The sequence below is a fragment of the Pipistrellus kuhlii genome, unplaced genomic scaffold (genome assembly GCF_014108245.1).
Source record: "Pipistrellus kuhlii isolate mPipKuh1 unplaced genomic scaffold, mPipKuh1.p scaffold_m20_p_24, whole genome shotgun sequence".
Taxonomy (NCBI): domain Eukaryota; kingdom Metazoa; phylum Chordata; class Mammalia; order Chiroptera; family Vespertilionidae; genus Pipistrellus; species Pipistrellus kuhlii.
Window position 1 is genome coordinate 4,423,314 of NW_023425523.1, and position 138,925 is coordinate 4,562,238.

The 138,925-nt window shown below is 60.9% G+C and overlaps 2 protein-coding genes and 1 long non-coding RNA gene across 6 annotated transcripts; all 3 read right to left on the minus strand.

Moving 5' to 3' along the window:
* Window positions 1-15,606: 15,606 nt before the first annotated feature.
* Window positions 15,607-17,290, minus strand: LOC123652963. Its single transcript, XR_006742550.1, has 3 exons — window positions 17,190-17,290; window positions 16,278-16,386; window positions 15,607-15,838 (listed from the first exon to the last, which is right to left on the minus strand). It is a non-coding gene; the product is annotated as an uncharacterized LOC123652963 (long non-coding RNA).
* A 28,353-nt stretch (window positions 17,291-45,643) lies between these two features.
* KCNC4 (potassium voltage-gated channel subfamily C member 4) lies at window positions 45,644-64,954 on the minus strand. 3 transcript variants are annotated; one of them, XM_036452740.2, is made up of 4 exons: window positions 63,888-64,953; window positions 54,119-55,055; window positions 51,997-52,200; window positions 45,644-46,696 (listed from the first exon to the last, which is right to left on the minus strand). In XM_036452740.2, exons 1-4 carry the CDS (start codon window positions 64,602-64,604, stop codon window positions 46,635-46,637), a joined length of 1,920 nt encoding a protein of 639 aa, XP_036308633.1. In that variant the 5' UTR covers window positions 64,605-64,953; the 3' UTR covers window positions 45,644-46,634. The 3 variants fall into 3 exon arrangements, with proteins under 3 accessions (XP_036308633.1, XP_036308634.1, XP_036308632.1); XM_036452741.2 differs by having other exon boundaries at window positions 46,633-46,754; window positions 63,888-64,954; XM_036452739.2 differs by lacking the exon at window positions 45,644-46,696 and adding an exon at window positions 49,208-49,392 and having other exon boundaries at window positions 63,888-64,954.
* Window positions 64,955-75,024: 10,070 nt separating this feature from the next.
* On the minus strand, window positions 75,025-107,767 carry SLC6A17 (solute carrier family 6 member 17). 2 transcript variants are annotated; one of them, XM_045586907.1, is made up of 12 exons: window positions 107,414-107,767; window positions 94,718-95,091; window positions 92,477-92,634; window positions 90,784-90,910; window positions 89,715-89,896; window positions 88,293-88,403; window positions 80,924-81,165; window positions 80,509-80,701; window positions 79,610-79,802; window positions 78,155-78,314; window positions 76,914-77,076; window positions 75,025-76,463 (listed from the first exon to the last, which is right to left on the minus strand). In XM_045586907.1, the coding sequence occupies exons 2-12, from the start codon at window positions 95,004-95,006 to the stop codon at window positions 76,095-76,097; spliced, it is 2,187 nt and encodes a 728-aa protein (XP_045442863.1). In that variant the 5' UTR covers window positions 95,007-95,091; window positions 107,414-107,767; the 3' UTR covers window positions 75,025-76,094. The 2 variants fall into 2 exon arrangements, with proteins under 2 accessions (XP_045442863.1, XP_045442864.1); XM_045586908.1 differs by lacking the exon at window positions 107,414-107,767 and adding an exon at window positions 106,878-107,118.
* Between the last annotated feature and the right edge of the window lie 31,158 nt (window positions 107,768-138,925).

Genomic DNA, 138,925 nt, shown 5'->3' on the forward strand with positions numbered 1-138,925 from the left:
AGAGATACTCCCCATCCCTTTGCTCCCAACCCCCACAACAGCCAAGACTCCTTCTTGGACTCACAGGGAGCCGTGGACATGGAACTAACTAACGGCCATGCCCAAAGCCACGTGGAATTACCGTGAGGATCCTTTGTCTGGAGAGACAGCTCGCCAGCGGCTACCAGGAGGGAGAGGAGCTGTTTTCCTGACCTCGGAGGGTCTGGTCAGAGCGTGCCAACGCCCGAGCACGCCCAGGCGGGGAGCTCCATGGATCAGCTTGCTCTTTGGAGGTTCCTCGCTGCTTCGGGGGAAGGAAAGGCATTCCAGAAGCCACCACTGAGGCCGCTTTGCTGTGACTGCCGAGTGCAAGGAACTGACAGGCCATCTCTAGGTACACAGGTCACAGGACGGGGGCTCCCCGTGAAAGTGGTAAGGGGCAGATGTAATGTCAAAAGGAAGACCGTTCTTTTGATCTGAGCTCTCCGAAGGCGGAAAAGGCTACTCTGAGAGCTAGTGAGCGCCCTGTCACTAGCGGCATGCAAGCAGAGACTTGAGCGCACCCCGTGGAGATGCGGTGGAGGAGACTCTGATGAGGTAGGAGGGGAGGAACTAGCTGGCCGGGGCCTGGGAAATTCTAGAGCTTCGCGGTGAAGGCTGCAGGCCTTGGGGGAGTGGGCACCCAGGAAGGGAGGAGGGACTGCCCAGGGGGTGGATGGAGGGAGCCCAGGCTCAGTCATTGTGTCGAGGGCAGTCCCTGTTTCTTGGGAGGCTCGAGGCCCCAGAGCCTGTAACTGTACACAATCCACGCATTGGTGCAGTTAACTGAGCAAACATTTACCAGCCTGAGCGGCAGCTCCCCGCGGGAACCCCCCCTCCCCCGCTGTGGGGTGGCCTGCGCTCTGCTCTCCAGCCTCCCGCTCAGCGCTCAGCGGCCGGCCGGCAGGGGACAGCAGAGACACGCGGATGCCACACTGCGCAGCCTGCTGCTCAGCGTCCCTGCTGGGGAAACTGGGTCACTCGGTCCTGCCAAGCGGCAAACATGCCCAGGCAGGTGGGCACACCGGGCTTCCCGGCAAGGGCTTTGCGGGCCAGATGCCACTTGACGGGGCCATCGGCAGAAGCAGCTCCTCCCGGCAGAGGAAGGGGGAGGCTGAGGACATGGGGTGGCTCAGGCCTGAGGCAGAAGCCTGGGGGGGATCCTGTGCCAGCAAAGGGTTTGGTTTAGCTGGACACCCCCCGGGGCTGCATAGTAGAGAAGGTCAGAGGCAGGTCTGCCAAGGCTGGGGGGCACGGGTGGCTTGCTTCAGGGAGAACCGGGGACCTCAGTGCGGACTGTGAGGCCCTCTTTAGGGCTGGGTGAACCTCCATGCCAGTCAGTAAATGCCAGATCTTGCCACCTGTTCTCTATAGGACTCGGGTGACTCATTTTCAGACCCCCGTTCCCTTGTCCACAAAGCAGGTGGCTCTGTTGTCAAGAGGAAGTGGGAGACGGATGTGACTGTGCCCAGGTATTGTTCGTTCTCCTCCCCTCCCTCCCCCACCCAGGCGGACACCCTCTGCAGGGAGGCCCACGGGAGCCGAGCACAGCAGCGGGAGGGGTGCCCACGGAGCCGTCAGTCCGGGCCGGGCGACCTCATCCCGCAGGAATGCTGTCTCTGTCTGTGGGGCCGCCTCTCCCCCAGCCCTCCCCACCCCCGAGCACTCTCGGCAGAGACGGGAGGGCCTCCACTCTCAAACCTCGTCTTTTGAGCCAAGACGTCGGGGAGATGCAACAGGCCTGGAACGAGGGGGGCCTGGAGGACGGACCGGGAGAGAGCCGCCCGACACTCCGGCTCCTCCAGGGGACGCCGGTACATGTTCTTCCAGATTGTCCTCCTCCACTCCTCTGAGACCTTGACGCCCGGCAAGGCTGGCCCTTCCGCCCTGCACTGCTGAGGGCAGATGCTTCCCTATGAGGGCTCAGCTCAGGGCTGGACTGAGCGGGCTGTTAACAGAGGAGGAATTCTGGCTGAAACCGGTTTGGCTCAGTGGATAGAGCGTCAGCCTGCAGACTGAAAGGTCCCGGGTTCGATTCTGGACAAGGGCATGTACCTTGGTTATGGGCATGTTTCTAGCTTTCTATCCTTCTCTCTTCCTCTCTAAAAACTCAATAAAATATATATATTTTTAAAAACTGCTTCTACTGTTCTCAAAATTATTATTTTTTTTAAAGAGGAAGAATTCTGGAGAACTGATTTGAGCCTCCAGTTTCACTGATTTGAAAAAAAAAAAAAAAAAAAAAAGACCACCATTAAAAACACACTCACTGGGGCTCAAAGAACAGTGGGAGCACCGAAAGGAAAGTTCCTACCCTTTTTAATTGCTTCTAGAATCTTCCCCCACGACCTGTGACTATTGGGAGGAAGTGACCAGGTCCCTGCAGGGAGCGGCCCAAACCTGAGAGTATCCCCACCACCTTGGGGATTTCCCTTTGCTCATCTGCTCCCTGCGTCACCTCTGGCCACTGCCCAACCTCAGGCATGAGACAGACTGAGCCTCCCAGCAATGAGGCCAGTTGCTTCCATTGGAACCTCACCACTGCTATGTGCCAGCTGTGGGAGCTTGGGCAAGCTACTTCGTCTCCCTGAGCCTCAGTTTTCTCATCTGTGAAATGGGCACAATGATGGGGTTTTTTTTGTTGTTTTTTTTCCCCATCAGAGCTACGATTCTTCCCAGTCCCTCTTCATCTGAAACGAAAAGCAACAACAAACTAAAGAGCCAGCTTCTTCCCTAGGAAAGCCAAACAGCAGGGCCCAGAAAGGAAGAGGGTGGAAGTCAGACTTTGGAGTCTTCCAGTCCGGGCACAGGGAGCTCCGTGGGGGGCAGAAATCGCTCAGGAGCCAGCACATCTCTGCCCCCAGAGTACATTGTGACGGCATCCGGGTCGCTGGGCCCCTTCAGCCCTTACTATCCTCCACCCAACAACGGGGCCATTGGTCTCCGAGGCCCCTGCAGCCTCTGAGAGTCTCAGCCACGAGCGAGGCCCTTGTTCTCTGGGACGCGGCCCAGGCCTCCCGCAGCCACAGCCGCGGACGCGGCACTCGCTTGGGCTCTGGCCCGCGGCCCAGAGGAGGCAGTCGGCCCCAGGGAAGCCCCTGGTTTGCAGCAGGAACTCTGGCCTATTGGCATCCGGCTGCAGCCGAGGCTTTCCAGGGAGGACGGGAGGAACGGCGGGGCTGGCAGAGGCCTGGCCAAAGCCGCCTGCAGCTCGGCCCGGCGGCCTTGCCTCGCAATCCACAGCCTCGGCCGCCTGGGAGAGGAAGGCGTGCAGGGCGCTGTGGCTGGGGGCGGGCAGCTTCCTGTTTGGAAGGCCTGGGTCAGGGTGGGTTCCCTGGGATGAGACGTGTTGGAAGGAGGAGCTCAGCACAGGGGCCCAGCAGGCTCCCCAGCCCTGACTGAGTCCGTAAGCAGTGATTCAGCACGTCCTCTGTGTGTGAGCTACCCTGGTGGCCGCTGTGGGGCGTCAGCAGAGGGTCAGGCAGGGCTGGCCTCGGAGGGCTTGACAGTCCACCATGTAGACAGTTCGGTGGGGCCGGGCAGGGCGAGAGGAACTGAATCCTGGGGGCCTCCAGGAGGTGGCAGAGGCTGGCTGCCTTCCTCTGACGGGAGGTCGGTCCATTTTCCTCTCCTGGGCAGGGAGCCATCCAGAACGCCCACCTCCTCCTTCGACGGCCATTGCAGGCGTGCTGCTGGGTGGCACTGGGGCCCTCTCTCCCAGTCCCTGGGGCCAGCGCGATGAGGACCACCCTGTCCGCAGACAAGCAAACGGAAGACCAGCCGCAAGTGCCTCTCCCGGGCCACTCAGCTTCTGAGGCTGGGAGCTGGGTTCGAATCCATGTCCAGCTATCCTCCAGTCCTGGGTCCATTCCATTGAGATGCTGCCTGTAGCAAGGATGGACACCTCCTCCCCCTGACACCCATCCCATGCAGGCTGGGCAGATTTTGCCAGAAATGTAGACATTGCCAGGGGGAACTGGCTGCTCTGGTTGTCTGCCCTCACTGCGAGCAGGAGCACAGCTCAGGGTTTGCAGGTCACCGGGATTTACCTCAGTTGGGGATCGGTGTCCTCCGAGGTGCCCTGGATGTTGACGCCTTCACTTCCTCTTGGTGACTCCAGTCCAGGACTTTGGGGTGACTCCTGCAGAAGCAGAAGCATGGCCTTGCAGAGCCGGGCAGAAGCCACTGGAGAAGGCCCTTCGGTGACCAGATGACCTTGAGCACATTTCAGAGCCTGGCTCCCTCCTCTGCGAGGACAACGACAGCCAGCCGACAGCCGTGCCAGACAAGACTGACAGCCTGAGCCTGAGCCCGGCTGAGCTCATCTGTGGGAAGCCCCCTCGCTCTAGGACGATAGGTAGTAAATGCTGTTTTTCAGGATCACTGAGCCTTAAAAACACAGTCCGGGGACCATGCTCAGCCCTTCAGCATCTCAATGGAGCCTCCCAGCACTCCTATGAATGGAGCCTCAAATGAGCAGCTAGGCTGGGATGAGGTAGCCCCAGGAGAGAAGCAGAAGAAATGAGAAAGCTGCGAAAGACCAAACGTGCTCACTTCTTAGGGCAGGCTGGAATATCTTAAGGAAAGCTCGATTAAATGGAGAGAAGCCAACAGAATGAGTGCAAGGCTGCTGGGACCAGGGCGGGGGAGATTGGGTAGAAGCCAGAGGGGTCTGGAGCAGCCTCAGAGGCTCTGCTGAGGAGGAGGGAAGGGGCTGGACAAAACAGAGACGCGCCCCCCAAGCACAGCCAGGAGGAGGCGGACCTGGGGTGGGGTGGCCGGAGGTGGACACTCCGCACTATGGTGGCTGTGGAAGGAGCAGTTCCTGGGTCCCCGCGGAGGCCCTGAGAGCCAGGAGGATGAATAAAGCAGGCGCGGGCTCAAGGCGGGAGGCTGTTCACTCGAGGCTCCACGAACACTTGACTGAGCTCCTCCGCGGGCTCAAGTGGCGCCCCCCAGTGCGGAGGGCCTTAGCTGCAGCGCGCCGCAAGGAAGACCCGGCCCGGAGAGAGCAGAGGCCAGAGGGACAGAAGGAGCCCAGACCTAAGGACACACCGTCCGCGGACACAGTCCCCTGTTCTCAGCCCGGGGTGGGCCTCTTTGTCCCCCAAAGAGGGGTCTTTCTGAGCTTCAAATCTCACCTCTGCAGCTGATCAAAACTGGCTGGCACGAGGTCTCCTACCTATAGGAGGTGCAGGAAAGGGAGGTGAGGGGAAGAGAAGGGAGTGGAAAGGAGGGGAGTGGAAGGGAGGAGAGGGGAGGGGCAAAGGGAGGGGAGAGAAGAGGAGGAGGGGAGGGGAAGATAGGAGGGAACTTCCCATCATCTAGAAACAGGGGCTGCTCTCAACCAGCGCTCTCCTCTGACCCACGAGGCTCTGCTCTCCCCAGCGAGAGGGAAGAAGCTAGAAGCTTGCCCTGTGGGGGGTGGCAAGCCATTCACCAGCCTGCAGGGGCAGAAGTGTCTTTCTGGCCTTGGGACCAAGTGAGATCGTCAGAGCAGTTTGCAGAGCAGCCTGCACGGTGACATGGACAGGGACATGTGTGTGCGGAGGGACGTTCCTCCATGCACAGAGCTTTGAGACAGATATGCTCTGCCCGTCAGCCAGAAACAGGGCCAAACACCTAAAGCCTGGATGTCAGGACGCCCTGTGGACAGATGTGTGCGTGTGTGCATGCGTGGCCCTCTCACTCCAATGTGGGGGGTTCTGCTCTCCTGGGTTATTCCGGGACTCCGGTGGCCCTGGTTTGACCATCTCCCACACAAGGCCGACCTGCCTGGCACCGTCCAGCAGATGCAGAGAGGACAGGAGATTGTGCCTGGCACATGTTTGTGGCCAGGCCCAGCGCACACACCTGCCCTGCCATTGCCTGGAACTCAGTCCCACGGACGCGGCTCAGCTGCGGGGGAGGCTGGGACGCGGAGCCTCGTTGTGTGCCCGGGAGAAAGGCAGAATGGGCTTGCTGATCTGTCAGCAATCTCTGCCACGCATCCCAAAAGCACGTGGGGCGTTTGGGGACCAAAGCTTCGGAAGAGGAACCGGAGAAAGAAACAGAAGGAAGAGATGAGGGTTCGCAACAACATGGCACCTCGAGGTGGCCTTCATCGGCGGCCCCTCCTCAGGCTGGCGGGAAAGACTCGAGGGAGTCGGGTGAGCTTCGACTTGGAAAGTGAGAAGAAGTGGGGAGCTGTGGCCTGGGGGAAGGGGCGGTCTGGAGGCCTGGAGAATGTTCTGGAGCGAGGACTAGGGCCCAGCCGCTCAGGGCGAGATCTGGAGTCCGATGAGGCAGGTCCAGAAGGTCTAGCCCAGGCCACCAGGGAAGAAAAGAAAGCAGGGCTCCCCACTGCAACACCCACGTGCAAGCCTCTGTGCCCATCTCCATACATGGGGACTGGGGAGCCAGTGCCCACAGGAGGAGGCACCCTGGAGGCCAGCGGACAAGGGGAGTGTGGGTGCTCTGGAGGGTCAGCTGGGAGAGCGGGGAGCCCCAGGCGCCTGGGCAGGAGGCACAGAGAGGGGGATGGGGACCTGACGGGCAGGGGGTGGCGCTGTGGTACAGGGTGTGGAGTGAGCTCCTGATCGTTACGCTGATGTTACTCTGGGGCATGGCAGGGCTATGCAATGTGAAAATGCTCTCTCAGGCTGTCCAGCATGGTAACTAGGAGCCACATGTGGTATCGGGCGCTTGAAGGGTGGCTAGCGTGATTGAGGAGCTGAACTTGAAATGTATTCCGTTTTAATTAAGTTCAATGGAAGTAGCCACTCGTGGCTCGTGGCTGCACTACTGGCCAGCGCGGGCACAGCTCAGCCCAGCGGAAGTGCGGGGCAGGGGTCGTCAGGAACCACTGACTCTCCATTCTCCGCCTCCCACTCCCCGGCCACCCCGCCTCGCCCCATGGTGCACGGCTTTGGGCCGCTGAGACTCTCATTTGCCTTCACCCCTGCGGGTCTCTGAGACTGGCCGGCAGGGTGCAGGGAAGAGAGATTAGTGTGCCCGGAGCATTCTAGAATCTTCGTGGTCCTAGTTCTGAGCGGAAGAAGGGACTGGGGCCCTGTGTTCTCTGCCTTTGATTTCCTCCAGCTGCTCCGGGCGGCATCTCACCGGCTGGAGCCTCGCCGGGGTTGACTGACCTGTAACTGCGCGGATGGCCGCCATTCCCGCCCCTCATCCCTCACCATGCCCCGCCCCCAGCTTCGTTTGAATCACCAGCCCTGGGTTCCTTTCTGGCACATCCGTCTGCTGCTTCCCGGGCTGCTGTCGCTGTCTGTCATCCTCTCTCCTCACATCAAAATGCGAACGGGGAACATTATTAATAGACGGGACTGTCTGTCTCTGTCCCTGACGGGCCCCCAGACCCAGGGCTGCCCTGACCGGCTCGGAGCAACTCCGGAGGGCCTGAGGCTGCTCTGCCCTCAGCACTGCCCCTGCCAACCTCCGGGCCCAGGAACAGAGCTGGAGGGGGATTCCCACAGCGTTTCCTTCCCTCCTCTCCCAACACACTTCTTTCCCCTCCCCTAGAGCGTGGAGACCCGGTGAGGGCTGGTGCGGTCCCTTTCTGGGAGCAGACGCTCCATAAATATTTATGGGAGGTTAACTCCCAGCGCTCTGTTCTCAGGATGGCGCTGGGCTCAGATTCAGGTTTGTCCGTGCGGGTCCTTCTTTGTTGTCTTGTCCACGGGGAGGTGCAGAGGATGGTCTTGGGGCGATGGATGTAAGCCACCTCTGTCTGCCCACTGCCCTCCTAGGGACCCGGAGCCGGAGATTTCAAAGGGGGCCCGGCAAGCTCTCCTGCCTCTGGACTGCTCTCTTGGGACCAGCTTCCCACAGCCTCCCCCGTCCCCGGAGCAGCCGATGCTCCTTCCGTGCTGGGCTTGGCAGTGGCTGCTCCCCCGCCGCTGCCACTCCGCCACCCGCTCCAGCGCCAAGCTCCCTCCTCCACACCTGATGGCGCACCTGGCCGGCTGGCCTCACTCCCCAGCGCTCTCTTCCATTCCAAGTCAGGCTGTCTTTCCTCCTTTTCTCGGATGGAACGCCCATGGCTCTGGGCCATCACCGCCCAGCCCCTTTCTGTCCGTGGGCCTCCCCCCCAGGTGCTTCCATCTCCCCGGGCACAGCTGGGCCCCCTCACCCTGGTTTTGGCACCAAACCGCACTTGGCCTCTTGAATGTCCTCGCAGGCTTTCTCTCCCTGTGCGTCCCATGGGGGCAGGTCTGGGGTGACGTGCTGCTTTGTAGCCTCCGCATTCCCCGTCTTATCCCAGAGGACCTCGTACACGGGAGCACTAATGCCTCTTTATTGATTTCTCTGCTGAGAGGGCTCCTTGAGGGGCTTGTGGAACCTGGGATCTCTCCCAGTAAGACAATGGGACCTGGGGTCCTCCCATTAAGACAATGGGACCTGGGATCTCTCCCAGTAAGACAATGGGACCTGGGATCCTCCCAGTAAGACAATGGGACCTGGAACCACTCCCATTAAGACAATGGGACCTGGGATCTCTCCCAGTAAGACAATGGGACCTGGGGTCCTCCCAGTAAGACAATGGGACCTGGGATCTCTCCCAGTAAGACAATGGGACCTGGGATCTCTCCCATTAAGACAATGGGACCTGGGATCTCTCCCAGTAAGACAATGGGACCTGGGGTTGCTCCCATTAAGACAATGGAACCTGGGATCACTCCCATTAAACTATGGGACCTGGGATCATTCCAATTAAGACAATGGAATCTGGGATCTCTTCCATTAAGACAGGGACCACTCCCATTAAGACAATGGGACCTGGAACCACTCCCATTAAGACAATGGAACCTGGGATCACGCCCATTAAGACAATGGAACCTGGGGTCACTCCCATTAAGACAATGTTTCCCAAGGTGATTTCTGCAGGCCACAGGATATTAATAAGTTGTATAGGATAAGGAGATCCATGGCCAACTAAAACGCATTTCTTCGAGCCCTTAACTGTATCAGTGTACATGGTGATGTTTCCAAGGAAAAAGCTGTGGGAGCCTCCAGGCCCCATGGACGAGGGTCTGCAGACACGGGAGCTGGGACAAGGGGTGAGGCTGGCAGAGAACCTCTGCTCCTCTCAGGCAGAGGGCAGAAGGCAACCGGTGAGGGCACCGACCAGAGTGCAGTCCGTGTGGAAAGCCAAGCTCACAAAGACGCTCTCTGGACCCCGGCTCACACAGCTAACGCCAGAGGGGCCAGGCAGGTGAGGCGAGCGCGCATCTCCTCACTCTCAGGGGCTTATCTCCCCAACCCCGGGGGCGCCGGGCTGTCGCCAATAACTTAACCACCCCAACCACCACACACCGGACCCGACGGCCAGATTCCAGAGACAGAACGTCTAACTGAGCTTCAGGTGAAGAGGTTTCCTAAGCCAGGACTCAGAGCCAAGCAGGGCCCTCCCCAGGAAGCGGCAGCTGGCCAGATCTGGCAGAGAAACCCGCACCTCGGGCCGGATGTGCCTGAGAGCAGCCTTGGCAATGGTCTCAGAGGCCGCACTCTGCGGCCCTTTTGTTCATAAGGCACCTCCGGGCATCTGTCCCGGCAGGTGCGCGTGCATCCTTCCCCTGCGCCGCCAGGCCAACCTGGCCACTGTCCCCAGCGCACAGGCGACAGACGGCAGAGAGGGCACTGGGAGGGAGGAACTTGGGTCACTGTCCGGGGCCAGCTCCCTCTGAAACGGGAAGCTCTCTCTCTCCCAGGTGACTGCCAGGACGAGAGGAACATGTGTGTAACACCCAGGCCTCCAACATGCGCAAGAGGCCGGTGTTGTGTGGCTCGGCTGGCCACCAGGAGCCTGTGGGTGCCAGGCCCAGTTCCCAGCACGGTCCATATGCTATTTCACATAATCCTCACAATAGCCTGGGGTGGGGGGGGGGGGGTTGGCAGTCATAATCCCCATTGTGTAAGGGAGGAAACCGAGGGTCAGAGATCTGAGGGAGGAGGAGTGTGTGCCCAAGCTCACGGACCTAAAGTGACAGCCAGAAAACTGAGCTCAGAGCCAAGTCCAAAGTCCACGTTCTATGTGCTTGAATGTTAGAAGCTAAGATGCTAGTTAAAAAAAAAAAATAATAATAAAAAAGCCCTCCCTCACAGGCAAAAACAAACAAATAAAAACAAATGTAAAAATACTAGTTCTAGCCCGCCAGCGTGCTCAGTGGTTGAGCATTGACCTAGGAACCAGGAGGTCACGGTTCCGTCCCTGGTCAGGGCACAAGCCCAAATTGTGGGCTCGATCCCAGTGTGGAGCGTGCAGGAGGCAGCTGATCAATGAGTCTCTCTCATCACTGATGTTTCTAGCTCTCTCTTCCTCTCCCTTCTTCTCTGAAACCAATAAAAATATGTATTTAAAAAACCAAAACAATAAAGTTAGTTCTAAGCGAGGGTGTGTATGGTTCTATAGAATAAAGAAAAACAGTTTTCATGTGAATCTTTAAAATTAAAAGCTAAGTTAGTGTTAAAAGAAGTGTGTCCAAAGCCGAGTTCCAGGAGTCCCTGGCGTGGCCAGTCCCCCTCCCCTCGCCCTCCCTTTCCCCCCCGCCTGGAAAACCGGGAGACACTGCCGCTGTTTCCCCAGGCTGTCCCAGACTGTGCCGATGCAGCTCCAGCAGTGCTGGGCTCCTGGCAGACCCTTGATGAGTTTTAGCTGAATGAAATTCTTTGTAGCTTATAACCTAACCATGACGCACGGACATGCTGTAGACGCACTGGTTGTTAACGCCGCACATAACATCTGCGAGCCTGTCCGATGCTCGTTTTTACAAATGCGTGTGAACCATCGAGTGGAAAGAGAGGAGGGCAGGGCGGGAGCAGGCGGAGAGCCTCGGGGTGAAGGGCCCCTCACAAGCTGATCCCCCATCCACTTACCCGCGTTGGGCCCTCAGGAAGGTGACTCGGCCTCTCCAGGCCTGTGTCCTGGTCTGCAAAGGGCCAGGGGGTGGCGAGGATTGAAGAGTGACCCACGCAGAGTGCTCCGAGCCCCTCCAGCAGCCTCCACAGCCCTTGCTGGCCGCCTCTGCCTGGTTCTCTCATCCTCTTCCCTTCCTAATCCCAGCTGAGTGTTTCCTGCTGGGGCCTGACCCAGCCTCCTCACACCCATCTGCGGCTGCTCAGAAGGAAGACCAGTGGCTTCTTTGCTTTCCCGGGTAATCAGTGACGGGCGGTTCAGGGACGGGGCTTGGGGCTGGCTCCTGCTGGCTGTGCGCCTCTGTCCATCTGGAACTTCAGCCTGGGGCCCGCTCGGCCTCTCACTTCTCCTCGTTAGTCCGTGGGGCTCAGGCAGCGGTTCTCTCTGCTCCCTCCTGGTCCTGACGCCCAGAGAGGGTGAAGGCCTTGCCACTACGCTGCACAGCAAGGCAGCGCCCTGAGGCCTGAACTCCTGCCTCTGAGACCAGGAGCTGGTTCTCTGCTGGGCTCTGAATGTTTCCTTTGTGGCTCAACAGATATTCCACCCGTGGCGACTCAAAACGCTCGCCCTGCTCCGTGCCATCCCAGACAGCGTGTAACCCGGAGACTGTCAGATGTGCTGCCGTATCCCGCCGCTGGGCCTGCTGGCTCCCATCCTCTCACCTGCCTCCGGCTTTTCTCTAGTGAGAGAGCCGATGGAAAACCACACCCCCAGGAGCTGGGGCGAGAGGAAGAAGGCTGATCTTCAGGTGGAGACGGGCAGGCGAGCCACCCTCCCCACCTGTGGAGGTGCCTGCATTCTGGGAGCTCAGCTGACAGGACCACCTCCATTGCCTGAACACATAATCCCTTCCGGAAAACTGGGTCCTTCGCTGACCCTGCCGCTGGGCTAGGGGAGCTAAACCGCCTTTGTGCCCAGCCCAGCCCCTGGCGTGATGGGTTTGGAGAAAGAGCTGGGGGGGAGAGAAGAGAGAGGGAAGGGAGAGGGAGGGGAGAGAAGAGAGAGGGAAGGGAGAGGGAAGGGGGAGAGGGCAGCAGGGCCCAGCGTGTCTGGGAAGGGAGCATGGCTGGAGGTAGGGAGGGTCTGGAGGCCAGCCCCCTGATTGTTCAGGGCAGGGGGCCTATGGAAAGGCCCGTGGGGGGTGCACAGGGGCTGAAGAGGTGGGCACATGGGACAGCTACATTTTCCCATGCACGGTGCCCTCTGAGCCAGGCACCGTGCATGGGAAAATGTAGTCTCAGTGCTGCCTCCACGCCTCCCTCCATCCATGCTGTGCCTGTGTTCACATCAGGAGGCCGTGCCCTGTGCCCTGAGGCCGTGGAAAGGACCAGCAGCTCTGCGGGGAGGGGTGCTAGGAGACGGCCTGGACCAGGGCCAGGAGGAGCCGAGCCGGAGCCGGAGCCGGAGGGAGGAGACCAGTCCGTGTCCCTCACTGGAAGGAGGAGTGTGTGCAGACAGCTGGGATGCGCAGCAGACAGCCCAGCTCAGGGGAGGGCCTGGGGCCGGGAGCTGCTGGCTGAGGGAGGGCACATGGGGTGAGCCGATGGGGAGCCGAGCTCAGGTATAAGGGGGGAGGTGCTGTGCCCCCACTTCCCTTTGGGCTTCTGCTGTTTAATTGTTTAATTGAGTAATTTCTGGCCCCAGGGCAACTCGGAGAGGCTCTGCCTTGCACTAGAGATGCCGTTCAGTTGCCTTAGGATGCTGCTTGGGGTTGTTCCTCCCGAATTTCCTCCAGGGGCCCCGCTGTACGCTGCCCGCCGCGGGAGCCTGTGTTGTTTTCTCGGCCGCCTGAGTCCCTGAGGTTCCCAGCAGAGCACCCCTCCCTGCAGGCCCGGGCCAGGCCTGGGGAGACTCAAGGGCTCCAGGGCTGCCATTTGCCCCCCCCCCCCCCCAGTGCCCTCCTCCCCAGAACACAGACTCACTCTGGGGCAGCACCTGAGATGCCACGCAGTTCCTCCCAATGGCAGTTCCTCATGAGAACCGAGAGGCTCCCTTTAGACCTGGGGGTGAAAGCACAGGCTCGAGGCACTTGTTCAGCCCACGGCTTCCGCCCTCCAGGAGGCACTGATCGGATAGAGACCCGGCACTGCTCTGCTGTCTCTGAAGCTTTCGTTTCCAAATGGCCACTCGGGCTACAAATCTGCCCTCCCCCCTTTTCCCTGCACATCATTCTTCCTTGAGACCGTGAGCCCTAAGCCCCTGTGAGTAAACACCGAGTGGCTGGATGATGATGATCTCAGATCGCCTAATAATCTGGCCACTCAGAGTGTGTGTGTGTGTGTGTGTGTGTGTGTGTGTGTATGTATGTAGTAGTAGAGGCCCGGTGCATGAATTCATGTATGGGTGGGGTCCGACCAGGGTGAGGGGACATGGGTGGTTGGCTGGTCTGCCTTCTGGTCAAACTCCTGGTCGAGGGGGCAATTTGCATATTAGTCTTTTTATTATATAGGATATCCATCCATCCATCCACCCCTTCACTTATTTACCAGGTGCCTACTATGTGCCAGGCATGATACCAGCTCCTGCCTAGCACTCTGGCCTCATTGTTTACAACCAGTGACATCCCTGCCTGTCCAGAGCTTGCAGGAGAGAAAGAATTTTCCATGGCTGTGCTATATATAGACTGAAGTCCTCGTCCTTTAGGTTGTGGCTAACTGCCGTAACACACGATCCAATCTCCCTTTGACCTCCGTCCCCCACTGCCCACACTGCTGGCCAGGCCACGTCGGATTCTCACACTCCCGTGCCATAGCTGAAACGCGTCTGCCTCCCGTCTGCCTGGACGTCTCCTCGCCATCCTCAGAGATCCCGTCCTCATGCTCCCCCTCCTGCAAGACTTCCTGGACAATCTCACCATGGGATACCGCCCCCCGCCCCCCCCAGCCTTTTGGCCACATACATTTCTTGTTGCATGAATCATACTGCCTTGCCATGATTTGTATACACGTCTTTCTTTTCCCTTAAAGTCAAGGACAATGTTTTATTCATGTTTATGCCCTCTGCATCTGGCATATGTAGACACTGAATCAAAGTTTAAGTGCTTACTAGAAGGGGTGGCGAAGGATGCCATCCAGCTGGAAGCCAAAGCGGCTGGATTCTCTTCAAATTACTCCACCCAGCACGTGACCTCCCCGCACATCCTCCTGGGCTGCCCGCTGCCAAGGAGGGTCCAGTGGGTTAATGGAGGTGTTAGGGATTGAATTCTGCCCCTTCTCCCCCCATTCATACTTGGAAGTCTTAACCCTCAGCCCCTCAGGATATGGTTTTATTTGGAACGAGGGTGGTTGCAGATGTCATTCGTTAAGATGAACTCACACTGGAGTAGGGTGGGCCCCTGCCTCAGTAGGACAGCCATCTTTACAAACAGGAGAAACGTGGGCACAGACACACACACACGGAGAACATGCCTCGTGGGGACCAAGGATGAGATCAGGGTGACATTCTCCATGCCCTGGGATGCCAAGGACGGCCAGCAAGCTCCCCCCACCCCCAGAAGCCAGAGGGACAGACCCTTCCCTCACAGCCTCAGAGGGAACCAGCCCTGTTGATGCCCTGATCTTGAACTTGCAGTCTCCAGAACTGGGAGATAATACACTCCTGTTTTTAGGCCACTCCGTTTGTGGCATTGTATGACCACGCCCCCAGAAACTGCCACAGGAGAGAGAACCGTTTCCATGCCTTTGCCTGATCTAGCTTCCGACCCTGTAACTTGTAATTTTGAAGTGGTACTGAAATATATTCTATTTCAAGATATCAAAAAATGACTGGAACGTGTTATAAAAATACCTATCGGTGGCAAAGCTGAAGTATTGCTAAAATTTCAGTGACCTGCCGTGTACATCCACAGTCGAAGTCCATGCCAAATTTTGGCTAATGGTTAGTGCCAACGAAGATGTGCTATTCCCCCTGCCCCCCCCCCGCCCCCTGCTCAAGTTCATGGTCCCTGGTGAGAGCCTGTGCCTGGGAATCACCCGGGGGTCTTGTTAAAATGAAGATGCTGAGTGGGCCCGGGGCAGGCCCGCATCGCAGCTGAAGAGATCGCAGAGGACACGCCTGGCAGAGCTTCAGGGGACCTGCCGTCTCTTCAGGGCTCCGGCATGAAGGGCTGGGCCTCTGACCGGAACCCGGTGTCATCTCCAGGTACACGGTGCCAGAACCTAATGAGATGGACGCACACCCAACCAGAGTGGGAAAACCCCACACATGGGAACTGGTGTCAGAATCATGGGGTCCAGTCTTGTTCCGAAACACGACTGAGATGCAACACTTCACCATGTCACCTTGAACCTCATGCCCTGTGCCCTGAGCCCTGAGCCCCGTGCCCTGAGCCCTGTGCCCTGTGCCCTGTGCCCTGTGCCCTGTGCCCTGAGCCCTGAGCCCCATGCCCTGAACCCTGTGCCCTGTGCCCTGATCACCATTTTGCCCTGAGAAAACCACGGCTTGTGGAGCTTTGGTGACTTGCCCCAAGTAACACAGCTGACACGTGGCGGAGCTGAGCCTCAGACAGAGACCTCCGTGCACGAAGCCCGAGGCCAGGGGCCTGGCTTCGGGCTCCTTAAGAGGACTCTGTGTACCCAGGGAGCTGCCGAAAGACACGCTTAGGACCCAGAGTTTGAGCCATTGTCAAGAAAGTAAAACAGCTCGGAATGAACAAGAACTGGATGCATTTGGCCGTTTATAGAAAAGATCCACTCCCTCCGAGGCTGTGTGAATGCCTAATGAAGAGATTGGGACGTACCCAAACCCAGGAAGGTGACCAGGACTGAAAACGCCGCCAGAGGCTTTCGGCCCAATCGATAGTTCTTGAACGGCTGGAGAAAGGGGCCGGTCGCGGGCGGCCTGTGGTCGGCCTGGAGCCCGACAGGGGTGCTCAGAGGACAGAGCCACTCAGTGTGTCTCCAGCTCGGCCTGGAGAGAGAGAGACTGTGCTGCAGGCCAGGCACCGTCTCCTAATGCCATGACAGCACGTCCCCTCGCTCTGTCCCCGAAAAGAAGCCTTCAGCTGGTGAGCGTTCTGGGTTGGCTGGATACCAGGGAGGGGAGACCTGCAAGGAATCGTCACCCCTCTGACATTGGCCTTGGGTTTCTCCGTTTCTTAGATGTTGAATGACCGTGAGCCAGTCCTTCTGGAGCTTGGCCTCCAGTCCGGTTCTGGCCTTGGGTTCATGGGTGCCAGGTGAATTCTGTGACGGTTAAGCCGAAGCCTCTGGAGCTGGAGCATTTGCAGGCATGTTTACCAGTAGAAACCCAGCGTCTGCAACTGTGAGGCATCCCTAGTGCTCAGCGACCCTGCCTAGGTGCCCTGGGAGACCCCCAACATGCACACCGACTGCCTCCAGCCACATACCTGCAGGGTCCAGCGAGGGTCACAGGTCGCTTCAGGGATGCCCCACTGGGCACCCCCCTTCCCCCGGGAGCACAGGGGAGGGTGCTCTGGGTGCTCGGCACGCACAGGCCTGTTGGAAGGGAAGGATGCACAGGTACTCAGTGCCCCGAGGCAGGGGAAAGCAAGACAGGCTCTCGTCATGTTTCCTCCGCTCGCTCCTCTCCCAGGGGAGAGAAGGGAGCAGTGAGTGCCACAGAGGGAGCCAGGGCTTGGGGGCCGCGGGAGGCTCGGTAGACGCCAGAGGCTGCGTCTGGGCTCCTCCTGGGAGAAGTCACACGGTGGGGGCGGGTCCTCCAGCTCCACTCCAGGCATGACAGCTCCCTTTTGTCTCCCTCTTCCCTCTGGGGTTTGGGGAGCGATTGAGATAATTTACCAGTTAATGTGGGCAGATGGCTTAATTAAGCGAAATGGCAAGGCATTAGCAGCAGGCTGAGTGTGTCACTGACTCCGGGCCGCGGGACCCTGGGAGCTACCTGCCAGATGTGGCCCTGGCCTCCGCAGGGTGTCCTGCCGGGTCCCCAGGGGCCGGGGTGCAGGCGGCCTTTGGGGTGAGCCGCGTGGGAATTCAGGATCCTGACTCCGGAAGCGGGTTTCTCCCGCAGCCTCAGCCAGAGCAGCCTGAGCCGGCCCCCGCTCCCGCTAGGCCAAGGCCTCTGGCTTCCTGGGCAGTCAGTCCCCGGGTCTGGAGCTGGGCCCACCCCCGAGGCTGCTGGGTTCTGGGTGTGCAATCACCCGCCGGGGCTGGACGCCAAGCTCTGCCCTTGGGGAGTTCGTGGCGGGTGGGGATGCCAAACTCCCGGGCTTCCTGAGATCCTGGTCCTAAGCTGGACAATCGAGCTCACGGAGGCCTAGACAGGGAAGCCACTGACTCACCGTGAGCTGCAAAGAGGCGTGAACACCAGCTCCCCAGCTGCTGTGCATGTGTCACGTGCGTGCGTGTGTATGTGTGTGTGCGCCTATGGGGACGGCAATACGAAAAGCACAGCCTCTCTCATTCCTCCTCCCTCCTTCCAGCCCCCTTCCTCTCTTCCTCAGTGTATGGGGTCCCCGCCCCAAGGCTGTGCCCCCTCCCATCTCTGTGGCCGTGTCCAGGGGAGGGGTGGGGGCCCCCAGCAGGCAGCGGCGTCCAGGTTCCACCCGATCAGGCCCCGGAGGGTCTGCGCGTCATTTCCCGGGTGCATTCTGCTTGCACAGCTCATTAACCCAGCCTGCCAGCCGCTGGGGAGGAACCAACAGCAAACCGCCCTCCTCCCGTCCCCGCCCCCAAACACCTTAAAATGATTGCCTGGCCGGGAGCCAGGAGGCGGTGATGTTTTCCAAACCGCAAGGCGACGTTTCTTGGTTCATTAGCTTCATTATTTTGCTGGCCAGACGCCCTTTCGCCACGCCCACAGGGAGCCGAGCCTCGGACCAGGAGGCTGGGGCCCTGGCGCAGGGCTGCGGCTGTTCCGCTCACCGAGCCGCTAAGCGGGGAGGTGGGGTGAGGGGGGAGTCACCCGGCATCCTGGGCGGGGAACGTGGCACAGCCCCTCAGGGATCTGTGTGGACCATGGGGACAGGAGGGCAGCAGGGGGGGGAGGGCGGTAGGTAGAGGATGGATCTGTAAAGCAGGGTTGGCAGGGGTATCTGCACAGCCGTCCTGACCTCTAAGTCATTCCTCTCGCACCCTGGGGACAGTCCCAGAGTCAGGCGCTGATAAGCAAAGTCCTAAGCAGGCCAACACCCTGGTGCCCGGCCTCGGCTGTCCCCTGGCGCAGGCTGGGCAGAGAGGCAGACTGCCGTCTCCCCCGTCCGGTGGCCACCAAGCACAGCACCCAGACTCCTTCTCTTCCAACGGCTTGTGAACCCCAGCTTCGGAGGCACACTGGCCTGGGCGTGACACCGAGCTAAGTCACCCACTGGCTGAGCATCGGGGCCTGCAGTGAGCTTCTCTGGGCCTCCATGTCTGAGGAGTGGGGGGAACAGAGAGCCGGCCTATGGTGACCCACCGGCGGGTTCATGTTGATGAAGCTGTTAGGACCTGGCACTCCATAAACCATGGCTTCGGATGCCAAAAGCCCCCTCATCACCACAGGGGACCAGGAAACGGAGACTAAAACAGAACAGACGTGGGGAAGTCACCCGAGTACCAGATTCTTTCCCAGTTCCCATTCCCAGCCGTCGCTCCTCTTATTAAAATAATGGCAACCAGCCTTCCCCAGGCCCCTTTCGTCCCTGAGAGCGCAGCATACCAAATCACCTGTCCTCCCCCAGGGCGGCTTAGCCAGCTTAGACCAGAAGATAAGCCACGGGTCAGAGCCCATTCAGTCCGTGGGCAATGTGCACAGGAGGAAGATTACAAGCTGGGAGGCTCTTCATTCATTCGACAAACTTTTATTGAGCCCCCCCCCCCACCCCCCACACACCCCCCCCCCCCCCCCCCCCGTATCCTGGGAATAGACTAGTGAATGAATGGACCTTGTCCTTGCCCTCATGGAACTTGCAATCGAGGTGAGGGCCTCCTCCTCTTGCCTCTCCCAACTGCTGCCATGTTCACTTGAACAGTCAGAGACCGCGATGGCCAATTGGTTAACATTAGGATGCCTTCTCTGATCAATGAGGAAGGGGCAATGCTGTGGAGTAGCCATGCTCCAGTTCAATGGGGAAGAGGTCTGTGATTGATTAGTGATGTCTGCCAAGGGTGCAGAAGAGAAGCGGTCCCACGCTGAAAGTTTCCTTGCGTGACAAATCGTGGCCTAAAAGCTCATCCTGCATCCTGATAGCCCTTTTAGGACCGAATCCAAGTCTCCTTCTTGAGTCCTCAGCTCAGATGAAGGTGAGTCTTGCAGCTGGCAGACGTAAGTCCCAAAGGAGGAAAGAAATGGACAGTGAAGTAAGATCCCACTCCCGGGCACCTGACAGATGGGAACAGAGTTTGCCAGATAATGAGAGAAATCTGGCAGTGGGATGCGTCCAGAGACAAGTGACAACCTGGCCAACGGATGGACCAATGCCACCATGGCCTCTGTCCCCACTCCCATCAGGCTAAGTGGGAATGCCTCTCTCGATGACGAATGTTCTCCTCATGTTGGGGATGATACATAAGGTGACAACAGATGGCCCTGGGTCTTGGCTTGGAAGCTGAGCCCCAGAAGGGAGGGACAAAAGCAAGGCTCCATCCTAGTCCCCGAGACAGGTGCCTTGGGCCTTGCCATCAGAACTCAAGGGGTCCCCATTATGCATGCTCACATGGGTCTGTGCAAAAGGGCAGATACTCTTGTAGCTCCGAAGGGAACGTTGATCATGAACTCCAGGGTTTCTCAGCCTAGACACCCATGGACATTTTAAGGCAAATAAGTTTCCATTGCCAAAGGCAAAGTAGGGTGCACTGGAGGGTGTTCAGCAGCATCCCAGGACAGCAGTGGCAGTGCACACTGTGACAACAAGAACATCTCAGATGCTCTCACTGTCCCCTGGGGGGAAAGGCACCCTCCTGGTTGACAAGCAGACCCCAGTCATCTCAATGTATGGCCAAAGAAGCGGGGGTCCCGTGGGGTGACCTGGCCAGGGAACCTTGGCCTCGTGCTCTGGGGACCCTCCTCAGAGAGTCCTTCTGTCACGCCTCACACAGAGCCAGGGTCTTGCAAATATGCACCTAATGGGGTCGTGCAACTTCAAGGACTACAACCATCTAAAATACTCTTATTTATTTTAAAAAAAACCACACAACTTTTCTTGTTCTCCTTCAGTTGTAGTCAACATGTGTGCTTTATTGCTTTTAATCCTCACCAGAGGATAGTTTCACATTGATTTTTAGAGAGAGTAGAAGAGCAAGAGAAAGACAGAGAGGAACATCGATGTGAGAGAAACACATCGATGGGTTGCCTCCTGTAGGTACCCCAACCAGGGCCCTGGCTGAGGAGGAGCCTGCAACAGAGGTCTGTGCCCTTGACTGGAATCAAACCCGGGACCCTTCGGTCCTCAGGCTGGCTGGCGCTCAACCACTGAGCAAACCGGCTGGGGCTATCCAAAACCCTTGTAGGGTTAGTCTCCACTGACTCGCAGGGCCTGCTCCTCTACCTCTCCTGGGTGGGGCGGGCTGGGAGAACTGCCTGTTATCAACTCAGTTCCCTGCTTGTCAAGCTTCAGTTCGCCTTTGGCTTTGTGACATGAGGCATTGGGTCTGCGGGAGAAATGAAGCTGTTGGCGCTCTCAGGACACTTGTTTCACTCTCACATCTCTCTCTCTCTCTCTCTCTCTCTCTCTCTCTCTCTCTCGCTCTCTCTCGCTCTCTCTCTCTCCCTCCCTCCCTCCCTCCCTCTCTTCCTCCTTCCCTCTTCCTTTTTCTCTCTCTAAACATCAATAAAAATATTTTAAAAACAAAGGCTTAGACAAAACCGGTTTGGCTCAGTGGATAGAGCATGGACTGCAGACTGAAAGGTCCCAGGTTCGATTCCGGTCAAGGGTATGTACCTTGGTTGCAGGCACATCCCCAGTAGGGGGTGTGCAAGAAGCAGCTGATCGATGGTTCTCTCTCATCGATGTTTCTAGCTCTCTATCCCTCTCTCTTCCTCTCTGTAAAAAAATCAATAAAATATATTTTAAAAAACAAACAAACAAACAAACAAACAAAAACAAAGGCTTAGTCACAGTCCCAACCAACCAAGTGCTCATGTGTTTGTCTCCCTCACTGATCTCGTGGAAGAAGCTGTCTTCGTTCTCTGTTTCCTCAGCACTAAACCCAGGGTCAGGCTATGTTTGTACCAAATGCTCCTGGGATGAATGGAGGGGCCTGGGGAGGAAACACTGGCTCCTGGGACCCAGCCAAGCCCACAGAAGCCACGCCCTCGCCCGAACAGATGCCTGTCCTCCTGCAGCTCCCGGCTCGCTTCCCCAGGAAACTTACCCTGCGGTGACAGGAGCTTCCCCTTCCTCTCCTCCCTCTGCTCCATAATGATCTCTCACTCTGCCAAGCGATTGTCATGGGAACTGTAGAGACTTAGGCAGATATTGCCATAAGCTCCAGGGAGATCGGAGCGATCGTTGTTATAATACATGAAATCAGATTACGTGGAGATAAAGGCATTTCAGGACGGATTTACGGGATGCAGAGGACAGAAAAGCACTCATGTGAGCCGGAATGAAGGAGGCGGATGAAGTGCAGCCCGGTTTCTTAGAAATTGGATCTGGGGAGTCGGCCCTCTGAGGGCTCAAGGCGGGCACTCTCTCCCGTGCTCTTTCTCGGGGGCTCCACGGCGGCTCCTGTATTTGCAAGTGTGTGTGTCCTTCTCGCTTCTGCCTCCTGGGACTTGGGCCTGTCCACAGCTTTGGTTTGTGGGTGCGGTTCCCAACTCTCCACCACCTTTTGATCCTGATGGAGGTCTGGCCGCATAGAACTTACTAAAAATTCCTTAGCGGGTGAATCTGATTGGTCACTGAGACGCCAATAGATTCTTCAGCACTGAGAGGGCCTGATTCTGGTCCAGTTGGCTGTAGCCGGGGTCTCTTGGAATAAATATGGCTGTACTTTCAGTAGGCTTTATAGACTAAGACAGATGAGAGAGAGAGAAAGAATGATATATCTATATCTATATCTATATCTATATCTATATCTATATCTATATCTATATCTATATCTATCTATATCTATCGATATATCTCTCCAGGCATCCCAGAACAGAACAAAACTATGTTAGGTCCGTTTTGAAGTCATCCAAACCGTGGCAGGAAGAGGGAAACTATCCTTGTCACAGTGTTGATGAGCTCAAGGCATCATGGGTAATGATGGGTGGTTATGCCGTGTAAGCTCCGGGTCACTGTTAGCCTTTTATATGTAAGCGGATCCTCCTCCTCCTCCACCACAAGCTGCCTCTCTGAGTCACTCCCTGTATAGCTGTCGGCAAAGGGGAAGATTCCCGAATCATGTGATGGGACAGCCTTCTCCCCCACTCCGGAGCCTACCCCCTTCTGCCACAGCCGAAACCAGAAACAGCTCCCCACGCTGTTTGCTTCCCAGCAAAACGGGGCCTAATGTTCCCAGGAGCAGCTAGCCCGCTCCTGGGGGAATGGTCTTACCATGAAGGAGCAGGGTGGTCCCTGTGCACCCCACTTGAGGCTTAGAGCCTGCAGCCAGAGGCGACATAAATACAGCTATTTTGGGGTAGGAATGAACCAGCCCCAACAGTTCTGGGCTCAAATGAGTCTGGCTTCCCATTTTTAGCTTTTTACTCTTTAAGAGAAGTTTTCTAGGCTAGATTTCCATGATGTGCTGCCAGGATTCTGACTCAAAACTGCTCTCGGCACCGTCCGGAGACCCGGGCTCCACTGTTATCTCTGCTCCTGCAGCTGTGTGGCCGCCGGCATGTCCCTGCCCCGCCCTAAGCCTCGGACGTGTCCGCTGCGGGAATTGGGAGCGGGTCTGGTTTATTTTCCTCTTGACCATCCTTACCCGCCTTCGCCAGGATGAGGACTATCTGCATCTCTCACACACCACTGGCAGAAGTGCAAAAGAATACTCTGGAAAACGGTTTGGCAGTTTCTTAAAAGCGAAGTACATGCTCACCTCACAGCTCAGAAACCCCACCCGTAGGTATTTACCCGAGAGAAATGCAAACATAGGCCCACAGACAAGCCTCTGCGCCAACGGCAGCTCCAGTCACAACTCCGGTCCCAGGCAAGTGTGACGAAACAGCCCAGATACTCTTCAGCGGAGGGCAGGACGGACACCCTGGGCCGCATCCACCACTCAGAACGCCGCCTGGCACAACAGAGGAACGTGCTCCCGCCATGCGCCAGGACACGGGTGAACCCCCCAAGGATTAGGCTGAGCAATGCAGCCAGGCTCCCGATGCCAGCTATGCGGTGTTCTGGAAAAGACAAAACTAAAGGGGTAAAGACACTCCCTCCTCCCCCCCCCCCATTGGTGGTTGGGAAGAGGGGTGGTAGAAGAGAACTTTTGGGGAGATGGAATTGTCCTGTATCTTATTCGTGCTGGACATTTGACAAATGACTAGTAGGTGCTTGTCAAAAGCCACAGAGCTGCAGGCTAAAAAAAAAAGGCACATTCATTCCACCTCCGCAAAACGGACTGGAAATGAGACAATATGGTCATGTGGTTTGGTGATGGTGGTAGAGGAAGGCCTAGGGGCCTTGCTTCCTCTGAAGGTGCCCTGTCCTGAAGGTGAGGACCAGGGAAGGGCAGCGAGGAGGATTTGGACGGGGACGGAATGCAGAGGGCCTGGCCCTGCCGAGAGGAGGAGAGTAAGTAGAGAGAGGTCAAGGGCATGCCTGGTCCTGAGAGAGGATGGAAGGAAGTGCCCCTGCTCGGCGAAGGAACAGGAGCCAGATTACAAATGCATTCAGGCGTGTATTTCTGTGGGGAGCCTGGGGGTGGTGGAGGAATGTTCCAGAAGGAAGGGGAGGCCATGGGGAACAAGGACGGGGCCTTAGAATCGGCGGAACCGATGTGTGTGAGCACAGCCCTGAGCCAGAGATGCTCTTTGGTGCCTGGGAGCTCACCAGTTTGCTTCACTGAAGCAAACCCCTAGACAGCAACTACAATATAAATAGCAGACAGGCGAACGCAAGCCTATTCGGCAGCCGGAAAGGAGCCAAGATGCCGCAGGCCCAGAAACAGCCGGAAGGCCTGTGGGGAGGTCCAGCAGCCATCCTGCTGCCCCCCCCCACCCCTCCCAGTTGCCCCTCAGCTCCCAGAAGGCCCCTCTCTGCAACAACCCCCCATCTCCCTCCTCCCACCCCCCTCCAGGTGCCTGAGCCAAGCAGCCACAGGGAGGAAGGCAGCCCTCCCCCAGGACTCGCCGCAGAGGCTCATGGGCGCTTGCTGGTGGAAGCTGCCGAGACCTCTGGGTTGGGCGGCTGTTGTGCTGCAGGCCCCGGGGCAGATGCCGCTTGCTCAGCCTGGCTGAGGAGAGAAAGCGGGGTGCCCCGGGGGAGCTAACCAGGAGATGGTGCGGACCTCAAAAAGAGCCAACACCACATGCCAACGGTCCTGAAGGCCTGGGGTCCTCAGGGGCCGAGGACCTCCTGCTATTCAGGTACAGACGCCAAGGGTTTCAGGGGGAGAAATGGGGCTGTTCATCAAGAGGCCAACGAGGGCCAGGGAGTAGTGGCCTCAGCTGTGGCCAGCATAGCAAAGAGACTGGGCTCCACTGCGTGGGTTCAAACCACAGGCCTGCCCCTGCGGGACCCGTGTCTTGGGCCTGCTGTTGAACCTGTCTGTGCCTCGTTTGCAAAATGGGGAGCGTCCCCACCTCCCAGGGTAGATGGAGAGACCAAGGAGCTGCCAGGTGAGGAGGACAAGGTACTCAGTCCCTGGGAGGGTGAGGACTCAGTCCCAGCTCGCCCCGCCCAGCCCTGTGCCCTGAGCCTCAGTGCGGCCTCGCTGGCTCCTGCAGCCACAGCCTAATGAGCCACTTAACATTCTTCTTTCTTTCTTTCTTTCTTTTTAATATGTTTTTATTGATTTTTAGAGAGGAAGGGAGAGGGAAAGAGAGATAAAACATCAATGATGAGAGAGACTCATTGATCGGCTGCCTCCTGCATGCCCCACAGGGGGGATCGAGCCCACAATTTGGGCATGTGCCCTGGCTGGGAATGAAACCGTGACCTCCTGGTTTCTAGGTCAATGCTCAGCCACTGAGCCACGCTGGCGGGATCTTTCTTTTCTTTCTTTCTTTCTTTCTTTCTTTCTTTCTTTCTTTCTCTCTTTCTTTCTTTCTTTCTTTCTTTCTTTCTGTTTCTCTCTCTCTCTCTCCCTCCCTCCCTCCCTCCCTCCCTCTCTCTCTCTCTCTCTCTCTGCTGTCGCTAGAGACCCAGGAAGACTGAAAATTCTACTGTTCACTCCTCTGCCACTTGCAAACCCGCTTTCCAAGTCCTCCCGCCCAGCAGGAGCCTGAACATTTCCGTGAAGGAGACATTCTTCCGGGACTTTCAAAGCGCAGGGGAGGCATGGGGTGAAGAGGCCCCAGGAGAGCCTCCGTCCGCGACGTTTTGATGGGGCGATTGCTTTTGTCCTGTTCTCTCTTCTCTCCCTTCATGCCCAGTCCCTTTTGGAGTCCCAACTGCCTCCTGTGTCCCCAGAACAACACGGCCTAGGAACTTTCTCCCACGCATGCTCCCAGGGCCAGTGGGGGAAACAGACGCTGGGAAGCGGCCCCCACAAAGGAAGGCCCCCCAATTCCCATCCCTCTCAGAGCCTGGAGGAGTGTGGCTCTAGGGAGACTGTGTTTTTCCACCTGTCTGCGTAGTCTTCCCCCTGCACACGCTGGGATTTTATTTTTTTCAAATATATTTTATTGATTTTTTTTACAGAGGAAGGGAGAGGGATAGAGAGCTGGAAACATCGATGAGAGAGAAACATCCATCAGCTGCCTCCTGCACACTTCCCACTGGGAATGCGCCCCCAACCAAGGTACATGCCCTTGACCAGAATCGAACTGGAGACCCTTGAGTCTGCAGGCCGATGCTCCATCTGCTGAGCCACACCGGTGAGGGCTGGGATTTCTTTCTACATATGTAAAATCTGACCTGGAACTCTCAGGCTCCCACATGCAATGTCCCCCCGTGACCGGACTCCCTTACGTAAGGGCCACTTTGAGCCCCAGAAACAACTGTGGGTCAGATGATGGCCCCGTGTGGCGTGACCCACATATTTCTGGGTGTCTGGATGCCCGCATCTTCCAGACCTGCCTCGGTAATCCTGGCTGGGTGAGGGACGCCAGGATAAACATCAGCCACTCTGTCTCCGCAGCAATCTTAGACGGCCAGCGGGCGTCGGCCACGGGGAATAAATAGCCCTAACGTTAGCCCAGACGTGCAGACATGTCCCTCAGCGGGTGTGGGCAAAGACCCCTCAGGTATTTTTACAGCTTGCCTCATGCACCCAACCCTCCTAGGCTGTCGCTACATGTATTTTGGTCCCGAACGGCAGTTACCGTAACTCTGACCTCAGCGACGAGCCGGCGCTGGCCCTCAGGCCCCGGGCTCAGGGTGGCCGGCTGTCCCCAGAGCAGGCCGAGCAGCCCATGTCTCCTGACCCCGCGTGTCCCCGCTGCCCCCAGGCGGCCAGTGACTCTGTCCCTCCACCACGGGGAGTGTGCACGCACACGCCTGATGCCGACAAGTGACCACGCGGCCCCGGGTCACGCGGTCCCCAGTGAGCACTGACCGTGCGGGCAGTCACGCTGCCCGGGGAGGCCCGGCTGGCACGGCGGGCTCCGTGGTTCCCAGGGCTCCGTCCTCGGCAGCGGCTACATGGGGGCTCAGGGTGCAGGCTCACAGGGTTGAGAGACAGGACGTCCCATCAGCAGGGCTGACAGTCCCCGATGTGCAGATAGAAACGCTCCCCGAGGGCCCGGGGGCCCAGCCAGGGAGCCAAGGAGGACGTGGGACGCAAGCGAAACCCGGACCTCAGCGGAGGAGGGAGGAGGAAGCTCCGGGAGAAGAATCCGGAAGGCGGGTTGATGAGGTCGATGGAGACCAGGTATGGCAGGCGCACAGCTGTGCTGCTTAGAAGTTAGGCTTTCCCTTGGGCTCACGAGGGAGCCAGAGGTTGTTAAAGAAACAGGCCTCAAAATAGAGGCTGGCCCTGGCCAGTTTGCTCAATGGATAGAGCCCCTTCCCCCCCAACTACGAACCAAAGGGTCCCGGGTTCGATTCCGATCAGGGGCATGGACCCAGGATGCAGGCTCCTCCCCGGCCAGGCCCTGATTGAGGCTCATGCAGGAGGTAACCAATCGATGTGTTTCTCTCACATCAATATTTCTCTGTCTCTCCCTCTCTCTTTCACTTCTCTAAAAATCAAAGGAAAAATAACCTCAGGTGAGGATTAAAAGAAAAAGAAAAAAATAAGATGTTTAAAAAAAAAAAAAATAGAACTAGAGGCTGGGATCCCTCCTGGCCTGAGCTTGATTCCCAGAAACAAGCATGGTTCCCGCAGAACAACCCTAGGGTCGGGGCTGGGTGGGTGCGGAGGCAGACAACCGATTGCATAACCCAGTATGCAACAGGCGCCACATAATTGCTCTCCCACCCAAAGTCTGTTCCTTTAAGCAACATTTTCATAATTAATTACTATGTGGTATATCCTTTTTTTTTTTTTTTTTTAATAAAATGGTGTCAACACCGGTGGAGACCTCTCATTTAAAATATTTTAAAACAAGTTACAAAATTCTGTTTCCAGCTCATTCTTTTTAAAAAATATATATTTTTATTGATTTTTTTACAGAGAGGAAGAGAGAGGGATAGAGAGTTGGAAACATCGATGAGAGAGAAACATCGATCAGCTGCCTCTTGCACACCCCCTACTGGGGATGTGCCCGCAACCAAGGTACATGCCCTTGACCGGAATCGAACCTGGGACCTTTCAGTCTGCAGGCAGACACTCTATCCACTGAGCCAAACTGGTATCGGCTCCAGCTCATTCTTAAGGTACAGATGAGGGAGATTTAAAGGCCTGACAAGCAGGGCTTTGGGCAAAATTGGGTAAGAACAGAAACATCCCAACATCTGTTTTCAAGTGCTCTCTCCTTAGCGCGAGTCTATTTTTCTAAGAGACGACAAAGCATTTATCTGGAAGGGGCAGGTTAAAAGTGTCATTAAGAAAATCAGGTAGGCATTTGTCCTCGCAGCGGAGGGCAATAAAGACGGAGCATTTGTCTTCCTAGGGGAAACCCGGTGGCTCTGTGAGTCGGTAACTGTCTGAAGGACTTGCCACGAGACCGTCAGAAGGAGGACGTCTTACCCTCTGCCACAGCGGGAGGGGCCTGGAGAGTGTTATGCTAAGAGAAATGAGCCGCTGGGGAAGGACAAGCACCATACGATCTCACTTACGTGTGGAAGCTAACAAAATAGAATCAGACGCGTGTATACAGAGAACAGACTGACAGCTGTCAGAGAGGACGGGGTGGGGGGCTGGGTGAAAAAAGGTGAAGGAATTAAGAAAAAAAAACAACAATCCACAAAACACTCATAAGCACGGACAACAGTATGGTGATTGACAGAGGGGGAGGGGTTGGGGAGGCAGGAGAAGGGGCAGATGGGATACATGGTGACGGAAGGTGAACACACAATGTAATGCACAGGTGATGCCTCATAGGACTGAACGCCCGAAGGCTAGGAATGTTATTAACCGATGCCACCCCAATACATTCAATAAAAATAAAAATAAATTTTTTTAAAAAAAAATAATAAAGGTTTGGAGACTTTGCAAAACCCACCTCCCCAGGAAAGAACTTGCCTAGGAAAAGTGGCGGCAGGAGTCAGGGTGCAGGCGCAGCCTTGGTCTGCTGGGGCGCTCCTCTGTGCCCTCGGCCTCCCGGACACATCCTTGAGGAGGAGAGGGCCGGTGCATGGCTAACCCGCCACCCACAGTGAGCCGCTGTGCGGAGGCTGAGCCTCCTGGTGGGCCCGTGATGCCCACCCCTGCTGGGCAGCATGGCTCCGGGTGGGCATGCAGTCGGGCAGCCCAGTAGGGGGTGTGCAAGAGGTAGCTGATCAATGTTTCTCTCTCATCGATGTTTCTAACTCTCTATCCCTCTCTCTTCCTCTCTGTAAAAAATCAATAAAAATATATTTTAAAAAATAAAATAAAAGTAAATTTTAAGCTTAATAAAAAGGAGAAATTAAAGAAGAAGAAGAAGAAGAAGAAGAAGAAGAAGAAGAAGAAGAAGAAGAAGGAGGAGGAGAGGAGGAGGAGGAGAGAGGAGGAGGAGAGGAGAGGAGGAGGAGGAGGAGGAGGAGAAAAGAAGAGAAGAAGAACTAGAAGAAGAAGAAGAGAAGAAGAAGTAGAAGAAGCAGGAGAGGAGAAGGAGGAGAAGGAGGAGGAGAGGAGAAGGAGAAGGAGAAGGAGAAGGAGGAGAAGAGGAGAGTGGGCAAAGAGCCTGGCCCTCACCCACCAGCTCCCCGAGCGACCGAGATTCTAACCGCTCTCTTACAGCTCCTTGGGGCTTGTATCCCTCTCACTCTGGACGGACAGACCTGAGCATTCCTCTGGCTCCATCTCTTGTGAGCTTAGCAACGGTAGGTGGGTCACATGGCCTTTCGGAGCCTCCGCGTTGTCATCTCAGTTGCCTAGGCCAGTGGTCGGCAAACTCATTAGTCACCAGAGCCAAATATCAATAGGACAACGACTGACATTTCTTCTGAGAGCCGAAAACCGACTTCTGCACATGGGCCACGAAGTTTCGATCGCACTGTACGTGTGCGCCCGCAGGTGGCATTTTGTGGAAGAGCCACACTCAAGGGGCCAAAGAGCCGCATGTGGCTCGAGAGCCACAGTTTGCCGACCTCGGGCCTAGTGGCTCAGGCGCACAGGGAGTGTTTATGAATGCAAAGGAAGGTGGGGTCCACACCACCGTTCTCGGCTGCCTCCCGGATGATAGCAAGGACGAAACGAGACAGCCCTGCACGGAGCCACGGGAAGAGCATGTCACTGTCATTCCGTGGCTCCAGGACCAGGCTGACCTGGGCCCCCTGCCCCCTGACAGAGCTTGTGTTCTAGGTGTTTGTCAGGACTGGCTTCTACTACACAACGGCCCTGTCTCTTCCACCCCAGCCAGCTTCCCGGCAGCTTCTGGACGGCCAGAGCCCTCGGGCGAAGGAAACGGGAGAGAACAGGCCAGTCCTCGGGCGGGTGTGAGGAAGACAGTCCACCCCTCCCCGGACCAAGTCCCAGATGCAGCGGCGTCCACCACCCCCCGGCTGAGCCCTCTGAGGACACCAGGGACGCCAGCCATCCTCTGCCATGCCGGGAGCTCCCGGCTTCCCATTGGCCCAGAGATCTACCTGGGCCGCTGTTTCTCAACAGGAAGTTCCGTTGCCCTGGCACTCAATCTCCATGGCAACCCTTGCTTCGGAGACACCGAGGAGGAACTGCTGGTGTGGGGAGGCCAGTCGCAGAATACTGATTTGCCCGGTGTCTTGTAGCGACAACGGCACCTCAGCACCTTTCCAGATGCCCGGCGAGCCAAAAATACGCCGGCTCTGTCCAGAGCCCTCCGGCCGGCCGGGCTAAGCATCTTCAGGTGCATCGGGCTGACAACGGCCTGCGCGTGTCAGCGGTCTCCCTCACGTTGGGCTCGGGTCCGGCGCTGCATGTGAAACCGCGGAGCGCAGGGGTGGCGTGGGGGGGGGGGGGTGTTGGAGAGAAGGTGGGGAGGGGAGGAGGCTCCGGGGGCCAGTCAGCGGCGAGCACAGTGAACCCCAACTCCCTGCGGGACTCGAGCGAAGGTGCTGGCCCCGCTCCGATGACGGCACCGGCTCATTTGCTCGCTCCACACACGTAGCTGGAGTCCTGCTCTGTTCCCGGCTGTGCCAGGCGCCGGGTGACCCGTGTAAAAGAGAGAGCACGTATGTTCTCTGCTCTCACCAGCGTCTCCAGAATGTTTGAAACCAGGCAGTGAGTCTCCCAAGCCTGGCGGAGGCTCAGCGAACACGGCGGGGACTGGAGCGGGAGGGAGGTGAATGGCATGGCTGTTGCTGCCGCCACCTCGGCCGCCACCGGAGCCTGTGCTGCCCCGAGACAGCGGGCCTCTCTGTGGGCCTCCCGGGGGCGCCGGCCAGCCCGGCAGAGGCCACGCGTTCAGGACAGAAGAGTCCACGGCTCCGCAGACACCTGCTCGGGGAGCTCAGTGCGAAGTGACAGGCTGAATGAATTCTTAGTCCCCTTGGCAGGATGGACAGGCAGCCCTCCCCCGCCCGCCTCCTTCCCGGAATCCTGCACACGTCCCTCCGTTAATTCTGCCTTTCCCAGAGCAGGAGGCTGTGCGTGTGGAACACGCAGTCCCTGCCAGGCCGCTCGCAGAGCGGGTGTCGCACACTCCCCTGGACTGTGACCCGGCTCTTTGGGGCCGTTCGGGACGCATGCACACAGGCCCAGGGGGGTCCCACGAACGATGATGCACCAGGTGGAGGGGGCCGTCGTGACCAGGCCGCCCTCCTGAGCCTCAGGGGGTCAGATCCTGCAGCCGAGTGGCTGGTTTGGGACAGAGAGGAGGGCCTGGGCTCCTGGGCACATCCTGAGTCCTCCGGGCTGGCTGGCTGGGATGGGAATGGTTCCTTGAAACCCAATCCTTTTCCGTAAAGCGGATATGCCCGGTCAGGGCACCCACTGCCCGAGGGGGCACCCATCACTCCTCTTCTGGCTCCTTCCTGCAACTCTGTGGGCAAACATCGGCGCCTCCGTCATCCCTGTGCCCTCCGAGGGGGCAGGAGCGGCCTGTGAGGTCTTCCTTTCCCGCCGGCTGAGGCAGGATGTGGCTGGGGGATGACCCGCACGATGGCAGGGCCCTCCCCTGCTGGTCCATCAGGGTTGATAGGAGGACCATTGGGTACCTGTCACCCTCCTAGCCTCTTACACATAATCACTAATGAGCGAATCCATGAAGGGCCTCCTCTCTTGGGCAAATAAGCTCAGTCCTGCCCTCCAATCAAACTCAAGTCCCGCCTCCCTCTCTGTTGCACATTTTTAAGTCCGTAGCCTGTGGGGTTGAAGCCGCCTGAAGGGACAGGCACTCCCCTTGCCCTCGGAGGTCAGCAGTGGCCATACCAGATACCTGGCTCTGGCTCTGTTTGCCTCCTGCCCACCCACTCTGCCCCCACCCCCGCCTGCTGCATGGCCCTGTCCACCTGCCCCGTCAGCAAAGCTGGAGCATCCCCCCACCCCCCAGCCTACAGGTGAGGCCAGTGCACCCCGAAATCCAGGGGCTCGGCTGCAGAAACGCCACCTGCTCCCGGCCTGCGGGCTGGGTGGGGCGCCCTTGCCCAGCCTCCCTCTCCTCCCAGAGAAGCCTTCACACTGCTGCTGAGCACACAGCGGCTCCTCTCCTCCCTCAGGTGTGCTGGGTGCTGGGTGCTGGGTGCTGGGTGCTGGGTGCCGCTGGCATCTGGCTCAGAGCACGTGGGCGTGTGGTAACGGGGTGACTGTGAATGAAGGAATGAATGAGTCACTGCGCTGAGGCCTCGCAAGCCACTTGTCCCCTGGGGCTATGGCTGTCCTCCAGAGGCGGAGTCTCCCCAGAGCTGAAGGCCCCCTCTTCGCGGGCCAACCATGGGCCTCGCTCTCCAGGAGGGGCAGTTCCATCACCTTTCCTGGGCGTTTCCACCCCCACCGGCTCCGGCTTGTGCAGGGGCACCCAACGTGGCACAGATTATTCTGAGACGCTCACTGCCGGGCCTTCCGCAAATAGCGAGGCAGAGGAGGATCCTGGCTTTCTCTCTGCCTTCCTGCCTTCCCGCTGCCATTGATCTGGGCTCATTCACGGATTCCAGCAGCTGCTGAGCACTGGGCACTGGGACCCTCCCCCTGAGCGTGTGGCTGCGACGGACTTATGGGCGGAGGCCAGGCTGAGCGGACTGGAGTGGCCTTGGCCAGGGAATGAGGGAGCGGGGAGCGGGGAGGGCAGGGCAGGAGGCTGTGTCTGGGAACCATCTGGAAAACGGTGTTACCTTGGGAGAAAACAACGAGGGCCCATCCTTCGCAGCGACCGACTCCTGCTCAGGACTGGATGTTTCATTCCCCAGGCGGCCGGAAGAGCGTGGCTTTGGAACCAAGGAGTGACCCGAGTACCAAACCTGACTGCCGCTCGTCACCCGTCACCTTGAGCAGGTCATTTTCTGGAAACGCCACAGGGTTGTCGAGGGCCCAGCTCAGAGCCAGCAAAACACGTCCCTGCGCCGTTATTCACGAGAGCCAGAGCCTGGGCTGAAAGCAACCCAGGGCTCGTCAACAGAGGAACGCACAGGCACGATGATAGATGGACGGTGGTCCCTTTGCCAGTGTGCTTTCCCCCGCTTCAGTTCTGTGCGGTCAGCAGAGGTCTGACAATATTAAGTGGAAAATTCCAGGAATAAATCATTCATAAGTTTCCAGTGGCATACCTTCTGAGTGGCGTGATGGAATCGCGTGCCATCCCGCCGGGAGCGGAGCGCTCTCTCTGTCCAGAGCCTCCGCGCTGCCCACGCGCCCCGCCCCGCAGCCACTCAGCAGCCATTAGGGTTGTCAGGTGGACTGTCCAGGTCCTGCCATGCTTGCACTCAAGTGACCTCGTTTTACTTAAATGGCCCAATGCCATTCCCGTAACTTCTATTACAGTGTGTTGTTATAATTCTTGTGTTTTATTATTATTTTTAAATATGTTTTTTTATTGATTTCAGAGAGGAAGGGAAAGGGAGAGAGAGAAACATCCTATATAATAAAGAGTTAATATGCAAATTGACCATCACACCATCACAAAAGATGGCTGCCTACGACCAGGCCAGCTGGGTGGTTAGTGAGTGACCACCAAACGACTGAACAAACAGGCTGTGTGGGGTGACCAGGCTGGCGGAAGCGGGGGGAGGCACTTGGGGGCAATTAAGCTGGCGGGGGGGCTGGCAGTGAGGGGCAACTATGCTGGTGGCCAGGGGGAAAGTTGAGGATGACCAGACAAGAAGGGGTGGCAATTAGGGGTGACCAGGCCAGTGGGGGAAGTGGGAAAGTTAGGGGCGACCAGGCAAGCAGGCAGGTAAGCCACTAGGAGCCAGCGGTCCAGGATTGTCAGAGGGATGTCCCAGATTAGAGAGGGTACAGGCTGGGCTGAGCCCCCTTCCCTCCCCCACCCCCCTGTGCACTAATTTCATGCACCGGGCCTCAAGTCAATGATAAGGGAGAATCATTGACTGGCTGCCTACTGCACACCCCCTACTGGGCATCCAGCCTGCAACCCAAACATGAGCCCTCAACTGGAATTGAACCAGGGACCCTTCAGTCCGCAGGCTGACACTCTATCCACTGAGCCAAACCATCTAGGGCTGTTCTGTTTTAGTATTAGTTACCGATGTTAATCTTTTCCTGAGCCTAATTTATACACTAAGCCTAGAATAAATATGTGCATATAGGAAAAAACGCAGTACATACAGGCTTGGTATTTTCCTCCATTCCAGCGGTCTCTTGGGGTCTTGGAACATAACTCCCATGAATATGCATGCACGATGGAATATTTCTCAGCCTTACAAAGGAAGGAAATTCTGACACACGCTACAATATGGATGAGTTTTGAGGACATTAAGTGACACAAGCCAGTCACTAAAGCACAAATACGGCACGATCCCACTTACACAAGGCACCGCCGCCGCCTCCTTGGTAGAGACAGGAAGTAGAAGGTGGTCATTCGTAGAGACAGGAAGTAGAAGGTGGTCATGCATAGAGACAGGAAGTAGAAGGTGGTCATTCGTAGAGGCAGGAAGTAGAAGGTGGTCATGCATAGAGACAGGAAGTAGAAGGTGGTCATTCGTAGAGGCAGGAAGTAGAAGGTGGCTGCCAGGACCGGGCTGAGGTGCTGGGAGGGGAGGATAGGGGCCCCTGTTTCATTTTCACGAGATGAACGTTATGAGGATAGATGGTGGGGTGATCCCACACCCATGTGCATGTGCTTAGTGCCACGGAGCGGTGCGCTTATGAACAGGAAATCATTATATTTTACAATTAAAAAAATGTTGCTTTTATTCTCCTTCTCCTGCAACAGAATCTCTACCAAGGTGTCCCCTCTTTGTAAGGAGCATGGGCAAGAGGACAAGGGGACACTTCCAGGTCACCGCCCTGTGGCAGCTGCCTCGTTACCGGCACTGGCCTCCCAGAGGGGGCGCTGATGAGTCCTTGTTCTGGCCAGGCCTGGGAGGCCATCCCTCAGGCTCCCGGAGGGAAGCCGCTGTAGGCTGGGGTTGGGCAGAGGGAGGAGCGTGGATTAGCATTCACCGATGTCCACCGTGTATATGGCAAAGGGCTCGGCAGGTGCCAGGCATGCCAATGACACGCTCTGCCCTCCAGGAATTCACAATCCACGTCCTCCCCTACCTGCCAGCGGCCTTTCCCACCATGGAGCCAGCAAGTGGGGCCAGGAGGACAGATGTGGTTTTGCAGTTGTCCCCTGGACTCGGGACCTGGAGACCTTCCGGGACCCCCAAAGGACCGGGCTCCTGAGGCGAGGCCTGCTGCTGAGCGTCCACACGGCCGTGCTGTGTCCGGACCGGGAGGCGCAGTGCTGAGGTTGGCAGGCTGGGCTGGGGGGATAGAGAGGAGAGGACCTCCCCTGGAACTCACTGAAGGGACTTGCCTTGGCCAGCATCCTCTTGGGGTCACAGGCCCCCCAAATCGGGGAATCTTCATGGGGACCACCCACATAATTTGGGGTCCTAAAGAGAAGGTCTCATGGTTCCTACATGCCCCCCGCCAGGCACATGGCAGAAAGGGTCCCGCTACGAACTGTGGCTGGCAGTGAAACATAAGGTCCCGAGGCCAAGCCAGTGCTTTTTATTCATTCCACAAACGTTGGTTGAGTCCCTATTTAATGCAGGTCTGTCAGTCATTCAGGCTCTGCTATCAATCTGAGCAGGAGACAGAGATCTGTCTAAGCATAATTCCCAAAAAGTGAAAAGCATGAGTCTCATATAGACACAAAGATTTGATTGAACTCATTAACAAGAGAACCAACGAGATGATAAACCCAGCTCAGAGAGCATTTGAGGAACTAGAATATAAAAGAAAGACACTTCAAAATGCTTTTTTTTTTTTTTTTTTTTAAGTTAAGAGACAGCCCTAGCCGGTTTGGCTCAGTGGATAGAGTGTCAGCCTGCGGACTGAAGGGCCCGGGTTTGATTCCGGTCAAGGGCTCATGCCTGGGTTGCTGGGCTCAATCCTCAGTAGGGGGCGGGCAAGAGGCTGCCAATCAATGATTCTCTCTCATCGTTGATGTTTCTACCTCTCTCTCCGTCTCCCTTCCTCTCTGAGGTCAATAGAATTTATTTTACATAAATCAAAGTTATGAGACCAATCTGATACACGTCCTGTCACACCGGGGTGATCTCTCCTACGGGACAGAAGCCGCCTGAATTTCCACCGGACGGGAATCTACACGTTCACAGGTCACCTCACCGCCAGAGCCTTCCCTGAGAATAGCCACCGACAAAGTCACACCATGAACCCTGGCTGTCCAGTGGATACAGCATGGGAACCGCGTGGATAAGCCAGATTGCTCTAGAAGCCACACTGACAAGTAAAAGCGAACAGGCGACATTCATTTTAACGGGATATTTTATTGAAGCCAACCTGTCCGAACTACCGCCACACGGGCATGGGGCGTGTGCCCCCCACCAGCGCTCAGCAGCCGTCTGGTGACAGCACCGAGCCGGGAGTTCACGAGTCCTTGTGTGGGTCCTGACACAAAGCCTCCGTGTGACGCCGAGGGGACAGGCCGTCCTTCTCTAGGCCTTGTCTACGTTTCGGACCATCTCCCCTCACACAGCTGCCCGGGTCCCCGTGACCGAGTTGGCCGGGGTTCAGGACAGGTGAGCCCAAGTGGTACAGCTCCCGTCCAGAGGCAGTGAGGGCACGCGCTCGGTAGGAAGGATGACTGTGGCCCAAGGCAGTTCCGTGCAGGCCTTCCGGGGGCGCTCCTGCTTGGGGGCGTAGGGAGGGGGGCGGGGGCCTGAGGCCTGAGAGACCAGCTGGCACAGGATGGTCGAGGGTCTTGGGAAGCGATGGATGGAGGCCTCTCTGCCATCCAATAGGGAGCCCCGGGAGGGGGTTCAGGAAAGGAGGGGCGTGGCCAGGCTTGTCTCTGAGGAAGACCCTCCCAGGAGCTTGGGGCCCCGTGGCTGGCCGGCCCTGCCAGGCTCCTACCCTCTTGTCTCCCCGTTGTGAATGGCTAAAAATACTTTTATGGGCATCGAGTTACAGACGCGGTGCCCAGAGGCAGCGCGGAGAAAACACGGGGCAAGGCGGCCTCCGAGGTCACGCCGGAGCGAAGAGGACGTGGATGGGCGGGGGGTTTGGTAGCCGATACCCTGGCAGCCTCTGGGGAGGTCAGCACAGGGCAGAGGACTCTCGGCCCGGCAGGAACTCAGCCGCTGGCCGAGGGAGGCCAGAAAGAGCCCGTGAGCGCCGGCTTCGGTTTCTCTGTCCCTGCGCTTCTGAGAAGCCCAGGTGCTTCCGGCCATAGCCTCACATGCTGGTCTCTCATGCCTGCAGGAGGCGGGTCACACAAGGGCAGGCAGCGCCGGACAGGCACACCGCGGGAGAAGAATCATACATATGACTTCGGCTGAAATTTTAGGGGTTTCCTGGGCCCCGAGAGTCAGTGAATTCCCTTTGCACTCCAGGAGTCTCCCTGGAGGCCTCGTTGGGGAAAGAGAGGAAGAGGAGGAAGAGCGAGCTCTGTATGGAGCACAGAGGTGGTCAGGGGTCAGGGATGGAGGCAGCACGTGGCAGAGCCTCAGGTGGCGGGGGCCCCTGCCAGGCGGAGTCTGTGGCATCGCCTGTGGTCAGCAGAAGGCATGGGGACCTGGGGGGAGGGGGCCGGGAGAGGAGGCCCCTGGGCCGGTCCTGAGCCTTCCCGGATGGGGTTTGGTCTAATAAGGGAGGTGACAGTCCGTCAGCCGCTCAGGTTCCTGTCTCGGTTGGGAAAGGGGATTAAGATCCCGTCCCCTGGATCAGCAGCGGCCACAGTTAGGACAAAACCCGAGTGGTCTTGGTTTCAGAGTAACCGAAGCTCCCCCCCTCCACCCCGGCCGAGGATGGGGTGGCGGCAGGCTAATCCTGGCCGTTAAAAATAATGGTTGCTAATGGTTACGTAAAGAAAACACCCCCAGGAAAAGCACGGCTGGCCTCGCTGGGCTGGGAGGGCTCCCGCTCTGCCAGCCTCTGCGGGGAGTGACCGCTCCCACCTGGAGCTGCGCCACCGCCCCCCTCCCTGCCCCCCGCCCCCCAGTTCCGTTCACTCGCGGGCGCGCTCAGCACACACCCAAACGGGGTTTGCCCAGCTGTGCTATTTCCAGCCGTTCGGTTCATTTCAGGTCCTCTGTCCAGATTGATGCCTCCTCCCCGCCCAGCTCCCCCCTCTTCCCCTTCCTGCTCTTTCCCTCCTCCCGCCTGGTTTCCCCTCCCACATCTCCATCTTCCCCTCTTCTTTCTCCCTGCTCTCCTCTCCCTCCCTCCCTCCCCTCCCCCACTCCCTCCTGAGATCCGCTCTGTCTCTCCTTTGCTGCTTTCTCTTTCCTCACTTCCTTCCCCAATGCCATTCCCAGGGGCTCACGGGTGTGTGTGGGACAGACGTGGGGGCAGCTCCCGACCCCCAGGCCCGAGGGGAGACACAGGTGCCCCACGCACAGGTGGCAGCTTGGGGGCAGGCGGTTTCCAGGGCTCCCTCTGACCCCTCTCTGCTCCGGGAAGCAGGTGCACAGGTATCGCTGCTTCTGAGTCACCGGGGACCTGCGCTGCCAGTGAGTCCTCCCGTTCCTGCCCTGCAGCCCCGCACCGGGCGGACGGCGGACGCAGCCACCAGCCCGCCATCCGCGCAGGGAGCAGCCCCAGCGAGGGCTCCTGGAAAAGGCTTTCTAGTGCTTTCTGTGTGGAAGTCAGGTCTGCTGACCCACTCCCCTGGCCCTTCCTCTAAGGAGACATCGGAAGGACACGCACTGGGCACCATTCTCTTCCTGCGTCGGCATCCCCCCTCCGTGTCCTCCTCCTGGCAAACCTGCAGGAGATGTGCAATCCCCCACTTCACAGACGGAGGGCCGGGCTCAGAGAGGTTAAGCCATTTACCCAATGTCACACAGCTCATACGCCGCAAAACCAGTGGCAGCAAATCAGCGAGAGGAGTGCTGAGGGCCAGCTCCTCCCTGTGGCTGTGTGTGGCCTCAGAGCCAGGCTGCATGGGTTCGGGTCAAAATCAGGGTGTGAAATCCACTGAGATCTCCGTCAAGGTCATCTCTGTGCCTTGGTTTCCTCGTTCGTACAACGGGAGTGATTAGAAGGGTCCTTACCCCCGGGATCTGTGCAGAGGACTGTCTCCCAGAGGGCTCAGGGCAGGGCCGGGCCCGCGGAAGCACTCAGCGTCCGCTGTTTCTGTTTCCTGAGGGAGGCACTTGCTCTCCGGCTGTCGAGGTCCCAGAGGACCCATCTGCCCACTTTCTCATTGAACCTTGGTTTCTCCCTTGGATAAGGGCCAGGGAGACTGGATTCCCAGGGAGCCCTCATTCCTTTTTTTTTTTTTTTTTTTTTTTTTTTTAATATATTTTATTGATTTTTTACAGAAAAGGAAGAGAGAGGGATAGAGAGCTAGAAACATCGATGAGAGAGAAACATCAACCAGCTGCCTCCTGCACACCCCCCACTGGGGATGTGCCCACAACCAATGCACATGCCCTTGACCGGAATGGAACCTGGGACCTTCCAGTCCGCAGACCGACGCTCTATCCACTGAGCCAAACCGGTTTCAGCGGCCCTCATTCCTTAAATTGAGAGGGATTCTAGTAATTCCATGTCCTAGGAAATAAAATATGCATGGGCCCTAATTTATACTAGAGTGTGGTTGACCGATACGAGACACTTTCCTATGCATGGCTTAGAAAACGAAGAGAGGCTGAAGAGGCAGAAGGACGCTGGGAAGGTGTGCGTTTGAGGGTCAGTAAGGTGGTGGCAGTCAGTGAGAGGCCCTGGCTAGGGGAGAGAAACCCTGGGAAGCGAGAGGAAAAGTCCTGGTCCTGCCCAGGGAAGTCCAGCGTGTCGCAATGCAGCACACAGAGGCCTAGAGGGAGCGCCCCCCCCCCCCACCCGCCCAGTTCTCAACATTCGGTCTCCAGACCCCCTGGGAGCTGGTTGCCACCTCCAGAGGGGTCCTGAGAGAACCCAGGTGCCTGACGGATTTGCCAGCAGCACAAACAGAGTGGGTCCTCGGGGGAGTGCGGGGAGGGGTGCCCTGAGGCCAAGGATGGAGCAGCTGGGGTGCTGGGAAGGGGCTGGTTCTACCTCCGGGTCCTCCTCCTGTGGTCTCCTGGGGCTCTGAGAGGATGCCCAGCCTGCAGCGCTGACCCTCCAGAGGCCTGGAAAGCGTTCAGGACCCCGGGGCAGCTTCCCCGGGGCGGGGTAGTGACAACTCTGCTCTCCAAGCGAGCTGGGAGCCGCCGCCCCAGGGAGGGCACCATGGCTACAGCTGGGCCTGGCCCTCCTGGGCTCCAGGGCTCCCTGAGAGGCAGCTGGCCTGGCCTGGGCTGGGCCATGAGGATGGAGCTGCAGATTTGCGTGTTTCCCTTTGTTTGCTCTGGACATTAGGTGGCAGGCACTGGATTTGAAGCTGTTGTCCTTAGACCAGGGGAAGGAGGGGCACGGGGAGGGGGTGCTATGGGAGGGTCTCTAGGGACGTCAGGGTGCAGTTGTGCCTGGGTTAAGGAATCTCAGCTCTGGTCCCCCCAGAGGCCGCAGGGTCTGTGTTGAGAGCTCAGGGTGCTGCTGGAGAGGCCTGAGCAGGAGCAGGAGGCTCTGGGTTCAGGAAAGACTGCAGGGGATGGGCTGGGGGGTGGGACTGGCTTGAGGGCCATGCCAGGCCAGGCAAGTCCTGGCTCCAGGTTTTCCTCCCTTCTCTCCCACATCCCAGCCTCACTTTCCTCCATCCTTCCGTTCATCTCCTCACCCCCTTCCTCGCCCCTCCCCCTCTTCCTCCTCTCCTCCTTTTCCAGCACCGTCTTCATTCCTTTCCCTTGGACATTTCCCTGAGCACCTACTGTGCCAGGCTCTGACCAGGAGCCAGCGGGAGGGGATCCCATCCAGCCACCCAAACTGCCGGGTAGGGACGCCGAGTTCCAGAGGAAGAGAAAGGAAGAGCAGGGAGAACTCTCCTCTCCTCTCCCTCCTCTCTCCTCCCCTCCTCTCCCCCCTCTCCCAGCCCCCACCCGTTCCACCGTTTCTCAGGCAGGAAATGAATAATGTAAAGAGAAGAGCTTTCAGGCTGCTCCCCCAAGGGCTCCCAGGAAAGCCCTAGAAGTGAGGTGCAGAGCCAGCCTGGGGAGAGGGAGGCGCTACAGTTCAGCAGGGCCATTTCCACCCGTCACTCATTCATAAAAGATGGTGGGGCCCGGCTCTGGGCCAGGCCAGTGTGCTTACTGATCGATCCTCCCTTCCTCCCACTGATGGACGTATGCAAACTCCACCTGCAGCCGGACACTCCTGAGCACTGAACCACCCATCAGCACCTGCCAAACACCCTAAGCCCCCGATTCCTAAGTCCCTAGGCCCCTAATCGTAGGCCTTCCATGAAGCCACCCATCAGCGTGTGCTGAGAGCCCTAAGCCCCGTCCCCATCCTCCCCTTAAAGGTGCTTGTACCCCGGCCCTCGCCCTCTTCCGCTCTCTCGCTGGAAGCAGCCGGCAGGGGTGCTCTGCTCTTCAGGAAAGCCGTGTCCTGGCCTCCCGGGCTCCGGCCCTCTCTGTTTCATCTTTTACGTACAGGGAGGCAGGAGACGCAGTACGCCCTTACAGGGTCTAAGCACCACAGAGATGAGCCAAGTAAAGGAGTCGGGGAGCAGGGGCTTGGGGGTCCGCATGAGGGATCAGTGAGTGCAAACCCTAAAGGTGGAAGAGACGCTGAGGAAAAGGCTAAAAAGGCTCAGGGCTGAGGCAGGAGCCCAGCTGAGCCGCTGGCATTTTATTGGAGATGCAGCGGAACCGGCCACCAGGGTTCCGCAGGTTCTGCAGGGGCACAGGATCCACCTCCGTTTTAGGAAGCTCTCTGGCTGCTGGGCGGGGCCGGGTGACAGGAGGGCCAGTGGGACCGGGGCACCAGGGGAGAGCCAGGAGGGAGCCCCAGTGAGGACAGGAGAGGGCGGCTCTGGCTATTTCAGAGCGAGGCAGGCCGAGCTGGCCAGTGGGACGGCGTGTTGTTGCTGGATTGTACCTCCTGACCTTTTGGCCAATCTGCCCCGTTAGACGGTATGCTCCATGAGGGCCGGAGCCGGCTGGTCCTGTCCAGGGCGGTTCCCCAGGACACAGCACAGGCACTGGATACGCCCGAAGGCACGCTGACAAGTTAGGGAAGGAGAGCGCGGGCGGACTTGATGACGACACCCCGTTTCTGGCTCGGCCTCGGGAAGGGCGGGGGTCGCACGTGGAGAGAGGAGGACAGGGCAGACTGGGAGTCAAAGCCCAGGGTCCGGGAGTGGTGGAGGGGCCCGGCGGGGCCGGGCAGGCAGGGCGAGGGGCATGGAGAGAGGGAGGGGAGAGCAAAACATTGGCTATGTGGGTCAGCATTGTACCCCTAGCATGGAAAGCAGCTCTGGAACAGAGAAAAGGCTCACTGTGTGTTTGCTGAATGAATGAATGAGTGAATGAGTGAGTGAGTGAATGGAGTTGAGAGGAGAGGTCTGGGCTGGAACCGTCACCGTGGCCACCATGCCGGAAGGTGTTTAAGGCTGTGAGAGTAATGAGGTCACCCAGGAAGGAGAGCAGAGAGAAAGGAGGGGACCCCACAGGCACCCCACCTCCCCAGGCTGGGTACTGCTGATTTGGGCAGCAGAGCCCGCAATTCCAGGAGACTGTTAGGGAGCAGCCCAGAGGCAGGCAAAGTGGCCGAGGGCGGGGCTGGCCCACAGCCCAAGGGGGAAAGGAGAAGCTTCAGACGCCAACAGAGCAGGTCCTGACCTTGACCTGCAGCCACAGGTCTCCTCCTTCCTCCCTTTCAACTGAGGCTGCCCAGAGAGCAGGCCCCAGAGTCCCCGGCGGCCCCCGAGGCCCTCAGCAACACATACCGTCTGGGCACAGGTGTGGCCACCACAGTCCCAGGGGCGAGCAGCTCGGTGCCCCCTACTGGGCGGGGTCCAGAGTGCACACACAGAGCCTGGAGCGGGCATGAAGGCGGGTACTCACCATGACGAGGCTGCGGGGGAGGCACCCTGGGTACCGGTTAACCCAGGCCCAGGGAATCCGGGCACCTGACGCCGCCTCCATCCCGCACACACCAGGGGCTGGCCGGGGAGAGGCAGGCCGGGGAGAGGCTGGCCGAGTCTCGCAGGGAATTCCCGAGTGAAGGACTTGGAGGGAAATCATCCCCGGAAGACCTCATCGAATCCTGCTGGGCCCTGGGCCTGGGCCCGCCTCCACCACCAACCAGCTGGGTGGCCCACGTGCCTGTGAACACCTCCAATTGGAAGAGGGCTGCTAACTACCTTCCACTCGGGGCGGGAATTCTCCCCACACCCCCCGGGCTTAGGACCACCCAGCGTCTCCCCACACGTCCAGGGGGGGACCTGCCCGGTGCACAGCCCCGCAGTGCCGTTAGAGGCATCTCTGCCCGGCCTGAGGCATCTCTCCCGTCCTCTGTGCACCGAAGGGCTGCTGTCCGGTTCCCATCCGGCGCACACCTGGGTTACGGCTCGTCCCAGGTGCCTCTCCTTTTCGCTCCCTCTCTCCTCTCTCCCTGAGCATGCCCTCCGGTGAGGACTGGGAAAAATAAAGAAAGGTCCTTTCCAAAGGCCTGGGAGGACCCACACCGGACGGGAGCGGTGTCCCCTGGGCGGAGAGGGCACTGAGGGAAGTGGTGGGCTCCCGCGGTGTGTGCCATTCCTTCGATGGCGACGTTCGTTCACTGTGCCAGGGCCAGGCAAACAGAAGGCTCTTCACAGATGAGGAAACAGAGGCTCCCACAGCTCCAGCCACCTGCCCCAGGCCACCCAGGGAGAGACGGACCCAAGTCCCTCTGACCACCGGAGGCAGTCTCCATCACCAGTGCCCCGCTCTTTAACCGGCTCCCTCCCTCGGGCTCCCCACCAGCTTCCGGACCAGAGGAAGCCCAGCCTGCACACACACACACACACACACACACCCGGTTTCTGGAAGGTGGGAGGGGCTCCCTCTTTTCTCACTGACTCTCCGCCCTCATGCACCCAGAGCCTCTCCCCTCCAGGGGTCACCGGGACCCCGGCTGCATCTCCTTGGGGCCCCTGAGGACCACCTGGCAGCTGGTCCCGGGCTGCTGGCTGGCTCTCTGGCCCCGGCCATGAAACGGTCCCGCACGATCTATATATAAACCGGCCATCTTGGGCGTGGGCCCTGGTGCCTAACGTCAGGGAGGAGCCAGCAGTGCGTCCCACTCCATTACCACCGGCTGCAAATGGCTTCTCCTGTCTGGGGGGAGGGGGTCAGAGGGGAGGGGGAGGGTCAAAGCCCCGACTTGCCCTCCGCAGCAGCTGAGGAGAGATCTTATCTTTAATTGACAACTGGCCGCCTGCCATGCCTCCCTCTGGCCCAGGCTCCAGGCCCAATTCTCCCTTCCCTTCAGGAACAGGCAGGCTTCCCTCGCATCTCCCCCTCCCCTTCCCCCTCCCCCGTGTCCTCGTCCTCACCCCCGCTGCTCTGTCCTCCGTCCGTCCGTGTGGCTGGATGCAGCGATGGCAGAACTCTGGGGAGAGAGCCCGAGAGCTGCAGGAGAGGGTGGGGCGGGGACGGATGCTGTGGTGCATCTACCGTGTGCCACACGGAGGCGCCAGTTCTTTCCCCGCGCCGCTGCCTCCCATTCCGCAGACAGGGAGGCCGAGGGTCGGCGAGGCTGCCCCAGGCGACTCACCTAGTGAGCGGCAGGGGCAGACTCCGAACCGAGGCCCTGAGGCTCTGTGATGCCCGGAGTAGGCGTAAGAAGTCGGACAGGAGTCAGGAGACCTGCCAGGCTGGTGTGGCTCAGTGGCTGAGCGCCAGCCCACACAAACCAGGAGCTCACAGCTTGATTCCTGGTCGGGGAACATGCCCCGTTTCAGGCTCAGTCCCCAGGGGGAGGGTGTGTGCAAGAGGCAGCCGCCTGATGCTTCTCTCATCGTGAATGTTCCTCCCCCTCTCCCTTCCTCTCTCAGAAATCAATAAAAACGTATTTTTTTTTTTTTTTAAAGAAAAAGAGTAAGGAGAACCAACACACACCCAGACCTGGCTGTGGAACGCACAGGGCAAAATGCAAGCCAAGGGTCCCTCCAAAACCGTCAGCCGTTCCCGTCAGCGGCAGCTGAGGTGCCGTCAAGCGTGGGCCCTGCGTGTGCCCTCACGTGACAGGGGCCCTGTCACTCCCCACCACCCTGCCCTCTCCGGGCCCTGGCGGCGCTCCTGGCCCGGCCCTAAGCGGTCCCGGCTGTGCCACCAGCCCCTCGCCGGCCTCGGTTCACCAGCCATCCGGGCCTCGCAGGCTCTGGCACCCCCAGGGCCCTGGCCCACATAAGGTGGTGCGACTTGGGGGGGACGGGGGGAAAGGGCCTGCACAAACCAGCGGGCACTGGCTGCTGCCTAACCAGCATCACTCCTCCCCGTGGCGGCGGGAGGCGGCGGGCAGGGGCCTCCGAACCCGGCTGGAGGCAGGAGCGGCTCAGGCTGTGACCCTGGGCAGCTCAGGCTCCTCCCCGAGCACCGGTGTCTCCCCCCGAGTGGCTGGTTCCTGGTGGGGGTGGGGTCAGGAGGAGGGGGTTGCATGTCTCAGGTGTCGGGATGGGGGCCCAGGGGGGGGCCCCACAGACACGAGCGGGAGCGGAAGGAGAGGCAGAGGCTGAGGCTCACACGCAGGAGCAGGGCAGCTCCGGATGTCTTTATTGAGGGGCAAGCACAGCATGGCAGTCGAAGGCATGCAGACAGGGTGACAGGGCCCTGGCCTAGGCGTGCCTCAGACACACAGGGGCGGGGGAGTGGGCGTGGGGAGGGGGCGCCGAGGGAGGGGCAGAGGCCAAGGTGGGAGGGGTCCCCCGGCCTCCGCTATTGCACGCATCCTCTGGCCGCGGCCAGGAAGTACAGTATTGCTACTGGTCTCCGCTCGCCCGAGGCTTCCCTGCTCAGAGCCCTGAGCCCGGGGGCAGACAGGCCCCTTCCCCGCCTGTCTGCCCGGCAGCATCGTGGGAAACACACGGATGAGGGAGACGGAAAAACCAAAGATAAAAAAAAAAAAACCCCAAATGCCTCCTCAGTCAAGGACACAGGTAACGGGGGAAAGGGGTGAAGGAAGCTGTAGAGAAGCCCCTGGAAGTCCCCCCACGACGGGGGCGTGGGGCGGGAGGTAGAACCCCAATCTGGGGTGGGGTGGGGCTCATGGGGCAGTGACCCCGGAGGGAACCTGTCCTTGCACAGGCCCCGGGCCCACGGGGACGCCCCTACAGGGCGGGGCGGGCGCTTCCCAGGCTCACGCTCCCCGGGACATTCCACGCACAACACGAACACGGGGTCCGGGGAGGAAGGGAGGGGGGGCCTGGGGGAGGGGCAGGGCTCGGGGAGACAGCCTGACGAAGACAGACCACCAACAGCACGTGCACTACACACACGAGAACAGCATGTATGACTATGGAGACTATGTGTGCATAGACAGCCCTTCGGTCACAACAGGACGCCGGCCGGGCCCGGCGGCTCCGGGCCCCGAGGCTCACGCGGGCGAGAGGCGCTCCGTCAGTCCCGTGCCAGCACGTCTTGCCCGGCGAGAGGTGCTTGCCTGGGTTCCAGAGTCCCCCTAAGCCTCTGGCTGGCTGTCTGTCTGCCTGTCCCTCTCACGCTGCTGCCGCTTTAAGAGAGGGTGAGGACTTCGGCCTGGGCATAGTTGGACGAGAGGGCGTCCTGGCAGGTCTCTGCGTCAGAGAGCACAGGAGTGAGACGCTGGCACCGCGCACGTCGGCCCAACGTTGCCTCGGGGGGGGGGGGGGGCGCGGGCGGTGGAGGGCAAGGCGTTCAGCAAGGGAAAGGGAGTGGCAGGGAACGGGACTTTAGGAGGAAGGCAGCTGCCGGGAGGCTGAGGGCCGGAGAGCAGGCCGGGAGCAGAGCTGGGCGGCACGGGGACACGGGGCTCAGAGGGAGGCAGGGTGGGCCCCGGTCTGCATCCCTGCGCGGGGCAGAGGGACAGGAGCCCCGGAGAGAGGGACCCCGCTCTGCAGCCCGGCCCAGGCAGGGGGGGAGCGCCTGCTTGGCCTGCCACCCCTGAGCCAGCACCCGGCTGCTGCCTGCCCACTTGGTGTCCCCCCTCCCCCCAGCCCCAACCCCCGAGGCTCCATCTGCCGCCACCACCTGGGGCCGCTCATTGTTCCACAGGCTCAGCCTGGCATCCCCAGCCCCTTCCTCCTCAGCAGGCAGAGCCCCAGGGCTGGAGGCTGAACACGGACCAGGAGGGCTGAGGGGCGCGAATGTGCCATCCTTGTTGGAAAAACAGGCCCAGCTGGTCCCCCCCGCCCGCGCCCCCCCGGGCTGCGAAGTGGCCTCCGCCCCGATACAAACTGTACAAACCGAGCGTGGGGCGGACAGCTCCCAGGCTGCCCCCTGCTCTGCGGGAGGGGCTGGGCCCAGCTGTGGAGGAGAGGCTTCTAGAAGCCAGGGATCGGGGACAGGTTCAAGTCAGGCTCCAAGGTGAAGTGCCCTGGGCTGCCAGGCTGTGGGGGAAGGGCGAGGAGAGCCTTCCCCGGGGAGGGAGGGAGGTCCGAGCCTGGGCTCTGCAGGCAGCCTATCCCCCTCCCCCCCCTCCCTGCAGAGCCCAGGGTCTGTCAGCTCCACAGCCTGCCGTGCCTTCCCGGGGCCCCGGGGCCGAGGTGCTGAGAGCTCAGGGGGACAGACCCCTGCGATCTCCATCACCAGGCGCTGGGTCAGGGTCTCCCCTACAGAAGCCAGGGGGCGGGAGAGGCAGGAGGAGCCCGTCTCCCAAGCATGAGGGGCTCCAGCCTGGCACTCCTGCCTCCCGCCGCCCAGGGACATCTGTGCCCACCGCTGGGGTGCGGTGAGCACGCGGTGCCCGTGGGAGGGAAGGGGGCGGTGGGTGCCGTGGAAACTCGGGCTGCTGACAGCGCCAGGGGAGGGCTGCCACTGAAATAGCCGCCTCAGCTCCCCGAACCAGGGCGCCGGGCGGGGAGAAAATAGCCGGACGCCCAGCTCGGCACGTCCCCCCAGAGCCAGCCCGGGTGCCAGGGTGCCAGGGAGCCAGGAGCCCTGCGGGCAGGACCCAGCCTGTCCCCGCGAAGGACAGCTGGGCCCTCGCTCTCAGCCCTGAGGGAGAAGCTGCCTGCTCTCCACCCCGATCCCAGGGCTTCCCTGTCCCTGTCCCTTAAAGGGGCTGCTCCCTGGGTCTTCCCCACTCTTCGGGGGGCACCTCACTGGGAGAGACAGTGGGAGGCAGGCCCCCCGAGACCACAGCAGGGAAGAGAGCTTCTGGGAGGCGTGCCCCGAGCCTGCCCAGGGCCGGAGAGGACACTCAGTGGGGTGCAGGAGCGGAGTGAGCTGACCTTTGCCCCCAGTCCGCCTTCAGGGGTATCCCAGCGTCCTCCCGAGCCCGGTCCTGCCATGCCCATCCTGGCCCTCCCTGAAGGCGCAGACAAGGCCCCTCCTGAGTCATTCCCTCAACCAGCTGTGTAATCTGACTAAGAATTGCCGGGCGCATGGCCCGTCAGCTCTCATCCCGTCAGGAGGCCCTGGGCTGCGGCCCCTCGGCCTGGGCTGGTCCTGGCTGCCTAGGCCCCCGCTCTGTCCCCGCACTGCCCCTCCGCGGCCCCTGCCAAGGAGCAGCCCTGCTCACACGGTGCCTTACAGACCTGTGTGCTCCCGGCTCGTTAGGTAAATGAACACACTTAATTAGAGGAACGAGATGAGGCTGGGGCTGGGTGGGAGCGGGCGGGCAGGGCTGGGCTGGCAGGGAGGCCGCGGAGGGGGCGGGAGGCACCAGCTTGGAAGCGGAGGAAAGCAGCGCGGCGAGGGGGCGAGGCAGGGGCGCAGATGGGGTGTGGGTGTCCCCCGAGAGGAGGGCCTCCCCGCACCCCAGGCCAGAGCTGGGAACACCCCCTTCCCCGAGGGTGGCCGCCGGCCGAGGTGCTCCTGGGACAGCCTCAGCCCTTGCTGGTCTGGGTGTGGGATGGACAGACAGACAGACGGGGACACTGGTTCCTGGCTGAAGGCCACAAGGAATGGAAATGTTTGTGATGAAGATGGGGCCCTGTGGGGGAAGGTGGGGCTCAGAGACACAGGATGGGGGGCCCTGAGAGTAACCCCGTCTGCCCTCAGGTCCAAACCTGAGCGTTGTGGGGTGGGGGGTGAATGCTCCCGCATCGCCCGGCTCCCCGAGGCCCCACGCGTGCGCCTCCCTGTGTTTGGGGGGGCCCAGGGGCAGGAGGCCGGGGCAGCTACGGGGCTGTGTGTCCGGGCGGCGGGCTGGTGAGGGGGTGAGGAGGGAGGGAGAGCAGGAGCTTCCGTGGAGAGTAGGGCGAGCTGTATCGGGGCGCCAGCGGAGACAGCCCCAGACTGGCTCCTGCGGCTGCGGCTAGGTTGCTTAGACTCCGGGACTTTTCGCGGCCTCGGTAAAGAAAAGGCACAGCGGAGTCAGAGGGCATCGAACTCCAGGCGGCCCAGCTGCGGGGAGGGCTGGCCTACCCGGGGAAGGCTCCCTGGTCGCCTGGGTCCCTGCGGGTGGACTCCACGGCCACACCCCCCGCTGACCTCTGTCCTGCCCTGTCCCCCTCCAGCTGCACAAAGGTTCGGCTCCCCGCTTTCAGAAGCACTGCCGCCTCCTCCAGGCAGCCCTCCCTCTGACACCCGGGCAGCTGCGGGCTCACAGGGGCGCGAGGGGCAGGCGGAGGCTGTGCCACGCCCCCCTGGTCCCCCACGTGCCCCGCGCAGGGAGGTGAGAGCCGCGGGCCGGGCGCGGGGAGAAGTTGCCCAGAGCGCAGGCACCGCCTGTTTCCCGGCAACCCACCTGCTCCCGCTCCCGGGTCCCCCTCATTGGCTGAGCCGCACGCTCGTTGCCAGGAGGCAGCGTGGAGGCATCTTGAAAACAGCAGCAGCCAGGCCTCAGAGCACCCGGGGGTACGGTGGTGGGACGCACCTGCTCCCCATCCCTCACGGTGCCCCCTCCGCTCCGTCACCTCCACGGAGCCCCTCACAGCCCTGGGGTGACAGCAGGGCTGCTCAAGTCCTCCGTGAGGGTGGGTCCCCTCCCAGCCTGGGCTGGGCCCCGAGTGAGCTGCAGCCAGAGCAGCACCTGGTCTGACAGGACACAGTGGGAGCCACTGCACGCTGGGGGGCGGGGGGGAGGGGGTAGCAGGGGGAGGCTCTTCCAGAGCCAGAGGATTGGGGTGCAGGGGCCAGGGGTGCAGGGGCCGGGGTGACCGGAGGGACAGGGAGAGGGTGCAGCGGGCTGAGCACAGCCGCCCGGGCCATCTCCCTCCAGCTGCCGTCGCTCCTGCTTCCGACACCCCGCAGGACGGACGCGGACGCCCCCCGCAGGCCTGGTTAGGGTCAGGCACCCGGGTCCTGTGGGAGCAGTGGCGCTGGGAGGGCCGGGGACAGGGCCTGGGGAGGTGGCCCTGGAGGCCACGGGGGCTGGACAGGCCAGGGGCCATCCTTGGGGGCCTGTGGCACCGCAGGCTATTCCTGCAGCCGGCAAGGCCCTGCCTCACGGTCTGGGGTTGGGGACAGTGGGAAGCGGCGGGGGACTGGGCTGGAGGAGGGCTGGTAAGAAATGGCCCGAGAACCAGGCAAGGCTTTGTTACGGGGGTCGGGGTTGATTTGGAAACTAGGCAGAGTGTGCAGGGCGGTGAGGCCACAGGACAGGGAAGACACACACACCAAACACACACACACACACACACACACACACACACACGGGACAGGGAAGACAGACAGACAGACACACACACACACACACACACACACACACAGGACAGGGAAGACAGACAGACAGACACACACACACACACACAGGACAGGGAAGACAGACAGACACACACACACACACACAGGACAGGGAAGACAGACAGACAGACACACACACACACACACACACACACAGGACAGGGAAGACAGACAGACAGACAGACACACACACACACACACACACAGGACAGGGAAGACAGACAGACACACACACACACACACACACACACAGGACAGGGAAGACAGACACACACACACACACACACACACACGGGACAGGGAAGACAGACAGACACACACACACACACACACACACAGGACAGGGAAGACAGACACACACACACACACACATAGGACAGGGAAGACAGACAGACAGACACACACACACACACACACACAGGACAGGGAAGACAGACAGACAGACAGACAGACACACACACACACACAGGACAGGGAAGACAGACAGACACACACACACACACACACAGGACAGGGCCTGGGGAAGAAGAACCTGGTCCTAAACCCCCTGGTCCCCAGCCACTGCCCCCCCCACCCCCCCCCCACCCCCCGCAGCCATCATTCCCGGCCCCCAGGCCAGGAGCCCCAGCTCCACCCCCACTTCTGCCGGGCCTGTGCGGGGCTGGAGCCTGCGGATGGCCATGGCCGCCTCTGTGCACTTCCAACCCTTCAGAACACACCTAGGAGGGAGCCCTACCCTGCCTGCCCCCCTGACCCCACCCCCACCCCAGTCTCCCCCTCCCTGTCGCCCTCTGGCTCTCCTTGTCACATCCGGGGCCTGCAGAGCTGGGGCTGCCCCTCCTGGGCTCCAGGCCCCCAGGCAGGACGGAGGAGGGGACCTCCAACCGGCTCCCTGTTCTCCCGACTCCTGAGGGTTTTGGGGACCACTCACCTGGGGGGGCTTGGCCGGGTCTAAGAGAAAAGCAGGCAGTGACCCCGGGAAGCCAGGCCTGAAGGTCACAGCAGGCACCCCAGGAAGAGAAGTGATGGGACGGAGGGAGGGCAGGGACCCCTGCTCCCGTGAACCCCGCTCCCAGGAAGCACTTGTTTTCCCCGTGGGCACTGGGGTACGGGCTATGTGTGCCCCCTGGGATGCTGTGGGCTTTCTAAGGCCATCGGCGGCTGGGAGATCAGGGTCCCCATCCTAAGAGTCGGGGTGCATCCAGGGAAGAGGAGAGGATGGCCACGGCCTCAGGGGAGGACCAGCCCGCCAGCCTGGGAGCCTTACCTTTCCGGACACTGCCGTCGGCGCAGGCGTAGTCCCCGGCGCTGAGCAGGAAGCAGGCGGCCGCCTTCTTGTTCCGGTCCCGGGTGCCGGCCCGGTGCAGGCCCCGGCGCTCCTCGGGGCTGGGGGCGGCGGCCAGGGGCTGGGTGAGGCCCGCGCCCTCCTCGTCCGACAGCATGGCGTTGGCATCTCCGTTCTGCTTGGAGTCTGGGGGGCCAGACAGAGGGACGTGCTGAGCGCTGCCCGGGCCTTCTTCCCGGTCACCCCCCCCCCAGGAGGGGCCCAAGGCATGGGGCAGGGGTCTTTCCTGGGAGACGGGGCCACAGATGCTCGGCCCTCACCCCGAGTCTGCTGCCCCATGAGACTGCCCTCCCTCCCCCAAGGCGGCAGACTGCTTCCTCCTTGGGTGGTCGGGCTCAGGCTGCACCTGAGGAGCTGGGTCCCTTCAGAGGCCGCTTGGCTGTCGGGGTGCAGGTGGCTCTGCCAGGGCCACACCATGGGGTGGTGCTCCCAGCTGTCTGCCCAGACCACCCCAAGGCGGCCGAGCCGGAGTGAGTGCCTGGAGGATTCGGGGCTCCCTGCGCTCGGGGGACCCTGGTGGGGGAGAGGGCTCCCGTTCAGCTTCCCCTGCTGTGGGCTCTTCCCCCGGCTCCTGCCTGGCCCTTGGACCTGCAGAAGGGGAGCCGCTCGGTCTGAGGCAGTGGCCCCGGCGTTGCCGGTCATGCCCTTCCAGTGGCCAAGCAGTGAGGCTGGGCTAAGGCATGGCCGGCTAGTGTGCGCCCAGCAGCTGCCCGCGGACCTGCACACGGGGGTCAGGTTTCCTCTGAGCCCTGACGGGGCTTTGGGGTCCAGCTCCAGTTCCCAGGAGCGCTGGCTGGAGACTAAGACTCAGGGACGAGGGCTGGGGGGGCGGGGAGGGGAAGGGGTGCCACTTTGGTGGGGAAGGAGAGGAGCCCAATGGGTGCGGTGCCATCAAGGTCCATGGGAGACCCAGGCACCTGCAGGGCTCCAGGCAATGAATGGTTTCAGCTTGTAAGATGGGCACCTCCACCAGGCCCCGGGGCATGTCCCCCAGCAGGCCACGGGGCGTGTCCCAATTCAGGCGCCTGTCCTGGGGGACGCCCCACATTGCTCACAGAGCCTAGCCAGGAGCTGCTGCCTTCGTGTCCGGCCTACCCCCAGCTCCCCGATGGCCTAACCCCAGCGGCTCCCACTACCAGGAATCCCAGCGTCCCTGAGGAGCCCACACCATTCCCAACAGTGAGGCTCCACAGCACCCGGGTTCGGCCAGTCTCCTCTCCTGTCGCCTGCCTCGGGGCGGGGGGGGGGGGGGGCTCTCCTGGGGGGTCCCTCCCATCCTTGAAGACCGGGGTTCAGGCCCTCAGGCCCCCGTTCCAGGACTCGGACGCCACTGCTGCAGCCTCTCCCAGGAATGCCCGGCCACTGCCTCTGGCCCCCCCTTAACCCCCCCTCCAATCCAATTCCAAGCCCAGGACCCAGTCCAGCTGGTGCTGAGCAGCAGGCGCACTTATTGGGCCGGAGCCAGCGGCCGGGAGGCTGGGAGAAGCAGTTCCCGGTGGACGCACCCGGGGACGGCCTGCTCTCCCGCTGACAACAGGCCCGGTCTCTGTAAAGACTCTAGAGGCTTCTGTCATCGTCTGGGTCCCGTCCACGTCTGGGGTGGGACATGAATAGCGTCCCCATTTCACAGGTGCGGAACCCATGCCCTCAGCGGGGGAGCGACCGGCCTCAGGGCACGCAGCAGAGCGGGCACAGCGAGATCAGGGACCGAGGCCGCCACCTCACGCACCGCCCTCTGCAGCCCACATTCCGCAGGACGCTCCGCCCCCAGGCCCGGCGTCCAGGAAGCGATCTGAGCACCAAAGGACAGAGGCCCGGCCTCTACTCGGCCCTCACCGGGCACCTGAGGGGGAGGGGGGGCCCAGAGCCGTCCAGCACAGCCTGGATCCCGAGGACCAGCCAGGACTCTCCACCTCTGAGGCCGTGGCCATCATCTCCTCTTCCCTGAATGCACCTCGATTCTTAGGATGGGTCCCCTGACCTCCCAGCCCCCGATGGCCTTAGAAAGCCCCACAGCACTCCCAGGGGGCTCACATCACCTCACCTGCCCGCTTCCTCTCGGCCAGCCCCTCCTCCGGGGCCGCGGGGCTGGCGTCGCTGTAGGTGCTGCCCCGGGGCGAGGTGTCCCCGGACTTGCAGTAGCCCGGCGACTCGAGCTGGGGCGGCCGTGGCACATGCTTCTTCCGCCGCTTGGGCAGCTTCTGCTTGGCCATGGCCAGCGAGTAGTACATGCCGAAGTTGTTGACGATGACGGGCACGGGCATGGCGATGGTGAGCACGCCGGCCAGCGCGCACAGCGCCCCCACCAGCATGCCCGACCACGTCTTGGGGTACATGTCCCCGTAGCCCAGCGTCGTCATGGTGACCACGGCCCACCAGAAGCCGATGGGGATGTTCTTGAAGTCGGTGTGGTCGTTGCCGCGCGGGTCGGAGGGCCGGGCGCCGATGCGCTCGGCGTAGTAGATCATGGTGGCGAAGATGAGCACGCCCAGCGCCAGGAAGATGATGAGCAGCAGGAACTCGTTGGTGCTGGCGCGCAGCGTGTGGCCCAGCACCCGCAGCCCCACGAAGTGGCGCGTGAGCTTGAAGATGCGCAGGATGCGCACGAAGCGCACCACCCGCAGGAAGCCCAGCACGTCGCGGGCCGCCTTGGACGACAGGCCGCTCAGCCCCACCTCCAGGTAGAAGGGCAGGATGGCCACGCAGTCGATGATGTTCAGCAGGTTCTTGACGAAGCCCAGCGTGTCCGGGCAGCACACGATGCGCACCAGGAACTCCAGCGTGAACCACAGCACGCACACGCCCTCGATGTAGGTCAGCACCGGCTCCGTCTCCACCTCCCGCCGGACGCGCACGTGCGTGGTGTTCCCCACACGGAGGATCTCCGTCACGTTGCGGTCGATGTTGAAGGCCTCGTGGGTCTCCAGGCAGAAGGTGGTGATGGAGACCAGGATGAAGAAGAGGGAGGCGAAGGCCACCGCCTGTGGGGGGAGGCGGGAAGGGGGGGGTATCGGTCAGACGGGGGCGGGTGAGCTTGGAAAGGGGGGGGGATTGGGGAGCACGGGTCACCAGGAGGTCCATTAGAAAGATGGCCCTCACCGGTTTGGCTCAGCGGACAGAGCGTCGGCCTGTGGACTGAAGGGTCCCGGGTTCGATTCCGGTCAAGGGCAGGCACATCCCCGGTGGGGGGTGTGCAGGAGGCAGCTGGTCAATGTTTCTCTCTCATCGATGTTTCTAGCTCTCTATCCCTCTCTCTTTCTCTCTGTAAAAAAAAATCAATAAAATATATTGAAAGAAAGAAAGAAGAAAAAAAAGAAAGAAAGAAAGAAAGAAAGAAAGAAAGGAAGGAAGAAAGGAAGATGGTGAAGGGTGGGGTTTAAGTTCACAGCCAGGAGCTAAAATCCCCTCCTCAAAAAATAAATAAATAAATAAAATAAAATAAAATAAAATAAAATAAAATAAAATAAAATAAAATCCCCTCCTCACAGGGTCTTGGCTGCAAGCGGCTGCCTATGGCTGCAGGGCCTGCTCACTGCAGCCTCTGCCCCTCGCTAACCCAGCTGTGCTCCGAGACCTGAGACGGGCCGGGGAGGAAGTCACCAGGGGCTTTGTTAAGATGCCATCTGCCTCTGCGGGGAGGCCGGGACCTGAGGCTCCATCTTCCTAACGAGCTCCCGGCCTGGCTGCCGGTCTGCAGGCCGCGCCTGGCACAGTCAGGCTCCGGCAGTGCCCCTCCACGTGGGCGCTGGGCAGGCATCACCGGGAACCAGTGAGAAACCCATATGCCCAGGCCCCGCCCCAGCCTGCAGAGTGAGCAAGGCTGGGGCACACTAACTCCCCTCCCAGGGGACTCTGGGGCATGCTGCATTTGGAGGCCCACTGCATGCTGGGATGTGCCCTGAGGTAGGGGGGTCGGGGGTGACCCTGGGCCTCTAAGGCAGCTGAGCCTGCTGAGCTCAGCTCTGACCCCCATCCCATCCGGAAGCTCCCAGTCCGAGCCCCGCTCTCACCTCTTGCCTTAGGATGCCCCAGCCGACGGCTGGCAGTGGGGAGCGCCTGAAGGAAGACACACTCCACTGCAGAGCCACGGGGGTCTGCCCAGAGTCACTACCCCCACCTTCTCCCCAAACCGGCACTTCCCGGCCCCCGAGCTCTGAAGAATACTCAGCGGTACCACGAGGACCCGAGCGGGCAGCGGCCGGCCCGGACAGCTGCGGGCTCCCGGCAGAGCGATGACAGCGGCCCTCAGCAGAGGCACGGCTGGGCTAAGTGTCCGATCGTTATGAATGGAGATGAAATGCATGTGTAATGACACCAATTACGGAGCTTTCATCTGTTATTCAGGCGACACCGCCATTCACCACTGTCAGCACCCGTGGCTGGGGCCCGGGGCCCACGCTACCGCCTCTGCTGCTTGGTGGGTGGGGGTGGGGGTGGGGTGGGTGAGAGGGGACAGTGGCCCCACCACCACCACTTGGCGACCCCCAAGCCTGACTCCCACCTGGCCATGGCCTTGCGGTCTGAGGAGGCCCCGGGGTTGCTCTCCTCCAGGGAGACAGCACCTAGACGGGGAGGCGGGGGCAGCACTCGGCACCCGGGAGGGCACGGGGGTCTGGGAATGCGGAGCAAGTGAGGAGGGGACCCTGGGCACGGACAATCACCGCTGTCCGCTCCGTGCCGGGCACAGCAGGGCCCGATGTGAGAAGCTGTTTTACGAAGGAGGAACTGAGGATCAGAGAGGTTAGCAGACTTGCCTGATGCCACACAGCCCGCAAGGGGTGGGGGAGGACTTGAACTCGGCATTGCTTAACTCCTCATCCACCTGTGCCACCTCCCGGCCAGGGTCACTGCACAGGCCCGGGACAGTCCTCTCTGAGTCACCCATACTCTCCCAGCCAGCCAGCTCCCTTATGTGACCCCTGGCTTAGGGCAGACACCCATCACACACCAAGACTTATTTACTTTTTATTGATTGGGGGTGGAGCATTGATCAGTTGCCTCCCATATGCACCTCACCAGAGATCGAACCCGCAACCTTGGTACGTGTCCTGCCTGGGAATCAAACCCATGACATTTTTAAGGGCAGGGATGACATGCCAACTAACTAGGCCACGCTGGCCAGGGCAAGACTTATGTACACTTGGACAGGAACGGGCGGATCCGACAGGGACAGAAGGATGGGCGAGGACCACAGACACACTTCCCCTGCTGCCGCCCGCTTCACCCCATGAAGGTGACGGTCAAGTTCTTTCCCTGGAAAATGGCTGCCAAGGCCACACAGGCTGGTGTGGGCATCGCATGGGCCAAGAGCTCCCACCCCTGAGCTCGCTGTGGGGATGTGACGCTGGGAGCCCACAGTCCCAGCACCACCCTCCCCCTGGGAGCAAAGGGGGCTGGGACAGGGGAGGGGGGACAGCACCCCCCGCTCCGTCCAGAAGCACGGGGAGCAGGAGCCTGCTCTCCAAGGGGACGTTAGCCAGGAGCGCGGCCCCCTGGGAGCCGGTGTGCAGTCATTAGCGATACAGACAAACAAGTGCTGGAAGGGCTGCCAGGGGTGCAGAGGGGAGCAGGGTGGGGGGACCGTGTGCCCTGGGCCAGTCTCACCTCACAGGCCCAGGAGCCCGCCTGGTGCCTCCCTCCCCTGCTGCCCCAGGGTCAGGCCTGTGCACCTGACCAGGCACCTTACATGGACTGTACATGGAACCACCCATCAGCACCTGCCCAATACCCTAAGCCCCCACTCCTAAGTCCTTAGGTCCCTAATCATGTGCCTTAGGTGAAACCACCCATCAGCGTGTGCTGAGAGCCCTAAGCCCTGTCCCTTCCTTTTCCTCCCTTAAAAGGTGCCTTCACCCCAGCACTCGCGCTCTCTCCTCCCAAGGCAGCTGGCATCTTCTCTTCCAATGGAGCCGGTGTCCTGGTCTCCTGGTCCCCGTTTCACCTTTCAGAGAGGACTTACTTCAAACAGGGTGGTCAGGCACGGCCTCCAAGCCAAGGGGACATCTAAGCAGAGACGGAGCAGTGAGGGATGAGCTGGGAGGCAGAGGGCTGTGCCAAGGCCCTGGGGCCAGGGCATGCTTGATGTGTTGCAGGAAGGAGAGGAGTCCTTCCCTTACAGAGCTGCTTTGAGGATGAAAAGAAATGATATGTGCACAGCTCAGCACAGCGCCCGGAGTGTCTCGGGACTCTGGCCCAGGCCAGGGGCGGTTGGGAGGTGACGGACACCGGTCATTGGGAACCAAATACAACCAGCGGGGCAGGGAGGGATCCCAAAAATGAAGGGCCAAGGAGACAGAGGGACAGATGCACATAAGGAGACTCAGCCCCAAAAGCCTATATTAAGGACGAAGTGTAGGAGAAGAGGAGCCTGAGGACACAGCCAGAGATGCTTCAGAGGAAGATCTGGGGCTGAGGTGAGGCGGGGAAGCAAGATCCTAGTGCCCAGGAGGCGCAGGGAGGGCGTGGGCAGCCCGCAGCCAAGAGGAGCCAAGGAGCTGGCCTGCAAGGCGGGCGGAGCCTGGACTCCTGGGGCAGGGCCTGCATCTTGAGCCCCAGGTTCGAGCCCAGAGACGCTCGCTCCCGGAGGAGCAGAACCCGGCCCACCGGCTCCCATGCCCAGAGCCGGCCTCTGTCTAACCCACCCTCCGCCAAGTGAGCGCTTGGGGCCCCTAAGCGGCCTCCGAAGGCTGCAGTCCAGCCCAGACCACCGGCCAAGAACGATCCAGCCCACAGTACCCATCCGTCTCCCCAGCTGTCCTGCCCCTGCTCACGCTGGGCCTGGCCGGGAAGCCCCTCTTCAGAACGAGGGCAGGGCTCCCTGGTCCTCACGGAAGGGGCAAGCACTGCCCCCTCGGGAGATGTATTTATAACCCTCCTCCTTCCAAACCTGGGGTCAGGGAGCCGCGTCCTCCTGCGGGGCCTCCCGGCTCACCTCCCAGCTCCTCCGGAGGCGCCTGCCACCACCCCCACCGGCCCGGGAGAGGTGGGACTCCGCACTTCCTCCTCTCACCTCCTGCTGAACTCTGCATGTTAAGACGGGGACACAGCTCCTGATCTACCTTGTATTGTCAGGACCATTTCCTGTCCCCCAACTTCCCCGACAGCCACCTGCCGTACCTGGCCGGGCTCTTTCCAGGAACAAGCACCACCTCGAACCCGCCTTTACAGTTAGAGCCCAGCTCGGTGCCGGCACGCAGTAAATGCTCAAGCAATGTTTTCGGAGTGACTGCTGCAGAGAGGGCTGCGGCTCCCTCCCCTGGTCCTGGGGAGCCTGTCTCCAGGAGAGATGTCAGCCCCCCTAACTGGGGGGGACAGGTGTGCCAGGAACCCCCCTCCAGGCACCTGGGCGCTCCGACTCTGGCTCTCCGGCTGGGCCGAGTCTACTGGCTGATGGGGGTGCTGCCAGGGGCCAGGTAACCATCCCCCAGCCTTGAACCCCCAGCAGGGCGCTGGGCAGAGGTCCTGCCAGGGAGGCTGCTCAGGCACAAGGATGGCATGAAGCCCTGGTGCCCGGCATCCCAGGCTGACACTTCCGTGGCGGAGGGGAGAGAAGGAGGAGAGGGGGGAGGGGAGGGGAGGGGAGGGGGAGGACCTGGGGCTCCCTGTCCCCAAGGCCCAGCTGCCTGACTCTGTTCTTGCCTCCTCTCCCCCCCTCTCTCCAAAATAGTCCCCGTTTGTGTCATCCCTCCCCCCCCCTTTACACCCAACCCCCATGGTGACGGAAACACCTCTTCCTCCAGAGACAAGATGTTCAAGAGGCAAACGCGGGGCTGTTAGAACCAGAGCGGAAACACAAACCTACCCCGGAGGACATGGAGGCCTCAGGCGGGTGGGGGCTGTGGCTGGGCCCGCGGGCACCGGCCAGCGGGCTCTCCCTACCCGAGGGCGAAGGACCAGGGAGTCCTGCCCTCGCTCGGAAGCCTGCGTGCTCACAGACCAGCTGGTCCCGGCACTGCCCAGGCTGGGGAGTCGGGGCCGTGGCAGGGGCGAGGACCTCGCTGGGCACTCCCCTTCTAGAGGGCCTGGGCTCCGGTCCCCTGCCTGCGCCACGGTCGCTGGTCTCCTTTCTTTTCGTCCTAGGACAGTCCCACCGGGAGGGAACAGGGAGCGAGGAGCCAGCTCCAAAGGGAGCGAACCTGGGATGGAGCGGGGCTTCGGAGGGAGCTGGGCGGGAAGGGGCAGGTCCTCCTGAGTCACAGGCCTCCGCAGAGGCACCGGAGAGGCAGCCTGGACGCCTGAGGCCTGTGTGACCTTGAGCTAGCCCCTCCGGGTCTGTTTCCTTCTCTGTAAACCAAGAACAATGCCTGCCTCGCGCGGGCCAGAGGCAACACTGGAAGCAAGCAGAGGTGACACCTGACACACCTCGGATGCCTAATGGCCGTGAAATCGAGGCTCCGGGGCCTTCCTGGGGTGGCGGGATCCTGTGCCTCACATCCTCCATGCCTAAGGGCGGCGGTGGCGTGGGCAGACCCGATCCGGGGACCGGTTTAGCCAAAGGATGACCACCCCCAGGGGGGCTGATAAGTGAGCCCGGCCCCTGGCACCCGTGCAGACGGTGGGGGAGGGGAGCGTCCCGGGTCCCCTCCACCAGGCCTCCTGCCGGCCCGGAGAGAAGGAGGAGGTCCCGACTCTGCAGCCCTGGATGCCGCCCAAACCGCCGCCGGTCCCTCTGGGGCTGGGAGCCACCCTGCCTGAGGCTGAGCCCAGGGGGACCGAGACGGTGGGCAGGCGCGGTCGGGAGCCACGGCGCAGCCACCTCTGGGTCCAGCCGCGGGGAAGGGAGCAGGGCGCACACCCCCCACCTGAACTCGGAGCTGCCTGGGCCAGGCCGGTAGCTAGGCAACAGGCTCCCACAATCCTCTCGGCTCCCTTCCTGCTGGTGTCCGGTTTGCTCCATCATGTGTACCAGATGCTGGTGCCCAGGGGTGCCTGGGTCTGGGCCCTGCTCCTGGGGCTCCTGGGTCCCACTGGCCCTCGGTGAGGACCCCGAGGCCGCCGCCAGGGAAGGTCCGCGCACAGACCCCGGGGTCAGAAGCAGGGCTTTCTGGGAAGCCAAGAGGTGCCGCTTCTTCCTGCAGCAACACACATGGGCTCATCACCAGGCAGCCACGCTGGCCACTGGCCTGGGAGCCTGCAGGGCCCGGCACCGGGCACCTTCCTGGCTAACTCTCACTCACCCCGCACACCCCAGCTATGCGAGGAGCCTCTGGGGCAGGGCACGGGCAGGCATCTGGTCACCCTGAGAAGAGGCCTCTCCCAAACCCAGGCCACGGGCCGTGAGTTATGGGCCCAGCTCTGCCTTTTCTGAGCAGAAGAGGCACCGCCCACACCCCTCAGACCCAGAGGGGTGAGAACATAAGGGTCACTTCTGACATCACCGTCTGCCCTGGGTGTTCTGATGTCACCCGCAGGAGGTGCACACCCTCGCAACACCTCTCAGGCCGGAGTCCTCGAAAACAGCCTCCTTCAGGGCGGGGGGGGGGGGGGGGGGCGCGGGAAGCTGTTGTAAGGGGAGGAGGGGGTGCTTGGGGGGCCGGGGAGCCCTGGCTTTGATTCTCAGCTGCCACCATCCACCATCGGGCGGTGCGATCTGACAGGTTTATCCTCTCTCAGCCTCGAGCTATTAACTGAGGATGATACCTCCTCTGCAAACGTATGGGGGGGGGGGGGGGGGGGATTAGAGATTAGTGCAGAGGATGCGCACCGCGTGCTCAATAAATAGCTGTTACTCGTTTTTTAAATTCTCTGTTTTCATTCGTGTCCCAGGAACAGCTGCCGGCTCGCCTTGGCCCGGGGCCTGGGCAGGAGGCACGCGCTCTCTGGCCGGGGCTGCCACCGGCCGGACAGCTGGCACATCAGTCTGCGGACCGGTGGCTGGAGACGCACCGAGGAGGGGGGGTGGGGGGTGGGGGGCGCCTGGCGCTGCTGTCCGCTCAGTGTCTCTGAGGAGACACTTCCCGGCTCTGAGTCCTGAAGGAACCCTGCCTCGCCCCAATCCCCAGCCTCACCTGACCGCCCTGCGGATGGGGCGCTACACCTACAGGGCAAAGATGTGGGGTCCTGGCCGACTTCAAGGGGCTGGCCCGGCCCTGAGCCGACTCAGAGCCCCCTGGCTGGGCCACGCTTTGATGAGCTGAAGAAAGAAAAACGAACTCCTCGATGTCACAGCCCCTTGGAGTCCAAGAGGGAAGAACCGGAGAAGTCTGGTTCTCTGAAAGTCCCTCTGAAAGTCCCCTGAGGTCCTACAAACGCTCAGGAAGAGGGTCTGGGCCTCCCTGGCTTGTCCCACCTCCATCAAGCTCAGTCTGCCCCCGGCTCCCTGTCCCTCACTCGGGAAGAGCCTGAATGACCTGCACTTATCTCTGCCCGCCCAGTGCACACAGCCAGGGTCCAGGAACTGCCTGGAGAGGCCACAGAAGTCGCAGCAGCCCCAGGCCGGGGCACGGCTGGGCCCCCCGCCTTCTGAGCGGGTCTCGGGCCCCAGGGAAGAAACAAGGGCAGCTCCCTAGCTTCACCCTCAGGCCTGAAGGTCCCTGGCTTCCGGGGGCTGCCCTGGGACGCCCACAGCCCAGCCTGGCATCCATGGCCTCCGAGCCCTCTGCTCCCCCTTCTCTTCTCTGCCCCGGTCCAGCCCAGCCTGGCCCCTCCCGGAAGCCCCATCCTCAGCTCCTGCCTTTCCTTCCAGGACTCGACTGAGGCCTGGCGCAGGGGGTGCTGGGAGGGCAGCAGGGCTCCAGACTCACTGGGATGCCAGGGGTGGCAGGACCAGCTTCCGCAGCAGCAGGCAGTCCCCCGACCCCACACATCGGTCCCGAAGGACCCTGGCCAGGCTACAGGCTGCCAGCCAGGTCAGACCCCAGCCCCAGGGGCCTTTTCCAAAGAAGCTAAGCCATCCTTCATGGTTGTTTTCTAGCTGCCCAAGCATGTCTCCTGGCTCCCCCCCCCCCCCCCCATACACCCATTTCAAGCAGAACCCTGAACCAGGGTTTTCTGGAAAGCCAAGAGGTGCTGCTGCAGGAGGAAGCAGCAACACACATGGGCTCATCACCAGGCAGCTTGCAGGGCCCGGCACCAGGCACCTTCTCGGCTAACTCTCCCTCACCCCGCACACCCCAGCTGTGCGAGGAGCCTCCGGGGCAGGGCACGGGCAGGCATCTGGTCACCCTGAGAAGAGGCCTCTCCCAAACCCGGGCCACAGGCATGAGTCCTGGTCCAGGCTCTGCCTTTTATGAGCAGGAGAGGCTGAAGCTGGCGCCCACCTCTCTGAAACTCCCGGCTCTCAGCACTGAGGTGCTGGGGGACTTCCTGAGGGGGCTCCCTGGAGACAGCGAGTCCAGGGCCTGCCACAGCGTAGGCGCTACCCTCTAGTTCCTTCCCTAAACCCCGTCTGACCCTGGCAGAGGCCTGAGTGCGGCTCTCCAGGTCTCTGACCCCGAGGAGGGGTGCTGCGAAGAAGAGGGGGACCTGTCTTCCGCGAAGGGCCCCCCACTGGCTGGGAGGGGGTGCAGCAAAGCAGGCTGGTCCACGTAGTAAGTCAAGTGTGTGCAATTTCATGATGAGGCATGCAGGGGAGATTGTGTGTGTGTGTGTGTGTGTGTGTGTGAGAGAGAGAGAGAGAGAGAGAGAGAGAGAGAGAGAGAGAGAGAGAGAGAGAGATTGGTCCCTGGGGCCCACCGAAGGCACAGGAAATTGGGAGGAAAGCACAGAAAAAGGTAAGTCACTTGGGGCCAGGCGCCTCCCTGCCCCTACCCACCACCCACCACGCGCCTCCTTGCAGACCGGAGCCATGCATGACCCCGGCTCCCGCCACTCACCCTGGCCGCCCTGGAGGAGTAGGGGTCCTCGAAGAGCGCCCACATGCGGGGCTGCCAGCCGCGGCAGCCCCCGGGCCCGGACCCGGCGCCGGAGCCCGCGCCGCCGCCCTCGTGGGGCCCCAGGCGCTGCAGGGCCAGCTCCCGCTCGTCGTCGCCGGCCTCGTCCCCGGGCCCCGCGCCGCCGCCGCCGTCCGGGTTCTCGAAGATGTCCAGCGCCTCCTCGGCGTCGCGGTGCTGCCGGTAGGTCATCCAGCAGCAGGGCTCCACGTCCGTCTCGTCGATGCCCCAGAAGGTGAGCTCCTCCTCGAACAGCGGCCCGCACACGTCGGCGGGGCAGTGCAGCTTGCCGGTGCGGTAGTAGTTGAGCACGTAGGCGAAGACGCCCGGGTGCCGGTCGAAGAAGAACTCGCAGCCCCCGCCGCCGCCCCCGCCGCCGCCGCCGCCGCCGCTGCTGCCGCCGCTGCTGCCCGCGCCGCCGCCGCCATCGGGCTCGGGCCGGGCCCCGCCGCCGTCCGGGTCGGCCAGCCAGGCCAGGCGGGTGCCGGGCAGGGTGCGCAGGGTGCTGCGGTAGGTCTCATGTCGCGTGCCGCCCACGTTGATGACGATCTTCTCCGACGCCTCGCCCTTGGCCATCTCCTCCTTCAGACATGTTTTGGACGGAGGCTTGTTCCCCGACTTGCGCCCGCGGTAGGAGGACACGCACACCGAGCTGATCATAAGCGGCGCTGCGGGGCTCCGGCGCGGGGCGGCCGCTGCCCTCCAAACACCCTTCCCGAGGCGGCGGCGGCGGCCGGAGGGCGGGGGCGGCGGGCGGCGGCGGCGGCGGCCCCCTCGGCGGCGCGGCCCTGCCCCCGGGGCGCGGAGGAGCGGGAGGAGCGGGAGGAGCTGGGTGTCCCGGGTGCACAGGTGGTTGGGGTTGGGGCACGCGGCGCCCGGGAGGCAGCAGGCAGGCGGGGGGCAAGGAGAGCCGGAGCCCCCGCGAGGGGCCGGGTGCGGGAGGGAGGGCAGGGGAGGCGCGCACGCTCTTCCCCGCTAGGAGCGGGCACCCAGACACCCGCGCCCGGACACGGCCCCCCAACACCCCGGGAGGGACACGGCCCCCAACACCCGGGAGGGACACGGCCCCCACACCCCGGAGGCGCACGGCCCAGGCGCACGGCTTGGCTCGGGGCGCGCTCACTCACACGGCCCCCGGCTCCGGCCGCACCGAGCCCGGAGCGGCGGCCTCCCCGCGGCGGCGGCGCAGCAGCAACAAGTCCTCCGGGGCCGGCGACGCGCTCACGGCAGCCGGGGCTCCTCGGGTCCGGGCTCCGGCCGGTCAGCCCGCGGCGGCGGCAGCATGGGGCGGCTTCTCCCCATTCACAAACCCAGCGCGGGGCGCCGAGGGCGGGCGGGGCCGCGCCGGGAGCGGCGATCGGGCGGGCGGGGGCCGCGCGGGGCGAGGCGGCGGCAGGAAAACAAGCGCCCGCAGCAGCGAGCTCCGGCCCTGCGTCCGGGCGGCGGCTGGGAGCGGCGGGGCCGGGGCCGCGCCGGGCGGAGGGGGTCCCGGACGGGGCGCCGATCCCGGGGGGCGGGATGCTCCGGGGAGCGGGGCTCCGGGCGCCGGCGAAGGAGCCTCCGGGGCGGGCGGGCGGGCGGGCGGCGGCCGCGCGGCCAAGGACACCTGCGGGCTCTCCGGGCGGCGCGGAGCGGGAGCCTCAGCGCAGCGCCCCGGCGCCCGGCTGCTGCGATCTGGCGGCGCCGGGAGCCGGGCCATCCGCGCGTCGGCCCATCTCCGGGCGGGGCGCCGGCCTTGGCGCGCGGCGGGGGGCGGGCGGGAGGCGGCCTAAGGCGAGGGGAGCGGGGGGGCCGAGGTCCGGGGGGTCAAGAGGCTCCTCGCCTCCCGCCAGCGAGGCCAGCGGGCACCGCTCTCCCTCCCGTGGCGCCTTTTCCTCGGGCCCCGCCTGGCCCGGCGCGCCCTCCGCGGGGCGGGCGGGGTGGGCGGGGCGCGGCGCGGGGCCGGCCGGCTGGCTGCGGGGTCCCGGCGGCCCGATCGCAGCCTGTCCCCGCCGATCCGAGCCCCGCCGCGGCGCGTCACCCTCTCGCCACCGGCGCCCAGCCGAGCGCGCCGCCCCGCGCGCCCCCGCCGCCCCCTCCGCCCCGCTCCCCTCGCCCCCGAGCCCGCAGCTCCTCCCACTGCAGCCCCGGGACCGCGGAGCGCGCCTCACCCCTGACCTCTGACCTCCGTTCGCCCCTCTGGCTGCCTCGATCGCCCCCTCCCCGCCCAGCCGGGCGCATGGTTGCGGTTGCATTGCGGCTGCCTGCAGGCAGGGGAGGAAGGCGAGCGGAGGGAGGGAAGGTGTGTCTGGGAGGAAGCAGCCCCCTCCTGCTCCAGACTCCGAGCTGGGGCCTCCTGACCACTCACTCCACCAGCAGCCTGCGCCTGCCGGGCCCCGCCAGGCCCCGCCAGGCCCAGATGTCCGTGGTCTGGACGCTGACGGCGTGTCACACTCACAGCCCCCCTGGTGGCCTGGGAGACCCCTCGGGCTGCTGACAGTGGGTGGGCCTGAAAGATGACTAAGTTAAGCCTTGGCTCACCTGCCTGGGGACACGTAGGAGGCGCTTCCCTGCCCTGGGACCCCCTCCTGGTCCCGCTGATGCGATGTGACCTCGCCCTGTGTTGTCTTCCCACCGCCCCACTCTGAGCCGCCTTCCCCTGATGCTCCCCCGCACTGCACTGAGAACTTGTTTGCTAAGTGACTGCGAAGCTGCCATGCCCAAAACATTGGGCACCAACAGCTTTGACTGGCCTCATCCCAACAGCAATTCCCAGATTCGTTTGTGTTTAGGCCCAGAACCTCTTAATCTTTAAATTAAGCCTCTTAAAAAAGAAGAAGAAGAAGAAAAAAAAGCCGTTTCAGGCAGCCTCCGTACATCCGTCTGGGTGAGGGAAGGGGGATCTTAAGGCAGAAATGCAGGTGAGGGAGGCACCGGCCCGTCTCCTGGTCAGGAGCGCCTGGCTGTCCTGGGACAACCAAGACAAGGGCCCGTGGCAAAGGGAAAAGCCCAGCGCAAGTTCAAGGGATTCAGGAAAAATGAAGGAATGGAGGCAGAGCTCGGCTGGCGTGGCCCAGTGGCTGAGCATCAACCGATGGGCCGAGAGGTCCTGGTTCGGTTCCCAGTGAGAGCACGTGCCCAGGTTATGGGCTCAGTCCCTAGTGTGGGGCGTGCAGGAGGCAGCCGATCCATGATTCTCATCATTGATGTTTCTCTCTCTCTCTCCCTCTCTCTTCCTCTCTGAAATCAATTAAAAAATGTTTTGTTTTCTTTTTTAAAAAAAGAATGAAGTCAGAAAACCAAAATGACAATGATCTTTGATGATCTATACCACATGTGTCAAACACAAGGCCCGCAGGCCAAATCCGTCCCGCCAGGCCTTGCAATGTGGCCCGCACCGCGCTGTCATCACTGCACTCCGCTGCATTTCCATCACAATGACAGTTTATGACTGTTCAGTAAACCATTCAGCCTGCGATTTAGGCTGGATTTTAGATTTTGGCCCCTTCTCTGATTGAGTTCGACACCCCTAATCTATACTGATATGCCGAGGAGGTGGGTACCATCTGGGCTGTAGTCAGAAACACACACTCACTGGCACCCCTTTTGTATCTAGTCCCCCCCACCCCCACCCCTAGGACATGGTGTCTGCATTTGAAAGCTCAGTTGGCTCTGAGTTTGCTGCGGCAAAAAAAAAAAAAAAGAAAAACCCCAAATGTGACCGGCAAGAGAAGGCCTGGGCCTGGCCGGAAGCTGGAGCGAGGAAGGAAGAGCCACGGCGAGGACAGTAATGATCCGATGGGGATGAATGGCTGCACGGTCCCATCCGGCCAGGCACCTCTCCCCACCTCCCGTTCTTCACGCTGCCTGACCTCAGTCATCCCAGAGGAGAGGTGAAAGCCCACCCTACTCCCGAGTCACTTGTTCATTCAGTTAGTATTTCTTGCCGAAACCGGTTTGGCTCAATGGATAGAGCGTCGGCTTGGGGATTGAAGGGTCCCAGGTTCGATTCCGGTCAAGGGCATGTACCTTGGTTGCGGGCATATCCCCAGTAGGGGGTGTGCAAGAGGCAGCTGATCGATGACTCTCTCTCTCATCGATATTTCTAACTCTCTATCTCTCTCCTTTCCTCTCTGTAAAAAATCAATAAAATATATATATTTTTAAAAAACAGTATTTCTTGAGGGCTTAAAGCTGTTCTAATAAAACAGAAACCCTAGTCAACCTCTGCCTCTTGGAGCTTGCATTCTGCGGTGTCTGCGGGTGGTGTTCCATTCCTCCAGGACCTTGGCATGCAGGGAGCTGGGCGGAGGGAGAAAGCTGCCAGGGGAGCAGGAGACCTGAAGGGGAGGGAGGTCAGAGAGCTGGCGGTGAGGTAAGGGAACCTGGAAGAGCCAAGGAGATCAGAAGGCCCAGCCTGGGAGATGCAGCGGGAAAGGGCCCTGGGTGGGAGGACCCCGGACTTCGACCACGGATGGGCTCCTGGCTGGACTGGGGAGCTCAGCCTCGGCTCACGGGCCTGCAGAGAAGGCCTCACCCTGTGCGAAGGGTTTGATGCTAGACTCTGGGCTAACCTGTCCCTGGGCCTTTCTGGAACTTTCTGGGTGACTGAGTATGCCGCAGTGGGCATCCTAAGGCTTGTCCCCCATCAGTTCTGTGTGTATGAGGTCATGCCATTTCCCCAAAGCCCGGAACCCAGGGAGAGCGGGAGGAGAGTCCCCTGCCTGCTTGCCTGCCGTGGGAGTCTACTGTGGACGGGTGGGTGCTGCCCCCTCGTGGTGCTAGGAGGCCCTGCACCAGCCCTCTCATCAGCTGAGGGCTGTGATGATGAGAAAACCGGCTACAAGGCCCGGGGTGAGGAACCCTGGCTCTGGATTTCCTGTCAATCCCAGGGCCTCCTGCAGCGCTGGCAGCTCAACTCCCAGCGGGGACTCTGCCTGTTCCCTCCCTTTCCCAGTCCTCCAAGACCTCCTTAACGGACAGGCATGAGCAAGGCTAGGAGCAGTCCAGTCGGACATTCCTAAGTCTGATTCTTTCCCTCCATCGCCCCCGTTTCTCCGCCTTCGGCCCCTGGTGCTGTGGTACCTGCTGGTGGTCAGGACGGAGCATCTGTCTAGGATAAAGGTGACCGAACGTCCCGCTTTTGGCGGGACAGTCCCCATTTTTAACAATTCGTCCCGCATCAATCGGGGACTTTTTTAAAACGCCGTGGGACAAATTGTTAAAAATTGGGACTGTCCCGCCAAAAGCGGGACGTTCGGTCACCTTTATCCTAGACAGTTGCTCCTTCCAAATTTTTAACAATTTGCCCCGCGTCCCGCGGAGTTTTAAAAAAGTCCCGATTAAGCCGAAACCGGTTTGGCTCAGCAGTAGAGCGTCGGTCTGCGGACTGAAAGGTCCCAGGTTCGATTCCGGTCAAGGGCATGTACATTGGTTGCGGGCACATCCCCGGTAAGGGGTGTTCAGGAGGCAGCTGGTCGATGTTTCTCTCCCATCGATGATTCTAGCTCTCTCTCTCTCTCCCTTCCTCTCTGTAAAAAATCAATAAAATATATTTTTAAAAAAAAGAAAGAAAGAAACTCTCTCTTAAAAAAAAAAAAAGTCCCTATTAAAACGCCGAGGGACGCGGGACAAATTGTTAAAAATCGGGACGTCTGGTCGCCTTAGTCTAGGAGCCGGGTCAGGCGGAAGTGACAGCCACAGGGCCTCCCTCCCAGGAGTCGAAGTGTGGCCAGCAACGAGGGAAACCCGGCTTGATTCCCGAGGGACACGGGTGGGGCTTTCAAACCTGCATCGTTTCTAGGACCCATCGCCCCAGGCCCTCGTCCCCAGCACTGAGGGCGGGGCCCCTGGGGCGGGCCTCAGCCGCTTTGGGGTGACCAGGGCCCTCCGATCGCCTCTTCGGGCTCTGCTTGTCTCGAGGGCTCCAGGCCTGGAAACAGGTCCCACAGCCGCCAAGACAAGGCCCTGCCCATGGCCACTCCCGCCTCCCCCTGGTGGCCTTCCAGCTCCTTCCTGCCAGGAGCCACCCCCTCCTCCCCCGGGTCTGGGTCAAGGAGCTGGTGTCCTCTCCCGGCCTGACCCGCTCCCAGCCTGGCTAATTGAGTTGCTTTATCAGCCATCACCACGGAGGGGAGGGCGATGGGGGACGGAGGAGGGAAGGCAGGGTGAGAGGAGGCTGCCAGCCTCCGCACTGCTTATCAGTTTATTTAACCCCACCCCACCTCTGGGGCCCCACAGGGACACGCAGGCTCCAACCCACCCGCTGAGCGCCTGCCCAGGCCGGTCTGGGGAGGACCAGCGTGGAGCGCAGCCCTGGGCCCCGGGGAGGTCAGCCGAGCGGCTCTGCGCAGGGCTGACGGCAGGGTTCGGGTGGCTGTGAAAACCGTAGTGGAGATGCATGTGGGGCTCCGGGGAGCCCCGAAGATGGCCTCGATGGCCCAGCTCTTAAAGGGGAAGGGCCAGAAGGGTGCAGGCCGCATGCTCAGGCCCGGCCAGGACTCAGAGCTTTGCAAAGCGCGGACTTGGAATCCAGGGGCTGTGAGGGGCCAGAGGACCTGCTCCCAGGCACGTCCACCTTGAGAGGTTTCCGGCCGCAGGAGCAGCCGTGAGCTCTGGGGACTGAGCTGCGCCCGGGGCTGGGCTGAGGGCAGCGAGCGACCCAGGGGCCCACGTGGCCTCTGGTTCGCGGGAGCCACAGGGCCGGGGCCGGCTGAGGGGCCCAGCGCCCAGCCTCCGTCCAGAGCACACGCACGTACCTTAGCTCCGGGCCCCGCCTGCAAGACTCGGCACTCGGCGCGTCTCCACCTCCATTCCTCCCACCTGGGCGGAGTCCCAGCGGGACCCGTTCATCCCATTAAGCAGGCCATCGGCCCTCATGGGCGGGCCCTCCCGCAGTGTCCTGGCCCGGCTCCTGTGGGTCCTCCCGGAGCCCAGGGCAGCGTGGGGAGAACAGAGGCCCAGCACACAGCCGGCCCCAGCCCCGTCTTCCCACCCCGCGCTGCTCTGTGCCAGGCGGGGGGTGACCCCGACAAGGGTGTGTCTGTTGTGGAGGGACAGACGTGGTCTCCCCACGTCCCAGGTTCCCTCCAATAGAAGACGGTGTGAGTGAAGGACCCAGTGGTGGCCTGGCCCCGTGGCATGAGGGGCAGACGTGCCAGCTCGGGGGGTGAGGCCTGTGCCAGGCAGGCCCTGCCCAGTCCTTCTTTGTATGGGATTCTTCTCAGCGCTGAGCCCAGTCCTGGGCACTCAGAGCGCTTGGGCCTGATGAGGGAGGGGGGAGGGAAGGCAGAGGGAGGGGGCACCTCTTGTCCCTGGAAATGGCCTCTCGGGCACCCTAAGCCGTCCCAGAAGGAGGCTGCCACCCGGAGGTAAGAGATGCTCCCGAGGCCGGTGCAGGCGCCCCCTGGTGACACCCTGAGCCCCGCCTTGCAGCCATTGTCCGGATGAGCAGGAGCGAGGCGGCTGTGGGCCCTCAGCCCAGCCTGTCTGACCTCAGCTGATACCAGGAGAGCCACTGAGACAAACCCTGCCCGAACCCCTCACTCACACCACCATGGGACAGAATAAAACTCTGTGTTAACCCGCTAAGGTTTGGGGTGACCTGAACACAGCACTATGCTTGTCTCGTTTCAGTCCATTCCTTTTCCTTGTTTCACAGACGAGGAAAGGTAAGCAGGAGGCCTAGCTGGCATTTGAACTTGAACTTGGGAAGTCTGGCTCCCCGCTCCCTCAGACCCAAGCTCGTGTTAGACGGCCCCTTAGGGGGTCTGTGTGTCCCTCCTGATGGGAGGGTTGACATTTCAACCAAACGCGTCACCTTCAACCACAGGGTGGAATACATTCTCAAGGCGCGACAGTTCCAGCACCAAGACGTTCCGCTGTTGGAGAGACACATGGGGAGATTTGGGGTCGGAGGAGAGTGGGGGGAGAAGGGGCTCCCTTCCCTTTCCCCAACTCAGGACAATGGGAATGATTTACTTATCCTCGTGTAGCCATAGCGGGCGCGGAGCCTGTTACCGTGGATGCTTAATAGATGTTTGTTCAGCCCTGGCTGGGTAGCTCAATGGTTAGGGCACCGTCCCACGAGGCCAAGGTCGCTGGGTTCAATCTCTGCCCCACTCCGCCTCCCTTCCCAGGGCACATCAACCAATTAATGCATAAGTAATTGGAAGAGCAAATCGATGGTTTTCTCTCTCTCTCCCTCCCTTCCTCTCTCTAAAAACAAAATCAATTATAAAAATGAGTGTTTGTTTATTCAACCAATAGACCGGTCCACAAAGGAGTAAGTGACGGAAGGCCAGGGGACCAAGCTGTGGATAGAAAGGTTCTCCTGCCACCTGCTGGCCGTTCCTGGAACAACACCGTCTCCTCTGGCTGGAGAAGGAAATGGGAGTCCCTGGTGGGGGGACCTTGGCTGGCAGCTCGCTCATTCCTGGCTGGGGAGGGGTGCTGGGGTGCCTAAGTCCAGTGTTTTGATAGCTGTTGTGAACGTCCAATGGGAGTGGGTGTGTAGAGTCCTCGGAGCCCAAGGGCCTGCTTCAAGGACACCCAGACAATTCTTGGAGAATAAATACATGTCCCTCCTCCTCCCCCTCCTCCCCAAGCCCCAGCCAGCCACACCCACAGCCCCCTCAGCTCCCATCCAAGCTGTTACCTCAATGCTGCCCGTCCCGTCCCTGATCCTGGCACATCAGAAAGGCAAGAGGGGGTTGGTAAGAACAGACACTTTATTGCACACCATGGGGGGAGCGGAGAGGAAGGGGGCTCCGGGGTGACAATGCCTCGTCCCCTCCCCTGGGCCGAGTGGCCTTGACCTACCCAGGGCTCTGCTAGCCATGAACTTGCTCCAGGACCTAAAGCGATGCTCGCCGTATGCACGTGGGCCTGTACCAAGCGGCGCTCGGGGTGAGGAGGGGCCCTGGGCCCAGTACTAGGCCTCAGGGAGGAGGCGGTGGGTCCCGCTTGGGGGCCTCGTGGGTGCTCAGGGCTCAGTCCCTTCTCCGTGGGGAGGGGTGCGGCTGTGAGCATGGGCAGAAGGGCAGCCCCTGCCCGCAATACCCAGCCCTGCTGGCCTGGGACCACCCAGCTTCCAGCCCCCAGCCTCACGGCCGCGCAGGCCGGCCCAGGAGGCGCCTCCCGGTCGTAGGAAAGCCACAGTCTCCGCAGGTTTATTGCTGGAGGGCAAAGCCAGGCTCCCTGGCATCAGCTTGTGTGCCCCGCGGCCGGCCGCTCCGGGCCTGGGGCTTCAAGCTGCCTCAGCGAGCCGGCTCCCTGAGCGAGAAGCTGGTGATCAGGCTGAGGGGCGGGGACCGGGACTCTCTCAGGCACACCCCGCCCCGGGGCCGCTGTCTCCTACGATGCTAGGGGGGGGGGGCTGGGGACCCTGTGCGGGGATGTAGGGCTGGGTCTCACCTCACCAGAGGCCCCACCGGCCCCAGCCTCGCCCCACTGCGGAGTGAGCAAAGGTGTGTGTGTCAACAGCGCAGGTGACAGGCGGCCGGTCCCTTCTGACACGGTCAGGACCGGCTCAGAGACAGGTGCAGGGCGGGGCGCTGTGAGGGTCCCTCTGGGGGGATCCCACCCCTTCAGGAGCCCGGCCTTCCGTCAGGAGGAAGAGCATGTAACTCCCATGGAGACAGCAAGAGGGTGACCGGAACATGAATCGGACGCTCCTTCCCCACGGCCCCTCCTTCCCTGTTTCTGGGAGCCCAAGGGTGTCACCAGCAAGGGTGGGCTGCTTTCCCCACAGCAGAGGCCTCCTGCAGCCCCGGAGGCCTGGCTGAGAGGAGGGGGCGGTGGGGAGGGCAGCAGGGGCTTCAGGACACGAGGGACTCGGGTTCACGAATCAGCACCCACACACACCCACGCCCACGGATGTGCACACATCACACACATACACGCTCGCACGCCAAGCTCCGGGCCCTACGACTAACAGCGGAGACAGAGCCGGCCAGGCCCGGCCGCAGCCAGAGGCCAGGAGCGCGCCAGCCCGCGGGGACCGCGCCCCCGTCCCCGGCTGGCAGGCTGGGGCCCGGCCCGGCCACAAGCTACAAAATTAAAAATATATCAAATATACAATGAAAATAGATCTGTGCAGCACTGAGGGTGAAAATAGTCCGGCAGCCACAGTAGATGGGGTTGTCCTTTAACAGTATGTACACCCACGTGTACAGATTGCATGTACAATGGGAACAGAATACACAGAGGAGTATGTATAGGGCCCCTCTCCCGGGCTTTGCTCTTCCTGCCGCTGAGCTGGGGGCCCGGGAGGGGGTGTTGTCAGGGGAGGGGCCTCAGGCGGCCTGTTATGCCCCAAAGGCTCCTGTCTCTGGGGAGATGTGGCCTCCCTCCCCTCACAGGAAGGGCAGGAGGGCTGAGAGGCCAGAAAGGGGGGAGGAGGGAGGGGCAGGGGGGGATGGATCCCCAGAAAAGGGGGGGGGCAAGAAATGAAGGGGCAAAGGAGGGAACCTGGGCCTAGTCTGTCCTCCCATTGCCCCCCAGTGCTGAGAGCAGTCAGTCACTAGTGACTCAGGACCTTCTGTCATGGCGCCCAGGCCTGGGTCTTCCTTGCCCACCACAGCTCTCATAGAGGTTTGCTGTCCCAGCCAACCTCCTTCCTACCTACCTTCCCTTCATCCATCCATCCATCCATCTTCCCATTGGTCTATCCATCCGTCCACTCATCCACCCACCCATCCATCATCTATCTATCCATCCTTCCCTTGGTCCATCCATCCATCCATCCATCCCTCCGCCCATCCTTCTCTCCACCTATCCATCCATCCTCCCATTGGTCCATCCATCCGTCCACTCATCCACCCACCCATCCATAGTCTATCTATCCATCCTTCCCTTGGTCCATCCATCCATCCATCCTTCACTCCGCCCATCCTTCCCTCTGCCCATCCATCCATCCTCCCATTGGTCCATCCATCCATCCACCCATCCACCCACCCATCCATCATCTATCTATCCATCCTTCCCTTGGTCCACCTATCCATCCATCCATCCTCCCGCCCATCCTTCCCTCCGCCCATCCATCCATCCATCCATCCTCCCATTGGTCCATCCATCTGTCCACTCATCCACCCACCTACCCATCATCTATCTATCCATCCTTCCCTCCGCCCATCCATCCATCCATCCATCCTTCCCTCCGCCCATCCATCCATCCATCACCCATCTACCCATCCTTCCACTGGCCCACCCATCACTCTGCAGACATGTTCTCTGGTCAGGTTCTGTTCCAGGGTAGGTGGAAGGGAAGAGTGGGGGTGGGACACAGACACCCAGCCCCTCCCCTTGGCAGCCTTCAGCATCCACAGCGCCGTCTGTGGCCCCGACCGCCACGGCCTGGGCAGCTGTGCTTACATAACAGAGGGGGCGGGGGGAGGTGCCCCAGAGGGCACTGGGATGACCTCTCTGCCGGGTGCCAGGCTTCCTGGACGAGGGCCCCGAACTCCAGGAACCCGTTCCAGGGGGAAGCTGCCATTAGGAAGTCGGGTCCCAGGTGAGAGGAGGGGATGTGCTTTGCAATTGTGCTCCAAACCGCCCGATTGTGCTGTGGACGCGTGTGCTCTGGACTCAGGCTCCCGGATGGGGCTGCGGGGGCCGGGAGGGGACAGGGAGACACTAAGCCCCGGTGGAGGCCTGAGGGGTTCGGACCTCGTCATGGCCTCCCAGGCAAGATGCAGGAGCACCCCCTGACCGCCAGCCCCCCACCCGCCAGGCATGGCCTGGGACATCGGAGATCCCACCTAGAGCCCCACCCCCCGCCGCCCGGGCACCATCTGCCTCACACGAAGGAGCCCCACCCCACGCTGAGCCCCGGGTCCTGGCACATCTGTCCCACCCCCGCCTTCAGCCAGGCAGCCTCTGGGATACCCCCCCCCCCACCACCGGGCAGCACAAGGGCTCCGAGATCAAGATCCGCTGGAGCAGGTTAGGGGGAGCGAAGGGGGGGGTGACCTGTAAGTGGCCCTGGGCGTCTCCCCTCCGTTCCCGGTCCTCGGCGGCCGTGGGGTGATGGACCTCGGAGGGTTAGATGGCAGGGCCCCCCCCCCCAGGCCTGGGGTGCGGACGGACGGGCTGGGGACGAGGCAGGGGGGCCCCTCTCCCGGAGGAGGGCCCGGCGGGGCGGGGGCGAGGGGCGGGCGTGGCGGGCGGCGGTCACAGCTCCGATTCCGGGGTGCCGGCCAGGAGGTAGCCGCTGCCGTAGCGTCCGTTGGGGTTGCCGCCGGGCTCCAGGGGCGAGGTGCCGCCGGGCCCCAGGTAGGAGCGGTGGGTGGGCATGGGCGAGGGCGCCTCGCTGGGCACCTTGCTGAGGATGAAGCGGGTCTCGTCATTCTCCTCCAGGTTGGAGATGTCCTTCATCATGCGGCCCTTCTTGTAGGACACGGACAGCGTGTTGGAGCCGTCGGCCAGCAGGTGGAAGTGCCGCAGCACGAACACCACGGGGATGGGCAGCGTCGCCAGGACGATGAGCAGGATCAGCAGCGCCATGGCCCAGTCGGGGAAGTACAGGTAGCGCTCGGCGGCCTGGGGGGCGTCGGGGGGGGGGGGGCGGTGAGGCCGACGCTGGGCACTGCCAACCTCACCCGCTCAGGGCCCTCTCCCACCCTCTCCCCACCCCCCGCCCGCCGCCGGGCACCAGCAGAGATGAGGGTGCCATCAGGGCTGCTCCCGGAGCGAGCCGTCCTCTGCACCCCCGTGGCTACACCTGCACAGAGCGTGGGTGGCTCCACCCTCACTGGGGCGGGAAAACACGGGGTGGGAAGATGGAAGGTGCGTCAGCCTTTCGGCCCTCGGTGTCCCTGTCTGCACCCCAGGGGTGACGCCACCGCTCCTGCCCTGGGCTGTTGGGAAGGTTACCGCCAGGCGTGCAGCGCCCCCCGCAGGGCCGGGCTCACAGCGATTGCCCCACTAGGATGGATCTCCATCCCCCGTTGCATTCACAGCCCGGGAAGGTCCCCGGGCGGCCGCCCTCACCTCCTCTCTGATCCAGGCGCTGTAGCCCGGGGGCGTGACCGCCAGCTGGATGACGCTGGCCGTGGTGAGCACGGCCATGCACAGGGGCGACACGAACTTCCACATGTAGAAGTAGAAGCGGTAGGGCCGGAAGCCCAGCATCTCCGTCAGCTCCTGCATGAACCTGCGGGGGGCGGCAGAGGGCCGGCAGCTGGCACCCGCGCTGGCCTGCGTGTTCTCCCCCCCCCCACCCCCCCGTGGCCTCCTCCTCCTCCGGGAAGCCTTCTCTGACCACCCCACCCGTTCTTCCCATTCACCGCTCCCGGCCTGTCACCTGTGGCCGCCGGCCTCCCGGCAGGCTCTGCCGTCTTCCTCTCAGATCCTCTGACCACATCAGACCACACCCACCCAGGATATAACACAGCCCGCAGGGCACACTCTGCCTGGCGGGCGGGCACCAGAGGGCTCTGTGCCCCCGGCAGCCCTCACCCTCACTCACTCTAGACTCCCCCTGCTGGAAGAGAGGAGGAAGTGCCCCTCCCTAGTGTCCAGAAGGCTGCCCTGGCTAGGGGTTTCTAACTACCCTGCCTGTGGGTAGAATTCGGGGTGGGGAGGAGGGGTGTGTGTGTGTGTGTGTGTGTGTGTGTGTGGCTAGCAGACTGTGCCCACGAGTGACATTTAAAAAATCATCCCTACCTCCACAACACCTAACCAAAATCTTGCATTTCTCCTATTATAAATGCAAACAGCCACAGCTGTGTTAACAGCTCCTGTGACTGCCAGCAACTGACTAAATCTCAGAGACGTTCCTATCGCCCTGCACCCGAAGGCACCCTACTCATACCACGTACGCTCAGAGCTGCCTTGAAGTTACCGTTGTTATCAAACCCACAGCCAGACCCCGTAATGTGCGGCAGTAACAGTAAGGCAAGAGCCCGGCTGGTACGAACCAGGAGCTCACGGTTCAGCTCCGGGTCAGGGCACGCGCCTGGACTGCAGGCTCGATCCCCAGTACGGAGGCAGCTGACCCATGACTCTCTCTAGGTGCTTACGCTTCACTGAATTCTGAGGAGCTGTGCCCAGGACAGGTGCTGTGAGCATTCAGGCAGCTTCGGGTGAGGACGGGCCCTGAGCCCTCTCTGAGCCTCCCTCTCTCCACCGTCTGTGGGAGCACCTCCGCTCTGGCTTCCTGACCCTGGGCTGGGCCCCCTCGGGCGCTCCCAGGGGATCCCCTCCCGCCGCCCCCTCCCCCGGCCCCTTACTTCTTGGTCCCGTAGACCCAGGCCACGGCGATGTTCTCCAGGATGACGATGACGGTGAGCGGCAGGGTGGCCGAGTAGTCGTCAAACATGGTGACGAAGTAGTTCCCCGAGCGCTGGACGAACAACAGCCCCACGAAGAATGCAAAGACACAGCAGCCCACTACAGAGAGCCGGAGGCCGGTGTGGGGGCAGGGGCGCGGCGGGCGGGCGGGCGGGCGGGCGGGCGGCCCGGGGTGCTGGGCACCCAGGCCCCTCCCCTGCCCCCCCCCTGCAGACCCACAGCCCTCCCCCCCACCTCCCCCCCTGCAGACCCACAGCCCTCCCCCCCACCTCCCCCCTGCAGACCCACAGCCCTCTCCCCCACCTCCCCCCCTGCAGACCCACAGCCCTCCCCCCCACCTCCCCCCCTGCAGACCCACAGCCCCCCCCCTCCCCCCACAGCAGGCCCACAGCCCTCCCCCCACCTCCCCCCCTGCAGACCCACAGCCCTCCCCCCTACCTCCCCCCCTGCAGACCCACAGCCCTCCCCCCCTCACCCCACAGCGGGCCCACAGCCCTCCCCCCCACCTGCAGACCCACAGCCCTCCCCCCCTCACCCCACAGCAGGCCCACAGCCCTCCCCCCCACCTGCAGACCCACAGCCCTCCCCCCACCTCCCCCCCGGCAGACCCACAGCCCTCCCCCCCACCTCCCCCCCTGCAGACCCACAGCCCCCCCCCTCACCCCACAGCAGGCCCACAGCCCTCCCCCCACCTCCCCCCCTGCAGACCCATAGCCCTCCCCCCTACCTCCCCCCCTGCAGACCCACAGCCCTCCCCCCCTCACCCCACAGCGGGCCCACAGCCCTCCCCCCCACCTGCAGCCCCACAGCCCTCCCCCCCCTCACCCCACAGCAGGCCCACAGCCCTCCCCCCCACCTGCAGACCCACAGCCCTCCCCCCACCTCCCCCCCTGCAGACCCACAGCCCTCCCCCCCACCTCCCCCCCTGCAGACCCACAGCCCTCCCCCCCACCTCCCCCCCTGCAGACCCACAGCCCTCCCCCTCACCTCTCCCCTTGCAGACCCACAGCCCTCCCCCCCACCTCCCCCCCTGCAGACCCATAGCCCTCCCCCCCACCTCCCCCCCTGCAGACCCACAGCCCTCCCCCCCACCTCCCCCCCGCAGACCCACAGCCCTCCCCCCAATCTCCCCTCCCCCCTGCAGACCCACAGCCCTCCCCCCAACCTCCCCTCCCCCTGCAGACCCACAGCCCTCCCCCCCACCTCCCCCCCTGCAGACCCACAGCCCTCCCCGCCACCTCCCCCCGCCCCCCCCCCCCCCCCCCCCCGCAGCGGGCCCAGCCCCGAGGGTCAGGAGTGGCTCCGGCAGAGCCCGGGGCCTCTCCGTCAGAGCTACGCCCCGCCCGCCGCCCCCCAGGGCGCCCGTCCGCCGGCGGGGGGCTGCCCGGAGGTACCTGTGAACATCTCCTTGGGCACCTTGAAGGTGTCGATGATGGGCGTGGTGATGCCCGCCATGGTGCCGATCATGCTGCCCAGGCCCAGGTTGATGAGCATCAGGAAGAACATGACGGACCAGAACGGCGAGGCGGGGAAGTGCGTCATGGCCTCCGTGAAGGCGATGAAGGCCAGGCCGGTGCCCTGCACGGACTGCGGGGGCGCGCGGGGGCCAGGCCTCAGCGGGGGCCCTCGTCCACCCTGGCGCCCCCCCACCCCGTTCTCTCCGCCCCCAGAGCTTTAGGATGGACTCCTCCCTCTTCCCAGCGGCCCCCACCCCACCTCCATCCCTCCACCTTGGCCAGCAGGGCTCGGGTCTGAGTCTGCATCGGAATCCTCCCCCCACAAGGGGTTCAGCGGTGGGGTCTGGAGTCTGCGAGGTGTACCAGGACCCGGGAGAGTCAGAGGAAGGCGCTCCCTTTCAGCAACACACCCGGCTCCAGGCTCTCCTCCTCCTCCGAGGAGCCTTCCCTGATTGCCCTCAGCCCTGAACTCCGGGCCTGAACGTGGTGACCTCAGCCCGGCTGCCCCTGAGCACAGCGGAGCCATTAACAACTCCGATGCCTGGCTCAGCCCAGGACAATGATTGGGCTGGTCGGCAGGTAGGGCCGGGTATCAGGGTTTTATAAAACCCCAGGTGTCCCGATGGACGGGCGGGTAGAGGACAATGCAGGAATGCCGGGCCCCTGCTCACCAGGGCTCAGCTGACCTCGGGGCAGAGGTTTGGGCCGATACCTCTCCTCTCTCCCTCTCTGGACACACAGAAATAAGGTCCTTGCTCACCAGGGAAATGAATGGGTCCCCCGTGGCTCTCTGCCCCCCCCCCCCCAGCCTGTCCGCCGCCCTGCCCGCCCCTCACCTTGTCCAGCTCGTCCTCCAGCTGGCAGGGGTCCAGGCCCAGGGCGGAGAAGCGGTCCTCCTTCACGGTCATGATGACCTTGTACATCTCCGCGTAGTCCTGGGTGGTCAGGTGGGAGAAGTTGACGTGGGGGGGGATGAGGTCCTGGCTCAGGACGTTGGAGTGGAGGTACCCCAGGATCTTCTCGGCGTTCCTGCAGCACAGAGGGCAGAAGGACAGTTAAAGGGGCAGCAGTGAGCACGCACCCGGGGGCGCCACCCCCACACCCTGGCTGAGCCCGCTGGCCAGCAGCAGAGGCCTCTGCCCGTGCGGTCCAGGGCTGGGGACAGGGACTCCCCACCCACGGCCCGCCGGCCCCTCCTGGCAGGGAGGGTGGACAGGGAGGAGGAGACAGGCAGGAGGAGGCGCCACCTACTCCACCACGCATTTCTCGTTCATGATGTTGGCCTTGAAGCCCAGCACGGCGAACACCACCAGGGTGGCCAGCACCGAGGTGAAGAAGTTGATCAGGGCCACCAGGGCGGCGTCGAAGTGGCAGTTGTTGTCCTGCTTGTTGTAGCTGGAGAAGGCGATGACGCCGCCGAAGCCCAGCCCCAGGGCGAAGAAGACCTGCGTGGCCGCCTCCCGCCACACCTGCGGGTCCAGCATCTTGTCCAGCTGAGCGGGAGGGGCGGCCAGGGGAGAGAAGAGACACGCGGTAACGGTGTCATTCGCGGGCAATGGGGTTCCCACCGACCCCCCTCTCCTCGCTCAGAGGCAGCGGGCGCAGGGGGAGAGGGTGGTGGCCCTGTGACCTGGGACATCCCCTCACCCTGGAACCGTGTCCCCCGGTGAAACGCAGACACAGGAGCATCCTGAGAGAGGACCACTGCCAGGCTGAGGTAGGACAGGACAGACGCGCTCATGTGCACAGTACGTTCCTTGATAGTTTATTTTTATTTTCAAAAATATATATTTTATTGATTTCCCACAGAGAGGAAGGAAGAGGGATAGAGAGCTAGAAACGTCGATGAGAGAGAAACATCGACCAGTTGCCTCCTGCACACCCCCCTACCGGGGATGTGCCCGCAACCAAGGTACATGCCCCTGACCGGAATGGAACCTGGGACCTTTCAGTCTGCAGACCGACACTCTATCTGCTGAGCCAAACCGGTTTCAGCTTTCCCGTCTCCTCTCACTGTTTGTTACGCAAAGCACAAAGCGGGGACCCAGTGTGGCTTCAGGGTCAGACAGACCCAGCTCTCAATCCGACTCCCACCTTCCCTGGGCCGAGAGGACTTGGCAAGTGGTAGTGCCTGTTCTCTGAGCCTCCGTTTTCTTATCTGGAAAGTGGGAATAACAGTCGAGTCTCCCTCCCAGAGTGACTGAGAACCAAATGGATAGCCTGTAGTCGTGCCTGGCTCGTAGCAGCATGCAATCCAGCCATTGCCTCCGGCCTGGTAGGGACAGAGAAGTGTGGGGAACGGGCAGGGGCGGGGATTACTGAAAGGGTAAACTGAGGCCTGAAGGGGAAATGAGCTGCTCACAGTACTGGAGCTCGCAGGTCAGGGCAGGGGAGTTTCTGAACTGTAGGTCACCACCCGCCAGGCCACAGTGCCCTCCTCCCCCTGCCTCGCGACTCCGGTGGCTGCACAGCAGGAGGCGAAAGCACCCGCTGGGGCCGGGGGGCCGGGAGGGAGGTCTGAGTGTGCAGACGGGTGAACGCGGTTTCGGCCAGAGAGAGGGAGCGGGCGCCTTCCTTCCAGTATGATCCCAGCTGCCTTATTCACACGCCCGGGGCCAGCCTGGTTTGGGAAATCAGGGCTCACTTCTGATTTCATTATCAGAGGGTGATATGGTGTGCAGGCCACAGAGCTACACGCTGCCCTGAGCGCGGCTGGGACAAACCAAACGCACTGGGCTCCCGCTGCAGAATATGGCAGTCACACCAGCACATCCACAGACTATAAATAGCCTCCCAGCTGTGCAGGCCGTTTCGCCACAGAATGTGTTTCCTCCCAGAGAACGCAAACTGCTGTTATCCTTCAGGGCTACGTGGGTTCGGGCACGGTGAATACGGACCTGGGGCCTCTCCATGCCCCGAATAGAGATGTGAAGATTAAATAAAAGGAAAATCACACTCATCCTCCCTCATCTGTGGTTTTGCTATCCATGGTTTTTAGCTGCCTCTGGGCAACTGCATTTTGAAAATATTAAATGGAAAATTCCAGAAATAGACGATTCCTACGTTTTAAATTGTGCGCCAGCCAAGCCAGCATGACTCAGCGATTGAGCAGCAACCTAGGAGCCAGGTCATCAGGGCACATGCCCTGGTTGTGGGCTTCAACCAGATCAATTGATGCTTCTATCTCCTCTTCCTTCCTCTCTGAAATCAATAAAAATATATCTATAATAATAATAATAATAATAAATAAATAAATAAATAAGGGAAGTAAATTGTGCGTCATTCTTCAAAAGCACCATGATCTCCTACCTGTGGTCTTTGCTAAGGCTGTTCTCTCTGCCTGGAATTTCCTTCCTCCTACTCACTGTTTGGTGAACTCCTATTTATATCTCAAAACCCAGCACAAATATCGCCTCCGCCCTGAAGCTTTTTCCTCAGCCTCCAGCAGAGCTAGCCATGGTCCAGGGCTCTCCCAGTCCCCAGTCACACCAGAATTATTGGTGTGTGTGTGTCACCTCCCTGTCTATACTTTGTGGTGAGGGATGGAGCACGCTGGCTGTCTTTGCATGAGCAAGGAGAGAGTTGGGGGCGGGGGAGGGGGAGGCTCGGGCAGACAGGCAAAGCTGGCCTGTTGTCCTAAAGGGACCTGAGCTGAAGGCGTGCTGTTCCTGGACTTACAGGGGCTCTTCCAGGATTGCTGGCTGATGGCACATGGCCTTAACGAGGTCCTGATTACAGTGTCAGCAGAGACTGAACCCAAGGCCCGGCCTCAGGAAGCTCAGGGTCCTTTTGGGACATGAGAGCGTGACTGCAGGAAGGGAGGAGGGAACCAGCTTCCCCGCCGGAAACGAGGCTCACACCCTTTTCAGGGTGCTCCTCCCCCCCGCCCCCCGAAACAGCAACAGCTTCCCGTCACTTCCTTGGCACCATGGCTGAGCCACTGCCTGGCGCAGGGAACAAGGTGTTCGTGGCATTTGGCTCCGAGGCACGAAGATGCTTTTTGAATCCACAAGCAGCTGCCGAGCGCCCAGCCCGAGCGGCTCATGACGGGAGCGCAGCCAGCCAGACAGCCGGACGCCAGGTGGCACCGGAGCACCAGGCTCCCCGCCTGGGGCAGTGTCGCCTTCGCGAGGGACAGAGCAACGCTCGCTCACGCCCACAGCGCCCTCTGCACGCACGCAGCGGCAGCCGCACACTCCCCCGGCAGCTGTGATGGAGCCACATGTCACCCCCTCTAGCAGCTGAGGAGACTGAGGCCCTGAGGAGCAGGACCTGCCCTCCGGCCGCCGAGCCATGAGCTGGCATCTGGCCCCATCCCCGGGCTCTGAGCCCGCCCTGGGGGGCGAGGATGGGCTGCGGGTCCTGTTCAGGGCCGCTCCAGCTGCGGGAGCCGGCGAGTCCCACCAGGAGCTTCCTCTGGGGCGTGCAGGGAGCCGCCCCTCTCCTCTAACAATCCGTGCACACCCGGGCCCGTGGCCAGGCCGCTCACCGTCAGCACCACCCACACGCCCAGACCCAGAGGCGGCGATGCCCGGCGCTCAGCTTGTGCTGATCCCAACCCAGAGGCTGGCGCGGCTCCTTCCCTGGTGACTGCTTACAGGCAACACAGTGGTGTGGTTCAAAACCAGCAGGCGGAGAGGGGCCCACAGGAAAGTCTCCCTCTCCGCGCCTCAGTATCCCGGACGCCCTGCTCCCTGCCTGGACGTATCCATGACGTCCGCTTTTGCACACTCTTCCAGTGAAGGTCAACGCGTATGCCCGCGTGTTTATAGGCACACCAGAGGCCCGCTGCACGAAGGTCCGTGCAGTCGGCCTGCCTTCCCCTGCCTGCCGGCACCAGGACCCAGGCCTCGGCGCTGGCCGCGGCGGAGGCCGAGCCTCTTCAGTCTCCAGTTTTCAGACGCCCAGCTGGTCTCCGAGAAGCGCTTGCTGGAGGCACAAGGAACACCTCCCTCCAGATTGGAAACGGAGTCTCGGAGCACAACGTCACAGCCGTTACCACACAGGTTTTAGAACATGGAGCAGCCATGACCATCATCGATGTCAGAGCATCTTCCGCACCCGAAAAGAAAGCTGTGCCTAGGAGTGGCCGCTCCCCATTCCTCCCCCAACCCGTCACAAGCCCAGCCCTGATCTGCTTTCTGTCTCTGCAGAGCTGCCTGCTCTGGATGTTCCGTGTAAGCTGAATCATACGACATGTGGTCTTTTTGTGAATGGCTTCCTTCATTCAGCGTCATGTCTTCAAGGCTCACGCACACATGACCGGGAGATGCACGCCTGTGACAGCTGGGTACAGAGCCCGTCTCACGGATACACCGTTCTCCACTTTTCCGTCCGTCCGTCCGTCCGTCCGTCCACTGATGGGTGTTGGAGCTGCTTCTGCTGTTTGGCTGTTGCGAACAATGGTGCGTGCACCCTTGTATACACGTTTCCGTGTGGACATGTGTTTTCAGCTCCCTTGGATGCGTGCCCAGGAGCGGAGCTGCTGGGTCACATGCTAGCGCTGTCTAACCTTTTGAGGAACTGCCAGATTGTTCTCCCAGAGCAGCTTGTTCTTTCAGCCCTGCCGGCCGTGTCTGAGGGCTTATTTCTGTATAAAATCCTGAAATAACACCTTTGATCTCATGACCCTGTCCAGTCAGCACCCTGCTTCTCGTGTCTGTGCCCGTTACAGCAGGACTCCCGAAAATAAATGTTTTCCATTCCTTGTCTTCAAGTTCTCACCTTCCATGTTCCCGCAAACCCATTCCTAGGAGACTGTCCCCAGCACGCCACCCCCTCAACCGCTCTTGCCAAGATCACGCGACCTCTCTGTGGCCAAGTGCCCCGGCCATTTCTCAGTCCTCAGGACCTGACCTCCGGGCAGCTCTGGACGTGGCTGACCTCCAGGCCCCCCGTCCTTGTGGAATACATCCCGCCGGGGTCAACGGCAGGAGCTGCCCCATAACTGCTCAGCGGGCAAGGTCTCAAGATGGATGGACCCCACAGATTTCATCCGGACTGAGAGGCACAAGGTTCAGAGGGCCAGGGCCCGCCTGCTGGTTCTCGGGGACCTGAGTCCTCCAGGGCCTCCTGGGTTTCTTTCTTTCTTTCTTTCTTTCTTTCTTTCTTTCTTTCTTTCTTTTTTTTTTTTTTAATATATTTTATTGATTTTGTACAGAGAAGAAGGGAGAGAGATAGACAGTTAGAAACATCGATGAGAGAGTCATCGATCAGCTGCCTCTTGCACACCCCCTACTGGGGATATGCCCGCAACCAAGGTACATGCCCTTGACCGGAATCGAACCCGGGACCTTTCAATCCCCAAGCCGACGGTCTATCCATTGAGCCAAACCGGTTTTGGCTTGGGTTTATTTCTTTACACTTGGCCTCAGGAAGACCCTGGCCCCTGCTCCAGTGGGATCACACCACTTCCCGGACATCCGGGAAAGGGTGCTAGGAAGGAGCGCCCGCTGCTGCTGTTCGAAACGCACACCCACCATTCTGCACCCACAGGATACCTGAAATATAGCGAACGTGGAGCCACATAACCAGCTGGTGAGGGTGTTCACAGAAGCAACCTCTTTGGAGCAATGTGGCCAACATCTAGTCATACTGAAGCCAGCATGCCCTCTGGGACAGCAGTTCCACTCCCACACGCACACCCCGAGAGCCCGGACCCACGAAGACCTGTGCCATCCTGTTTACTGTAGCATTACTAGCAACGGAGCATGCTGGGAAAAGCCTCAGTGACCGTCACCCGGAGACTGAATTCATCCCTCCGAGCCCAGTGCTGCGGTGAAATACTAGACCGAGGCAAACACGGACGCACTAGAGCTACACATATCACTGCAGCAACATCTCCGAAGTGTGGAGCAAAAACAAAATCAAGGCTGCTATAACATGATGCCATTCGTGTGAAGTGTAGAAGTGTGCGCCAATGGCTGTGTGTTGCTGATGGACATGCACGCATGTTTAAAAACAAAACAAACCTTTCAGGTAGCGGCAGGAGAAACCCCAATTCAGGACAGGGCTGATCCCTGGGGAGGAAGGGTGTGGGGTCAGGGAGCGCTGTACTGATACGGCACCTGCGATATTTTCTTTCTTAAGAATATTTACTATGTTATTAAGTGTGTGTGTTTCCTAGTCTATGCCCGAGACGAAGCCACAAGATGTCGTAAAGAGCTCCTGAATTAAACGGGAGCAGCACCGTCTGTGCTCAGCTCAGCAGCCGGCGTCACAGCCCGGCTCCCTGGCTCCTGGAATTAAGCCCCCGGCTCTCCTCCCGCAGCAGGGCCCATCTGGAGGCCTGGTTTACCATCTCCACGTTTACCACCCTCTCCAAAGTCTGTCCTCCGCTCACCGAGCTCAGTGAAGTAAAACCGAGAGACTCCACTGCTCGCAACAGGCAAGATTCTAGAAACAGGGCTGAAGTCATTCATAAAACAGCCGGCTTTCTTCTCAGAGCTGGTTTCCCCCAAAGCGAGCGGGTTGCGTTTCTCTCCTTTGTCAGAGACCACGCGCTCACCACCGCCCGCGCCGGCCACATGGCCCGAGTCACACTCATGCCTCCCGAGATTCACTAAGTGCTTCGCAAAGGGGACCGCCGCGGTGGTTCCCATGGCAACATCAGAAGTCACTTCCCAGCATGCCGAGGGCCGGCTCCTGCGGTCTGGCGGCGATGGAGCCGTGTGTCCTGCACATTGCCACCCCCGACACCAGGAGCTGTACACAGCTGCGCGCAGGGGGGAGTGGGGAGGGAAGGGGGTCTCAAACCCACTGGATCAGGGCTCTTCTCCCTGTGCGATCTGTGTAACTGTGTGCATGCGTGCGTGTGTGTGTGTGTGTGTGCATGTGCGTGTGCGTGTGATATACATGTGACATGGCACTATTGAAGGCCAACGCTAAGACCTGAACCTAGGGGGGTCCTGACCCAGGCCCCTGCTGGTGGCTGGTCAGCTGGCATTTGGGGGTGAGCTTCTCAGCCTGCCCACAGGGGTTACTAATTCCATTGCTTGGGGCACCTTGAAGGACACCCCAACCTGCATTTGACATTCTCTTGCTCCTCAGGGGACTGGCACATGCCAGCTGTGCCCACTGGTCTAAAGGGAAACGGGGAGGCAGGGACACATGTGGGCAGGGACCACCGGGAGAAGCCTGGGTGACTGTGTTCAGGACGTCTGTGCGGGCATGTGACACAGGCACAGTGGTCCGGCCTGGCCCCCTCCCCGGGCCACGGGAGATGTGGACGGAGTCGCTGAGGGTGGTCACTATCCGTGTATAAGCTGGGGTTCACGGGGGGAGACTCCTTCTCTGAGGCACCTTCTTGGTTTCTGCTCTCACAGCTGCACCCACGAATGCCCCCCTCCCTGTCCCCGTGCTCCAGCCACGCCTGGCTTCCCTCAGGCACGCCCGATGCTTCCCACATGCATGCTCACGCGGTCCCTTTGACCGAAACGCCCTCCTGCGGCTCATGAAATCCTCCCTGCTCCCCGAGGCTCAGCTCCCGTGTCACCTCCTCCCTGACGCTGCTTCCGATTTCACCCCAATAAATGTGACGTCCCTTCCCTCGGGGCTCTGCCCTCAGGGCATCCCTCCAGGGCCCCGTGATGCCCACAAGGCCGACGGACCCGGCGCCTACCTTGGGCGTGAACATGTGCAGGATGCCGTCGACCGCCCCGCGCAGCAGCAGCCCCCGGACCAGGAAGCAGGCCAGCACCACGTAGGGGAAGAGGGAGCTGAAGTACATCACCTGCAGGGAAGACAGGGGCCGCCGTGGGCCAGGGCCCTCCTGCAGCAGGCCCCGCCCCGCCCCTCACAGCTGGTGCACATGAGCCGCGCCGATGGCTGCAGAGAGCAGAGCCCGGGACCCTGGGCACCGGGCCAACCCCGCCGCATGTCTGGCCCGGAGCCAAGGCAGAAACAGGAGCCCAGAAAGCTGGAGTCAGCATGGCTGGGCTCGCAACCCCGCCCACCATCCCCCAGGGCGCCCGGGGGGCGGGGGGCGAGGAGCCCTTTGCTCTCCCTGCCTCGGCTTTTTTCATGTCTGGAGCCTGCGTCTCTGTCCCTGGCTCCAGCAGGCCCCCTGAGGGTCTCCCCTGTCCTGAGAGGCCTTTGACAGAAGGCCTCCAGGAGGTTACAGTCATGGCTCCCGAGCCAAAACATCAGAAGGAGGTCCTGCCTCTGTGGTTATAAATCACGTCCCGTGTTCTAGCATGTGTGTCTCTTGTGCGTTTCCACATCCCCATGTGCCTGGCACAGGGCCTCGTGCGAAGAAGATGCTCACGCCATGTTGGCTGCACTGACACAGATCTGAAGGGCTGCTGGGCAGACGGCGTGGCCGTCAGGAGCATGCGTGTCTGCAGCTAGACACGTATGAGTCCCGTGATCTTGAGCTGTGGACTTAGCATGCCTCGTCTATAAAAGTGGGTACAGTAACGCCTAACTCATAAGGTGGCTGTGGGTCACAGGCATTCGCACACTCAGGGCCACAGAGTTTCGGCTACAATTTTGGGCTCTGGAGAGGGAAGAGGAGGGGGCCGAGACCACGCTCCGGCTCCCAAGGCTTAGCTTCCTTGCTCTAAGTCTGGAAAAGAACCCGAGGCCCCGGCCAGCTGGGCTCCAATCCCAGCTCCGGGACAGGCTGACTGTATGACCTCAGGGTGCTTTCTCTTCCCTCGGCCTCAGTCTCTTCATCTGACAAAGAAGTGGACTGGGCTGCAGGGTCCCTAACGCCCCCTCCAGGCCTGGCCATGCATGAATGGTGACACGTGACCAAGAAGCAGAGCCTCTTTGGAGGGAAGGAGCCGTGGGAGAAGGTATATGGGGCTCGGCTGGGCTGCCCTGCAGAGACCCGGGTGGGGCCACTCTGAGGGACTGTCCACAGGGAACGATGCTGCAGCAATGACACTCCACCGCCACCTCGGGAGCCTGTGACTTCATCCCGGTCGCCCAGAGGCCAAGCCCACCCACAGGACCCTGCGTGGGGCCACTCTGGTCTCTCGGCCCCCTGCCCTCCACCCTCTTCTCAGGCCGTGGGGTCCGAGCGCCCCTCCCAGCTCACCTTCCCCGAGGACTGGATGCCCTTGACCACGGCCATGCCCACGATGGTCCAGGCCATGAGGAGGCACAGCGTCATCTTCCAGTTGAGGCCCCCGCTCTCCGAGATGGAGTTGGAGATGTCCAGGGCCTCCCGGTACCAGAAGTAGGTGGTGGCTGAGCTCTTCTCGCACTCCGCCTCCACCACTGCAAGGGCAGCAGGGCCTCAGTGCCCCCTGGTGGCGAGGCCTGGACCCCCACCCAGGCAGCAGGGGCCAGGGGGCAGCTGACCCAAGACCCCGAGGACTCCTGGGCTCCCGACAGGGCCTGGGAGGCTTCAGGACTCTGTGTTCCCGCTCAGGCCCCCCCTGCCCGCGCCGGTCTGTGGGGGGCAGGAAGAGTGAGGCAGGACTGGGGGAGGGCCTGAGCTGGGAGTAGAAGCCCTGGCTTCCCTCCCTTGGTGACATCGGTGGTGTGGCCAGGGCAGTTGTTCTGGGCCTCGATTTGCCCAGCTGCGAGGTGGGGTACACCATCCAGGCCTTGATGGAAAGTGCATACACATTAAAACTTGCTGAAACCGGTGTGACTCAGTGGATAGAGCGTCGGCCTGCAGACTGAAAGGTCCCAGGTTCGATTCCAGCCCGGGGCATGTGCCTTGGTTGCGGGCACATCCCCAGTGGGGGGTGTGCAAGAGGCAGCTGATCGATGGTTCTCTCTCATCGATGTTTCTAGCTCTCTATCCCTCTCCCTTCCTCTCTGTAAAAAAATCAATTAAAAACATAATAAAACTGTTTCAGGAGAGGGTGGTATCTGTGCAGCACAGGGTGGTGGGTGACAACTAAAGAAGCGTCCCCGTTGGCAGAGTTCCTCCTGCACTCGCTAGTTCTTTCCATCCCATTAAGAACTGCAGGCTGGGGAGAGGGCATCCAAAGGGGAAAGGAGGATCAGAGAGGGCAGGTGTCTTCTTCAAAGGAACACAGCGCGTCAACGCAACCCCAAATCTGTGTCTAAGCCTCTCCGGCTCATCTGGCTCCTTCCTGGGACAGGGCTGGCTGGGGTCGCCGCTGGTCACACTCAGGGGCCCCCATACTTGCCTGCCACGGTCCCATTCCTGACGACAGGACATTCGCTCCAGGGCAGTGGGTACTGGAAGGACTTGAAGAAGTAGAAGATGCTCCAGCCGATGATCACGTTATAATACAGCCCCACGAAGAGGCAGACCTGAGGACGAGTGCCCGTGGGCAGGGGTCATGGGGGCGGCAGGAAGTTGCCTCCCTGCCTATCCCCACCGGAGGCCGGGCAGGGCACAGCCTTGGAGGAGGAGCAGCCGACGCCCTCCTCACCCTCGTTCCTCTGGCATTCAAAGAATCCGCCCAGGAATGCTTCCCATATAAAGCTCTCTCCTCCGAGCAATAAGCGCGTGAAATACGTTAATCCTTTCCAGTTCCTCCTTCTCCTTGAAGGCTGCGAGCACCACCAACCCCTTCCCGAGGGCTCGGCGGCCCCGTTTCAGAGCTGCCCTGGGAGGTGGGACCGTCCGGCTCTGCCTCCCTGGTCCCTATGCCCAGACGGGGGTGCCTTCTGAGACTTTCTGGATGCTTCTTACTGGTTTCCCGTGGTGCCCCCCCACCCTTCCCTCGGGACACTCCTTTCCCTTCGCACAGTCTGCAGCTGCCTCGACACGTCCGTTCCCGTCTCTCACGTCCTGGAGGCTGTCACGTCTCATTTCTTGGGAACAACAGAACCCCCTTTGGCAGAACTGACAGGGGCTCCCGGGCGCCTCTTCGCAGCAGCGCTTTCTCTGGCTGCCCGGACGGGGACAGGCCCTCCACCTCCCGGGGCGGCCATGTTCTCACGTTACCCTGCTGGTCGGCGAGACCGCGGAGGGCCCCTCGCTGCACCCATTTCCCCTGATTCCCCCCAAGCTCCGGTGTGCGGGAGCAGACGGAGACACAGAGGGAGAGGGGCGCCCACTCCTTTGCTTGCGTGCTTTCGGTCCAAGGGGCCCCCCTCCGCTCCCGGCAGCCCCAGCACAGCGGGCTGTGTGCCCTGTGCACCTGGGCAGAGCGATGCCCAGCGTGAGGCAGCGGCGCTGACCCTCCCCCGGGCCCGGCCCGAGCCGGCTGGGCTGGCCCCGCTGCCACGTCCGACAGCGTCCTCGGCCCCTTTCCGAAGCAGATCCCGGTTCCGTCCCCGGTGAGCGTGGGCACCTGGGCTTCATCCCCCAGGGGGGCTCGCCGTCCTCCCCACAGCGCTGAGCAGGCCGGTGGGGGCGCCGAGCGCCTCTCAAAGCTCCCTGTCTGGGGGTCTCCCGCCTCCCTCGGTGCCAACGCTTCCCCCCTCCGGCCGCTCCTGTCTGACCCGCCTCCGGCTCTGCCCATGAGCGTGCCCCGGGCTGCCTTTTCCTGCCGCCCACTTGCCCAGTTCCCTTACTCTCTACCCGAGGAGAGAGGAAGGGCCTCGCTCGAGGGGAGCTGACGGGCTGGCAGGCAGAGCGGAGGACCGGGGTGGCCTGCATGTCCCCAGACTCCAGCAGAGATGTCCCTGCTCCCCTGTGACATGCCCTGGCCTTCCCGCCTTCATCACATTCCCAAGTGTCTGCCCTGCTCCAGGCAGCGGAAACAGCTTCCCGTCTAGAAAATGATGGTCCCAAGACACCTGCCGGGAGCCATCCCCACACAGAGGGCTCCTTCCCTGCCCTGCCCTGGCCCAGGACTCCTGTCTGGAGACCCCGCCCCCAAGAGCGGCCCCTGGCCTCCGGGAAGGCCCGGGCGGCTCCGGACTCACGATGCAGCTGGAGAAGCCGATGCCGCCCAGGCGGGGACACACGTAGTGCCACACGCCGATGCTGCCGCGGCGGATGCGCTGGCCCACGGCCAGCTCCAGGAAGAAGAGCGGGATCCCGATGATGATCAGCAGCACCAGGTAGGGCACCAGGTAGGCACCTGGGAGGAGAGGGGGGTAGAAAAGGTGTCTGAGGCTGGCACCAGGGTGAGGAGGGCTGGCAGCCAGTCCTACCGTCCTGCCCACATCCCCGATCATCTCCAACCACCCCCGGGCCTTGTGCTCATCCAAACCCTCCCCCTTCCAGGGATTCCCCACCTGAACAACGAAGGGAGGGTCCACGGTACACCAACGCCTCCCGCTTACAAGGATAGACCCACAGACAGACAGACAGACAGGCAGGTGGGCAGACAGATCCTGCACTGCCTCTCAGAATCCACACATCCAGTCACTCGCCGGCAGACACACTGGCGCAGCGATGCCCTCTGGAGACACCTGTTCGCCACCCTCCCGCCACAGAGCAGCAGCCCAGGTGGAGCGGCCCCGGGGGAAAGACCAAGTGGGGCCGGGCTCAGAGGCCTGCAGGGAGACGGGTCTGACCAGCGTGGCCGTGAGTCTACAGCGAAGTGGGAGGAGCGGGGAGAACCGAGCCGCTCAGGACAGCGGAGCTGGGAGGATGGTGAGGAGAGAACGGAATCGCTGAAGATTCCAGATGATGAATTAAGCTCTGTCCTGGGCCTCACAGCAGACAATCTCGTTTCCAGTGACAGGGCATTTAGCAGGAAAATTAAAGCCTTGTCTGGACACAGACGAGCGATCCCGCCGAGAGCTGTGCCAATGACCTAGTCAGTCCTGTTAGCAATGCTGTTGGCACAGCCCTGCCCGTCCGCCTAATGGGGCCAGACCAGCGCCAGCCACCAGTGCCCTGATGGTCACCCAGCACCCCAGACCACGCCCAGGGGGCTGGGAGTCTCCCATAGAGCCTCCAGCCTCGCCGCTCTGCCCCCTCCCATGACACCCCACATGCTCCCCAGTATGTGCTCCATCTGCCAACAAACCCGAGGGATGGGCGTCTCCTGGGCCCCAGACCTGGCACCGGGCAACAGTCAGTTGTTATCTGATCTGTACCAGGCAGAGCAATGAGGGGACATCAGGACAACAGAGGGTCCGACCCTATCCTGGGAGCCACGGCAGAACCTCCAGGTGCGCATGAGCAATGTCAGCACATGCACACGCACACACACACACACACACACACACACACACACACACAGAACCAACTGACCACAGAGCTAACTGGGAAAGGCTTCCAGGGCAGGCAGCACACTGAGCTCACACACTGCAGCAGCTCACTCACACACACACATGCATACACCAGTGCCAAGCGTCACTGACCCGCAGCCCCATCACGGCCCTAACAGGAGGGCGGGTCAGTCTTATAACTTATTCTGTCTTGGGCTGTGGTTGAGACCCAGACTCTCGGGAGAAGAGGTTTGATGTCAGAATAAGATCCTTTAGGGGGATTCAAACTCAGCGAGCAGCAGGAGGACCCCTCCTAGGTGTGGCGATTGTGTGCGCAGACCCTGGGGCCAAGCTGTCCAGGCTTGAACCCTGATTCCATCAGTAGCTGTGTGGCCTTGAGCAAATTGCCTAACCTCTCTGTACTTCCGTTCTGTAGTCTCTTGAGTGAGGATGATAACAAGGTGGGGTTGCTGAGGGGATTCCATGGTTGAACCACATGAAACTGATGCTCTGACTGTTCCAAGATGCTCAGCGGTCTCATCTATTTCAGCCTAACGTCCAGTAAGTGCTTAGGATGGGGCCTGGCACCCAGTAAGCATGTAATATGATGGCCAGAAGCGGCTCTTTACCGTGTGTGAGACACCGTGTTATAAGCACTCTACGTGCAAAGCCACTCTATGTGCAAAGCTCTTTTCATCTTCCCAGCTCTCCTGTACGGCAGGGGTGACTATGGCTCCCATTTTACAGATGAGGAACCAAGAGGCATAAGGAGCTGAAGCTGCATGCACAGAGCTGACCGGCGTGGCAGGGACTTGAACCATGGCCATCCAGGTTCTTACTCCGCGCTTAGCAGTCCCTAGGGGTCTTACTCTGCAACCCTGAGCTCCAACCTACAAGGGTTCCCATTCTGCCCAGGGTGGGGGGAGGGGAAGGAGGGGGTTCCTTTTCACCCCTCGGCCCAGCCCATTGGCAAGGCGCCCGGGGCCGGAGGCTGCCTCTTACCGCCCCCGTTTTTCTGGCACAGGTAGGGGAACCGCCAGATGTTGCCGAGGCCCACGGAGAAGCCGATCTGGGCCAGGATGTACTGCAGCTTGCTGTTCCAGGCCGGCCGGTCCTCGGCGTCCAGCTCCTCCTCCGCGGCCGCCGCCGGCTTGCCGCCCGGCCCGCCCGCCACGTTCAGGACGCTCTGCTTGTAGTCCACCGGCTCCTCCAGGGCCAGCAGGTCGGCCACCGACTCCGTGACATGCTCGCCGCTGTGCTCGCGCTGGGTCACCTTGCTGTGCTTCGGCATCGGGGCCACCGGGGCCGCCGGCCCTGCTCCCCGGCACTCAGAGAAGGTGGGACTCGGCGGCTGTCAGCGCCGTCGCATCCGGGACCTGTGAAGCAGGGAGCAGGGGAGGGTTAGCGGGCCGACCAACGAAATCCACTCCCTTCACACACACACACACACACCACCACCCACACCACCACACACACGCACACACACGCACGCACACACACGCACACACGCACACACACACACGCGCACACACACGCACGCACACACACGCACACACGCACACACGCACACACACGCGCACACACACACACGCACACACACATGGAGCTGGTCAGGGGCATGAATTATTGAGCTGGCCCCTCGCCCCATCGGGACTCAGTTTCCCACAGGCCTTCACGGAGCATCCTTAGGAGGAAACATTGAACCAGGCCAAGGAGGCCACGCCAGACACCGAATCCCAGTCCAGGGCTGCCACGGCAGCACCACTCCGCTCCCACATGCAGATCCAAGTGCTCAAGCCCGCCCGGGCGCCAGGGCTCCGCAGGTTGTCCCACGTCCACGCTCTCTGTTCTGCTGAGCCCGAACCCCCTGCTGGGGCCCGGGAGGCCAGTGGCTACCTCCTCTGGGAAGGGTCTTTCTGTTCAAAACAGTCGTGGGCTGAGACCAGTTTGGCTCAGTGGATAGAGTGTCGGCTTGCGGACTGAAAGTCCCGGGTTCGATTCCGGTCAAGGGCATGTACCTTGGTTGCAGGCACATCCCCAGTGGGGGGTGTGCAGGAAGCAGCTGATGGATGATTCTCTCTCATTGATGTTTCTAACTCTCTATCCCTCTCCCTTCCTCTCTGCGAAAAATCAATAAAATGTGTTAGAGAAAAAAAAAAGATGCAGCAGATTAATGATTTAAAAACAAAAACAAAAACAAAAAAAAACCCAGTCATATGCCAGCAGCATCTCAGGGGCCGTGAGCCATGCAGAGTGCCAGGCCCACTCCACACGAGTTCAATCTTTCTCATATTTTTATAGGATCTCCAGGGGATTCAGAGGGATGTGACTATGGGGTGGGAAGAGGGTTAGAGCTCTCACACCAGCCTCTGCTCCTCCTCTCCATCCACAGGCAGACGCACGGACCAGGCGTGGCTAGGATTCCGGCACCAGAGCCCAGAGCCCTGGAGGTGTCTGCTCGGTGCCAGCAAACCCCGGGTCATCGCTCACCAGTGACGTTACCTGAGGGCCACTGCGGCCAAGAGCCGGCTCTGCGTCCCTCAGCGGCAGAGTGACAGCAGATAACGTCTGCGCGCTCCCCTGCCGTCCCTCCTCCGTCTTTCATGCCTCCCCTCAAAAAAACACACAAAGCACCAAGGAAGCGACTCCTTTGAAGGACCCCCACATTCTGCTGTATTTCAAAGCACTTCCTCGTCGGAGGATGTAAAATTAAACACATGGACACCTGGCCTGCAGTTGCCCTGCATCTTCCCAGCGATGTAAACGGCCCGGCTCTGTAATTGCCGAACTCCTGGGAGGAGCTGCCTCTGGAAGCCGGCTCCCGGCTGCCCTCCCTGCTGGCCTCAGCCCACCCCTTCTGAGTGACTCCAGCAAAGACGGAACTTCCAGGGGACCTGGCCGGCTGGATCCTGCGGATGAGGCCGGGAGGCCTGGCCGATGGGGACCGCTGTCCACGCTGGTCTGCAGGGTGAGCCCACCCTCCCAGGCCAGACCCTGGACCACATCAGTGGGAACAGTGAGTCTTCAGGGGCTGCCCCTGGCCAGCCCAGGAACAGTCAGGGGCTTGGGCTCTGGGGAGACTGGGACGGAGCCAGCTTGCCAAGGAGACCCCGGAATTCCCCGGAATACACCTTGCTCTCTGCCGGGGCTCTGCAGCGGGTCAGCCCGCTGTGTCCTGGAGATGCCCCGAGGTGGGAGCGTGTGTGTCCATGGACCCTCCGTCCGCAGCCTTCCCCGGGGGGGCTGTCCTGCCCAGGCTACAAAGCAGATGCCGCCCGAGGCACCATGCCACCGGGAGGCCTACGGCACCCACCATGGCCGCTCATCTAGCTGCCCCGCCTCCCCTACGGCTGACACGGAGAATGCTGCTTAAAACTGGAGCGGAGAGAAGGGCCGGGTCCTGCCGGAGACTGCAGTCGGCGGGGTGCCTCCGCCCCGAGCCTGTCTCCGGGGCCGCCGGCAGCAGGATCTGATCAGGGCGATCTGCAACGCATTAGGCTTGATTTACTGCACATCCTGCCACAACTGAAGCGAAGCAAGGGGGATTCCGCAAGTCTGCAGAATGTATCTCGCTGCTGACCCATTGGAGAGCATGCTCCCCCATAAACAGCCCGGTGAGCGGCCGCTCTGGTCACCGGTATGAAAAAGGGCCGGGAGCGGGGGAGAAGGGGGGCATATCGTTTTAGACGAGCAGGGCTCAAGGACAAAACGGACGCACTGTGGTGAAGCCAGGGAGAGATGCCACAGCCGCATCAGGGAAACCGCAAGGAACAGCTCAATACGAGCATCTCCCCTCTTCTCAAGACACCCCTGCCGTGCCGGCACCCCGCGCTCCGGGACGGGCCCAGGGCCTCCCGTGCCGTCCGGTCTGCAGGAGGCGAAGAGCCGGTGTGAGACCCAGGGAGCGTGCTCAGGTGACAATGCCCGACTCTGGCACTTAGACCAGGAAAGCCTGAGGGGCCCCGGCCCCGTCCTCAGTGTATATATGGGGACCCTGAGGCCCGGAGAGCGAGTGAACGGCCCAAAGCCACGGGCTCAGACTCCTCGGGGACGGGCACAGGAGGAAGGCGCTGGCGGTGAAGATCGGGGGGCCTGGAAGTCAGACAGACCTGGGTTTGAGGGTTCCTATTCCATTCATTCATTCATTCCTTCATTCATTCATTCATGCATGCATTCATTTATCGCTCCATTGCTCACTTGACATACATTTCCGAGTGCCTCTGCTCAAATGCGTCCTCCTTGGGAATGCCTTTCCGGAGACTAAATTAGCAGCCCTCCAGGCTGCCACCCCCGCAGCCACCCCGTGTTATTTTTCTCCGCAGCAAGGATCACCCCTTGCCCTTCTATGTCTGCTTCTTTCTTTAGCACCTGGCCCTTCTAGGAGAAATAGGTGACTCCCACAGGAATAGACATCTGGCTTACTTTGTTCGCGGCTGGATCCCTCGCACCTAGAAGGGAAGGGACGTAGATGCCGCCCAGGTCGCACAGCTGTCAGCACCCAGGCCCCCTCACGTCTGTTCTCGCTGTGCTTTGAAAGAGGTGAGGCCAGCAGCAGAGGAAAGGTCAGCTTGCAGACCAGCGCATGGGAATCCAACATAAACCCAGCCAGTGAGCCCAAAGTGCAGCCTGAGGACCAGCACCCAGGGAGAGACGGACCCAGAATTCCTCTCTGCTCCTCCCTTTGCCGGTGGGGAGACGGCCGCCATCCAGGCATCAGAAGGCCGGCGAGGTGCAGGGCACCGTGCCACCATCGCCCTCACCTCTCAGGGTCTCGCTCTCCCTGTGTGCGAAGTGGGTGGGTCTGGATGATCTCTGGGGCCCCGTCAGCTCTGCATACACCCTGGGAGCACCCCTTTCTCCCCCTCACCCCCCGTCCCCGCCCGTGCACGCGGGTGAGAGTGAGGCCTGCGTGCCCCAGGCTCCAGCCGCCGCACCTGTCGGCCTGTGACATGCCACCTGTCAGCTGAGAGCTCACTGCCTGCTTTCCCTAGGATGGCAGCTTCTCCACTCAGCTCCCCTGAGGTCCCGACTTGGAAAATAAATGATTCCCTTGAGCTACGCGGGCGCTGTGGGGACACTCTGACAGCCAGCCCACCGGACCGGAGTCATCCCCCGGAGCAGCCGGGTGGGCTGTTACAGCTGCTTTCTCCGGCAGCACGGGAGACGAGGCTCCATGCATCCGCTGGAAGGAAGGCCTCCGGGACTGAAAGCACAGCGGGAGGGGCTCCGAGGCCCAGGGAGCCGCGTGCCACGTCTGTCACCTAGCAACCGCGCAGCTCGCGGCTCAGAGCAGCACGTGAGAGCGGCAGGCCCGAGCCACTGAACGGTGCATCTTCCTAAAAAGATAAAACAGCCGAAACCAGTTTGGCTCAGTGGATAGAGCGTCAGCCTGCGGACTGAAGGGTCCCAGGTTCGATTCCGGTCAAGGGCATGTACCTTGGTTGCAGGCACATCCCCGGTAGGGGGTATGCAGGAGGCAGCTGGTCGATGTTTTTCTCTCTCCCTTCCTCTCTATAAAAAATAAATAAAATATATATATATATATTTAAAAAAGGATAAAAACACCAACTAGGAAGCAGACAGGTAAACATACCTCCTGCCCGGGGGAGGGCTCCACCACTTGGCAAGCATGGTTCTCAGCAATGACCTCGAGGAGTGCAGGATGGCTGCTCAGCCCAGGCCAGGGCCAAGCCGGAGTCCCTCCAGCCCGCAGCCCTGCTGCCAGGCTGAGGTCCGCCCACCCTCTAAGCACCCGCCTCCTGGGAAGGTTGTGCCACGTAACTCGAGGGAATCACTTATTTTCCAAGTCGGGACCCTAGGGGAGCTGGGTGGAGAAGCCACCATCCTGGGGAAAGCAGGCAGCGAGGGGACTACAGACCCCACAATGCCCTGCTTCTCTGAGCCCATGGGGCTCGCCTAGCTTTGCTGCCCTTACACCTTCCCAAGCCAAAGCAGGGAGAGCCCCCCGGCCCCCAGGTCTTCAGGCCCCAAAGCCGAGGTCCCATTCAAGAGGAGCTGCTTCCCGAAGGAAGCAAACTGATTCTGTTCTCTCTGAGAACTCGATGGCTTCCCAGTTTCCATGCAGCGGTGGGTTTGGGCCTCAGCAGCTCTCCTGATTGCCTCAGAGCCTCTGGGCTTCCACTGAGCCCAGAACCGGTGACTCCTGTCACAGGCAGACAAGGTCCTCCAAAGTATCTGCTTTCCTGGAACGGCCGGCAGTCACCTGGCAGGCCCTGGCCTTGGCTGGGGGGCCGGGACACACAGGCAGGGAGCCCGGCACCATCCTGACCTCACGTCCCACATCCTCCATCCAAAGTCACCTGTCCGTGCGCTCGGATCTGTCCTCCTCCCCACCCGGCGGGTTCTGGTCCAGACCTCCCCGCAGGCTCCCGGCTCCCTTCCTCCCAGGCCTTCGGAGGCGGCTTCACGAAATACCACACCGCCTGGCTCCCCCTCCCGGTGGCATTTCCAGCTCCTCCACTCCGCCCTCCATCTCCATCCTCTGCAGGAACCCCTCCAGCCCCTCCCTACTGAAGCCACCAGTCCCTGAGGGTGCAGCTAGCTCGAGGCCCACTGTCCGGCCTCCATGACACGGCCTGTGATTCTCTGAGATCCAATGTCCTTTCTCCCCCCTTCACAGCCGGCTCCTTGCAGCACTCTGACGCCTTTCCCATCTGCCTTTCTAGCAGAGCTGCCTGTTTACACGGCGGATTCCTTTTCTAGGTGTCCTGCCCAGCCCAGGCGGGACAGAACATGGTCCTTTCCAATGCCCCAGAGTCCCTGCCTTCCCACCCTCCAGGTGCAGCCTGCTTCCTGGGCTGACATCCTACCCACTGCCTTTGCCTTTGAAACACAGGGGCAGGCCTGGCGAGCCGACAGATCTGACTGGGGAGACCGGTAAGCCTCCCAGGAGGTCTGCGTGCCCAGCTGGGGGGCCCCGGGGGAGCGCAGCCTGCAGCACACGTGTGGGGGACCCCGGGGCTGGAGCGCCAGATTTCAGTTCCTTATTCATCTGGAAGAGAGGGCTCAGTGCTCACCTACTCACCAGGCCTGGTTCCCACATGGACGGGAGGGGAACGAGAGTGAAAAGCTGATCAAGGAGCCTCACCAAATCCGGGCGTCTTACTGTTACACGTGCTCGTAAACTTGACATGATGAGCTGGATGAGTGAATAGATGGACGGATGCTTGAGTCCCCCCAAGTTTTCTAGAGTCTGATGTCCAGCTTTCACCCCTCCTCACTCTGCTGCCATATTCTGACCCCAAGACCATCGGAGGCCCACAGGTGCCCCGAGAGGAAGTTCATGGCTAAGGGAAAGGAAGTCTGGCCGTTGCTCATTGACTTTTTCTTCTTACACTCACCTGGTAGACAGCACCATCCTCACCTCCGGGAAATAAACACCAGAGAGGCACAGACTGGGCACAGAGCGTGCCAGGGGGCGGTAGGCCCCTCCTAACACCGGCTTGGGCACCGTGGAGCCTCCTGCAGCTGTCCTGTCAGGCTCTCCAGGCGCGGCTCTGCAGTCGGTATTTTGTTTTCTTAGTCGAGGAGGAAGAAAAGCAAAAAACGGGCAGATGGTCGGGAGGGGTAGGAACTGGCACTGGGAAACGTGGGCGGGGCCCGTGCAAACCAAACCTTTTGGTTCCGTTTTCCCATCTCACGTGGGGGAGTATGTGCCGGTGGGGATGTAGCCAGACCAGCCCCGGAGCCGCCCCTCAGACGCCTGACCCTCCGCTGGAACTCAGGCAGAGCGGGCGCAGCAACAAGGACAAGGACAGCAGCCACACGCGGGCAACACTTCCTGAGGAAGGACTCTGTGACGGCCACTGCGTGGAGCAGCCGTGGTCTCCTGAAACCCGCCAGTGAGCGTGTGAGGTGGGTACCACTGTGCTAACCATTCGCGAATGAAGAAGCACAGGTGAGAGGGGTGAATGACCTCTGTGTCACTGAACCGGAGGCCCTTCGACACTGCTACTTCCTTGAACTTCCCAGAAAGGTCAATGGAAGGACTGTATGCAACTGAGTCACCACCCCCTCCTCACCCACAGCCCATTCCTCACTGATGGCACACCACGTCCCGATTCTAAGATGTGACCGTGTGCGAGACTGTGCATCTTGGAAGCAGTAAGATAAGGCACACGGTCAGACAGCGGAGGCCCAGGGTCCCCACCACCATCGGACCCCAGAGCCACAACATCCTGATGATGGGCACACGCCACCCCTCTGTGGCGCTGGTTAGGACGCTCCCCAAGGTGCCACGCTGCTCTGCAAAGCAATACACCCGAGTCTCAGTCAGCAAGTCGACAGTGGGCACGTCCAGCTGGCACCATTGCCCCCTGAGGTCAGGCCCTCCATACCTGGCCAGGCCCTTTCCCAAAGCCAATGACATAATGTAGCTTGGGGAGCAGTTTTCGGGGATTTCTCCCAGTCATTCTCCCAGGGACTGCCCACATCACCAGCAGACAGGCTGTCTCTGCGGTGTGCCAGGACCGTGGACAGCGCCCACCAGGCCCTCCTGGGAGCCGGTGAGGGGCTGCCCAGCACAGAGAAGCCACTCGCTGTCCTCAGACACACCCAGAGGAGGAGGTCCATGTCCTCCATGAATGGTCACATGGAGACACCTGATGAGGCCATGCCGCCAGGGGACTGTCCGCCTCTCCTGAAAGGTGGCTTGATTTATCACACAGCACTCCCCACCTCCAGTGGAATCTAAAACCACTGGAGCTCAGGCGTCTTATAATTAAAGGGAAGATGCAACCAGCAGGAATTTGGGGTGTGGACCAATGAATTCTACTTGCAACTGAAATAGGTGGCAAATTAGCGGTGCAAGGAACTCAGCAGAAGTTCTAATTAAGCCAGCAATTAGAAATGATGGACTGCAGCGAGAGGCAACTTGTTACCTTAAGCGAACCGTCCGATGGCTCTGGCAGGCAGAGTGGCAGCTCGGTGGGACCAGGGTGGCCGGGGAGATGACCCCAGGCCTGGGAGCTGGGGCGTGACTTCCTCTGGCCCCACGCCTGCCCCATGAGGCCCCGTGAGGCCCTCAAGTCCCACCTCCCAAGGTGGGCACTCAGGCTGCCCGGAACTCACCTGACCCAGAACTGTCCTCTCATGGGTATACCTGGTTCTGAACGTGAGGATAATGCAGTCCAGCAACTCCCCTGGTCGCCTTGAACCTGAGCTCCTGCTCCCACATGTGAGCTTCTTGTACAGTAAAGACCTAACTATGTTTCTGAATGCCTGGATATCGCCATAGATGAACCATGCTTGTATTTTTTAAATTAGTCATGCTGGGTGGGGAGGGGTGGGTATCAGAGCCATCTCCACAGAATGGATGCCCATGAAGCAGGGTGTCTGGAAAGGCCTGGGGATCCACTAGTGGGGTGGAGGGGCATTAATACCTACACGGATCCACCCTCACTCATAGGACCTTCCCACCAAGATCAAGGGTGGTTAGGAGGTGCCAGGCGGGCGAGGCCAGTGTGGGCCTGTGCCTCGGGGTGATTTCTCAGAGAGAGAAGAGATGGCCAAGCAGGAGGAAGCAGATGCCAAGTTTCCCAGAATGCCAAGGACGTAAGGGGCAGAGCCCCCAAGTGAGGAAGGTGGACTGTCCGGGGGACAAGACCAGAGAGCAGCAGCATTCCTCTGAGCAGCCCTGACGTGTGAGCAGTGCTGCTCAGGTCTCAGCAGGCGCTTCTGCACGGCCTCTGCTCCTGCAGAGAAACCTGCCCCGCCCAGTTCCCACTCTGCAGATGCAGGAGGTCTCCTCCAGGCACCATCCGGTCTGCTACGCTCTCCCCTCACTGCCCCAGCACCAGCCCCAGTCTGGACAAATGGAGGGATCCAGCCTGCTATTCTCTCCCCTCACTGCCCCAGCACCAGCCCCAGTCTGGACAAATGGAGGGACCCAGCCTGCTACGCTCTCCCCTCACTGCCCCCGCACCAGCCCGGCCTGACAACCTAGGAGGGAAGGAGGCCAGGGAGGCAGAAGTCCCAGAGAGAAAGCTGGATATGACCTTCTTCTGGATACCCACCCACATGCAAGCACGTACCACGTCCCCCAACCTCACCAGTTTAGGTCTGACCCTTCTCTACCAACTTCCCGTTGGCGGAGGCTCCCTGCCCCCTTTCTCAGGGCGTGACATCCAAGAACGGCACACACATTGAGACAGTCTCACTTGGCTACATGCCTCGATCGTTAGCCAGCATTTGTAAAGAACTAATAACGGGACACATCACACCATGGCCCAGGAAGTCTGGAGCCTCACAGACCTGAGTTCTGATGCTCAGGTTGCCACGCACTACTCAGGTGACCTTGACCAAGTTAGTTAACCTCTCTGAGCCTCAAGTCCCACATCTGTACAACCACCAAGAGCAAGATGGGTCTCCTGGGATGGTAGCAAAAATGAGACAAGATGGTGTATGAATAATGTGCTCAGCACAGCCCAGAAGCCTCCATAAAAATCAGGACATTATCGCCAGGTGCCAAGACCAGGGTGAGCTGCTGCACCCGCCCCCCTAAAGCTCAGAGATTAGCCATTTTCCCATGGATCCCCCCATCCCGCCTCAGTTGGGGCCGTGTACTAACAGCTCTACTCAGGGTACTGTGCATCTGACCTTTGAGAGCCCGGGACAGCAGGAGAGGGGGGAGGGGAGTAGCTGATGTAGGAGGGCTTTGCAGGGCTGAGTAACGGTTTATTTCCCTCCCCGGCGATCCGGGCTCCAGATGTGTGGCTGTGAGGACTTCCTGGGCTCAGCCTGGGAGCGGGCGATAAGTCAGACCTGCTTCTAGGGGGAAAAGCCCCAATTCACCCTCCCCTTAAATATTCTGCTGCTTATCTTAGCAGCTTTGCAGGGATTAGTGATGAATTGTGCTCCTGCAGCAAATCCAACCGGCACGAGGGGAGAAAAGGTGCCCAGACAGAAGGCGCCTGCTCCTCAGGAGTCTCTAGCACCTCGGAATTTGCCAGATCCAGTGGGAAGGGCACTGATTTCCAGGGTGTGTGTGCCCCTCACACACACACACACACACACACACACTCATTTCCAGGAACAAGCTAGAGTCCCCTGGGTCAGCTGGCCTTTTTGCTACACTGGGAATCCCCCTTACTGCCTCCACTCTTTAAAAAAAGAAAAAAAGAAAGATATAGATATATATAAAAATATATATATATATATATATATATATATATTCATATAATATATATATATATATGAGAAAGTGAGAGGGAGAGAGGGATAGAAACATCAGTGATGAGAGAGAATCATCAACTGGCTGCCTCCTGCATCCCCCCTCACTGGGGATCAAGCCTGCAACCCAGGCATGTGCCCCACCTGGGAATCAAACCGTGACGTGACCTCCAGGTTCAGAGGTCGATGGCCAGCCACGGAGCATCGCCTCCACTCTGGAGGCGAACACATCTCAGCTCGCCACCAGGTCCACACACGTTACAGCGGAGGGAGCCCGAGTCCCTCGGCGAAGGCAGGGAACACAGTCTTGCAGCTTCCACGCCCCTATAGAAGGGGCATGTGAGGAGGAGGGTGGCAAGACCTGCTCCAGGGGCAAGGACCCCTGCCGTCTGCCCGGCAGGCATGTCACTTGGAACCAGGCCGCAGTCACGGACAATCGTAAGGAGTCCAGGTCTGTGCCGGAGTCTCACCCTGGAGCCCTCGCAGCCAGCCCGGGGCACCTTGCACACCCAGGTCCCCACCAGCCCCGCGTTCACTCGGCTTCCCCGTCCCGGGGCTCCTGGTAGAACTGAGGGACGGAAGTAGGTCAGTTTGCAGCTGAGTTGCGGGTGCTTCTCCCGCTGTCACTGTCCTCTGTCTCCACCCCAAGGAGTGAGGGCAGGGAGGGGAAGAACCCCTTCTGCAAATAAAGAAAGAGGCAGGAACTCACTTACTGAGCACCCACTCTATGGCCACCCTGGGCCCAGAATAAGCCTGTGGCGCAGGCACCATGGCTGTCCCTGTTTGTCCACTGAGGAAACCAAGGCTCCAGGGGTAGACTGACTCGCCCAAGGTCACCCCACGCTGGCACGTGGAAGAGCCCTGGGCTGTTCTGACCACAATCCCAGCGCCTGCCCTGCAGCCTCTCCGCCACCTCCCCACCCAGCCTGACCCTGCTCGCCTTTCCCCGGGGCCAGCCCTCCAAAGCCCCTGCCCGGAGCCAGGCAGCCGGAGTCTGAGGACTTGGCTCCCTCTGAGGACCTGCCCACTTCTGGTTGGTGGGTCCCAAACACAAGTCCCATTCAACTCACCGGCAGCTGACACCATGCTGCCTGTGACTCAGGTCGAACAAAAATCACTCTGATCAGAGCGAGTGGGCCCGGTGTGCCTCCCGCACTGAGTCACCTCCAGGCTGAGCCGCGGGGATTCGCTGAGACTCGCCACCTACCTAGCCACAGCTGCTCCGTCTGAGAGAAAGCCAGCAGAGGAGCTGGCGGTGCCGATGGTCCCCAGGGCCACGGCCAAGGACAATCAGGCGTGACCTCCAAGCCCTTCCCGCCCAGGGGTCGGACCCGCCTCACTAGGCCCTGGGGTAACGTAAGCGCAGCATCAGATAAACAGCCCCCACGGTTACCCTCACACACTCTGACCTTGCTCTCCAGACAGCAATCGGCGAATCCTGCACAGCCTAACAGGATCTAACGAAAGTTTTTACCGATTTTTTTTTTTTTTTTTTTGTCCTCCAGGATCTTCTTAGTTTCTGGAAATCCCTGCTCACGAGGGCAGTGCCCTCCAACGAATCTTCCTCTCTCCAATCCAGCGCCCCCAGGTTCGTGTGCACAGCTGAACTGCCCCAAAGGCAGGTCTGGTTAAAAACTTCCTAATCCAAAGACCTAGTTAAAACACTTCTCCAAGGAAAGAGGAGTGGGATCAAATTGTTTTGTTTAAAAAAAAAAAAAATTCCTCTTGACAGCGACCTGGCCCTGTAAGGTGAGAGGCCTCAGGGTTTCTGAACCCTGGGAGGCCTGACAGGGCTGTTTGGGATTTAAAGGGAAACACAGGCTTCCTTCCACTGCGCCCTGGAGAGCAGCGGGCATCCGAGCCCCAGAGGCACAGGTGTAAACGCAGCGGAGGCCCCTCTCCGGAGGGGGCGCCCCGGAGACCTGCCCCCCTCGCGCCTCCCGTCTCCGCCATTCTGCTCCGATGCGCTTACCTCCAGGGAGTAGGGGCTTCCCGCTGGCTGGGAACCCAGCGAGGACCGGCCCTGGGACGGGAATTAAACACTCATCTCGGGCAGGAGCGCTCTGCTGCTGCCAATGATACCGTCAAGGTCACGGGCCCGGAGCGAGCGGCATGGTCTGCAGGAGCCTCCCCGCGGGAACTGGCCCTGAGCGCGCGGCCTCCTCCCTCCCGGGTCCGAGGGCGCCAGCCCCGCAGCTCCGCCCCGGCAGCCCCGGAGTCCTCGGGCCCATTCAGGCCCGGAAGCTGAAGCTATAGCGGCAGGTGTCCAGCCCCTGAGCTCGGCGCCAGACACCCCGATGGATGCGTGCGAGGAGCGCGGCTCCCGGGCTCCGTCTCCAGGCAACGGAGGCCGGAGCGCGGGGAGGAGCCCGGGCTGAGCCGGAGGATGCCCGGGCAGCGCCCCCCGCTGCACCCCGGTTCCCAGGCCTCCCCGGCCGGGGCGGGGCCGAGCAGCTAAAGTTGCGGCGCCTGACCCCGCGGAGCCGGGCAGAGCGAGCCCCAACTCACCTGTCCCCGCGGGACCGCCGCGTGGACCTGCCCCCGCGCTCCCCGGAGCGGCTGCGGCCCCGGTCCCGGACCCTCCTCCAGGTGCCCAGGTCCGGCGGCACCGGGCACCGGTGGGCAAAGAGGGGCCGCGGAGCCGCGCGCCGCCGGCTCTGCTGGCGTCTCGCTCCCTCCCTCCCGCGCCGCCGGTCCGCCGGCTCCGCTCAGCCTCTGGGGAGCGGCCCGGGGTCTCGGTCCCGCGGCGGAGGGCGCCCGTGGGGCTGCGGATCCAGGACCGAGCGCCGCCTCCCCGCGCTCCGGTCACGGTCACGCCGGCGCCGCGGAGCGGAACGGGCTGGGCGGGGCGCGGCGCGCCGGCTGCTCCCTCGCATCCGAAAGGCCACCCCGGCGGGCGGCGGGGGCCGTGACGCAGGCCTGACTCACTCACGCGGCCCGCGTCAGTGCGAGGCTTTGGGCGAGACTCTGATGGCCGGCGGGGGAGGAGGGGTGGGCGGGAGGAGGGGGTGGGCAGCAGGGGGTGGGCGAGTGCCCTGGCAGCAGTCTCTGGAGGTCCCTCGGAGGGTCCACACTCTGGAGAGGAGTCACTGGGGCTTCTGCCCTCAGAGCAGAACGGGACCCCCGTGGCCAAGGCCCTCCTGAGCCCTGGCCCTCCTTTCTTCATCCTTTCAGGCCCATCTCTTCAGTCCCCTTCGTGAACTCAGACCACCCAACGCGGGTTTAGAACCCCCCAGCAGCCGTGCACCTCCTCTGCTCCTCACTGGGAATGTCTTCTCTGCCCCACGGTCCTCCATCCCTTCTCCCAGGAGGGTCACTTCCTGTGCAGCCCAGTGCCTGGTGCATCCATCGCTCAGCTCCTGAGCTCCTGCCTGGGCACAGGCTGCAGGGTGGGACAGCAGGAATGGTGGCGGGGGGCCTGGAGGACAAAAATGGAGAGGTTTGCCCAGACAGCCACGGTGCCAGGCAGGAGGTCTGAAGACCCTGGAAGATAAGGCAAGTGGGGGACGGTGAAGGGAGGGGGAGGTTCTGCCCGGGCTCTGGGCAGGCCTCATGGAGGAGGTGAGGTAGGATCCTGGCCTCAGAGGTGGAAGGGGACAAGGATGAACCTTGTGGAGGGGCCAGTATGACAAGAGCAAAGGCACATGAGAGCGGAGGTGTGCAGGGGGGCGGGCGGGACGTGAATGCCTGAGCTGGAGCAGATGTGGGTGGAGGAAGGTAGACAGGCAGGAGCCGTGCTCCAGAGCCTTGGGGGGCTGTTTGCAGCGTCTGGGATGAATCACCTCTGATCCAGAACAGCAGCCACCAACCAGCCATCCTTGAGGTCCGTGAGGCTGGGGACCGCTGCTCTAGAGGACGCTAAGGGGACCTTGGCATGAGACACAGGCCAGGCGTTTGGGAAGGATGGGAGGTGGCAGCTGTCTCAGGGGTCCCTACGGAAAGGCAACAGGACTGCAGTCCTGAGCTCCGGGGGCTCTGGGATTCTTCCCTTGCTGTCTAACGAGTGAGCCTGGCAGTTTGGTGAATGCTGGCAGGAGACATGAGGCTCCTGGGCCAGAGACAAAGGATCGTATTCCTCCAGGCTCAGCAGGAAGCTCGAGCTTCAGTCAAATCAGCTTTCCTTCCCCGAGTCCACGGGAGGGAAGTGGGGCTGTGCTCAGGTAACACTGCCCAGGCTGGGGAGCCCCATCTTTTATAGCGGGCGGCCAGCACACCTGCCCACCCTTGGCCCCAGATGTCACTATACTTAGTATCGTATCATCCCAGACAGCAAGCCAGCCTGTCCCCCACTGGGAGACACCATCTCCAGCTTCCAAAGCTGTGTGCTAGGCACACATCCTCAAAAAGATGGCCGCCATGCCCCCCTTTCAGCAGCACCGAGATGAGTGGATCCTTCTCGAGCTCACAGTTGCGCCCCCATCCTTAGCAGGTCTTTCAAGGCCCTCCACATCCCCCGGCTCATTTCACACCCCCTCCCACGGCCTCTCCCGCACCCACTCCCTGCCCCAACCTTCTCTCAGCTCCGACTAGCCCACTCCTTCCTGACTCGGCCTTCAGCGCTTGTGCCCTCTCTGCCAAGGTCCCCTCTTCCCTCCCCCCTCACTCCCTGCCCACTCACCTGAGAGTTCGTCTCGGACCCCAGCTCTTCACGCCTCTGCTGACCGTGGAGAAGCATTCGGTCAGCCTCCCCGCTGGACAGGTCTTCTCCTCCGTAGCCTTCGTCACAATGTCATTAATTGCTTCATGGCGAGACCAGCTGCTGAGTGAGGGCTGCCTTGGCTGCTGCGGACATTCCACAGGGCAGAGGCCATGCCTGTCTTCAACACAGAGTGGACTGTCCATGCAGATTTGCTGAAAGAATACAGAAAGCGCCGAAACCGGTGTGGCTCAGTGGATAGAGCATCGGTCTGCGGACTGAAGGGTCCCGGGTTCGATTCCGGTCAAGGGCATGTACGTTGGTTGCGGGCACATCCCCGATAGGGGGTGTGCAGGAGGCAGCTGGTCGATGTTTCTCTCTCATCGATGTTTCTAGCTCTCTATCACTCTCCCTTCCTCTCTGTAAAAACAATCAATAAAATATATTTTTAAAAAAGAATACAGAAAGCGTGGTTAGAAATATGGGTATCAGCTGGCCAGGGTGATTCAGCGGTTGAGTATTGACCTATGAACCAGGAGGTCACGGCTCAATTCCCAGTTAGGGCGCATGCTCAGGTTTCGGGACTCGAAGCCTGGCGGGGAACTTCATCATTGATGTTTCTCTCTCTCCCTCTCCTTTTCTCTCTGAAATCAATAAAAATAAGTTTTTAAAAACCAGAAGTGACACACTGCAGAAGTAGCTGCAGTCTGAGCTACGCGTGTGAGATTACAGGTTCAAGTACAGGGTTGCGTTAACAGGTCCCTCCTGCTTCCTGTCTGGAGCAAGAGGACAGACACTGCAGAGGAATACAGAGCAAGCAGGGAGGAGCAGGTGATGGGACTCCTCAGATCTCTGACCTCGCTGGCCCCGAGGGAAGCTGTGGGCGTGGGACAGGTGGGAGAGAAGGCCTCCTGTGGAGGCCTGGCCTGTCAGCATGGGGCTGCCACTTCCGTTGGGAGGCTATAAGGGAGCCGCACAAACGCAGGCCAGCCCCAGTCTGTCCCTTTGCTGGGACTCAGTGGTTAGAAAGCTGCCCCGGTGACTAGATCCAGAGTCCTTACTGAGCAGGGTGGGGTGGGGTGGCCCAGCGAGGCACACCCCTGCGTGGGCACCCAGGACACAAATCAAAAAGAGCGACGCCAGGGACCCTCCACTTGGCAACAGGCCTGGCCTGGCCTCTCGGTGAGATGCTGTGAGGTGCAGTCAGAGAAACACGGGTTCTGATCCAGCACCACCTTACCAGGGGACCTCTGACCAACTACTTCGTATCTCTGACCTTCAGATTCTTTATCTGGGAAATGGAGATAATAATCCCTTCTCTAACCTCATGGGGTCGTTAAGGATTAAATGAAATAAGACCCTGTGTAAACTCAAGGCCGTGTTATGACTGCTGCTATTACCAGTAACTCAAAAGATGGGCTAGGCACTGCTCTAAATATCCTACACTTAGCAACTCACTGAATTATGAAATAGCCACTTACCCCAGGGTGGGGTGTGTGTGTGTGTGTGTGTGTGTGTTCTCCTCTTAAAGGCTGAAAGCTTCATTTGAAAAATAATTCGGCCCGGGCAGCAAGGCTCAGTGGCTGAGTGATGACCTATGAACCAGGAGGTCACAGTTCAATTCCTGGTCAGGCCCAGGTTGCGTGCGTGCGGGCTCACTCCCAGTAAGAGGGTGTGCAGGAGGTAGCCAATCAATAATCCTCATCATTGATATTTCTATTTTTCTCTCCCTCTCCCTTCCTCTCTGAAATCAATAAAAAATATTTTAAAAAATAATTCACAACTAAAAAAAAACATAAAAAAGATGCATGAATGTGACATATGTAAAATTAACATGTAAAATATCATAACCTTCCAATATACCAACCAGTGAGGAAATATAAGGAATGCTTTAGTTACAAGAGCAAGAACCAGAAAAGAACACCTGGAACAAACTTTAAAAGATGTGTAGCATATCCTCCATGAAGAAAGCATCTGAATGCTACTGAGAGTTCGTAAAGGGCATTTGGACGTAAGAAAAGAAATGATATTCTCAGATTGGGAGAGAAAACATATAAATTAATTTATAATTTTAAAAGGACTCGATGGAAATAACAAAAGGGTTACTTTTTTCTTTGTAATCAGTCAAGCTGCTTCTAAGATTCATTAGGAAAAACAAACCATTAGCTAGGAAATGAGCAGGCGAGTAACAGGTGTGCTGGGAATCCGCCTACCCACGGGTAAGGCACATTGGGAAGCTACAAGTATAAGTCAGTGCGGCCCTAGTCCTGAGAAATACGAAGCAGAACCCCGAGTCCAGGAGGGAACCCAGATCCAGTCATTTAGAAGATCACACAGATTACGTCTCCATCTGTAAAATGGGTAACAGTGGTGTCTACAGCACTGGGTGTGGTGATGTTCACTGAGAAAACATACATCGGCGAGTGCTCAACAAACAAGTCACCATCAGCATCTCCTTGCTTTTCTGGAACATCCGTCCCTCCCAAGGCTCTCTCTCTACAATATCTCCTTCCTCCAGTTAGCAGCTTCCTCCCCACACAGCAGGAAGAAGTGGCGAGGCTCTGAGTGACCACAGTAACCTCTGGCATTTACTGGGCGCTGCAGGGACATTTCTCTTGGTGGTACCTGGGCGAGGGGTGCAGGACGGTGTCCTCAATTGCCCACCTGCCCAGCAGCCTGGGCCCCCAAACTCCCAGCCAGGAGTAAGGCTTTGCTTGTAAACAGAAGGGGATCTGCTGTGCGGCAGCTGGGACCAGTGCGGGGAAGGGGATGTGCCGAGGCACAGAGGAAGGCTGGGGACTGGGCACCCCCCTCCAGGCTTGGGAAAGGAGAATGAGATGTAAGACCTGCCTCTCCCCGGGGCCGGCACAGAGCTTTCTGTACCTGAGTCAAATATAGACCCATTTCCATAAAAGCACCAGCCTGCTGCTATAAATACCTCGGCCAATCTTCTGGGGTTCTCATGTGACTTTGATGCTTACCTCGCCTGAAGGGACCCGTTGTCATGGCGACCAGACCACGTGACCAGCCGCTCTTCATTCAGGCAAGTTGCCGCATCCTACACTGGGGATGGGGTGCTGGAGGAGGGTGGCTAGAGATCACGTCCAGTCTCGAGGGGACGTGGCAGGATTCTGGCTTTACAGCGAGGGTGCTGGCACAGAATTATCGATCCCCAAGCTGCACGTCCAGGAGGGACATTTTATTCGCACAGCTACAGACACTTCGTCTTTGAGTCAGTGGAGCAAAGGTTCAGGGCTGGGAGGCAGCTTAACAGTCCTCCCGGCTGCTACTGTTACCAGATGAAGAAAGTCAGGCCCAGCATGGGGGAGTGACTTGTCCAAGGTCACACAGCAAGCTGGTTACAAAACTGTGTGTGTGTGTGTGTGTGTGTGTGATTAACAAACTCCTCTCCCCCTAACTGAGACTCGGCTCTGGGCTGCGGGTGATTCTGTGAGTGGAACTTTAGATCCCTTTGCTCCCAGGTGACCCCACCTGGCTGGACGGGTGGAAACAGCCCATTCAGTTTGTACCAGGACTCAGCGCCTCCCCCACCTCCCTGGCAAATGAGGACAGAGGGCAGTAAACCTTGAGACGCCCCACAGTGCTGGGCCACGGCAGGTGTCATCCCCGATTCCCTACGGGACTCTTTTCGATCAGAACATCCCAGGTGTGGCCCGCTGGGGTGACACCGCTCGTTCTTCATCCTTCCGTGCTTGGTGCTGGGGAGGAGATGGAGAGGCAGGAAAGCCCCCTCCTGCCCTCACACCGCTGCCCCATGCAGGTGCACATGGATCAGCAAATAGAAGAGAATCTAGTTAATCCACAGCTGAGCCCCCGGGATGTTCGGGGCTGGACAGACGGTGGGTCACGGAAGTCGGGAGGGCTTCCGGGAGGAGGCGGGAGGGCAGGCGATGGGAAGCATCCTCAGAGGTACCTGGTGGTGGCGCAGGACCCGGTATTCGGGCCGGGGACAGTGCTTGGAGGTTAGCCACGTCCTGGGACAGGAAGCTGCCGACCTCGGGGCTGATTCAGGTGGTCAAGTCACGTGGGCTTGAGCAGCCAGCCGTGGAGGGTCCAGGAGGAGGAGGATTCAGATGGACAAAGAGTCTAGGGCCATACCACCCTTAACGCGCCCGATCTCGTCAGATGGACAAAGAAACACTCTAAGAAGAGGAAGAGGAAGAAAAAGGCAAAGATAAAAATTATGAACAACAAATACATTATCTATCAACAAGTGAATCTAAAAGTCAAGCGAATAAAAAATCTGATGAACAGAATCAGCTGGTGAATAGAATCAGGGGCATAGAAAGGGAGTGGACTGACAATTCTTGTGGGGAAAGGGGTGCGAGGGGTGCAGGAAGAGACTGGACAAAAATCATACACCTATGGTGGGGGCGGGGGAGGAGTTAAGGGCAGAGAGTGGGGTGGGAACCTGGTGGAGGGGAGCTATAGGGGGAAAAGAGAAGGAACTGCAATAATCTGAACAATAAAGATTAAAAAAAAAAAAAAAAAAAAAGCAACATTGGCCTTGGAATATTCCTGAAGGAGACAGAGTAAAAGGAAACACCAGCTGTGGACTCCGTCACCACCTAGGCTTGGGAAAGCTGTTCCCATGGAGACTAAGACCCAGTGGAGGCTGGGAGCAGCCGGATGCCCAAGGGCCAGGCTTGGCCCCCTTGTTTGTCACCACGCCATCGCCAGGAGCTGAGGACACAGCCCACCGGCCCCTGCCCGGAGTGTTAGGCAGCCGGCCTGGGGACTGTCCCCACCCTCAGAGGTGGGAGCGGTGAGTCTGATGGCAGATCCTCTTCTACTTCTGCTCAGAGACAATTCAAGCAGGAATCACAGACCACATTGCCTGAGGGTGTTATGTGACTTGCCCAAGGTCTCAGGCCAGCTGGTGGGAGAGTCAGGTCTGAACTCAGGGCTCCTACACTCCGCGCTGTGCTTTCTCCCTTGCTCCCTGCTGCTCCTGCCGTGATTCTCAAGGTGGAGACACCGAGACTCTGGGACCTGGGCCAGCAAGTTGGCCAGCGGCCGCGGCCTGGGCCCAGGAAGCCTTCAACCATGGAGGAGTTTGCTTTAAAGGCAAAGGATGACTGGCTCCTGGCAAGGAGAGTCCTTCTTATTTCTGCTCCAGGGATGGGGAGCCGCCAGGATGCGGTGATAAATCATTTTGCTGACGACGGTGCAGCCGCTGGGCTGGTTCTGTGCAGGCTCTGGATGTGCTACAAGTCAATTACTGGGCCCGACTCTCAGCACTGAGCAGAGATGTGTTCATCGAGTGGCTGTACCGGAGCCAGAACCACCCGGGGATCCAGCTGGGAAGCGAGTCCACTTGGTGTTTGGGGCGGGTGACTGCACCGTGGGGGAGGATGCCCAGGAGCCCACGGGAAGGTGTCCTCCGGCCCCATCGTGATGGCCACCACGCCCGGAGCCATCCCAGCCACTGGGCCAGGCAGGATCAGTCTGCCCTTTTTATTTATTTATTTATTTAATATATTTTATTGATTTTTTACAGAGAGGAAGGGAGAGAGATAGAGAGTGAAACATCGATGAGAGAATCATCGATCAGCTGCCTCTTGCACACCTCCTACTGGGGATGTGCCCGCAACCAAGGCACATGCACATGATCGGAATCGGCCCTGGGACCCTTCAGTCCACAGGCCGACGCTCTATCCACTGAGCCACACCGGTTTCGGCATAGTCTGCCCGATTTAGAATCACCAGTCTAACGCGCCCTCATGCTCAGCTGCCTGGGTTTGGGGAAATGAGTTCCCATTCCAGGCCAAACCCCAAGTCTCAGAAGCACGTCCCCTATGGCCTGGGAGCTCCTGAACACTCACAGTCCTCAGTCTCCCCCCTCCCCCACACCCCGAAAATCTCTGTGGCATCGCAGCGTGCTGAGGTGACCCCTGGGACGGCTCTGGGCCAGCGATCCTGCCTTCCCTCACCCTCACGCCCTCTTGGTGAAGTACACACTAGTCCTCCAAGGCCAGACATTTCAAACCTGATGCCTTTGTGGTTCCTGTGGCGGTCAGTGTCTCAGAACCAAAGTCTGAGGTCCCAGCGAGGACCCTGGCCTGTACCTCACACTCTGCTGTGTGACTCTGGGAAGGTCTTTCTCCTCTCTGGGCCCCCATTTCCTCATCTGAAAACGTGGCCGCCGGTCCTCCCTGGGTCCTAAATGCTGAGATCCATCCTCTGGGTTCTGAGAAGGCAGTGGGAGACTGGGCATACGATGAGGGGGCGGGGGTGGGAAGACGTAGGGAGGGAAGAAATGACACAGAGGGCAGGGGTCTGAGTCACAGAGAACTTGAATGTCACGCTGAAGAGCCCAGGCTTTATTTTAAAGCGAGCGGAGAGCCAGGGAAACGTTTGAAGCATGGGATCAGAGCTGCCAGATTTAGCAAATAAAAAATGCCAGACCTCTAGCCAGACTTGAGCCGGGCACCCTGTGTTTGATTTGGAAACCTGCGTGGTGCCAAAGGAGAAGCCTTCTGGGCACGGAGTGGGAAAGGCATCGGGGGGGATGAAACGGGGAACAGAGAGGCCAGTTGGGGGTTACTACCATATGCCAAGGCTACAGTTCCAGAGTTAATGTTTGTTGAGTGCCTGCTTTTAGCCGGGCACTATGCTAAGTATTTTGTGTGTATGAATTTACTTAACTCTCATAACAAGGGGAAGACTCGAGTATCATTCCCATTTCCCGGGGGACCAGACGGCAGCACAGAGAGGTGAAGTAACTTGCCCAGGTCACACAGCTAGTTGGAGGCAGAACTGGGGTGGAAGTCCCAAGCCCACGTGCTTCACCACGGAGACACTGCCACCCCCGGGGCCCTGAGAACCTGACCCCAGGCCACACAGAGGCCGTTGTGAAGCCCCAGCCCCTGGAGTGGGGGTGGGGAGACTGTGACCGGTGGAGAAAAGAGAAGGAAGGCTCAGGAATGTGGATGGATTCAGATCACATGTTCAGGTCACGTGACATGTTTCAAGCAGATGAGAAAAAGAGCCACTGCCGTACACCTACTGGACCCCAGGCAGGGGTGCAGCGACCATCAGGCGTGGAGGAGGCACCATCGACGGGGGGTGGGGGGACAGTCTTTCTGCAGCAGCTCGTCCCCACCTGTAAAAGGGAACAGTACCCACAGCCACATCATTACAGGCTTAAAGGGGGAAGTAAACGGGAAAGCGACGCCCCCATGCGAACGTCATCGGTGACTGCTATGGCTCCTGCTCCTGCCTCTGCCGCCACTCGGTAATCTCTGCAGCCTCCCGTCCTCCTCCACCTTCTCTCCCCAACTCCACTGCCCCTGCCCTCACCCTCCCTCCCTCTTTGTAGGCACCAGACAGAGCCTGGTCCAGAAGTGTCCGCAGAGCAGCAGCCCGGAGCCAGCCTGTGGCCTCTGTCCCACCTGCTGGGCTCCTCCACCCCCAGCCCCACCCCCACCCCCACGCACACAGGACAGCCACCACCTCTCCAGGTGACCCACCTATGGGGTCCCCTCCCTCCACCCCCTGCAGGGAGCCCCACCCACTGTTGCCCCGGGAACCACCGGAGGTGGCAGGAGGGATGACAGGAGAGGCCCAAGGGGATAGGAGGCTCTGCCTTAACAGCCTGGAAATGTACAAAGCCGGTCCCTGGGGCTGAGGGAGAGTGTGACGTCAAACCGAGACCGAAAATACAGTCTAGGAAGTCACGCGGCACCAGCCGCTCTGCCCGAGGCTTGGAGAGTGGGGAGGAGACCTGCCGCCGAGCCTGGAGCGCCTGCTGAGAGGTCCCAGGGCCGCCCACCCAGTCAGGGCACGGCACCACCACCGCCCCCCACGCCAGAGACAGCCAGCACCCTGAGGCCCAAGGGGCCCAGGGGTGCTAGGGGGTGGTCCCTCGCCCCTCCCTCCTCACCCCTGGGGCACATGGTTCTCAGAGACCAGACTTCCGGCCACTCCCAGACCTCTGAGTGTCCCCCTTGGACTGGGGTGAAAGGAGCAGAGGACCCCAGGCCATGAGGGCAGCCGTGGGTTCGGGCTTTCTGACAGCCTGCAGGGCCAGCAATGTCCGAGGCAGACAGCCCCGCGCCCATTCTGAGGACAGAGACCCCTCGTCTCTGTGTGAGTTCTCCGCGGTCCCTGTCCCGGCCCAGGTCTCTCTGCCTGTGCCCTGAGCCAGGCCTGGGTGGTGCCAGCCTGTGGCGGGGCGGTGACCAGAGGGCTGGCTGCCCTGGGAGAGTCCTGCTCCACCAGCTGCTGCTCAGGGACCCAGCTGAGGCACAGATGGCGTTCCCACCTCCCCTCGAGGGTCACCTTCTCCTCGTCCTTCTTTTCTGCTTTGCTTCCTGGACCTCTTCTCTGCCCTGTCCCTCCCATTCCTGCTCACAGGTGGCCGTGCTGCCGGGAAGGTGGACGGCCAGGCAGGGTCAGGGTCAGGGTGCTGGGTCCCCGGCACCTCCTGTCGGGGCTCTGGCACCCTCCTTCTCTGGCCCAGCTCCTGCAGTCCTCCCGGCTCCTCCCGGGAGCTGCTCGGCTCCAGCTGGAAACCCTTCTCTGGGAAGGACTGTAACCGAGGAGCCTGCAGGAAGCCCCAGCCCCAGGACGGCTCCTGCCTCGCGGCCTGTGCCCCCGGTGATTTAGGGGCCCCCGGCGGCCGTCAGCAGCTCCCTCTGCCCTCGCGGGAAGGTGATAAATCTGCAGTGACTACCGTCCGCCGCCGCCGTTAAGCTGTCAGGGCCGCTGCAAAGGCCAGGCCTGCCCGCTGAGGCCCTGGCCGGCCGTGTCAGCCCGCCGCCCTCCGAGCAGTCCCAGGGCCCCACGCCTGGGGATTATTTATGAGCGAGAGGCCCCGGATCAAAGCCCCTGTCCGTTAGGGAGGGCGGGGGAGCCTGGGCGACGCCCGTGGTCCTGCCTCTGCGCCTCAGCCACTGCTCTTCCCCGTGAATGACGGGGCCTCATCCTCTGGGCTCCCAGCTCCCTCCGCTCCTTTCCCTGGCCAAGTCCAAGTCCACACACACACACACACACACACACTTCACCCCACACACACATGCACACACACACACTCACACACACACACACACACACTTCACCACACACACACATGCACACACACACACTCACACACACACCACCCCCCACACACACTTCACCCCACACACACATGCACACACATACTCACACACACACTCACACACACACACTCACACTTCACCCCACACACACATGCACACACACACTCACACACACACTCACACACACACACACACACACACTTCACCCCACACACACATGCACACACACACTCACACACACACACACACACACTTCACCCCCCACACACATGCACACACACACTCACACACACACTCACACACACACACACACACTTCACCCCACACACACATGCACACACACACTCACACACACACTCACACACACACACACACACACTTCACCCCACACACACATGCACACACACACACACACACACACACACTTCACCCCACACACACATGCACACACACATGCACACACACACGTGCACACGCGCGCACACGCTAGAACAGGGACTTTATGGGGGCTTTGGTGACAGTTGGGTTTTGCAGGGAGGGCTCCAGCAGCTTGTGTCAGGTACTTCCCCTGGGCCAGGGACCTGAGAGGGCAGCCTGTGGCAGGCAGGGACCCTGGGTGTCACGAGGTACCCAGCACATTTCGGGGATGGGTGTGCTGAGCCAAGCCACATCCGCCCGGTGTGCCCGGGACCTCTGAGCCTCACGGCAAGGCCCTTTGCCATCCTCCACTGGCTCGAACGCCACCTCCTTGGAGCCCCCCCGGGACTCAGCTGGAGAGACCACTCCCCGTCTGTGTCCCCACAGCGTCTGGACTGACCCCAACACTCCCGCGGGCTCATAGTCAACGATGTCATTCACGTGTACAGACGAAAACGCTTCCTGCTATGACGGACAGACCGCACTCCGCATGTGGGAGGGGCCGCTGGCTCTCAAGCTCCTGGAACCCTGTAAGGCCCTTCCTTCTCCGAAATCTGCAAGAACCGTCCTTCCAACGCAGGATTCCCAGCCCCACCACGCAGGATCCTGGGCCAAAGGACGTCACTGGGTAACAACATATCATCCCCTTAGGTCAGTGGTCGGCAAACTCATTAGTCAACAGGATGGCCCTCCGAGGCTCCCGAGAAGCATGTGGCTGGCGGGCCGCACTTTGCAGACCCCTGCCTTATGTCAAGGGGAGGCTCTGCAGAGGCAGTAAGGGCTTTCCCGGTCCCTCCACTGCCCCGTGCAGCCAGGGACAGCAGGGGGCGCGCTTCTCTCTAACCGGCTGCTCAGCTACCTACCTGAGTCCCCAGCACACGTTAGGGACTGATGGAGCCAGAAGCCGAGGGCTCTGCGGACAGGAGCACAAGCCTGGGAACCCAGGGTGTGGCTGCCCTGAGGGGCCTCCTGCCTGAGCCCACGTTCCCTGTGGGCGCGTGTGTGTCCTTTCCCGGGAGGAGCGCCGCGCTGCCGCCCGCAGCCTGGAAGAGTGCCAGCCCACGCCCGCCCCTCAGGGGGACTCCAGCGAGGGAGCGGGTTAAACCTCACTCTGAAGCAGGAGAGCTGGCCGCAGGGAAGGGTCTCGGGACAGGCGGCCGCCAGCTGGGGTTCGCCACACAACAGGACTCGAACCCGTGGCTGGGGCATGAGGGATGGCTCCCCCTCCAGCCCCCCAAGAGAGCCCGACCTCCAAGTCCAGCTGCGAGGGGACGGAGCCTGTCACCCCACAGGGAGGAGCAGCGCCGAGCGACACTGTCCTGGGGGAGGCCACCAGCACGTCCTCACTAAGTGCCAGTGTGTCCTCTCCCGGAAGGAGCGGACGGGAGGTGGGGGAGCTGAGAGGGCAGGGTCTGTGGGGGAGGCAGCCACGGCACAGACGACAGGACCGCTCTCCCTCCTCCTCGCGTGGTACCGGGGTCCTCCTCCCCGAAGCTCTGGGGTGGCCGCGGAGGGGGCTGCTCTCGGCCACGCCCACCAACTGGAGAGAAGATGAAGGCCACCACCCCACATATGCGGTCCTTCCTGCCAGCTCCTCCCGGCAGAAGGAATAAAACGGCCCACTTACTTTTTATCGCTCACAGATTTCCTGGGAAATGAGCTATTAGTTCCCTTAATGTAAAGATAATGGGCTCATCCCCCTTGCAAACGGCACAGCCCAGCACCTGGGCTCCCGAGCCAGCAGGAGGCCTCCTGCAGAGGGGCGGGTGCGGGGGCAGGGGCAGGGGCAGGGCCAGGGCCAGGGCCAGGGCCAGGGGCAAGCTCAGCGCCCGCAGCCCGACCTGCAGGTGCTGGCTGAGTGCTTTGTGCCCCTGGAGAGGCCATTTAGTCCTCGGAGGCCCTGATTGTCCTCTCCTCTGGGCTGATGGGGGCAGGGGAGGGTGGTCAGCTGCCTGCGGGTGGCTCTGGGTCTGAGGTGAGGGGAGACAGGAACACTTCTGGGGACCCCGCTGGGTCCGCACCTCTGTGGCACCAGGCATTTTCAGATCAGCCTGAGTCTCCCAGGTCAGGTCTCTCCCACACAAGCTGACACAGGGACGCTCCTCAGGGAAGCCTTCCTTGCTTTCCCCAGTCCTGGACGGAAGTAATCCACCTCCCACTGCAACTCCCCCTGCGCATCCCTGTGGGGGGCACCCAGCATGCCTCCACCTCCCTCCCTGACTCCAGGAGGCAGGGTGGGGGTGGCATCCATCTCTGTACCCCCGCCTCCAGCACACAGAGAGAGCCTGGCTCCCTGAGGCCTCACAGGCACGTCCGTTAAATAAAGAATAAAACTGAGCCACGCAGGAGGAGGCGGGCTGAGGAAGATATAAACCTGCCCGCAGCCTCTCCCTCACCCCCTCTTCTCTCCGAGAGACAGAAATCCGAAATGACGTTAAAAACAAATCAAAGTGATCCCAGTCTTTACCGAAGGATCTGCTATCGTATTCCTTAAACAGCCAGCAGCTCCCGTGGTACACTGAAACAGGATGGAATTTACAATCGTGAATACAGGCCCCCGGGGCTCCGTGGTGGCAGGGGGAGCAGAGGGTGAGGGAGACCTCCCGGGAGCTCCCAGTCTCCGGAGGGGGCCCCTGTGGGGGAGACACAGGGGGAGCGACAGGGCTGGGGCACCGGGAGCAGCGCTGATCCAGGCAGGCTTCCTGGAGACAGAGGTTTGAGTCATCGCAAGGAGATGAGAGGAAGGTGGCCTGGTCTCTCCCCTGCTCCGGGACTTCTGAGGAGGGACAGGGCCAGAGCTCGGAGCCAGCGGCCTGCCCAGGACAATGGCGGCCCCTGGGGAAGGCGTGTCCGGCTGGGCTCCTAGAATAAGGTGAGCAGAGGTCCTGCTTTTGGAGGGACTGTCCTGCCCAAAGCGGGACGTCTGGTCACCTTATCCGAGAAGCACAACTCAGGTTCCATCTCCCCAGGGCCATCGGCCACGTGCAGACCGGTTCCCTTCTCAGCCCAGGCGCACAGACAGCAGTGCCCAAGCTGACCTGGAGGGCCACCCCTGCTGGGCCAGCCGCACTTTCCCAAACCAGGCTCCCGGGTGAGAGTCCCTGCGTCCTCATGGGCCACGAAAGCAAAGGCTTCAGAATTAAGGGTCAGGGAAACTGAGTCACCACCCAACCCCTCTTCTGTGCCTGGGGCACCCACCCAGGCCCCAAATCATTTTGGAGCTTGGAAATGTCCCATGGCAGAGGCTGCCCTCCACCGCGCCACTGAGACCCCATTTGGCCTGTGCCGCCTCCTGCAGCTGTCAGCAGGAACCCCACTCCTCTGAGGCGAGTCCCAGGGCCGCTCCGTGCCCCTGCGGGTCTGGCCAGGACAGGACAGGCAGCTCCTTAGGCAGCCCCGCCCCAGGCTGTCCTCCGCGGTGCCTGGCACACAGTAGGTGCTATGTAGGTAAACGAGGCCCACTGGCTGGCACTGGCCCTCTCAGCAGATGCACCAAAGTGGGTGTGTGGCTGCTCCAGTGAGGACCCCAAAGCCTGCCCCAGGGCTTGGGAAGCTGAGGTTGGGGTGGACGGGCCCGAGCCTGGAGCTGGAGGGCAGCAGATGGCACAGAAGGAGCCATCCCAGCCCTGCCCCCGCTGACGGTGTGGGCCCAGCATCTCTCCAGGCCTGGGTCCTGGCACCCGCCCAGGTCCTGCCCTGCACTGCGCAGAAGCAGACCCTGGCTGGGGCGGCTCAGAAGCCCCACCCAAAGGCCACGTGGGACTCGGACTCACCTTCTGGAACCTGGCAGGGCTGCGTCCCGCTGTGACCACTAGATGTCACTGTGACCTCCCGGCCAGCTGGGCGTCTGAGGCCACCCAGCGGCCTGGACCCCAGCCTCATTCAGAGGGAGCCCGCCTCCAGCTGGTGCCAGCCCCGCCCTGCGGGTCCTCTCGGCTCCGCTCCGGGCACAGACAGCGGTGCCCACCCGGCGCTGAGGCGCGTCCCTGTCGGGTGGGGGCACACGTGCACACACAGCGGCCCGGAGCCTCCGCCCACGGAGGGGAAGGGACCCTGACCCAAGGGGGGTGGGGCCAGGTGGGCAGCTTCACCCAGGTGTGGCCCCGAGGGGTCCGGGAGCGGCCCCAGCAACGGGCGAGTGGTGGCTGCGGGGTGGGCGGGGACGGGCAGGGGCAGGCAGGGCCGTCACCTTCAGAGAAGTCTGTTCTGGGCGCTGAACACGTCACACCTTAAACCCCGGTGCCACCGGCGTCCCCAAGGAGCACAACTAGGCACACGCACACACTCACGTATTCACGCACGCACGCACCAATGCACGCACCAATGCACGCACCCACATAATCACGCACGTGTGTATCACGTACACAGATACAGGCACACATGAATCACGTATGTATGCATGCACATACAAAGTCATGTGTGCACACGCATGCACACATGTGCACACACGTGCACACTCTGCCCACCCAAGCGGGGCCAGAGAGGAAACTTCCTCCCCGCACTCCCTCTGAGCTCCTAGGGCTGTTGGGACACAGGAGCCCTGCCCAGCGAAGCTGCCAGGGGTGCGTCCCTCCGGCCCAGGCTGCCTGGCCATCTCAGAGGGTGCTCCCACCACGGCCCACAGTGCACCCCTCGGCCCGTCTGCACCCCGGGCTGTGGTTCCAGCTGATGGAAGAGACTTGGCTTCAGGCTGTGGCCATGGTGCTAGGGCACTCACTTAAACTAAGGAAATACACGCTGAGCTTCGGGAGTGGTATTGTAACCCTCAGGACGACTCTGGGGGAAGGGGCCACCAGCACAGCGAGGCTCGGGAGCCTGGGAGGCTCGCATGCGCAGGCACAGGGCTGGCCACTCACGCACACGTCCCTGGTTGCGCCCACAGACGTGCTTCGCTCAGAGGACGTGCCTGGCGTTTGCACTGAACTGCAGGGTAACCTTTGCTCTGCAAACCAACCAGGAGCAAGAGGCGGTGCTCAGACTGAACTTGGACATGGCGGGGGGGGGGGGGGGGGGCGCGTGAGAGGGGGTGAGGCGGGTTTCTTCATTCCTAGCCAGAGGGACAGGCCTGAGAAGCGAGGGGGACGCTGAGGCAGGAGCAGCCTCTGCAGTGCCTCCGCGGCCTCAGGAGGACAGAGGGACCGGTTGTGGAGAGCCTTCCTCCAGGCCGGCTGAAGAAAGCCCCCCGGGGAGGGGGAGCTGGCAGCACCCACTCAGACAGGGTCGGAGAGCAGGGGTGAGGGGCGTCTGTGGGCCTCATGAGGGGCCGCGGACCGGCAGAGCCAGGGCTGGCCTGCCTCATCCCCTCCAGGCCCTGTGCACTGTTTCCCCTTATAAAGTGCTTCCCGGAAAACCGATAATCTTGTCTTGGTTGCAACAATGAGAGAAACATTGAGCCTGATCAAGTGGAGAAGCAAAGGGGCTCCCGAGTCACGCAGAATGCCGGCAGCTACAGAGACGCCGCCGAGGGCAGGGGGGCCCTGGGGGGCTGGCAGTGACGGGCACCCCCAGGGGTGGCTGCATCTTTGAAGACCCGAGTCATCCATCAGAGCGGCAGGAACCTCCAGCACCCGGCGAAGATCAACCGTGACGCATGCAAAGGGAGGGCCGAGGAGGAGGAGCCGGGCAGCAGCTGGGTCTGACGGAGGAGCCTGCGGCCACGAGAGAGATACCGCCACCCTGGCTCCGGAGGGGCTCCTTGTGGCTCCCGGAGAGATGCCGGGCTGGTCCTCCCACGGGGCCGCTGTGCCATGCTCCCGCCTGGCGGCTGGCCTCGGTGCTAAGGCTGGCCGGTCCTTGCATGAGGCCAGGCTGAGTTCTGTGCCGGACGGGAACCAATGGCTCCCTCAGGGGGGCGGGCGGGAACTCCACGGGTTGGCACACGGGTTCTTCTCTCCCAGCTGTTTCGGGGTCACAGGGTGGCTGGCGCAGGAGCCCCCTGAGCTGTCCAAAACCACAGGGCACCCTCTCAAGCTCCCGTGGTTACCGAACCTTCCCACCTCCCTGCAGGGACGGGGCAGGGGGGTAGGAGATACGGGCACAGAAGGGTTCGGAATGATATGTAGGAGGACATTTCTGACGTGAGGCTGGGATGCTGCTTCCCGTAACCTCTCAGCAATAAAGAAAATGAGCCTCGTTGAACTGAACCCTGAGCCAGAGGCAGGGGGGGGTGGGCAAGGTGACCTTGACCTGCAGGTGACCTTGTCAGGCCTTCACGGTGAACTCAGACAGGGGTGCCCGGACAGAAAGACCCTTGAACGCTGTCCTCCACCAGGCCTCCCCCTAACACAGCGAAGATGCCATCATGGTAGCCAGACAAGGTAACCAGATGGCCCAGCGGGAGCCCCTGGGTTGTAGAATCATGGCGTATCAGAGTGGGAGGGGGCTGAAGGAGCAAGCCCTGGTACCCCACCAAGGAACGGGGGCCTCACTCCAGCCTTATTTCGGAGGGGCACCCATGCCCGAGGGGAGCAGCCAGCCCCACGCCCGAGGCGGGGTGGGGGCTGTGTGAGGGGATGGTCCCGAGGCCCCGGCCAAGTTTCTGGGCCCCAGATGAAGAGCGAGCCACTGGTTCCCCCTGGAGGAGACCAGTCAGTCCCTCCGTAAAAGTTTATTTTCATTCACGTCTGATCTATTCCATATCCGCCCGCTGTTTTGACACACATACAGGAAATGGGACTCCCCGCTCGGCGGTATTCGCTCGGCCAGACCTGGGGAAACCCAAGAGGGTCGCAGAGGAGCAGAAGGGAGCTGCAGAGCCAGGAAGGAATGCCAGAGGCCCCGGGCCACGGGGGCACCTGGGCCGGCAGGCTGGGGACGGGGTCACGGGGAGGTCAAGGCAGAAGGGCCTGCCCGGGGACGGGTCCCAGGGCCACCCGCCTGGGAGCCTGCGTGTGCTCTGTCTGCCCGGACAGACTGCCGGGCCCTGGCGGGGGCAGAGTACCGGGGAAGGTCAGGGAGGGCCACCTTCCCCATGAGGGTCAGGGAGTGTCCTTCTCCACTCGCCCACAGAGAAAAGTAATCCCGATCACACACTCATGTGGGGGGGACATTTTTGCATTTAAATTCACGGACATCCCATTCCTACAGGTGCCCATGGAGGCAGGGTCGTGGGCGGGCCTTCCTAGCTCATAGAATCGAGATGGGCAGATGGCGGTGGGATCAGGCCCGGGTGCGGACAGACTGGCCACGGAACATTCTCTCCGGATGAAGGCACTGGGACCGTCCTAGGCCCTGCTCACTTAAAAACGAAACGGCAGCCCAGCCACTGCGGCTCAGGGGTCGAGCATGGACCGATGGACTAGAGGTCTCGGTTCCACCCCCGTCAGGGCACGTGCCCGATTGCAGGCTCCATCCCCAGGAGGGGGCTTGCAGGAGGCACCATTCCCATCACGGATGCTTCTCTCTCTCCTCTCCCTTCCTCTCTGAAACCAATAAGAATATATTTTTATAAAAAAAAAACCAGCACACGGTAGCTTGCCCTCTGCCTCTGTGTCCGGGGGCTCCTGCCCCCTGGCTGCGGGCATGGCTGGCCTGAAATATGTCACTGCCTTGGTCTCCCCCACCCCACCCCGCCATGGTCCCAGCATCTCAAAGCACCAAGGTGGAGCCTCCCAGGCCCTGCCTGGACAGGGGACTGCCATAGCCAAGAGCTCCCAGACGCCTGCCCTCTCACCCCCCCTCCATACACACACACACACACACACACACACATACACACACACTCACACACACACACACACACACACACACACACTCCTCCTTTGGGAGTGGGAGGGAGGAGGTGGGGGCTGCACTTGGCCTCACCTCACCCCGTCCCCCCCCCTCCCTGTAAACCCGGACACAACAGGAAGGCCCTTTAACTGGCACATAAAAGCGCTCCGGCTTTCAAAGGCCCACTCTGCCTTTACGGGAGCTGGGAGGTTTATGGGCCATTTCCAGTCCCCTTCCCGTGACACGCTGGTGTGGCTGGGCCGCTCGCTGTGGTGTGGGGGGTTGTCCCAGCCCAAGCCCGGGGCCATGGGGCAGGGAAGAGGGTGAGGGAGAGACCCCTGAGCCTGGGCCAGCCGCACACCCGCCCTCTGGGGCCAGGCAGGCTGCTGGGTCCTCCCCCCGCGGCCGGCCCTCCGCCCCTCGGCGAGGGCGCGCAGTAAGGCCTTGCAAACCTGTTACCCGTTGACCGGTGTGCGGCCGCAGTCACTGCAGATCGGTCCTGGGAGGGGCCAGCCAACACCCCTGGCGGGCAGCGAGGTCTGGCCCCGGGAGGGACTCGCCCATCCGGGAGGTGGACGGACAGACGAGCTGTCCGGGCCGGGACGGACATGGATCGTCACCATCTGGCTGAGTCCGGGAGACTGGTAAGGATTGGGGGATGCGTTACTGAGCATCTCTCCGGTGCAGAGAGAGGTAAGGATTGGGGGATGCGTTACTGAGCATCTCTCCGGTGCAGAGCGAGGTAAGGATTGGGGGATGTGTTACTGAGCATCTCTCCGGTGCAGAGCGAGGACTTCCCGGCCAGCAGCCCTGCAGGAGGGCCTCTGAGCCCGGCCCGTCTGGGGACCTCTTGGCTGTAAGTGGTGGGGGGTTGGGGGGCGGGAGGGTGGCCTCCCAGCCTGGGAGCTGCCAGAAGCCGGCTGGAGGGAGGAGCGGCCGGGTCTCAGCCTGCTGCTGCCTCCTGCCCAGAGACAGCCTGGCCCCACAGCCCAGAGACAGCCTGGCCCCACAGCCCCCGGGGTGGGCACCGAGACCCCTTCCCTGGGGTCTGCCCGCTGGCCCCTCTCTCAGGGCCCCTCCCCACCTTCTCCACGGCCATCCCTCCTCACTCTCTCCTATCTACTATCTATCGATAGCTCTTTTTCTCTGCCTTTTTATTTCTTTCTTTTTTTTGGGGGGGGGGGGTGGAGAGCAGTTTTTCCTCTCCCTCCTCTGCCTCCCTTTTCTGATTCTTTAGCCTCATCCCTGGAACCACTCTCAGACCCGTTTCATTTGGTGTTTACCTCTCCTTTCTTCTCTTTCCCTTCCTGTCTCTTTATGTGATGGCACTGTTTGTCTCTCCTGGACAAGGTTGTCGCTCAAGGTCTCACTTAACAATGAAATCCCCTAGTATTGCAGGTTCCGTGGACACCTGCCTGCAGAGCATTAGGCCGCACAGTGTTTATTACAACCGCTGAGCCTCAGCACCATTGTCTGAGGTTGAGTTTGCTCCCATTTCACAGGCACCAAACAGATTTGGAGCCACCCAGCTGTTAGAGGGTGGGCCTAGGATTGCCTCCGCCCGCTTCCCTGGCAACAAGGACCATCTAGCCCCCCACCACCACCCCAGGAGCAGTGCAGAGTGTAGGGCCGGACTGTACCACAGCATACACCAAATAACCAGCGTGCAGCTCGGTGCCTGACCCTGCCCCCAGCACACACATCCACCGCAACCCCACGCTGCTCCTCCCATTTCACAGATGATGAAACTGAGGCGCAAAGAGCTTGAATAACGTGCCCATGGGGCCCCATAGCGGGACTAACAGAGCAGGACTGAGACCCAGGCGCTTGGCCTCCGGTCTGTGGGGAACCCCTCTTCTCTGTGTTCTGTCAAGGGGTTCCCCCCACCCCCATCAGGAAATTCAGTCTCGGTTCCGACAGGAACAGAGTTCTCGGGGCCCCAGAGGCTGGTCCACGCGAGGGGCAGGCAGCACATGTGCGTCGGGTGCTGAGGGACGCCAAGGCCACGGTTGGAGGAGAGATGTGCAGGAGGGGTCGGCTGAGACTAGAGGGTCCTGCCTCATTTCCAGGCTTCATTGGAGGCCCTGGCCCCGCTGGGGAGGCCCTGGGAGCCGCTGGGTCTTGCTCAGGGAGGGCCCCTGGGTCATTGTCCCCACCCCTGGGGGCTCCCCGCCCCTGGGGCCTCCGGGCCCCTGGGCTGCCTCCCCCCAACACATTCCCCAGGAATGTGCTCTGTCATCCTATCCTCCCTGCCCGACCCCAGCCCGGTGCAGAATTGGATTAAGAACAAAAATATGAGCTATGTTTGTTTTAATCAGCTCCAAGCCAAGGGGGCTCTTCCAGGGGGGAGAGCAGGCCGGACTGGCCCCGGGGCGGGCGGCCGACCGCACTGCCATCCTGGTCAGGAGCACACCGAGGGGAGTGCATCTGCGGGTCAGATCCTGGGGCAGATAAGGCTGTGAGGGAGGACCTAGGGGCCTGGGCTGGGGGCGGAGGGGGTGAGAAGGATGGGAAGGAGGGAGGCAAAGACAGGTTTTCCCTTTAAGCAGCATCTACCATCCTCAACCTGGAGGGAGGAGAGAGGGGAGGGAGGAGAGAGGGGAGGGAGGGGAGAGGGGAGGGAGGAGGGAGGGGAGGGAGGGGAAAAGAGAGGGAGGGGGCTGAGGGAGTCCGCATCCTGGAGCCTAGACAAGCCAGCAGGGAGCAATTTTTTCTTGAGGAGGGGCTTCCTCCTTGTCACAAAAGGCTTTAAAGCAGAACTTCTAGAAAGTCTATTCTTGGCAAAATTTAAATGATCAAACCACTGTCCATCCCTCCCATGAAAAGCAATTTCAAAAAAATGTTTTTATTGATTTCAGAGAGGAAGGGGTAGGAGGAGAGAGAAAAACATCCGTGATGAGCCGAAACTGGTTTGGCTCAGTGAATGGAGCGTCAGTCTGCAGACTGAAAGGTCCCAGGTTCGATTCCGGTCAAGGGTGTGTACCTTGGTTGCGGGCACATCCCCAGTAGAGGGTGTGCAAGAGGCGGCCGGTGGATGTTTCTCTCTCATTGGTGTTTCTAGCTCTCTCTCCCTCTCCCTTCCTCTCTGTAAGAACTCAACAAAATATTTTTTTAAAAAATAAATAAATAAAGGAGGGACAGGAATTAAAAAAAGAAATATCAGTGATGAGAGAGAATCATTGACCCGCTGCCTCCCTCACGCCCCCTACTGGGGATCGAGCCTGTAACCTGGGCAGGTGCCCTGACCGGACACAAACCCTGACCTCTTAGTTCCTAGGTCGATGCTCAACCACTGAGCCACACCAGCCGGGGCTGAAAAGCCATGCTGATGGGTCCTAAAAGCCCCCAGGTTGGGCACACCTGCAGTGTTTCATTTGGAGACATGGGGAGCTGGCCTGGGCCGCAGCCGGTTAGCAGAGCCTGGGCCGGGGAGCTCTGGGGTCTAGACCTTATTGCTGCCTGTTTAGCGTCCGTGTCCTCTTCTGGAGAGAAGCAGACAGGCCTTCAGGCAGCCTCTGACCCAGCGGTCGGCAAACTCATTCGTCCACAGAGCCGAATATCAACAGCACAACGATTGACATTTCTTTTGGGAGCCACATTTTTTAAGCTTAAACTTCTTCTAACGCCACTTCTTTAAAGTACACTCGCCCAGGCCGTGGTGTTTTGTGGAAGAGCTGCATGTGGCTCTAGAGCCGCAGTTTGCCCACCGCTGCTCTAAGGGGAAGCCAGCACAACACTCCTCAGGTGGGGCGGGAAGGAGCTCTGGAAAGCAGGGCCCGCAGCCTCAGGCTCTGAGCAGGCAGCTGCTCTCCCACCCACTCTCTCCCCCCCGCCCCCGCCCCCGGCCCCAGGAGACTTACGGGGGCTCAGCTGCCTCGTGAGAGTTCCAACAACAACAAGTCTGCCAGCCCAGAGGAAAGAGCTTTACTGCCCGTCCGCCAGGACTTAAGCCCAAACCAAACACGTGGCCCCTTGTGCAGTCCCACCTCTGGGTGCGTGCCCAGCCCCGCAGGCTGGGACCAGCCTCAGAGCCACTCGTCCCCGTGAGCCACGCCGCCGCCCACGGCAGTGGCGATGGCCTGACCCAATGCCCCCGAAGGTGGCCCAGCCCCTCTCCGCCCAGGTGGGGACAGGCGTCATCCGGAGACGGCCCGGGCGGCAGTGCTGTCCTTTACCAGCGTGTCTCCTGCCTCTGCGCTGGTCAGAGGCAATCAGACGGAGTAGAATAGGGCCAGTCTCCGCCCTCAGGACCAGGCCTGGGAAAAGAGCCAGTTACCTAAGGGGGTGCAAGGAGAGGGGAGACCCAGGCCTCCCGGGAGCTGGCTCAGGGAGAGTGAGCGCCCTGCACAGACCCCGAGGCAGAGGCAGAGGCGGGGGCTGCCGGCCAGGCATGGGGCCCAGGATGGACATGCCTCTCTGGCTGGGGCCGGTGGCTCAGTTGGAACTGTTAGAGCGTCGTCCCCATACACCAAGGTTGTGGGTTCGACCCCTGGTCTGGGCACATATAAGAATCAACCACAGAGTGCGTGAATGAGTGGCATAACAAGTCCATGTTTCCCTCCCGCTCTCTCTCCTCCTCTTCCTCTAAAATCAATAAATAGGGCCCTATCAATAAATTGGATAGAGTGCTGGCCTGCAGACCGAAGGGTCCCGGGCTGGATTCCTGGCAAGGGCACCTGCCCTGGTTGGGGCACGTGCAAGAGGCAACCAGTTGATGTGTGTCTCACATGGATGTTCCTCTCTTCGTCTCTCTCCCCGCCCTTCCACTCCCTCTAAAAATCAATGGGAAAATATCCTCTGGTGAGGATGCACCAAAATATGACAAACAAATAAAATCAATACATTGGGGGAGGGGTTAAAAAACAGATGCCTCTCTGAATGCTGGCGCTTGGTCAGAATGGGGAGTGAGGAGCCACAGCCATCTGCTCCCCCCCCCCCCAGGCCCCGGGGACGGAGGGCTGTGCCTGGCCAGGAGGGCACAGTCACCCGGTGGGCGCTGCCTCCAGCTGTGGGTGCCTTTTCCCCGCCCTTCCTGGAAGCCGGAAAGAGGTGTCTCTGCAGGGTCCTTGGATGCCACTGGAGCGGCATGGGTGCTCCATTCAGCGTGGAAGGCACAGGGTGGCCGTGGGGTGGGGGTGCGGGGGGCAGCCCCCGCCCCGGGGCGGGCGGCCCAGCTCTGTGCAGTCTCAGCCCGGTTCCCCAGATGCGGAGGGACACCGCTCGGACACCATGGCATTGGGTTTCCCGGGGCCGGCTCCGGCTACTGTCACCGGGCCTGCCAGGAAATTGCTGCTGACACCGGGGCAGGCCGGCAGCGGGGAGGCCAGGATGCGACGTCGTCACTGAGTTCTGAGCGGGCCCGGGGGGGGGGGGGGGGGGGCCAGCTGTCCGGCTGAGGGGAGTCTGGTCACACAGGGTGGGCGCGGTCCTGAATCTCTAAACAGGGAACCTGGGAGCCTGTGGCCAGCCTGGCTTCGTGGGGGGAAGGGGGGAGGAAGGGGGAGCAGTGACCGAGGGTCACAGGACCCCCCTCCACATCCCCAACCCCAACCCCAAGGTTGTACGAATATGCTCCATAGCGCCCATCGCCGAGGGAACTACCCCCCCCCCCCCCAATAAAAGCCCTCAGTCCTGGATGCTGACATCGTCCACAGCATTGGTTTTGGGGTATCTAACTTACTGGTCCCCGAATGTGGTATTAACAGGCCACGGAATCATAATGCAATGATCTTACTTTTCACGTAACCACGTACATTAGAGAACTATGAAAGGTGTTGTAACCCTTTTTTTTTTTTTTTAAAGAAAAAGAGGATAAAACAAAAGACAGTCCTTCCCAATATCAGCGAGTGACAGAGGTTAAACCCGGGTTATTTGGGGGGAACTGACCGGAAGGGACACCGGGAGGCCTGGGCGCCGGTCAAGGACTCGTTCCAGGTCTGGGAGGGGGTCACACAGTGCGACGTGCACAGAAATGAGCCAATAAGGGTATTCCGTCAGAGAACACCCAGCGGGACAGGTACCCCAAAACCTACCCGCAGGCACGCCCCTTTCAAAGTGCCGAAGATCAGGACACGCAGCGCAACATGTGTCAAACACAAGGCCCTCGGGCCAAATCCGTCCCGCCAGGCCTTGCAATGTGGCCCGCACCGCGCTGTCATCACTGCACTCCGCTGCGTTTCCATCACAATGACAGTTTATGACTGTTCAGTAAACCATTCGGCCCGAGATTTAGGCTGGATTTTAGATTTTGGCCCCTTCTCTGATTGAGTTCGACACCCCTAGGATAGAGCATCGGCCTGCGGACTCAAGGGTCCCAGGTTCAATTCCGGTCAGGGGCATGTACCTTGGTTGCGGGCACATCCCCAGTGGGGGTGGGGGTGGGGAGCAAGAGGCAGCTGATCAATGTTTCTCTCTCATCGATGTTTCTAACTCTCTATCCCTCTCCCTTCCTCTCTGTAAAAAAGTCAATAAAATATATTTTAGAAGAAGAAGGAGGAGGAGGAGGAGGAGGAGGAGGAGGAGGAGCCCAGTGGGTCTTGGCTTGAGCATCTGGAGTGACGGTGCCTTTAGCTGAGATGGGGGGCCGGGGAAAGAAGCAGGTTTCCGGGGGAGGGCGGGGAAACAGGAGTTCTGCTCTACGTGGCCACTTCTAACATGTGGACATGCTGTGTTTGTAAGAGGACAAACGGGCAGCTGGACAGACGCGTCTAGAACTCAGGGACCTGGGCAGAGCGGAACTCATCCTTAGAGGACCCTCAGCGGCCGGAGGTGTCACCAGACGCCCTGCTTGCTCCCACACGTGGGCTCTTCTTGTAACCAAGACGACGGAACACCCCCCCCCCCCCCGTGGCCCCGCGGAGGGGCGTGGAAGCTGGCTCTCCAGGGCCGTCTCAGTAAGGTCGGAATATTCCGGGCAACATCAGAGAAAGCGAGACTGCCCCCCTCACCGCCCCCCCCCCACTCCTCCAGGCCAGCCCTCGCCCTGGGCAGGAGGCACAGGGGCGCGGGGAGGCCTGGTCAGCACTGGCCGAGAGGCACGCGCCCACTGGGTGCCCCTGGGGACCCGGACAGCCTCGGGTGGGCCCTGCGGAGAGGGTGGACTGCTCTTCCTCTCCGACCCTTTCACAGGTGATTACGATGTGCCCTGTGCGTAACGCTGCACCTGGTCCCCAAAAACATGACCCGCGGGCCTTTCACACCCTCTCGCTCTGGCTGGCAGCCCTGGCGAAGGGCAGACAGCAAACCCCAGCCTCCGGGCGTCCGGGCCGCTCCAGCTACAGCATGCCCTCGTGGCTATGGCTTCGCTGTATTTGTTTTTACGGCTCCTCTGTTTATGGCAAGTGCTACTAGGCTTCCATTTATGGTAGGGATGTAGGATTTCCTCTTAAAAGGTATTCCTGTGCGTGTGTGTGTGAGTGTGTGTGTGCACGCGCGCCCCGAATTGATTTAAAGAAAAATGGAAAAATGTTAATAGAGCAAGTGGCACTCAGATGTGGCCAAAACCTGGAAGGTGCTATCCACGTGACCACACTGTGAAATAAAACACAGCTATAAAAGACTCCGGGAGGAAAACAAGAGCCCTGAGCCTCGTATTCATACACAAAGCTCATAATCACCTCGAGCACCCCAAAGATCAAGGGGGGGCACTTCCTTTCCCCTCCCGGGCCCTGCAGGCTGCAGGTGGGCAGCTTCCTCTCTGGCGAGGACTGGGTTTCACTAAAGGGGAGCTCTGAGCTGCAGTTCCCGCCGCCTCCTGGTCACAGAATTGATGCCCCCGGCCCCCCACCTCCCAAACCCTGCAAATTCATGAGGTGCCTTCTGTACCAGCCCACCTGACAGCAGGCCCTTTATTTTTATTATTTTACTATTTTTAAAAAAATACATTTTATTGAATTTTTACAGAGAGGAAAGGAGAGGAATAGAGCTAGAAACATCGGTGAGAAAGAAATATCCATCAGCTGCCTCCTGCATACCTCCCACTGGGGATGTGCCCACAATCAAGGCACATGCCCTTTACCGGAATCAAACCTGGGACCTTTCAGTCTGCAGGCCGACGCTTTATCCATTGAGCCAAATCAGTCCTGGCTATTATTTTACTATTGTTATTTTTAAAAATATATAGGTTTCTTGATTTCAGAGAGGACGGGAGAGGGCAAGAGAGATAAGAGAAACATCCATGATGAGAGAGAATCATGGATCAGCAGCCTCCTGCACGCCCCCTACTGGGGATCGAGCCTGCAACCCGGGCCTGTGCTCTGACCGGGAATCGAACCGTGACCTTCCTGGTTCCCGGATTGGTGCTCAACCACTGAGCCACGCCGGCTGGGCACAGCGGGCCCTTTAAATGACAGCTGTGCTGGATCACACTTCTAACTGGTGGAGATGGGCGCTCTGGACAATAATGTCCCCGAACGGTGGCTCTGGACGTGACTCTGGACCTTGGGCACCACCTGGCCTCAGGGGGCCCACGCACGCAGCTCTGCCCGCCTGAGCCAGAGGACAGTGGCCGTGGGGTCCGCAGGCCCAGGCAGAGAACGGAGCTCAGGAGCAGAGGACGGAGGGATCCCGGTGCCAGCCTACTGACCTCTGGGGCCCCGGAGAAGCCGCCACACCCTTCCCAGGAGACCTTTTGGCCCGACGATCCCCGAGCAGGAAGCACGGGAGGGGCTCCCAGCACCACCAGCTGCGGGGCCGGGGGCACAGCTGTCTCGCCCTGGGCTGTGTCTCTTGTGGAGGAGAAACATCCGGCCAATTCCATCACGAATGTCAGTCAAAATCCCGGGGAGCACGCGGCCAGCTGGGCACCCTGTCCGCCCGCCGCCCTGTGTCCCAGAGGCAGGCGCCTGGACCATCCTCGGCCGGGACGGGGGACGCCGTCTCCCCGGGGCCGTGGCCTCTGCAGCCCCGGAGCCCCCGGTCCCCGGGCGGGTGGCCTGCAGCCTGGGGGAGGCGGGGACGGGCAGGACGTGACCCAGGATGGGGGACCCGCAGGCTCCGAGGAGAGATATGCGGAGGTGAAAGGGCAAAGCTGTTTTGAGTCTCCTTATCAGGAATGGCCGAGTGAAAGGGAAGTGGGCAGCCCTGGAGGTCAGGCTGGGGGGTCATGGCGGGGCCAGGGCCAGGCCCGGGAGACCAGAGAGGAGTCCCTGCTGGGGACGGGAGAGAGAGGGCCGGAGGGGAGCTGCCGGCGCATTCCCGGGGGAGCAGCGGATAGGGGGGCCAGCCTGGGGCTAAGGGGCTTGGGGAGACAGACTTCAGGCTGAGACCCAGGGTGGCGGGTCATTCTAGAAGCAACCCTGCTATGGGACTCAGACACACACCCCCTCCACTGTCCCAGGCTCAGCCCAGCTCCTGGTGTGAACACCTTACTTCTCCCACTGCCTCCATTCAGCCAACACATAGTGATGACATGCTTACTTGGGCCCTAGCCGGTGTGGCTCAGTGGATAGAGCATCAGCCTGTGGATGGAAAGGTCTCGGGTTCCATTCCAGTCAAGGGGACGTACGTAGGCTGCAGGCTCCTTTCCTAGCCCGGACCCTGGTTGGGGCGCATGCAGGAGGCAACCAATCAATGTGTTTCTCTCACATCAATATTTCTCTCCGATCCTAGCCGGTTCAGTGGATAGAGCATTGGCCTACAGACTGAAAGGTCCCGAGTTTGATTCCGGTCAAGGGCACATGCCTGGGTTGTGCAGCCAATCAACGATTCTCTCTCTTCACTGATGTTTCTATCTCTCCCTCTCCCTTCCTCTCTAAAATCAATAAAAAAAATATATATATATATTAAAAAATATACTTCTGTCTTTCCCTCTCTCTTCCATTCTAAAAATCAATGGAAAAGTATCCTTGAGTGAGAATTAAAAAAAAAAGAATTAAATATATATATATATATATATATATATATATATAAAGAATTAAATATATATATTATTATTTTTTTTTTTTAAGAAAGCAATGCCTCCTCGGTGCCAGGCACTGGGGCTCAGCAGTGAGATGACAGACACGTGCCCTCAGCCCCCACCCCCAGCCAGAGCTCAAACCCCCGGAATCCTCGCTGCCTCTGCCGCCTGCCTGCCGGGCCCACCCACTGCTCAGTGCCTCTGGGCATGTTTCTGGAACGTTCTTTCCTGGCTCCCTCCAATCCTCCCCGGTGGAGCCCCGTATCCAGCTTCCGGCTCCACCTCCCACGGCGCCTGGCACAGGGCCCTGAGCGGACATGCTTCATCCTCTTTCACGGAGGGGCTGGGGTGCTGAGGGCTGGTGCAGGGGTGCCACCTCGGCCACCCGTGAATGCCCAGAGCCCCTGCCCACGCCACTCCACAGCACACACGGGCACACGGGCCTTCGAGTGGCAGGCCTCTGGGTGGCCCTGAGATAAGGGGACCCAGGAGCTGCTTGCTTTCCCCCGGCTGAGAGGTCGCAGCCTCCGGCTCCAGGACCCCGCTGTCCGGGGGCCTTGCCTGCAGGAGCCCGCCGTAGCCAGCGTGCCCTGTGTGTCTGGGGTCCCCAAGGTGAGGCAGAGCCGAGCCTAAGGCCCCTTGGCCTTGGTCCTTGCAGGTGGAGAAGCCGGGGGGGGGGGGGGGCCTGAGCAGACAGCAGGCAGCTGGGGCCCAGCAGGGACTGCCTGGGAGGGAGAGGGCTGCTGGGAGAGGCTGGGGTTCCAGCACAGCCCCAACAGATGAGGCTGCCCACTTAGGAGTAAGGAACTGGGCGGTGGAAGTCACCGAGACTGCGAGCTTCTTGCGGGCAGGGCTGTGTGCATGCCCCTCGCCTCCCTGGCAAGGCAGTACTGAGAGGGGGCTCCCCACACCCTCCCTGGACACCACGGGATCAAGCCCGGCCCTCAGCGATCAGAGCCCCGCGCTTCTGTCCTGCCCCCTGGTGGCAGCTGGCCATATTGCAACTCATGGAATATTAAAAAAAAAAAAATGGGGTGGGATTTCTGAACCCCCACCTTTAGAACTTAGTTTTGGGGTGGCATTAGGAAAGGGTCCCTGAGTGTTCTGGGAACAGCTGGAACCCAGTCGCTCCTAATCAGCTGAGGGAGGGGGAAGAGCAGGGTGTGGGAAGAGAACAAGGGAGGACTTGCCAGCCTGGAACCTGATGCTCTGCCCACGGCCGCAGACAGGGACAGACAGGGGGGACCTGGGGATCTCCTGAAACGGGGAGTCCGTGCTCAGGGGGTAGGGGGGCCTCAGGGCCTAGTCATAGTCTTTGGTTCCCGAGCATTCTCACGCTCCAGTTCCTCTTCATTTAGCCATTCTCCATACGCACAGGCCCCTCTGAGCCCCAGGCTTGCTTTCTTTTTAAAGAGCCCGCCTCCATTTCTTCCAGGGGAAATGTCCGCGGAAGCTGGTCCCTAAGAAGTGCCACTGCCCCGGCGACAGGGCTGCAGGGAGTGGGGCTGGCTGCCTCTTGCGGGGCCCCTTCCCTGCCCAGCAGCCCCTCGTATGTTACACCCCAGAATTCTGTAGGTGATATACAGGAGGAGAAATCTGTCTCCTCCATCCCCCCCGCGCACACACACACACACACACACACACACACCCCCAGCACATGCCAGCTCCGTGCCTCGGCCCCAGGACTGTGGGGTGAGATGGATTGAAGGAGAGGTACCAGTTCCAGGTCAAGTTTGGGGAGAGGACACCACTGCCTCCAAAGCCTCGTCCGTCAGCAGAGAGGTCTTAGTCCCAGGCTCCAGGGCCTGTCCTCTTGGGGCTGGGATCACCAGGAGGGAGTGAATGGTAAGCACTACCATGAATCCCCACCACCACCACTCAGTCTGACCCCGCGGGTCCCCCAGAACTGCCAGAACAGGCACTGCCTCCTCCATGAAGCTTTCCCAGATGTCCCCGCCTGAGCCATCGTGCTGCTAGGAACGCCGGGCAGCCGCTTTATGACACTTCTCTCCCCGTTTCTCACACTCACTCAGCCGCGGGCCGAGCTATTTGCATACACGCTTCATTTCCGCAGGGAGGCCAGGCCGCATTCTTCAGGGGTGGGGCTCCTCCTGCTGACTTTATCATATTGACTTTTGCATCCATCCCTGTGCCCTCACACAGCCACCTTCAGTGACGAGAGAGAGAGAGAGAGAGAGAGAGAGAGAGAGAGAGAGAGAGGGAGAGAGCGAGGAGGGAAGTCGCCCATGCTCCTGGGTTCGCGGTGTCTCCGGGAGAGCCTGCTGAAATCCTGC

Coding starts and splice junctions, on each gene's coding strand:
- KCNC4 (XM_036452739.2), bottom strand. CDS start 64,604: ATGATCAGCTCGGTGTGCGTGTCCTCCTACCGCGGGCGCAAGTCGGGG. Junction 52,201..54,118: donor GGCCGAGAGGAAGCGGGCAG/GTGAGGTGATGT, acceptor CTGGCCCCCCAG/ACTCCAAGCAGAACGGAGAT. Junction 49,393..51,996: donor CGACGGCAGTGTCCGGAAAG/GTAAGGCTCCCA, acceptor TTCTTTACCGAG/GCCGCGAAAAGTCCCGGAGT.
- SLC6A17 (XM_045586907.1), bottom strand. CDS start 95,006: ATGCCGAAGCACAGCAAGGTGACCCAGCGCGAGCACAGCGGCGAGCAT. Junction 81,166..88,292: donor TGCACATGTTCACGCCCAAG/GTAGGCGCCGGG, acceptor CCTCCCGCTCAG/CTGGACAAGATGCTGGACCC. Junction 76,464..76,913: donor GCGCCTGGATCAGAGAGGAG/GTGAGGGCGGCC, acceptor GACGCCCCCCAG/GCCGCCGAGCGCTACCTGTA.